General features: G+C 44.5%; 2 protein-coding genes across 5 annotated transcripts in view; one reads left to right on the forward strand and one right to left on the reverse strand.

The window, feature by feature from the left end:
• The first annotated feature begins 2,119 nt into the window (after window positions 1-2,119).
• On the forward strand, window positions 2,120-78,306 carry PDCD5 (programmed cell death 5). 2 transcript variants are annotated; one of them, XR_013603819.1, is made up of 7 exons: window positions 2,120-2,416; window positions 10,729-10,772; window positions 25,350-25,411; window positions 32,510-32,601; window positions 61,427-61,504; window positions 69,916-69,987; window positions 72,661-78,306. XR_013603819.1 is itself a non-coding variant. In XM_078670802.1 (6 exons), the coding sequence occupies exons 1-6, from the start codon at window positions 2,351-2,353 to the stop codon at window positions 72,700-72,702; spliced, it is 378 nt and encodes a 125-aa protein (XP_078526928.1). In that variant the 5' UTR covers window positions 2,121-2,350; the 3' UTR covers window positions 72,703-78,306. The 2 variants fall into 2 exon arrangements, 1 of the variants encoding a protein (XP_078526928.1); XM_078670802.1 differs by lacking the exon at window positions 61,427-61,504 and having other exon boundaries at window positions 2,121-2,416.
• A 45,667-nt stretch (window positions 78,307-123,973) lies between these two features.
• Window positions 123,974-144,179, reverse strand: part of ANKRD27 (ankyrin repeat domain 27) — a 582,242-nt gene continuing 562,036 nt past the window's right edge. For all 3 annotated transcript variants that reach the window (XM_078670366.1, XM_078670365.1, XM_078670368.1), the window contains one exon: window positions 123,974-125,362. In XM_078670366.1, coding sequence (XP_078526492.1) covers window positions 124,820-125,362 — 543 coding nt within the window. In that variant the 3' untranslated portion in view covers window positions 123,974-124,819. The remainder of the gene's footprint in view (window positions 125,363-144,179) is intronic.

Here is a 144,179-nt window from a genome sequence, read left to right on the forward strand (position 1 = left end):
GCTATTGCATACCCCGCCGGTGCGCTCATTTTCACCTCCCTGGTGACTCTTGTATTGGTGTCTTTGCCGGGGGGGGCTACCTGGGGTGCTGTCCTTGACCTCTGTGCTCGATTCTCTCTGGGGACTCTTGGTGTTGGCTCCCCCTTCTTCCCCTTTGGTAGCCAGTGCTGTTCCGTCCTGGCGTTGTTATTCAAGGGTGTATAACGTCTCCTTGCAGCTATGGGGTGTTCGCGCCACTGCTCTGGCCTATTTGCCGCCTCTATTGTTGCTTGTGGCTCTGCCACGCTCCTCGGATCTGCCGTACCTCCTGCGCTTTCTGCTGTGTCCTGGTGAACAGTCTCGACTGCAGGGCTGCGCAGGGAACCTTGCCCGGGTCTGGATGAGCTCAATAACCGTGTCAGGGTCTGTAATCTCCCCTGAAGTTGCCCACGTGGGGGAGTCCGTTTTTTCCTCTGTTGTAATTGTCCAGGATTACCTCCCGACCTCGTCGCCACTGTAATGTTTCTCATAGACCACAGGGAGCCAGCAGGTTTGGTGTAATTGTATTTATTTATCTTATTAATCTCTATCATCCGAGGAGCGCCGGCCGGCGCTGCTCTCGCTGTAACTCTCGGCGCGTAATGGGATGCGCGCGCATCCGCGCCAACATGGCCGACGCACGTCACGTCTCCGTGACGTGCATAAACTAGAACGCTACAGGTATTTGGTATTTATAGAGCGCATATCACCACAAAGGTCTCATAGCGTGGGCGGTGGGAAGAAGGCATCAAGGCACGTCAGCTCGCTCCCCCAGGCAAAATGCCACAGGAGTGACCCACGAGGACGAGGAATGCAGCTGCCACCCTGTGCGCCGCAGGCAGAGTGCTGTGGGAGTAAACATTACAAAAGAGGTGGGACATGCACCCGCCTATAGCCATTTGCATGCTTTCATTATTGAAAGACACACGCAAAAGTCAATCGAATGTGTGGGAGGAGTCAGACCCACACCGAGTAGACACAAGAAGCCTCGCAGAGCAGCATATGCGCGCTGTTAGGCTCGACCTAAAAACTACTAACCTTGGGTTAGATGCAACGCTCTACTCTCCCTAAGGCACTCCAATGCCTCTTAACCCCTTGAATGCTCATGACAGCCCCCGGCCGTCACGAGTCACTGTGGGTGTGTGCTCACGACGACCGGGGCCGTCCGAATCCCGCCCACTAATTAGAATGCCCCCACAGCGCGAAAATTTGCCGTGCATGCAAGGGGTTAAGGGATGGTAAGCACTGTGTAAATGTTATTACATCACATAACAATACAACATGCAAAGTGGTTTTGGCTAAAATGTCAGGAATGCTGAAGCTAATTTCTCGTATGAATAGGAACACTAGTTTTTAATACCAGTGCATTCTGGGAATTGTAGTTCTGGTTCGTTTATTTTATTTGTACCAACATACCTGATAATTATGAGATGTAAAAATAAAGTTCAGGAATGGAACAGATGTATCCCGGTGACATGGAGCCACCTGCTGAACCAACGGATTGGATATGGCCTTTATAAGCCACCCTCGAGAGTCTCCAACGTACAACTGCACTTGTGACAAGCAGGATAAGCTAGTGCCGAGGCACAGTTCCAAATTTTGGAGCGCTATTCTTATAATTCTTATTGCGGACTCGCTGGCTTAAAGATGGGTGTAGTAAACGCTATATAAATGTAATTACAATTACTGTGGAAATATACTTCAAGATGGGGGACACATTACAGACTATTCTAGTTCTAGCAGTGCACATTAGTTGTGCTTTCCCAAGCTATGCACCATATTTGAAAGCGTAGTGTTTGCTTCAGATATACTCAACGGAAGAGTCTCCGGAATCTACACATATTCAGATAGCCTCTAAAGCAGTATATTTAATTTCTAATATTTATAAGCCAAATGTTACCGGACAAATGTAGCAATTATTTTTTATCAATAATACATTAGATTTCGTTTAATTTAAAGGTTACGAAAAACATGTAAGTGTAAGCATTTCCTTCACTTATCTCACCATTACAGAGGATCGGTTAAGTTCACGCGCAGCAAAGAAAGACTCTATGATGGACTTAAAGGTTGCTTTCTGTTAGTCCTTTTTCTCTTTCTTCCAGAGGGTTTCCAAGGCCAGTGTCATTTCTCAGCCGTCGCGTTATATTATCGTGTACGTTTGTTTCCTCCCAATTTTGAATGGCTGTCGCCCAACTTCCGGCATGTGAGTGCCTCTGCTATAGCAGTCCCTCTTAAGGTGTATAGGCGTGCGCGGCTCTGAGCTACGGCTTTTGTTGCGTTGTTAGGGCAGTAGTGCTGCACAATAACAAACAGGCTCCCTTCCGCAGCGAGAATGGAGGACGAGGAGCTGGAGGCCATCAGGAAGCAGCGGATGTCTGAGCTGCAGGCCAAGCACGGGGTAAGGATCAGGGATTGTGTGGGAGGGGTTATCTTTTTTGTAGATGAGCGACAGCATGCGTGCCGAACCTAATTTTGGGATGAGTTCTCCAGTTAATTTCTGCGACAAGGACCCCCATCTGTATGTCATCTAGCAGAGTCTGGAATAATAACCACACATTCATGAATGTTTTGCAAGCTGGTATGCCTGCCTCTTGCTATGGCGCTTAAGAGTTGCCATATAAGGTAGCAGACAGGGTAGCTCACTTGGTAATTGAATTTTTCCATCCACATCCTTGCCAGTAGTGAAAGTGCACAGTAGTTCCCGTTCATTGCCCCAGTATGTTTTTTTTAGAATAAACCATTTTCTTTTTGTAAACCTCTTTTTAACTTCAAGGTACCGACAACATCAGGGAACACATCTTGTTGGTACTAAAATTGCGAAATTAGTTCAAAAAAAGTTGCCTACATTAGATCTTCGCTTCGAATACCAGATACCCTATCAATTGATGTTGTATCCGGTAAAGCACAAAATGGAACTTGGGAATGCTCCATTACTATGTAAACAAAATCAGTTTGTCCATAGCCCGTGTCTGTTACTGGATGCAGGAGAGATATATGTGCCCGAAAGTTGCAAAAAAAAATTGCTCTTGGCAGCTCGAACTTAAAGACTGTCGATTATCCATGGCTAAACCACTGGCCTGGTGTTAAAGATAGAAGGCTGCAGCATCTCTCCACTCGGTCAGCATCTTTATTGACAACCAATCGCTTAGATGAAACCCAAGAGGGGCAAACCTCAGTATTTGCCACCCTTCTCTTAAACAAACGAAAAGGAGACACCCCGTGGAGCAATGCTGAGTAAACCTGTACTCTCTCTTCTTCTTTCTCATGGCAGCCTCCCAATCAGACCCAGTCGCCACAGCCTGTTGAAGATTCTCCTTTAATACCTTAACAAATCTCTCGACAACTCCATTACTTTCTAGATGATAAAGAGCGGCGTTTTTGTGCTTAATGCCTCTGGAAGATAAAAATTCTTCCACAACAGCTGAGGTTAATTGCACCCCATTGTCCGAAAGTAAAGACAGAGGAAAACCTTCCCTTTCAAACTTACAGTCTATAAACTAAATAACTACAGAAGATTCTATGGAATTCATAACCTTAATGTCTGGCCAGCGTGAATACAAAGGTTCCTAGGCAATGTCAATAAAGCAAACAATGTACACCGTATCTATGACATAAAGAAGACGAAAAAAATATACTTTTTCCATCTTCCTTGGTCTTCTTAATGTCATAGATACTGTGTATATTGTTTGCTTTATTGACATTGCTTAGGAGTTTTTGTCACTACCATTTATGTCCCTGTCCTAGGAATTGAACTATCCATTGTTCAGGGGGTCCTTATTTTTTCTCATCAACGTGAATACAAATCCATGCAGACAATAACATACTGATCACTCAACTTTGTTTTGATCGGACCCAAAATATCAATGGCAACATCAGACCATGGACAATCGGCTTCCTCTCTAAGTACCATAGGTTGTGTTCTACATTTCAGAACCTTGTCACTACACACACATTCAGCACAATGTCTAACTTCCCTTTCAATTTAGACATCCATGCCTGGCCAGAGCGAATCAATCTGTTCACCATCAAAAGAATACCATCCACAACAATGAGCTCATCTTTGACCTGCCAAAAACCCTTCATCTCTTGATCACCCTCCTTCTTATCACACCACCCATCTGAAACCATGGTCATCACTTTTTTTTAAACTTCATCTTTTGCTAAAGTTTCCCTCCATTCATCTTCAAAAACAATCCCATTGCTAATGAGACAAACATCCACACCTTCATCAAAATCCTCACCATCAAAGCAATCAACCTCCACAGAACCTTCGTCAGCATTTCCTAACCTAGACAGACAATCTGCCAGAATATTACTTGCACCGGGGAAAAAGGAGACAAAGCTAAATTCCTGTAACGACACAACCCTCTTTTGAATACGATGTGAGACAAAATAAATTTCTTTTTTTGTAAATAGTTCCTTCAACGGTTTATGATCCGTCAACACTTAAAGCTTCCCCAAAGAAATGTCCTCAATTTTCGGATTGCCCAATATATGGCCAGCCCCTCTCTCTTTCCACAATGCAATAGTTGCATTCAGCCCCTCTTAAAGGTCTAGACAAACAACAAGACAACCTTCTCGACATCTTAATATTTCTGAAAAAGAACCACTCCTAAACCTTTAGAACTGGCGTCCGTCATTAAGTAGGAATATTTATTTGGATCTAAACTGCTGAGATCTTGTGCTTTACTTAGGCACATCTTCAAGTGTAGAAATTCACTTTTACAAACCATAGTCCATTCAAACTCACTCCCCTTTTTTTAAAAGATCCCTCAAGTGACTAGTCACACTGGCAAACTTAGGGACAGACTTGTGATAAATTTCCGCCATACCCAAATATTTCACCAGCTCGTCTTTTGTTCTTGGGGGTTCTGAGTTTGCAGATGGTCTCAACCAGTGCCGATTTGGGCTTAATGCCATTGGCAGACACCTAGTGGCCCAAATATTCAATCTCAGCCACCACATCAGATTTACACTTCTCTGCACGTAGAGTCAAACCTGCATCACACATCCTCTTCGAAACCAAACTTAACCTCTGATCATGTTCTCTGGAGTCCACACCAAACACAAGCACGTCATCTTGATACATTCTCAAGGATATTGAAGGGGTAAAAATGTATGTGTTCCATAACTCTCTGGAACACTGAAGCTGCAGAGGTCAGGCCAAATGGCATTCTCAAACATTTCAAGGTACCAAAAGGTGTAACAAAGGATGTTAATTCTTGAGAAGATGGATGCAGTTTGACCTGATAAGCTGAGGTCAAGTCAAGAGATGAAAAATGCTTCTCACCCCCAAGGGAACACAGCATCTCACTGATGTTAGGCAGTGGATAGTGGCCCACTACAACTGCTTTATTGAGCTCCCTTAAATCCACACAAAGCCTGGCCTCCCCATTGGCCTTGCGAGCCACAACTATGGGAGAAAGCCACTCAGTTGCTTCATCCTCCACTATAATACCATTGGCTTTGAGTTTATCAAGTTCAATTTTCATACTGTCCTTCACCATAAGTGGAACTCCTCGAACCTTGGCAACATTAGGAGTAGAACCAGGTTTTATTATAATTTTATGCGCGTACTTCTTGAGACACCCCAGCTTTTTTTCAAATACTTCAGGAAAACGACTGACCCAAGTTTTACACTCTTTTCCAACTTGACTAACAGAAGGTATATCTTTCAGACACACTGAAGGGCTCGCATTTGGATTCAAAAAGACATGTAGTTCTTGTTGGGGAAACCAACTTATTAAGGATCCCCCTTCACGGAAACATACATTTTGCCATGAACAATTCTGCCTTCATAATCAATCGTCACCCAGACCCACCCTAGGAGATCATAATTTCTCTCCCATAACCTCTTGGTCTTATATCTGGTTTCGACAAAGTGACCTTCTTTAAAAGAAATTGATCAAAGAACTTCTTTGGAATCAAGGTCACCTTTGCCCCAGAATCGGATAACATCTTCACAAGTGCATCATCAATTAATACATCTAATGGACCTTCAGTACCAGACCCTTTTACCTGACAGAAGTTAACTTCTTTCATAACCTCCTTAAATAAATGTACCTCTCTGACTTTCTCCGTGCCACTGGAATCAAGATAACCTGGCTGAAGATGGGTGAAACCCCAAAACCGGTCCTAGGATACTTGTTTGGAGTCCAGGGAGGACCTGGCTTGGCAGTTCGGGTTGTACTGTTCCCATGAGGCACAGGGTCAAGACTAATTTGCATATGGCTGGGTTCAAACTGAAATGGCATGGTGAGCAAAAAAGCGATGGATTTAGACTCTGATGTACTGGGGTAAATGTATGACATTATTCTGCATTCTGTCCAATTGTTGTTATTGCATTTGTCAATACTACAGCCTAACATCATCTGGTCTCGAAGAGGTTCTTCCAATGATGCACCAAAATTGCGCGTTGAGGCTAACTTGCGTAGCTCAGTAATAAATTGTTCAACGGATTCTTCTCTTTTTTGCATACGCCTACCAAAGTGATACCTTTCAAGAACCGTGCTCACCTTTGGTAAATAGTGTAAATCCAAATTTTTTTTAATGTCTAATTCATTAAGACTAGAAGTTTCATTATCCGGAAGGTCAGGAAGATGTGCTTAAACTTCTTGGCCTTCTGCGCCCAAACAATGCATCAATAAGGAGGTTTTCCTTTCTGCACTAAGCGATGTTCCGCAAACGCGAGCATAGTGTGTAAACACTTTTTTCCATTTTAACCAAGGAAGATTAGGTTCACCAGGAGCTGATAAAAAAAAAAAGTAGGAGCGAGTACATTCTGCATTATTGGAGAATAAAGTTAATTCTGTGAGAACAAAACTTACTTTGGTATGACAAACTTGGTATAATGTGAACTACTGTGTATATATTATGAGTTTAACAAGTATATAATTGAGAGTATCAAAAATGACACTATACAAATATCAATAATGTGCAAGAATGAGGAATACTGTGCGTGTCATCGACGTTCAGCCAAGTAAAGATGACGCTATACAGATATCAATAATAATAATGCGCAAGTGTAATGGGGAATGCTGTGCGTGTCAGCGACGTTCAACAAATTAAAGATGATGCACGTAAATACTGAAGACAGCTGTGCGCATCAGCGGTGTTAAGCCAAACAAAAATGGCCAAAGCTGATGTGCATAAATAAGGAGTACAGCTGTGCACATCAGCGATGTAAATGTAACAAAGATTGACACGCTTAAATATTTGGAAAGCTGTGCATATCAGCGAAATTAGCAAAGAAAGAGTGATTAATGTTGATGCAATGCGTGTCAGCGAAATAAACGATGAAACTGCAATCAGTTGATACGCATAAAAAAATCACAAGGCTGTGCGCATCAGCGAAGTTATACGAATCAAATATGGCCCCCCAAAGATGGTGTGAATAAATATTGAGTACAGCTGTGCGCATTAGCGAAGATGTAGTACCCAAGAATGACATGCATAAATATTTTTAAAGCTGTGCGTATTAGCGAAATCAGCAAAGAAAGTATAATTACCGTTGACGCGCATAAATATTTGAAAAGCTGTGCGTGTCAGTGAAATCAGCAATGAAAATGTTGACATGTATAAATACTCAGAAAGCTGTGCGCATCAGCAAAGTAATCCCAATCAAAAATGGACCCCAACGCTCCTCCGTTGCGCGTGAGTGAAGGGTATCCGCTGACCACACTCAATGCGAACTCCAACCAGCTGTCTGCGCATGCGCTTGTCAGCTTGCGCAACGTCACGGGAACAGCAGTGTTTGCGTGCTGCTACAAGCAACCCTTCTCGTGCACATTGCGCAATCCGCCCCGGATTCCCAAAGATAGGTTGCGGACAATATTTAAATGAAATTGAAGACAGTACTCACTATCCCCAGTGATGTAGGAGCGGCTCGGTCTTCCCGCAATCGACAGGGAAGCGACTTCAGTGGCTCAATCTTCTCACAATAAAGTCTCCTCTCCTTAAGACACTTCACCGTCAAACGGTCCTTGTCCCTCACAAATCGCCAATAAAGAAGGAGAATCACAAAGGGAGTGTACCGTGGACTGGACAGGAAGAGCGAAGATACCATCTCCAACGGAGATCAGAAGACTAGCAGAGAGCCAGCAAGGTAGGTTTGATGTGTTGGGGGTCCTCGTAGCACACGTCGGTAGTTCCGCTCGTCGCCAAATGTAAAAGATAGAAGGCTGGAGCGTAGCATTATTTAAAATATAGATTCATTTGTAAAAAATATAAGCAGGTAAAAGACCCCATCAGCATCCAAGACCTGCAACTGCCAACTTGCTTACATTCTTCTTCCAAGGTCCATTCTACATTCAGGACCATGACACATAGCAACACAGAAGTACATTCTAGGAAGGAACACTACACCTGGTCAGTGTGACTGCTCTCTCCCCGCGCAGCTCCACCACTAAGTGTTGCCCCCTGGATTTCTCCAAGTAGCTCTTGCAATGGTTCTCTGAGGGAAAACCAAACTGGGATGAGCCTTTGATAGCAGGTCATCAAATTCTTTGAGGTTGTGTATGCCAGTGCCAAGAGAATACATTGCAATGCTCCTGCCCACTTCAGTTGTGAAGCATGCCGGAACCAATTTCAGTGACAGATATCCTGGTATTCACCTGGGTATTTTCACGGTATGTCTGAGCTTCAGAATACTCTTTTAAGGTTATAGGAAGAGCATATCCATATGCACTTTCTCCTGGGTGGAAATTGGGGCCTTGGTTTATCCTAATTGTAGGGTCTGTAGAGCCCACCGTGGGGTGGAAAACTTTGTCTGTTGACCCACGTTCCCACTGCAGCATAGCAGGTACACAATTTTGTATATATCAGCCATTTTTAAAGGGTCTACACATATTTACAAATGACACACACATAACAGTTACTATCAACCTTCTTGAATCCAGCTTCTATTCACATGGCTGCTGGGATTGAGCACCACAACCACTACAGCAAGCAAAATAAGCAATGGTGTTTGAGGCCTTCCTCTCACAGATTGAAGCAGTATCTAGGAGCTCATGATGCCACAAAGGGTTATCCAGTTCCTTTATGTGAAATATTGACTCGAATTTCCATTGCTCTGGTACCGTCTCAATAGGACTACTGCAACATGGTCTATGAAGGGCTTCTGAGGGAAAGATATTCTAAAATCAGCAAGATGGTGATGAACAGGCAATGCCTGAAATTAAAATCAATCACATAAGGCTGGTTGTAAAAGATCTACTCTGGCCTTCTCTGGATCAAATAATGAAATGTAAGGAGTCCAAGAGGTAATATCTTCACATCAATATTCTTTCTTAAATCCCTAGCTACATTGTAAAATGAAGGCTTTTAAACCTGATCTTCAATCCAGTTGCAACCATAAAAGCATAGGGAAAATCAACGTACTCCGCTTTACAACTCTAGAATGCCCTTGACCTGCAGCCTCAAATCCTTCAAGACAGCTTTGATGACCCAGCCAATGAAGGAGATATCACCTAATGTTTTCACACCCATTACCCATAAAGAATAGACTTGGGCACTCCAAGGTCACATCGGGTTCATCACAACCTGCATTGTCCAAAAGAAACCACCAGGTCGATAAGCTAAACGGAATTCCTTTCCACCAAAGGTCAACAAACTGATCCGCATGGGTCAGATTCTCAAACAATGCAAAGTGCACGAAAACATATTAAGGCCCAATAATACAATTGAATAATAATAGACTATAGTTAGTCTATTTATAGTTTAGAGAAACACTATCAATTGGTACTTAATCTCTAGTAATTGAAGAAATGGATACACGTGTATTAATGTAGCAGTATAAAGATATAATTATACATATCTGTAAAGTTACATTTTGAAAGTGATCGTAACAGGCACTGGTATTGAATACAAACAAGGTCTGTGCCTCTTTCAAATAATCAACGTTGATATTGCCTATATGCAAGGCCTGAAGATTAAGTGCAATACAAACTAAAATTATTATGTAACATTCGTTATCACAATTCTGCAACTGAATAGTGCTTTAACAGTCAGTCTCTGTTTTGCACAATATATTAATACACAAATCATAGACCTGAGAAGACAGAGCAGTTTAATTGGAAACATTAACGTGCATTTGCTTAACTGACTGTGCACTCTTTGCCACAGACCGATTTTAATAATATGTTGATCACTTTTCTTACATGGTTCAGAAGTCCCCTTTACTTGATCTGTATATTCACAGACGTTCCAAAACCTGATTTTTAAAGAAGCGACCAGACAGTGGAATGTTTGATGCCTGATTTTATTTCTAACTTTTTAAGGTGTGTATGGCAGACAAAGTAGTTTTGTTCAGTCCAGGGACTAAAGTGGTAATGTGTGCTTTTTGAGATAAGAAAATATTTATGCATTTTGCCAATGTTTTTATAATGGTCCTGGCCTAGCAGTTCTTGCCATAATAACGTTTTACAAAAAAGTAAAATCAAGACAGTCTTTGACAAAACCAAAAGGCTGACCACTAATGTGAGACCTATTGGCCTTGCCAAATGTTTGCTTATTTTTATGCTCCCATGATCTTGTCGAAACCGGTTAACAGGGTCTGTGTTACTGGTCTAGCTACTTCATATGCTAACTGAGAAAGCCAAGTACATTATAGACTAATACAAACTACTTCAGTATGAATACTTTTGTCATGACCTCTAAAATCAGCACTTGCTTCTTAACTGTAGACATAAGGGCAAATTTCTTCTTTTGTAGGACAATTCCGGAGATCAGGCACAACAACAAGAGAACAAACAAAGGTATGACTCTAGGAGAGGCGTTATTAATTGATTTAAAGGAAACCGTTGTTGCGGTTTTACACTTTTTTGCATGTTGTTTGTACTTCAAGTGCTGAAATGTAATTTTATCTTGAAGTATCAAATGTGTTTATCAGGTAAAACCACAGAATAATCCAGTTCTCACTTTGCAAAAGTGGATGTGATTGCCTTATGAGAGTTCTCTGTAACATGCTATGGAGAGATAACTTTAAAAATCTTGGTTGATCCTTGCCCAATACCAGTTTCAGTTGAGCTTCTTCCTATGCTACTACTGTATGTAGACATTGGAGTGCCTATGGGATCAGAAGAAGCATACAGTCATCATCTTATTGCAGTGGCTTGATAGCGCAGCTGTCGCCAGACAATTATGTGAGAATCACCAGGAGAGGGACTGTGGCTCCACCCACATGTAGGGAACCAGGAGTACATATTTTGTTTGGGCAGAAGTTGTGTGCTTCCACAAAAAAGTTCTCGTCCTCCGCACAGCTGTGATAATTTTGTTTATTTTTACAGCTGCTTGAATTTGAAATTTGAGTGGCACACATATAACATTGTAAGCTATTTGAGTGTCTTTGATAACTATCTGCACAGGTGGGAGAGGGTAATCATTAACCTATATGGATATTTAGGTCTGGTTTGATAGTGCAACTGTCACTTGAAAGTTTGACTTGTGCCAATATTATGTAACAGTATTTTGCTTCCACACAAATACATATCCAGTCCCATGCTAAATACTTGTAAGGCTTAACATTATGATGAAAATTCCTTTAAAGCCAAACCTATTGACTTTGCCCATGCTTGGTTCACCTTCTTTTTGTACCTGCACCTTCTTTTTGTGCTGCTCAAACACCAATGGTGTTGACATCTTATTTAGCAGTTGGGGGTGTAATATACTTTGGACCTACATTATTAAATGAAAGGATGCAAACATTAACACCATGCAAAGATTTAGACTACCTAGCTGATTCACAAGACCTTTAGCTGTACACCAGAGAAAAGTAAATCCTGTGTAATTTCTATTGCCTACCCCAGTGTGACTTAATCCTACTTGTTCGGAAATCGCATGCAAAAGGTTTAGGATTGCTGTTAACATTTAACCATTTTTAGGTCGAGCTAGAGCAGCGCATGCCTTAATCTAGACTGTGGCTTGAAGCACCTCCCATCTTTTCCAATCTTTCATGTTCTTGCCCTTCATAAATGGCTTGCTTAATTATAGTCCCACCTTTATGTGTTTCAAACCCTCCCAGGGGGCTGCCCTGTTACACATGGTCTTATGCTTTTTTTTAATCTAGGTTCCGTTGTGCGCACCATTTCTTTTCTTGTTTGCCTCAGCTTGTGTGTCAGCACAGCGCGCGCTTCACAGATGCTGTACTTTGTTTTTCTTAGCTTATGCGTCAGCACAGTGCCCGTTTCACGGACACTCTGCTTCATGTTTCGGTTGGCATTTGCCTCATTGGTTTAATTATTGTTTTACTTTGAAGTAGATGCGTCTTAAGGACGTGCCCAATTTCATTTTGCCCATTGCGACTTGTTTCCTGCTCGTGGCAGCCTGCTCGCCCTGTGCCTTCCCTCACTCTTCATCCCGCCCCCACCACCCATCCCAAGATCTCTGCTTGTATTTTAGGTGATTTGCCCCAAATCACAGAATGTTGAGCCAAGACTCGAACTCCTGAGTCACCAGCTCTGACCGCATGCCCTTCCTAGCATGTTTGATGCCGTTTTGTTGCTGTTTTTTTAATGTTGCCAGATGGAGTTATTTATAAGCTCAAAAGTTGTTCAAGTCATCTTTGAAAGAAATAAGGTGTTCTACGTACAGTTGCACACATTCTGAACCACTTGCACATGGTCAATTTATTTTTATGTTTAGAAATGAAGATTCTATGTGGAAAAGTCATAGCAAATATATGGCAATAGCCACTTAGTTATAATTGTTCAACATTATGTTAGAAATTGGATTTTTGGTAGGCTAGGGCGTGGTCCAAAGCCAGGTAAAAACCACCACTCTAGTCAAGATAGGGGAGTCACACATCTAACATAACCCCTGCTCACCCCCTTGGTAGCTTGGCACGAGCCGCCAGACTTATCTTGGAGGCAGTATGTAAAGCATTTGCACATAACCAACAGTAAGACAGTGTACGCACCACAAAAGACACCACACCAGTTTAGAAAAATATCCAATATTTTTATATAATTAAAGCAAGACTAAAAACGATGAAAATCCACAGTACTATACTTAAAAGTTCACAGTTCCAAAAGACTTTGGTTAAAAAGAGTTCCTTGTGTGGATAGCCCTGTCCGGGCTTCCGCAGTGTCATGACCACACAAATCCAAAAACAGTTCTGGCTGACCGCGGGGTTGCAGGCCAACTACGGTGTCGGGAAGACCTGCAAACAGTACCTTTCAGAGGTGCAGGGTGATGGGGCCCTTGAAGTCACTCGCGTTGCATGTAGAGCTCCTTGCTGATGGGATCCGGAGCACTGGCGTCAATAGGCGTCGGGTGTTGCGGTGTGAAGCACAGCGGTGCGGCATGCTATGCCCCCAGCTAGCGGTGTGAGCAGCAGCTCGGTGGCGGGGTCAGATTCCGTCGTCGGTGAGACCAGGGTCGCAGTGCGAGATGGAGGCGGTGTTAGCTGGTCACGGTGCAAGCAGCAGCATTGTCGTTGCTGAAGCGCTGTCGTCGGCGGACGAACTAGAGTCGATGACAGCAGCGTCTGTGGGCTAAGGCTGCAGTGTGTTATGTTATCTTAATTTCTATAGCGCACTATTCGCCCTGGGGCATCTCTGCGCTGCCTAGAAATAGAATCACGAGGCTGAGGAAACCGAAAATGGATCCCGGCAAGCTTAAAACAGAAGCTTTTAATATGGTGATTTTACGCAGGGCCACAGGAAGTTTATTCCAATATCTTGGGGCAAGATATGAAAACGCTTTACCCCCTGTACGAATCAGACAAATGCGGGGAACCTGTAGAAGGCCTAAAGTACTGGATCTGAGGTTTCTGCATGGTGAATATTTTAAGAGTTTCTTTTGCAGATAGTAGGGGCCTCTACCATTCAAGGCATTATAGGTAAGACAACAAATTAAAAAAAATTATCTCTTCCTTACTGGTAACCAGTGCAGCTCTCTGAGCAAAGGGGCCAGGTGGGAACCTGCTGGGAAATTTAGAAACATTCTGGCTGCAGTGTTCTGTATCACTTGTAATTTAACAAGCAGGGTCTCTCCCACTTCGGCCAGGAAAGCGTTTCCGTAGTCCAAACGACTGATTACCATGGCCTGAACTAAAGTTCTACAATGGATAGTAGGCATATAAGGAAGGATTTTTCGGAGCAGACGTAAACTATAGTAACAGGAGCTGGTAGTGGCAGCAATATGGTCTTTCATAATCAGCATCTGGTCCAGCTTTAGACCTAGGTTTTTAACACATTGTTTGGTAACAGGGACTGTTCCCAATTATGAGGGCCACCTAGGTTTTTAACACATTGTTTGGTAACAGGGGCTGTTCCCAATTATGAGGGCCACCTAGGTTTTTAACACATTGTTTGGGAACAGGGGCTGTCCCCAATTATGAGGGCCACCATTCGTCCGACCAGATATCTGAGGCTTTCCCCATAAGCATGACCTTGTTTTTTTCCGGATTCTGTTGAAGGCAGTTTTCCATCATCCAGCTGGAAATTGCGAGCATTCCGGTGGCAAATCGTGTTTTCTGTTTCTGGATTGGACCGATAGTAAACATAAGCTGAGTATCATCAGCCATATGAAATTATCTCAAATCCTTGCTGTTCAACTATTTTTGCCAGTGGAGCCATATATATGTTAAATGAAGTCGGGCTTAGGCAAGAGCCCTGAGGTAACCCCTATCAAGATGCATTTTTTCTGACATGTAGGGCCCTAACATGATGGGTTGCGTTCTATCGGACATGAAATGTTGCAGCCATTTCAAGGCTGTCCCTTGGATAACGCAGGAGAGTAGTCTCTCCGCCAGCTTTGAGTGCAAGATGGTATCAGTACTATTGATCCTCCCGCGTCTGTTGTCTGCCTAAGGGAGTCGGTCACAGTCAGGATGGCGGTCTCAGTACTGAAACCCGGGCAGAAGCCAGATTGCGATGGATCCAAAATGTTATTGGATTCCAGGTATGAACTTAGTTGTCTGTTTATGATACTTTCCAGGGGCTTGGCCAATAGGGGTAGTAAGGAAATAGGGCAGCAGTTAGTATTAGAGGGTCAGCTGTTGTTTTTCTTTAATATTGGGCGAACAAACGCTTCCTTCCATGTCATTGGCATAGTACCAGATTGAATTGAATAGTTGTAAATATCTCGGATTGCAGGAGCACAACTCATGGCTAGGAGAGCCATTGTCTTTGGTTGACAAAGTTCTAGGGGCGAACCAGATTTAGTAGTAGACAGACCTTTGGAGACCTCCTCAGTCGAGGTTGGTTTAAAACGTTCTAAATTTCTACATGCTATCTTTCCTGAGCCCTCCGGTTTTGTAAGAGATTCAGGGTTGACGGTGGATGGAAATTCGCATAGATATTGGATATTTTTTCCTGAAAATAGGTTGCTAAGGAGTTGCAAAACTCCTGAGATTCCGTTGGGGACTGTCTACAGACTTCAGGAGATACAAAGTCCCTTACTATACTAAAGAGGGCTTTAGGGGAATTGCTTGCGTGTTCAATTTGGTTGATAATAAACTAACGTCTGGCTACTTTTAAATTTAGGTGATACCTGGACAAAGACTGTCTATGCTGTCATCTGTTTTGAGAGTCCTTACTGGCTCTCCAGATTCTTTCCAGTCTCCTACATTTAGATTTTTCAATCTTTAACTCCACAGTAAACCAGGGCGTTGAAGGCTGCCGTTGAAGGGTACCATACTTTTTTAGTGGGATCACGTAGTCTAAGGCTGTTCCTAAGGTAGTATTGAAGTCCTCCAACATCTTGGGTACTTCTATATCATTCTTTGCTGGTTCCATGGGAAAAGCCTCGTGAAAGGCTTCTGAAGAGAGATTTCGCCATGGCCTGCGCCGCTCTTGTTTTAGTCCTGCATTTTTATCTAAAGTCCTCTAACGCGACTGTTGAATGGAAAACTTAATCATGGCGCGATCTGTCCATGTGAGGGGGTCAGGATGGTTACAACTCAACTGGTTCGTGTTAGAGAAAATTAGGTCTAGTGAGTGACCAGCCCGATGTTTTGGACCTTTAACTCCTTGAGTGAGTCCAATTAAGTCAAGGGAAGAGGGGAGTTTATTAACATCAGGGTTAGTAAGATTTTCACCATGAAAGTTGAAGTCCCCCCAACAGAAGAAATGTATTTGATGCAAGCACATGCAAGGCGATTTGTTCCACCAATTGGTCCGTGAAATTGGCTTTAGATCTTGGAGGAAGATATACTAGTGCTCCATACCAGCTATCTGTAGGGGATAGGATGATCTTAAAAATTCCCAATTTTAGGCAATCGTTACTTAAGGTAGAAACCCAGTTCAGAGAGATGATTTTTAAAAGCTATGGCTATGCCCCCTCCTGTTTTTCCTTCCCTAACCAGATGTAAGAATTTATAGCTCTCTTGGATAGCCAAATGTATCAAAGAGTGATTTGAGGGATTTAACCATGTTCTGTGGGATGAAGGTGGTGCGTTGTGCCCCCGACCACAGTGCAAGCAACGGCATCTATTTCGACGGGAAGTGGCAGCGCCAGGCAGGCCATGCCGTCGTTGTGTAGCTAGGCGGTGCAGAGTGCGGGCCCACAGGTCGCGATGCGAGCAGCGGCTCAGTGATGGCGTCCGCAGGCATTGTCGTTGAGACCAGGGTAGCGGTGCGGCGTGGATGCGGTGCCCTCTGCAATGCCAAAGTTTCGCTTGAAGCAAGGTGGTGCGGAGTGCGGTGCCCACAGGTCGCGGTGCGAGCAACGGCTCGGTGATGGCATCAGCAGGGGCCGTCGGTGAGACCAGGGTCCCTTGCAGCGGTGCCCTCTGCGGTGCCTTCAGGTCACTGGTTTGGCAGGGTCGTCATAGACGTCGTCGAGTGGCGTTCTTCGGGTTGCAGCTCAAAACACATAGTCCCCAGTGCTGCGGGTCGAAGAACCTGAAGTCTTTGCTGTTCCTGTGACTTCGTGAACAGAGGGCAAGCTCTACCTCATGCCCTTGGAGAGTCTCACCAATTTGGTTGCAGAAAGTCCAGTCCAGGCCTTTCACTGCCCAAGACAGAAGCAGCCACTGCAGGTCAGCAAAGCGGTCGTTCCTTTTAGCAGCTTCTCTGGCTCTTCTTCTGTGCAGTCTTCTTGATCCAGATGAGTTCTAAAGTTCAGGGGTCTGGGACCCAGTATTTGTACACAAAAATCCTTTGATCTTTCAGGCAGAGGGTGTCTGTGTCCAGCCAGAACCAGTTGGGCCTTCTCTGGCGTGAATTCCTGGCAGGAGGTGGAGACTGCTTTGTCAGAGGCAGACCAGGCCCTTTGAGGAGCAAGGAAATCTCCCGCCCCCCCCCCCCCCCCTCTATGGGAACCCAGGACTGTTTAGCCCTTTCCTGACCTAACAAGACTATTGGGAGCCACCCTGCTCCCTAGCCATCTGTCGTCCAAAAACCAGAATGGCAAACCACATTCCAGCAGAGGCACACTGGGTGACCGAGCAAAATAATATCCACTCTCTAAAAGTGGCTTCTATGAACTCAGAATGAAAAGGGCACCCTCACTAAAGGCTGCGTCTTTAGACGCGGAGTTCCAGCATACCAAACTTCATTCACTTCTACCTTTTTCGGGCTACGTACGTGGGTGGCATGGCACAATCCGTGCTGCAGACCCACGAGTAGCGGTTGACCCACAAGCCCCGGCACCCGCAGTGCCCTTTATTGGGGACTGACAAGTAAGTCACACATCCAATCATAACACAATTTACCACAGGAGAACCATTGCTTTACCACTGATCAGCAGTGCGAAAAGCGCACAGAAACGTTATACCAGCAAAAACGGATTCAAAACCGGGAGGGCAGAAAGTGAAAACTCGGGGGAAACACGCCAAAAGATGCCAAGTCTAACACACTCCTTTCCTCTTTTTGTGTTTGATATTCCCCTATTGGACCATAGAGTTTCAAGATATGTGTCTATGCTTTCTTTCCCCTCACAGCCGCAGGCCAGTGCGTAATTTATATTTTTGGTTTCCGGCGTTCGGCACCAATGCTTATGATAGTCTGCCACATGGTGGTGCTGTTTGCCCAATGTAGAAACCAGCACAATAAAATGTGTTTATTAATTCAATATCGATAAAACATTATTAATAGCTGCCGTCACCGGATATTCTTATATGTTTGGGGCCCTGGAATAGTCTGTATTGTCACACTTGTATGAGTGTGATGGTTATTAGTTGGTTTGGTACTGTCATTGGGAGCTCAAATCGGGGCAAGGGGTAGGTTAACCTATAATTACCTACTGACGGGGAACTTGGAACTTATTTCACAAATTAAGCACTGCCGTAGGCCTTGATCTGTGGAGGCTGCGCCTCTGCTCTGTGCCAGACCATTTTTTCTAGGGCTGGTGATATGACCCTGTTGTATATATCCTGTTTTTCCCTACTTCACAAAGTAGCTCATCCCAGGAGCAGAGCGTCCGGAGAGGGTAAAGGTGTCTTCCTGTGTCATCCTACCTGTTTGCACTAGGTGGTACCTTGGACTAGAAGTCATCACCCCCAACACCTATCCTTCCTTCAACCATACCCCTACTTCCACTGTCTTGGTATGTGTTCAGATACATTCCTTAATGTTGCCCACAACGAGGGGTTGCACTGCTCCTGGGTGGAACCAGAGGCCTATGCATGTGTGGCATTTGAATGTAATTCTCGGGGGGGAAAGTTGGTTAGAGAAAGGTCTCTGTGAACCCGTCCCCTCACATTTTTCCAAATGAATAGCATTCCCATGATATCCAATACATCCTAGTGACTATCAGAAATATTCTCTGCATACTGTATTCTTTCATGGATTCACTTGGATCCCTTGTTTCCTTTTTATATCTGCCACCTAATCCTTGTTCTTCGTTCTCTCTTGTACGGTTTCTTTGTTTTTTTTGTTGGAGGGCCTGAACCCCTCAGCCTTTCCTCTCTTCCTCTTTACATCCTTCATCTACCCTTGCATATTATCCTTCAATAACTATTCTTACCTATACTGTAGTATTCCGACCCGTGCCTTTATCACACTACCCCAAACCTTGCCTAAATGCTAGCAACTCTACCCTTACTGTGCTTGAGTACCTCTATACTCTAGGCCCCTTTCCTTTGCCCACACGCTGATACATTTATTCCTAACTATACCCTCGTACCTCAACTCTGGCTCTAACCCTGCTACTGTTACAACTGCCTGTGCGCGAAGGTCATTACCCACTGCTTATACCAAGGTACCTATACTCCTACTTATAGTCCCAGAATCTCTGCATTTTCTATTTCATGTTGCGTGTATTTGTAACATGCCCTAATATAAGTATCCCGAAATTCCTCTGCCCCAGAACCTTTACATTTTCCTATTCCCTAACACCTCTATACCCACTAGTACTTCTACCCTTACTGCATGGTATACACATTTCACTTGGCAAACCATCAACTAACCACTGCATTGCAAGGTGGAATTGTAAAAATATACTTACCTTGGCAATGTAGAGTTGCGTTATGCAAGGGATGCAAACCTTTTTTTTTTTTTCTTTGTTCAATATTAATATTGAGCCCCCCTGTACCTATGTCTCTAGTTATAATCTACTGTATGTCCCCAATATGTGTAAAATTCTATCTTATACTGATTCCTATAACCTAGTTTGTCTAGCCCAACTCCTACCCTAGTCCCTTTACTATACTAATCTCGAATACCCCCCTCCCTGTACCCTTGTATGTCTTTTCTACACCATCCCCCTTAAAGAGCCTATGCCTCTTTTGTTTCCTTACATGTTTACTTGTGTGCTCTCCCTTTCTGTTTTTTTTTTTTTGTTGACTTGAAACCATCTAATTTGAGTTCCTGGAAACGATTTTGACTGACTTTGCTTTTAGATTTGGTGAGATTAGCATGTGTTTTTTTTCTATCAATTAAGCTTTAGGATATTTTTGTTTATCAATTTTTGTAGTTTCTTTAGATCATATTGTAGCAATATATTTTTCTGAAATATGATGAGCTTCAGATAGTCGTGTTTCCAGCAGATTGAAGCATCTTGATCCAGGTGTCTGCGAGGTGTACACTTAGAGGTTCCGTATATCGGTTGAATAATATTGGCGATAATCTAGAACCTTGTGTGACTCCTTAAGCCATTTCTTTTATTTTTTTTAATTTTTACCAGGATAGGTGTGTAGTTACTAGGCACAATCCTTGACCACCTTCTGATTCAGTATCAGCCAAATTTTGCTCAATTTTGGAATGAGCATGAATGTATAAAGAGCCCTCTCCCATTTATGCATTCTGTTTAAAGATGCAAGCAAAAAATTGAAAACTGTGATTTCCCTATAGAAGCAGTCAAGCTACGCAGTGATTGCTTTATTCTGTGGAAGTTTCTTTCACAAAGATAGTGAGATAGGAGTTGCGTTCTCCCTAACACAATCACATACTCAAATGGGCAACTAGGCCGAATTTTCCAACACAGGTCCTTTAGAGGATTTCAAAGATTTTGGAATAGATGCCTCACCCACTAAATAGTGACATGCGTCGGTGCTTATCCACTCTTTGGTTGTGTCTGCACTGGTGGTACCATCCTACCAAACTCGAGAGTTCTTATATAAATCGCAACTGGATTTTTAGCAGGAATCTAGAAGAGAAATGGTAAAAATATCTTGGAGTATACCAGAGGAGATTTACTTTATTAGTTGGGTACCTCAGACATGACTAAAACAGATTGTGGGGTCTATTAGAGTACGAATGTTTCAATTATCCATTGTCTCCTCTTGTAGTTAAACATTCGTCTAGGTAAAATGCCTGCTTTTGATGCCTGCAACACACGCCGAGACCACAGTGTCAGACTATACAGGAGGGTGCCTCCCGCTAGACGCGCATGATTCCTGAACCATCCATTTTTAGGGTTTTCTCAGATAAGAATCCCTTTTCATGGTGAGAGCCATAGGCCTCATTCTACACATTTTATTAACGATTAGACATGCCCAGGGACACTAACTGCCCTAGCAAAGGCCATAGACCCATATGAGCTTTAAATATGGGCCGAAACATGTTGGTTTCTAAAGAGGTAATTGAGACTTTGATACTTGAATAGACCCAAGAATATGTTTTTGTTCGTGTCTGGGGTACCCAACTAATAAAAGAAATCTACTCCGGTATACCCTAAGACATTTTTACCATTTCTTTTCTGGATCCCTGCTAAAAATCCAGTCATGATGTATATAAGAACTCACAAGTTTTGTTTAGTCTGCCCTGGTGGTACCACCCTACCAGGGTGTGGATAGGCGCCGATTATGAAGCTTGCCCATATTCAGTGAGTGAGGCTTCTATTAAAAATCTTTGAATTCCCTCTAGGACCTCTATTGGAAAATTCAGCCTAGTTATCCATTTGTGAATGTTCTTCTGTGGAAGGTCACCCAGTTATCCCTAGGGTATAGCAGTGAAGAGACTTTGGGAATGTGCACAATACCCAGACCGCAGAGTAATTACAATCTCGCGCAAGAAACCAGTGCGGTGACTTATGAAATGGGGTAGCTTGGAGGCCAAGTAGATGCATCAATCATAATCTGGATCTCCGTTAACGGGTCTTTCAGTTAACAGGTCTTTCCATTTTCAAGTCATGGAGAGCATTGCTCTTATCAAGATTGCACATGTTATGATACCCCTTACAGCCACAAGAAATATTTGTCTCAGAAAAAGTTCTGAGTTCCAGGAGATCCACTATAATTGATCATTGCCTGTCTCTGAGATTTCAAATTTAAAGTCGACATGAATACGATTCACAAAGCATATTTTTCCTTTAACACATCTAAGTTCTCTGATTGTAGCCCAAAAATGTGTGCAACGATGTTTCATTCCGATATTCTGTGTAGATGGAACAGAAATGCAACAACTTTTTGGAAATGAAGCTTTACATTTGGAACTTATTGCATTTTGATCACTACTGCAATTGAGAGGTTGTGTGTAGACAAATTCTATCCCCAAGATCTTGCTCTTTAAGCTTCATCGAAAATAAATGTCTTGCCAAGCCCATTCTTAATGTGATGGGGTAAGTATGATACTGTTTATTTGAAGTATAACTGGAGTCGGGGGAAGTGGTATTTGCCTCCCGGTCCACTTGTACATAGGAAATTACTGGAGAAATCCTATGTTCCCATTGGTATGAAATGTAACCTATTCTGTGTGCACCGGGAGAAGCCCATGTTCCCAGAGCACTATCAATCGCAGATCACCAACTAGAATTTGCAGGGAGATGGCTTGCCCCCTTATATGATGTGGTATTGTGAGATTTCCAATTCACTGAAGGTATTTTACGCATCAGGTAATTAGTCATGAGTTGCCGTCTTTCCCTTTGGTGCGTGGTAAATCTGGATGTTAAAGTTTCTTGGGTCAATCAGAAAAATGGCAAAGTAAGACCAGAAAGACACACTTAAGACATCAGGCCATTCAAATTCACCCAGTGTTGAAAAGGGACAGCCAAGGTTTCAAGACTTTACTAAAGTGTCCTTGTGCAGATGGAGATGAAGAAGTGTTTCACACATTTGGTGCTGAAAATAAAACCTCTCTGCCACCCACTCTGGTCAATTTAAGCAATTGGCTGACCAATAAACCAAAGGTGTGCAGATCCAAAAGCGCCTCCTGGCTTGTACCACCTAAATCTGGATGGTCAAGAATGTGAAGTTTCCATAAGTATACTCATGAACGATCACCATGGTATAGAATGCTTTTCTCTACTTTTTAGGGAGCCAAAGTATAGTACATTAAAGTGGAAATATAATCCCTTTTGCACGGATCCTTACTAAGCAAAACAGCATCATTTTAAAGTAATTTCTGTTGTCGAGAGGATGCTGCAGTGTAAACGCTATTTTCATACCCAAGACCAGATTCAATAAAAATGTTTAATCCAGGAATGTGTAAATGTGGTTCCAAGAAAGGTAGAATTGGTCTGAACAGTTGTGGAGAGTAAGATCCAAGCTATATAGTTTAGTGACTTGCGTTTCCTTGGATGATAAGCTGATAGTCCATAAGAAGGCCCTGATCATTTACTCATTTTCTATGCATGGGCAAGACCCAATGGATGCAGCCTTTCACACCCCTCTCCGCAAGCTGATGTCTAACAAGGGAGTCTTGATGCACTTGCTCATCTCTGTGTTGGTAAGGTTCAGTTTCAGGAAGTTCTCTGTCATTTACCAACTGATCATGGGGATCCAGAAAGTATTGACGCACTGTGGGAACTAGCCAAAACCTGAGTAGGGTTCTTTTAAACTAGTCACAAGTTGGCTGTTATCTATGTTTATATGACGAAGGAAGCCCCCTTGTTTCTGAAGTATGAGTAATTAAATTGTCCAACAAAACATTTTCCATGATTTTATTTCACCATTTCACAGTCCAGAAGTGAACCAGATGGCCAACTGGTTTTATTTTAATTAAAAAGTACTATACAGGACCCTAGTTTCCCTGGGAACCCAGCACGGTAGGCATGTTTTCTCACCCAGTTTCATGGTAGCTCCATTTAGATGCTTTACTAGTAGGGATACTAGGCACCATGTATTGCTGTGGGATGGTTGGTGGACCCTTTGACACGAGCCACAGTTTTTGATGTCTTTGGTTGTTCACCAACAACAATTCCAAAGGATACTCGTACCATTGTATGGCCCTAGTATAGCAACCTTGGTGCTTGGATGTGTGTGCCTTTAGATGAAGATCTCATCACTGCCTTGTGGTTGTGATGTCATCAATTTGACAGTTTTTTTTTTATTTCTGTCTCAGCTATTTGACAATGAGCATATTAACAGTATATATAGTCTTGTGACCAGTCTCAATTAATCATGAAGTATTTAATTAATTGAATTGTTTAAAAAAATTACTTTTTATATATTGAATTATTTAAAAAAAAATGGTCATTTGTTATCAGAGTTGCCTGACCACTACAAGCCAGCCAGATGTGGTTAGAATCGCTTCAGACTGACATGGGGCATTTAAGGAAAAATGCTTGTTAAAGGCTAGGCTACTTATTGGACATAAATGGTGTTCTATGGTAGTTTCATGAGCATGATTGGCATATCAGACGCATAGGATTGTGATCTTTGAATGTATTTTCATAAAGACAGACTAATGGGTGCTATTTGCTTTCTCAGTAGTATAAAATTGAACGTTTTTTCACGCAGAATGGAAGACTAAAACAAAGATTAACCAATAGTGATGGGAAAGATGAGCTGCTGGATTAAAAACTGGTTAAGAGGAGGAAATATCATGGGTTAATTGAGGCAATCCAGAGAATGTGACAATAGACATGACAGGGATAAGACCTTGGCCTCCGTTCTTCAATTCGGTCATAAATTACATTGTATATGAGACTGACGGTCAGATAACAAATTTGCATACGACGCGTGTCATATGACTGGTACCAGATATTGGCAAACATGATGACAATTTAAAACGAAAATTATGACTGGTTGGGATATTTCAACTGAGGTGTATTGTATTCCAATGGAAATATCATTGCGAACAAGGGAGCATGAGAGGTGAAAGCTTAAAAATCATGAACCTGGAGAGTGATCTTGGGGCTATTGTGCTTGCGGAAGTCTTTGCTGGTAAACAGTTAGGAACAACCAGAGGAAGAGCAAAAGGGCCACTGTAGTTAAATGGATAGATTTAACTAGAAGGAAAACATATGTGATGCCTCCACACATAAATGGAGATTAACATTGTACCACCATTGAAGGATACTTCTCGATGATATAGAAGGATTGGGGACTTTTCAAAGATGGCTATGTATATACTTTGGAGGAAAGCTTGGGCAGAAAAGGTTGGAGACCTTGATAGCCAAATAGAAATGATTAAAGGTAATAAGCACAGAATATGTTCTTTTTCTGCAGAGGGTTTTCCTGTATGATGCTGGATTAATATCTGAACTTATTTGTACAGAGGTAAGGGTAACGAATACTGCATCTCCACAGATGCAGTGGAAACCAACAAAACACAGATTGATAAATAAACATTACTGTGGAAACACTGGGATTCAAAGCATGGGTGTAATAAACATGGTGGCTGGAATGGTTGCTTGTTTTCTTTTGATTTTTTGTTATGAGATCGAGTGCAAAGAGCACAGTTGGCCTCCTTTTACATTGTTACTTTACAGAGTTTGAGGTTGCTTTGTTAGAAGTTGGCAAATGAGCAGATGTAGGATAGGTTCTCCTTGTTTCTAAGTCTTTTAGAAATAATCAGCCTCCTACTAGGCAAATCTTGGAGTCTATACAAACATACTGAAACCATATTCTACTAGATATATCTTCACATACAAGATGGAGAAAACACCTTTTTGAACTTTGGGCTACATCAAATGTTCTAGAGCATAGAAGTTTGCTACACCTGCATTGTGTGTCTTGTTGGTTCCATGAAAATTCAGTGCTTCTTACTTTTTGTTGTCTATTTCAGGGAAACGGAGGTGAGAAACAGTATCTTAGCGCAAGTTTTGGAACAGTCCGCTCGTGCAAGATGTAAGTACTATGGCTCGTAAACCGAGACTAAACTGTATCACCATAACATTAAGAACATACGTAGACTACAAAAGTTACATTGTGCATTACTGTCCACAAATGATGGGCAATGAAGGCGGTTGCAAATCTGTTACTGTCTGCTGCAGTACAATTGAGAAGAATATATCCTGCCACAGACCGGCAGGAGCTGTTTGCTTCATTCGATTCAATAGAGGTTATGCTAAAGTTTCAAAGAATGTGGCTAATACTGAACATAGAAGACACCCATTTCTTAAAGTTTTACAGGACAGGACAAATCCTTTGGTTGTGAGTATATTTAGGTATCCCTTAAAACTTCACCTCTAGCTTATACGCCTGTGAGAATGGCGCAGAATGATTCTTAGTAGTGCATGGGGCAACCTTCCACCATCATTGCAAATGATAGGAATGTTTTTTTGTGCAGGTTTTTGTGTTCACAAGACAGGCCACATTTACTACACCCATCTCACATTGAAAGGAGCAATCCTTTGACTGCATGTATATTTTAGAGATGCTAAATTTTAATTTAGTCGACTAATGTAAGATCCCTCTCTAACAAGTTTATTGACCTGATCTGCTCAAACACTCCTAACATTGTAGACCTTTAGCCTATTTAGTTTTCGGCCAAACACCCTTCCCATTAAACAGTGCTATTGAAATCCCTTACTGGCAGTTCTTGCCTCCCATAACCTTCTGTTCTTAAGTTCTAAGCTTCTCTGGCACAGTGTCGCCACCTATCTTGGATTTCAATACTCCACTGCATATACTTTCTTTACACAGCCCCTTTCTGGTTGAGCTATGTTGCTTGAAGAAATGGCGGGTGCTATTAATTTATTTTTCCAGACCTTCTAGAGACCATCTTCTCTTCACTGTGTTATTGGGGCATCCACGTTTCTTAGTGTGCTTTGTCACCCATCTTTGAGATGGTTCCTTCTATTTAAGCCGCTTGAAAGTAACCTTTTAGAATAAACTCTATTTTAGCAATGTGTAGCACAAGAGTTATGATCAAATTTGACTGTTAAACTCATGTAACCAGAGTGCTCAGTTTGTAAATAAACAATTTTCGGATACTTTTAATATCCACTACCTTACACTTGAGATGGGCTATCTGATTTGCCCTAACAGGGGTATCTCTCTGGCAGCCTTGATTTTCAAAGCAGGATAATGGATTGAGATAATTGGTCAAAGTTTGGGAATAATGTGGAAAAGAGTGCCTACTGGCACATAAAAATAAGATTATTTATAGTTAAATTAGGGTTTTAAGATGGTGTCGGGAGGTGTCACTCTCCTGAGCGGTGTGAACAAATTTGCTGTTGACCCAAAGATGGGAAATAAGGGGTCTAATAAATTGCTTTTTATCCGTAGATATAAAACTGTTGTAATCTCACTTCTAGAAGTATTGGCCCCCGCCGTCCTTGTTTTCTGACCAATTTTTATTATAGCATCAGTGGATTCTAACCCATTATTCATTATTAAAATAAATTATTAAAATAAATATACAAAAAAGCAGGTCCTCTGAGGTAGTGCATCTGCCTGATGGCTGGCGCAGGCTCATAGCGGTGCCTACACCAGCAATTAAATGGATTTCCAGGTCTGGTGAAGTCCAAGCCTGACTTCAACAGTCTGACATGCATGCCCATGTTCCTCCCAAGTTGTGACACCCTGCAGCAATACCGTTGAAAGTAGCAACAATTGCATTAGGCTACAACCCATAAGTGCCCAGCATTACATTGGAATCTAGTTGTCACCTCGCCCACTCATCACATGGTAGAGTCAGAATCTTTCTAACCCCACCCCATCCTGTTAAGAGGCTCCTGACCCCACTCTATCCTGTGATGAGTTAGGAAAAGGAGGAGTTAAAAAGCAAGCCACTGAAACCCAGAACCTGTGCACAGGTTCCAGCTTTCAGTTTCTGCTTTAATAGCAGAGGCAGGGAGCTGTATTCCTGCTAGGAGGATCTATGTAGCACACTGAACTGAAGCAGACCTGCAAAGGCAGTGGAAAGTACGTTAAAAAAAAAAAAAAAAAATCTCTCAAATTTGAGTGTGCAGTTGAGTCTGTGAATGAGCATGTGTGTCTCTGAAGTTGTTTGAGTGTGAGTGAGTCGCTAATGGGGAGTTAGTGCAAATAATTGAAAGTGAATACCGTGAGTGTAACTCGATGAGAACCATTTGAGGCAGAATGAGACTGGTAGTGCGAGTGCCTGAGAGTGAAAATGATATGAAGTAGTGTGTGAATGCAAGTGTCCATATTTGAGTGAGAGTGTTCCGCTACCTGTGAGCATTGTGCGAGTGACTGGGAGTGAGTGAACGTAATGAGTGAGACTCATTAGGAGTGAGCAAGTGAGCTGAAAGTGACTGAGTGAGGGCGAATGAGTGCGAGTGAGAATAAGTATAAGTGAGTTGAGGTAAGTGAGCGAGCGTGTGGTTGGTAATCTTGAAAATCCGCTTCTGGGCCTAGCATACTGGAGGTCATTGTTGACTTAGAGAGGCACTCCAAGAAAAGGATGGTATATTGGATGTAATTCATGGGATAAGGACAGGGCCTCTGGAATTATGGGATTCTGCAGCCATGACATTTTCGGCAGCATTATTGATCTGTCCCAATTACCACCTCATCCACAATCTCCTGCATAATTTGCAGATTTAACCCCTCAAAAATTGTCACCAAAGTGAGCTTCAGTTTACTGATGACCTATCAGTTTCTGTTTGTTGTATTAAGTTGTTACTAAGGAGATGTAGCTTTGCCTAGACGGTATTAATAGGAATTAAAATGAGAAAATAATGAAATGATACTGTCACAAATTATGCTACATAATTTGACTTTTCTTGCCACATAATTCTGCAACTCTGCTGCCTAATTTGTCCCTTCATTGCCACATAATTTCAGTGACCCTTCTTAAGAGGAATTCATGGCAAAATACTAACAAACTCAATGTATTTGTTCATATATAGAGGACTCCCATATGAAAATACTGGCTTACTAGAGGGAACTCTTGGCATATGGGACACCCCAGGAAAAATGCTGGCAATGGCTTACTTGAGGTAATTCTTGGCATTGCAGATGACTACAATGGCATGTCAGAAGGCAGGCAACTATGACAAAATGCTGGCTCTGACAAGATAGATGGAGCTTTTGGCACTTGGGTCATGCATGTTATATGGACCGAATCCATGCCAAAATTATGACACTGGCATGTCGAGTGTAATTATTTGCTTAAGGAAGCACTGTTGACAAAATGCTGTCCCTGACATACCAATGTCCATTTTAACAATGGGTCACCCTTGGTGTATGGATGTAGCCAACGGCAACATTCTGGCACTGGTGTATTATATGTAATTCTTGGCATAATATAGCACCTAAACTATATGGGGCCACCATCGCCAAAGGCTAGCCCTGGCACAATGGAGGTGATTATTTACACATAGGAGCACCCACTGCACAGTTTGACACAAATACGGTCAACCCTTGGAGAGTGTCAGGTTTTATTGGCTTGGCACTCCATGAAAGCACTGGAATATTTAGGAAATGCTTTGAGCGTTTGGCATTTGAGCAAAGTTATGTGAAATTGTACTTTAAACAGCACTGTTGGAGTTCCTTCTACTCCTTAATCATCCTAGAAAGAATTGCGGTTAGCTTTGCTCGCTCGGTGGAAGTCAGGAACTGTATTAATCCTCGCTACCTACTCTGTGGCTTATTTTAGGTACTCTTCCCATTTGTTATATTTTGATATTTCGTATTTGTGGTCTTCTCTGTCCATCCAGTCCCTTGCCCTCCCTTCACTCCATGATTTCCCCTTGACTCAATCACTTTGTTTAAAAAAAAAAAACAGAGCTGATGCTCTCCAGCTGGTTCCATTTAGTGTGGCCAAAATTGCGCTGAATATGATTCAGCTTTTCTTTGATTTTCAAAGTCTAGTTTCTGGAATGTGGAAATAGATTACAGTATAATGTTGATTCCCTTCGTTTATCCATAGCATTCATCTTACTGGGGAGGAGGTGGCAATTATATTGGGCTATTTCTGTTTTTGTCTTGTTTCTTTGAAGTGGGTATGTCCCCTTTGAGTTGTTAAGGCACAGTAGTTATGCACATGGGTTGGTTAGCCTTATAAATGTAGTCAGACACCTGTATTCTATGTATAAATCAAGACTGTTTTTGTGTTGAAATCATGGGCCACAGCGACTTCTGGGGAGATATGGAGAGTTCCAGCGATTTTACCTTGTAGGTGGTTCTAGGGCATAAGGGGCCTTTACTGTGACATACTGGGTATCCTCTTGCAAGGCCAGGGCATTTTGGAGTCATTTTCCTAACTGCAGCCCAGCATTATTTTTTTTCTGCCATGTACAAAATCCTGATGGTTTTTTTTTACCCTTATAGTATTTTCTGTTTTCTTGTGTACAAATGCAGTTCTGTTAGAGGGAATGGGTGAGGGCTTTTGTCTCTTATCACATTTTGATCCTGCAAATCATTTGTCATCTGCTCTGCTCAGCCTATTTTCTTCCTTGCTTGTTGCCTTTTTATGAGTCTTTGATAATTAAGCTACTCAAACAGCTTCTTGGGCTAATTTTACTGAATCCTTGCTTTTTGTTTAACTTTTTTTTCCATAATGGCCGCCAGCGATATTTTGATTGCCTTCTTCTTCCTGGGGCATGGACTGAGGTTTGCAGTCCATGCCCCATCCAGGCCACACCTACTTTTTTTTCATTCTTTCAAAATATGGGCAAATGCTTGCCTGAGACCAGTTTTATTGACTACTTTTGCTTAGGATACATTTTCTTTTGGTGGCTTCATAACCTTTTCACCCTCCCTGTCCTGAATCTGAAAGTCATAAGGATTTCAAATTGATCGTATACTTTTGCATGAGGAGAGGGCACAAAAGGTTGCTGAAACTGGGAACCTGAGATGACCTTTTTGTAAGAGGTAGCCTTTGCCAGACATCTAAGCCCCTGTGCAATGCAGGGTAGTTGGGACCAGAATCTATTGGAAGTGGGGTTGGCTGAACTGGAGAGCTTCTGTTAGAATAGCTAGTTTATCATTGCGCTTATAAGATTCCATTTATGAGGTGAAACACGTACCAGGAGGAAAAACATGTGACCGATTTTCTGAGTAGAATGCCAATTCCAATGAAAAAGGTTGATGCGGAAATTGCTGATAAACATGATGAGGAGTTGACGATGGCTAGAGATGTCATGAAGTGATGGGCAGACGAAAAAGCCATTAGAAAGGATTTGAAGAAATGATGGAAATATGCAACAAACTCCCTGTAGATACTGATTTTCTTACAAGAGGCAGTAAAATGAACCCACCTGCTGGGATGAGAAGAAAACAATCCCATTATTAAGTCATGAAGGTCAAATGGAAACATATAGGACTAGTAAGAGAATATAAAATGTCCATTGAAATAGTAGTGTTCTGAAATGAAGATCTTGCAAGAAAAGAAGAGGCTCCTATCACTGTTACGGAATGGGAGAGCTGGGCATGGCATTAGTTACCGTAGTAGCTTTAAGTCTGTCTGTACACACCTACATATTGCTTTTTTTGTTTCCCTGTTAATGCATTCTGCAATTGTTACATGTTGCCCAGTTTGTGGTTTTTGTGTTCATCTGATGTATGGGAAGGTCTGTACTGTACACCTTCTTAAAATAATGTTGTTTTACGTTCTGATCAGGAATGTATTGAATTGAAAGGTGAGAGGAAGCAACCGCAGTTGGGTGGTAGTTTGAAATAAAGGGTTGTGCTGCAGATTGTGGCTGTGACGTCCTTAGAAACTTTCTGTTTCTCAAGATTTATGTTGCTTATAAAGAACTGGCGCTACGGCTAACTTCACTGTTTGAACTGTTGTGTCTTATGCTACTGACTATTCAATTCCTTGGATTCAAGCACTTTGGAACTCGACACACATGAAAAAAATATTTGAATGCCAGGAAGCTTAACAGTAAAAGTGTTTTCATTGCTTGATGTATTGTTTGAGGCAATAGTCGGTGGGGGAAACTACTTTCAATCAGCCCCTGCAGGAAGGTGGCTCAGGAACAGAATGGAGACCAAAGTGCAAAGAGTGAAGCTGAAAATGTCAGTGTATAGGAAGGGCAAAACTGGTAAAACAGCTTATAATTAATTCCTTTACATGTAACAAAAATACATGAGGACTAAAGAATACAAGTTCAAAACGGATATAAGGTTGGAGATGGTGGACTTAAATAGGACCACCAACCAGAGTCCCTACCAAGGGGAGAGAACTGTTTATTTTTCTTTACACTCAGCCTCTTAAAAGAATATGAGGCTAGATCCAGGGGTGGGGGTGTGGAACGAGGATGAGCGACGTGAAGATGACTAAAATTAGTGCCTCCGAGGCGAACCAAGAGTTGGCTTGAGAGTTACTATAAAAGAGTTACCTAAAAAAAGACATCAAAGTTGGCAAAATCTCTTTGAAACGTGAGAGCTATTGGGATTTCGCAGTATTAAAACACCTAATCTGTTCATATATTGTGCCCAATAAAAAGCCATGTCACAAAAAAAGGTTGTTTGTCACCTTGCTATTCCAACAAAGAAATATGTTTGCCAAGTTATGCTAATTTCCAATTTCTAGGCTGTTGGTATGTGTGTTAAAACTTGTGATAATTGAAGCAGTCTAAAAATGCAGAAATAGTAACAGTAATAGGTTTATGTGTTACAGGATACAACCTATGTTTGTGTATTGTCCAGGTTTTATCGACCTTCTTAATAGATTTGTCTATCGTTTAAAACCCGTTCAAGCTCTATTACTGAGAGAAATGTTCTACCATGTTAAGATTAATTTACGTATGTCTGTGAAATGAGGTCTTTGTTCATAAATTTACCGCCTCAACAGTAAATGGTCCTTCTAGAGATCTATTTGATTTAGCATGCTTAATATAAATAAAAGGTAGCCATTAAATCTTCAAGTTATATTTAAAGCTTTTCACTTAGTTGGAATTAGAATAATTTCACATGATTAAAGAAAACAATTGGTTATGATGCAATGCATTTATACACCACTCGTAAGACACCTTCATACATTTTGAATGGGGATAATTTCTATGTTATATTACCTTTTCTTAATAGTGAGTAACTTGGCTCTTGTGAAACCAGAAAAAGCCAAAGCTGTGGAAAATTATTTGATTCAGATGGCAAGATTTGGACAACTCGGTGGAAAGGTAGGTTTTAATGCACAGTTTATCTTTAGCTTTTGTTTTCTGTACCAAGAATATACAAATTGAAATGAAATATCTAGTATGTCTAAATGTGTATGTTTTCCAGCATTGGCAATTGTATAGGTTCATATATTGAGATGGGATAGTCCGATTACTTCGGATAATTCTCATTACACTGAGCCCTGCACTTCCTTGTCAAACTTTAACCCTGTTCCTTGGCTTCATATTTGGCAGACATATAAGTTATACGCAGGTGATACCAAGTGGGTCAAAGATTCAAACAAACTATCAAGCAGGGTTAGTTATAACTCGGGGCTGAAGCGATAGAGTAGGGTTTGATGCAGTCAGGAGTACTGATCAGTAATCTATCTGTTCCACTATGTCCCTCTTCTTCACCATATTCTATACAGTTTATAGAGTGAAAAGCAAGTCATTCAACCAACCCCTTTTAGCAGTTTTCCATTAGTGCTGTACCACTTTACTCCTTGATAGAAGTATTATTTTGACCCCTCTCTCATGATAGTTTGTAATTATTATGTGATCCATCAAAACAGTGGCCATAGAAACTGTTTTCCTTTGGTGGTATGAAACCATGCCCCTCAGGAGTACAGGAGTTACATTGGTGAACATAAAACTGTCATGTCAGCAGTCCAACAATGTTCACTAAGAATTAAACAATTCCAGGCGCAAATTCTATTGGGACCCAAGGAAGGGCCGAAACGATATCACAATGAAAGTACAGGAAGTCCATGTGTCTAGGAAGACACTGCAAAAGGGGTCTAAGATGCAAGCAGATATTGGGTAATAATTCTTGACTGGTCCAAATTGCATTGACAGGCACAGAGGACTAAGTCATCCTGGCATACGCCATAGGGGGAGGAGAAGCTCGGGTAAAGGATGCTACAGGATTTTCTTTCAAAACTTAATTCGGTGGAATAAAATTAACTTTGCATACATCTGTCTTTTTTTTTGTCATAGTTCCTTTTTATTGCATTTTCCGCACAACATTTATAAAATACATATGAAACATGAGAACCATCATTTCATCGTGTAATGCTATTTCCAGAAACAGTTTCAGACTTGGTGGCAATGGTCTCCTTGTACTTGGTAATCTGTTTTATCCCTTAACAGAACCCCTCCTTCCCTTATTCCTTACATCGGTAATCAAAAGAAAAAAATGAGAACAAGAAGGACCAGGTACTCAAGCGAGGTGTCTGTGGTTTAGTAGAGTTACCAATAATTGTATGTTTGTGGTGGGGAATCATTAGGACCAGAGGGGGCCCCAGGGTGTTTCAGATGGCTCTGGAGTGGCTAGTTAAAATTGGAAAAGGTGCAGCGCTCGTGTTCTAGATGGGCACGCTAGTAGCGGTAAGCCCTTCGAGCGATAGCTAGTTAAGGCCCCCCCACGTGTATTCGATTTTTTTTTTTAATCGTCTCTGAAAATGTCACTCATCCGTTCCATGGTGAAGGCTTGCCATAGACGAGCGTCGCATTGAGTCATGGTTGGGTACTCCGGTTTCTCCCAGGCCAATGCCATTTTCGCAGCCCCTAGACGTAGCCACGTATTACCTTTATCTGGCTTCATTTGATATTTCAGGGAATCTGATCTAAGCCCCAATAGTGCAAAGGATAATGTGTCAGGTATCGGTTATCCCAGGATTACTTTCATTTGAGCTGTAATTTCTGACTAGAGTGGGCGAATGGTTGGACAGTCCCACTAGGTGTGACGGAAGTCACCCAACAAACCACAACCCCTCCAACACAGGTCTGATGTATTTGGGTAGTATTCTTTCAGTTTCGTGGGGTACAAATAACAGTCATATACTATTTTATAATGTGCCTCCCGGAGGCTCAGCGAGTGGTTGTGTTTGTGAATGTCTCTCCATAGTGTTTGCCAGTTACTCTCTGAGATATTATGGCCCAGGATCCGTTCCTAGAAGGCGATATGGCGAGGTGGTTGTGCGGGTGTTGTACGTAATAACAAGTTGCAAATACTCTAAGAGCCTGAGTCCTTTTCACAAGACTCTCTAATTGGGTGAGTTCTCTCGTAATTGGATCTCTAGTGTCTGGTTGTAGTGCCCAATGTCGTAGTTGTTAGTAGTGAAAGAATCCCTCTTTTGCAAGGTTGAAATCTCGCTGCAGGTAAGTATGTCTGCATTATGGAATCTGTGTGATAGTCAAACAACCTCCCTCTCTCCAAGCATCAAATGGTTCCAGTTGCTTTCCTGGGGGGGGGGGAAACACTGGGTTGTAGTGAATCGGAGGGGAGGGGAAGGTTGTTCATGTTGTCTTTAGAACCTCATCCCATAACCTCAGGACAGTTCTGGTTGGAGTGCTAAGGTAGGTGTTGGTAGGGCAATCTGTTTTCGGTTTCCATAGTAAATCCCATATAACTCTTCCAGCTATTGCCCTGTCCATATGGAGCCAGTGCTTGTCTGGGTCCCTCTGGTACCACTCTACAATGACCCTAAGCTGTGCTGCCTTCTAGTATAAATTAAAGTCTGGGAGGCCCAATTCTCCCTCCGTTCTAAGGCGTCGGAGAAGCTTGAAGGGAAGGTGCGCCCACTTGTTTTGCCAGATAAACTTGCCGAGAATGGTCTTTAGTTTTTCCAGATAGCCTGTCTCCAGTTCAATGGGTAAACTCTGGAACAGGTGAAGGAATCGGGGCAGCACTACCATTTTAATTGCGTGGATTCTGACTATCCATGATAAGTACAGTGGGTACCATCTCTTTAGATCTGATTTCAGTGTATTTAATATAGGAGGATAGTTAGGCTGGAATAGTTGTGAGAGCTTTGGTGTCGATTTAATGCCTAGGTAGGGTTTTTCTCTGCCCATTGAAAGGGTGTGGTATCGATGAGTCTCCATTTCGCCCTCCGGGAGGGTTAGATTTAGAAGGAAGGATTTTGCTGGTTAATATGAAAGCATGCTACCCCTTCAAAGAGTCTCAATTCGTTTTGTAGGGCAGTCAATGAGTTGTGTGGATCTGATAGGACCAGTAGTATATTGTCTGCAAATAGGGAAATTTTGTGTTCTTCTGTCCCAAAGGTAATCCCTTTGACTGCTTGATTGGCTCTTGTCATAGCTGCTAGTGGTTTGATGCTCAGGGCAAAGAGAAGGGATGAAAGTGGGCACCTTTGTCTCATATCTCTTTCCAATAGGAATGGTTTCACGCTTTTGCCATTTACCAAGACTCTCGAGCATGCTCGAATCATGGTGATAAATGTCGCAAAGCCAAAGCGTCTGAGGGTTGCAATCTGGGTCAAACGCTTTCTTTGCATCTAGACTGAGCAAGACCGATGAGATTCCTTTTTTTAGTTGCTTTTTCTTAGAGTTGGAGAACCAGTCGGACATTGCCATGTGTCTGTTGACCCTTAATGAACCCAGATTGGTCTGGATGAATTAACTCTGGCATTAGGTCTTCCAGTTTTGAGGTCCGTATATTCGGGTAAAGCTTAGCATCTAGGTTAAGGAGGACTATCAGGTGGTATAGGCTGCATAATTTCGCGACTTCCCCGGCTTTGGGAATTACTGTAGTGAGTGCTTCGCTCATGGATGGTGCGACTTTCCCTTCTTTGTCATTTCTGCGCTAAATGCCTTATGAAGCATGCCGCCAGCACGTCTGGTCCTGGGGACTTAAAATGTTTTAGGGAGCCTATTGCTAGCCTTGCCTCCTCCTCGCTTATGGGTTCTTTCAGCCTCTCATTGTGTTTGGGTGTTAATTTGGGCAGATCCACTTTGTCGAGATATTCTAATTGGGACTGTGGGTCTGCTTGTTCTGCAGTATATACAGATTTGTGAAAGTTCCCAAATCTGTCCGTATTTCGGTGCTCTGACTTTTCTTAGATGCCCGTCGGGCTCTGTATATAGCCAAAGTATTCCTTATCCCTTTTTACTCTGAGCTGGCGTGCCAAGTGCCCCCGCCTTGTTACACTGTGAATGATTTTTTTTTTTTATTTAATTTTTATTTTTTTATTTTAAAAAATGTTTATATATTGCGAACCAGATCCAGAGGGATATCAGAGCGCTTTACAGAAGAACGGTTGTAGTCACAACAATCATAGACAAATGATACATAGCGAGAAGAGAGGGAGAATAAAACTCCAGTACGATAACGGATAAGAATACCAAAGAGTTATAGTCACAATAATCACCAATAAATGATACAGAGCGAGTAATGTGATTAACAGGCTGCTACAGGGGGCAATGCCAAATTAAGGTAAAAATGTGTTCACTGGGAAACCTTTGGCTTCAAGTTTGAAAGCAGTAATTGATTATATATTCTGCTTAATTCCGGTGGAAAGAGTTCCAGATCTTTGGTGCAGCACCTGAGAAGGCTCGACGACAAGTTCTCTTTTTATTCGTGATACGTGGCTTCAGAAAAAGTTGTCAGCGCTTCTTGAGGCCCTCTCGCCACATGATTCAAGCTTTTGTGCTAGGTACCTGGGGGTGTTGTCGTGCAGGGCTTTGTGCGCTAGAATGATAATCTTAAACTGGATTCGAGCTTCGTAGGCCAGCCAATAAAGACACTTTAAAACTGGTGAAATGTGCCCATTTCGTTTGGTACCAGTGATTAGTCTGGCCGCAACGTTTAGTGCTGACCTTAGTGGAACCAGGGTGTATTTGGGAAGGCCACAGAGCGTAGCACTGCCATAATCTAGTCTTGGCAAGACTGGTGCTAGGACCGCTTGTTTGAAGTCATTTTGTTAGAGGAAGGGCTTGATATTTCTAAGTGTCCTCAAGTGATTAGCTCCCTTCTATACATTGCTGATATGATTTTTCATATTCAGGTGCTTGTCCAAGGTGATTCCGAGGGATTTGGCAGAGTCTATGATGAGAGGGGTGCAGTTGAAAGCAGTGAGGTGAGTCACCCAAAGGTCTAGCTTGAAGGGGTGGTTCGGAGGAGAGATGAAAGGAATTCAGTTTTGGAGGTGTTGAGCAGGAGATGGTTCTCAGTTAACCAATTTTGAGTAGACGTTAAGGTAGAGTTGAGTGATATGATGTTATCCAGGGATGACATTTTCAAGTAAAGTTGTGTGTCGTCAGCGTACATATGGAAGGGAATGTTCTTGTCATTTAGAGAATTAGCAAGAGGTTCTAAAAAGAGGTTGAAAAGGATAGGGGAGCGGGCGGAACCTTGGGGGACACCCATGAGTACTGGAGAGGACTGGGAGAGGGAGTAGTTTGCCTTAACTCTTTGTGTTCTTTGGTGGAGGAAGGAGGAGAACCATTGAAGCTCTAGACCTGAGAATCCCATCCTGTTCTTCAGAGTGGAAAGGAGGTTGTCATTATTAACCGTGTCGAATGCGGAGGAAAGATCCAGGAGGATCCGGATATATTGTCCATAACGTGCGTGAGTGCCGATTCTGTGCTGTGCCCCTTCCGAAAGCCTGATTGATGTTGGTTAAGGAGTTGGAAATTCTCCATGTGCGCACAAAGTTGGGATTGTACATGTATTCGAAGTTTAGCTAGAGTGGGGATATTAGATATGGGGCGAAAATTATTGAGGTCCGATTTCTCTGCGGTTATTTTTTTAGTATGGGTGATACCTGTGCTGCTTTCAGACATTCTGGGATCGTGCCTTGGGATAGAGAAGCGTTAATTATCCTTGTCCATGTGGGGATGAGAGCGTTCTTGATCTCTTTGATGATGTTTGTTTCAACCTCAGTACTGCCAGCTCGGCTCTGTTTGTGTAGATTACATTTAATTTACCCTTGGTTGCGGTGACTTTGCGCTGAAGGCTTAGGGTAGGAGTTGTTTTGTGTGTCTGCTCGAAAGTATGGAGCACTTCCTCTAGGGTTTGACGTTCTATGGCCCTCTGCCTATTTAATTCCACCTTTGCTGCAATACAGTGACCTCTAAAGACTGCTATGAAGGCGTCCCAATTGTTAGAGGGCGTTGTGTCTTGGGTGTTTAGTTGAAAGCATTCATTTATGGTTTTACGTAGGTCATCTCTCGCCAGTCTGTCGTGCAATAACGCCCGAGGAAAGAACCAACGTGCATATTTGGGGATGGGGTCTCCCTACCCGGTCGCCACTGGCGCGTGGTCTGAAATGACGATAGGGTGGATATCAGTGGTATGTACTTCGCTCTCTAGTGTCCAGCTCAAGAAGATATAATCTAACCTCGAATATGTGCGGTATATGTGTGAGAAAAATGTGTAATCCCTGTCTGTTGGGTGGAGCTCTCTCCACATGTCAATTAGGCCCAGCTCTTTTATAGCATTTTTGACTGCCTTTGAGAAACTGCCTGTTTGGGCTCTGCGAGGGTGTGTGCTGTCTGGCCCAGAATGCCATGTAAGACTGAAGTCCCCCATGAGAAGCCTCCCAGCGTTGTCAAGGTCTTTGTTATGAAAATCAGTTGATTAGAATTTGGAGCGTAGATCCCTGCTACTGTGCACATTTACCCTGTATGCGTCCCTTCACCATTACTACTCTGTCTTGTAACCTTCCGGTTGGAATTTCAATGTTGAATAAAGCAATAGCGCCACCTCTTTGTGCTTAGTGGGACTGGATGATTGGTATATTTGGGGATCACTTTTATTTCGTAATCTATGATCATACAACTTTTTGAGGTGAGTTTCTTGTAGGGCGACTAGATCATAGTGATCATCTAAGAGATATTTCCATATTCTATGGATTTTAGCCGGAGCAATCAGCCTCTTCACATTCCACGTTAATGCCTGGACTTCCATTTCCCTGGCTGGGGCTGAGCCCCCTCTGTTCCATCCCAATGGCCAATTGTCATTAAAATCCCCCCTGGCCCCCACCCCATCCCCCCGCAACGCTTCTTTTTATGTGTCCGTTGATATCTGAGTCTTTGAACCCTATGAGTACCTAAAGGAAAATATTCCTGGCGCAGATTGTCAGTAACTGGTCGGAGCAGTTGTTGGCGCATTAGCTTCACTGGTGAGATGTCCCGAGATGTCCTGAAATGAGGTGCAGGAGGATCCTTGGTACGTCACTTTGTCGACTTTCCTTGCTGCTTGCAGGAATGCCTCTTATTCTGAAGGAGTGTAGCTTGGCCAGTATGTTTGTTTTGTGTCCTCTGCTTATCTCCTGATGGTGGTTTCACTACTCTGTGCACCCGGTCTAACATAACCTTGGCTGTACTGTGGGCCAGGACCTCGTTGAATAGGCCTAATACAAAGGCTTCTAGGTCCAGTCCCTCTAACCCTCTTCCAAGTTCCGAATTCGTATTTTGTCCCTTCGGGACCTGTTCGCCACATCTTCAGTTTTGATTATGGCTGCTTGGAGCTGCGTTTTTTGAATTTGTCGTGCTCTTCACCTGGTCGGAGCCTTGCTCATATTCAGGCACTTTCTTACAGTTCTATAAGCCTGCTCCCTGCTACGTGCACGTCCTGCCTCAGCGCTATCAGCTTTTCATTGAGGTCAGTTTGGAGAGTTTAAAAGGGAGTGGACAGTTCTCTTTTCAGTTCTTCATGCAATTCTTTTAGGAAATCGCGCAGGGAGGCCAGGAACTAGTCGTTCTGTAGGGCCAAAGTAGTTGGATACTCTATTATTCTATTTCTTAGACAGCATTGGGAAAATCCCTGTACCCCTCCACCCCACACTCCACCCATAGCCCCCCCTCCTACCCCCTCCCCCAGCGCCAGGGAGAGGTTTCTGCTGAAGGTTATTCTTGATTTTCAATATCAAGGGGGGAGTCAGAGTTGACTGGAGCTGGGGTTTTCTCAGGTAATTTGCTCCCAGGCCCTTTGGCGTCAGTAGTTTCCTTTTCCCCAACTTTAGCTTTGTAAGTGTGCAGTGTATGGTTCCCCATGTGGGTGGTTAGGCTCCAGCAAGGTGGCCTAACCTGCCTGGGTAGAGTCTGTGTGTTATTCTTCAAAGTACCATGTTAGTCAGGCCATGGTTCAATGCTCTGTGTTTCCCTCGATGTTAAAACTTGCCTTCTCCAATCTTGTGGCGGTGTGTTGTGCTTTCCCCTATGGCCGCTTCATCCTCTAGGGTTCTCTGTTGTTCGATTGCCATCTTAAGGTCAGGCAAGCCTCGTGTGTCTCTGTTTTCTCTGTCAATTCGGCCAAACCCCAGGACCCCACACAACTTTCCCCCCGGTGGAATGCGCTTGGATCTGCACGCGGAGTCACTGGGGCACGTCTTCTGGAGATTGGAGTCCTCCGGCTGCTTCCTCTAGACCGAAGGTCAGCAGCACGTTGCGCCGTATGAGGCTCCCCTCGGCAGGCACGCAATTCTTTGCTGCTATGCCCAGGATGTCTCCTTGTCATTGGTAATGTGTTGGGGGTGAGTTACTACATCTGCTTTGTCTCAACACTCCATATCGCTAGGCTTCCCCATGTTTTCCCGTCTCGTCATCGGGGAGCCTCCTCCGCACTTCACAGGCCTCGGCCGCACTCAGGCCCATCGCAGTTCTGTTGAGTCTCAGACATGGCCGAGGATGTTAGCTTGGCCCCCCGGGTTGTGCTTTTTCGTTAACTCTGCATTTAGAAGCTGTAGACAAGAGGTTTCCCCCATGATTCCTTTTGGTGGCAGCGGAGCCGAGGTGAATCTCGTCCGCCTGGCCATCTTGCCCACGCACCTCTACAACTATTTGTTTTCTAATAAAAAAGGTCTGTTGATTACATTATGTAAAAGTCACTGGAATTCACAAATTATGGTGAGCTCAATCTGTATGGCCCTGTATCCGTATCCACAGGTTCAATGGCCATTTTGTTTTGTTTTGCCCATATGCCGTGGGATCTGGATGTTTGAGCATGGGGTGGTCTCTGGAAGTTTGAGCATGGGGTGGTCTCTGGAAATGCCCTGGGTCAGTACCCCGGAGGTAAGAGTGAGCTGCATTTTTCACTCTAGAGACAAGGGATAAGAATACATTCTTACTTGTGGAATCAGCAAAACTAGAAGACACTTGATTCTTCAATGTGTAGTACAGTTTACCACAATAACCCATTGCAGAGGCTGCAAAGCATGAAGGAGATTCTTCACACGTGCAGTTTTTGATCAGTGTACCTACAGATTTGAGGAAACCCCTTTGTCGATTTAGCAGGCTGAAGTCACAGGTTACCACAAATGCATACTTTCAATTGGTGAGACTCTGATTTGAAGTTACAGATACAAGCTTTAAGAAGGACGAGAAGCTCGGCCATCAAGGCCGAATATGCTTGGGGAAGACATGTACTTTAATCTACTTGAGTTTGTATGAACACAGCATAATTGTTTGAGTCGGCGACCATCAGCAGAAAGCACAATATTACAGTTTGTTATTCTTGATATATCTCTGAAGTTAAGAAGCTTTTTGGGTGCACAGTAGTTCATGAATAATCATATAATCATGGAGTTCACCATCTTTGGAAGGAGGGAACAATGAGGCCAGAATGAACACAAGGGTATCTTACGAGAGGATCCTGAGAAGTAGACTGAAGTCTAATTTGACATACGAGCCATTGATATATGCTCTATTTTATTTTTGGGCAAGAAAGCAGAATGACTGACTGAACATTTATAAAATGCACTATTGCCGAGGTGTCTTGGTGCTGAGGAATGTGGAAACCAGAACAGCTGGAAAAATCAGACTTGCGTGAAGAGCCAGGTATTTTTGTTTTTCCTGAAAAGCGTCCGTCAAAGTGAGCTGCCTTACGCATGCACCTAGGTAGAGTGTGTTACAATAGCCTATTCTCGATAGAACTAAGGCTCCTACCGCAGTTTTTCTCCGAGAGAAAGGAATGAAAGGGATGATCTTCCGTAGAACCCTCAAAGTGAAAAAACTGTCTGAAGCCACTTGGTTTATCTGAGAGGCAAGTGTTAGATCTTTGTGAATCAGGAAGCCAAGGTTTCGAGTCTTGGGCACCGGAACCGGGCATGTTCTGGCTTCAATGGGCCACCATGCTTGGCTCCGATGAGCATTATCAAGTTTAAATGAAGAGCACAGCAGAATGTAATTTCTGACACTTCAACCATGTGAACAACGGCTGCCAGTGCACATAAATATGGGGGTGATCCAGCAGCAATAGATTCCAGAGCAAAGCAATATGAGTTTCCTTGCATTCTCATGTTATCCAGTATTAGGGTATCTTTCATAGATTCACATGCCTGAATCATTCCCCGTCGTTGAGATGGGAGTCCCCGGTACATAAATAAAGTAATGTCTCATAGACTTATATACATAGTAGTAGGCCAGAGGCCTCTCATTAGTAACATATCCATGTCCTTTTGTGAAAAGGACCAAAGTTTGGAGAAGAGCCAATCAGCTATCACCACCCTCTGGAACCTTCCTGGAAGGAGCTCTGGTCCCTCAGATTTTCTACCGCAGGTTGTGCTAAGGGAGTCTCCACTGAGCTCTGCTCAGTTTTCCTTAGTTTCTGGATTTCCAGTGTTTTTTTCTTCAACATTTCTTCATGTGTGTGGAGTTTTTCAGGTTCTTCATGGCTGACACTCCTAAAAAAAGGACTTTTTAGGTCCTGTGCTTCTTGTGGTAAAAAGACTTCATGTGGATGATCAACACAGACTGTCTCTTTTGCCTCTACCCTGATCATTCTTCAAAGGATTGTAAGGTATGTCGTACCTTCTCTACAAGCACCCTCAAAGACAGAGAGGGATGCCTCTTAATTCGGCTGCAGAGGCTTAAATATAAAGATCAAGCAGTGTCTTCTGAAAAGAGTATATGTTCCTTTAGGACCTTACATTCCTCTCAGGAGAGACCTAGGGTGGCCTCTCCAGGTCCTTCAACGCAGAGCCACCTCAAAAGAAGACACACAAGAAGTCTTCAGAGGCACATTCCAAAGCTGTACCTACGAAAGTTTCTCCTCAAACTGTTCCAACCTTCAAGAAGCCGATCTCCACCTAGTCGACTGTGACTGTTACCTCGTCGACGACGACAATATCTACTTCTGTGGCATTTTCTACCCTATCCACGTCGACCACTCCGTCATCGTCGTCGGCTGGTAGGACTATCTCGTCGACGATTAAAATAAAGAAATCGTCGACGCCGAAACAGTCAACGACTCTACGATTGCCGTCAACGACCGTATCCACGTCGACGAAGACTACCACGTCGACATCTACCCAGTCGTCGACGAGGGCTCCGTCAACGACTACAAAGACACCGTCGACGTCGAAATCGTCGACTAGTCCACCGTCGACGATCGACGCCATCTCCGTCGACGACGTCATTGTCGATGTTACTGCCTGTGATACCTGTCAACGTCTCACCTTCGACGACCACTCGGTCGACAGGCTCGTCGACGACAGTTGAACCTACCTTAAAAAGTTCGTATTTACACCTTAGAATTACAAAACGCATTTGGACACCAGTCTTGACTTCTCCAAGCAGAGTTCAGCCTTTGCCACCTGTCCACCTTCTGGAGGAGGAAGACTCAGATGAGGGCAGTATGTTCAGGACTGCTACTAGCCCATCTGAACTTAATGTCAAATATCACGAAAGTTCTGATTATGAGGATCAAGAACAAGAGGACCAGGTGGATTTCCATGAGGAGTACCATCCCCCTCAACCACCTATGGTTTGCCTACCAGCGACACTGGTTTCTGACCTCCAATTCCTAATATCTGATTACAAACGGAGGTTCCCAACTTCGGCTACGCCCACATCTCCTCCAGTGGTCTCTCCGCCGCCTAGACCTTTGCCTTCACCTCTGGTTTTACAACCTGACCCTTCCACTTCACAACCTCCGCCATCATTGGATGATGAAGAGGAGGAGCAACATGAAGAAGGGGAACTTCAAGATTCCCAATCGACACATGATGAATGGGACGATTACGCAATTCCCAATCTGGCATCACCTGTGCCCACTCAGGCTGATTCACCCCTTGAGGATATCGGGGGTTTCCATAATATCCTTGAGAGAGCGGCACAGCGTTTCCAAATACCCATACCTTCTCATTAACAGGAATGTTTCCTTAATGACTTTAAGGAACCTTTCAAAAAGTCAGTCAGGTCTATGCCCCTTAACAACTACATATGGGACCAGGGCGTCAAAATTATGCAAAACCCTTCTTCTCTGCCCCCGGTGCTATCTAGACTGGACAAGAAATACAGTGCTCCGGACATTGCTCCAGCTTGCCTGACCGGCCACCCCAAACCGGACTGTTATCACACAGGCCGCTCAGCGGAAATCAAAAAATCCTTCCGCAACGCTAACCGCCCCTCCAGATAAAGACGGAAGATGGCTAGATAACATCGGGAAACGTTTCTCGTCTGTCCGCTTTAACAGTGCACGCTTCAAACTCTTTGGCACGTTATAATCGACAAATGTGGGCTGACATTGCCCCATATTTCGGATCCTTGCCAGAAGAGTCAAAGGAAGAGGCTAAGAAGATCTTGTTAGAGGGTGAGCGCTCCGCATCCGAGATCATCGATTGTGCGATGGATATCGCGTCTACTGGTTTTTGCCAACTCGCGGGTGCAGCGGGCTACGACGCCAAGGTTGGCTGAAGGCGACAGCATTCCGTCCAGAGATACAAAGTAAAGTCCTCGACATGCCATATGACGGCCAGCTTCTCTTTGGCACTCACATCGATGACGCCCTTCAGGGAATACAAAAGGATCCTGATACGGCCAGGGCTTGGGGTACCCTTCAGTTTAAAAACCCTCCTTTTCGTGGCTCCAGAGGGAGGGGACAATCTTCTACGAGAGGAGACTTTCAGCACTACCGTTCCTCCTACTCTTCGAATCAACAATATCGACCACAGTACCAGCAGCGTCAACAGCCACAACATTCATCTTACAATAAGTCCTCCTTTCGAGGAAAAGGAGGCAGACAGAAAGATACAGCTCGACGACAATGACTTTTCTCTGCCACAGGTCTCCACTTCCTTTCCACTATCCAGGATTGGAGGAAGAATTTCTCATTTCCTACACAATTGGAAAAAGATAAAGATCGCTGGGTCCTACAACCAATCCAGTTTGGGCACTCGCTGGAGTTCATCAAAATTCTTCCTCAAACCCCTCCTCGTCCTATGCTCCACAACAACTTGCATCTTCTACTCTTGGAGCTTTCGCTGATGCTCCGTAAGGGAGCTATGGAAAGAGTTCCTCCTGGCCAGCGTGGTAAGGGTTTCTATTCCCGTTTTTTCCTGGTGCGAAAAAAGCGAAGAAATGGAGACCTATACTGGGCTTGAGAAGTCTCAACAAATACCTAAAGAAACAGTCGTTTCGTATAGTTTCTATTCAAGAGGTGCTACAACTTCTCAACGCAAACGACTACATGGTGTCATTAGACCTTCAGGACCCCCATTTTCACGGTCCAATCCACCGGAACCACAAGAAGTTCCTGAGATTCGCCGTGGCGGGCAGACACTACCAATTTTGAGTACTGCCTCTTGGGCCTAAAATCAGTGCCACGCATTTTTACGAAATGCCTGTCTCCAGTGGCCGCATAGCTCCGACAGCAACATCACCAAGTCTTCCCGTATCTAGACGACTGGCTCGTCAAAGCATCTTCTCGAGCAAGCATATCCAGATCCTTCGACGCCTGTCTTCAGCTTTTCAACCGCTTGGGTCTCACTCTCAATCAGTACAAGTCTATCCTCCAACCTTCACAGTGTATAACTTTCCTGGGCGCTGTTCTCGACACAACCCAGAAAAAGGCTTTTCCCTCAGAGGTGCGACAAGAAAGACTTATTTCTTTGGCAAATCGCATAAAATCCAAAAAGTCCCTCACGGTGCGCCTCTTCAAATCTCTGCTCGGGATGATGTCTTCCTGCATCCTGTTGGTCCCGCTCTGTCGTCTTCACATGCACCCTCTCCAAGAAGCGCTGTCAGCTCAATGGATCCAGTGTACAGGGTCATTCGACTATGTCATCCGAATTACCTCTCACATGGTCCAAACTCTACAGTGGTGGACTCTCACTCACAACCTTTCTCAAGGCTTGCCTTTCTTGCTTCCAGCTTCTCCACATATCATCACAACAGATGCGTCCCTGGAAGGTTGGGGTCATTTCTCCAAGAGCTCCGGATAAGCGGACGGTGGTCCCCATCCGAGCGGAAGCTTCACATCAATCTCCTCGAGCTGTGAGCGGTCTACCTAGCTCTTCTGGCTTTCCTCCCACGGATCAAAAACTCTCTAGTGCTTGTGCGAACGGACAATACCACGACGATGCACTACCTAAACAAACCGGGTGGAACCCGTTCACTGACACTGTCTTGTGAATCGCAGAAAATCTGGAACTGGTTGCTTCTTCACAACATTTCCCTATGTGCAGAGTACGTCCCAGGAACAGACAATGTCCTCGCAGACTCACTAAGCAGACAACGGACAATGTGCCACGAGTGGGAGCTGGATCAGCGGACTCTCAACCGCATTTTCACCCAATGGGGCACTCCTCACCTAGATCTATTCGCAACCAAACAGAACGCCAAATGCCAACACTACGCAAGCTGGCGTCGCCAAAATGGGTCTCTAGGGAATGCCTTTTCGATCGCATGGTTCAACGTCTTTGCGTACGCCTTTCCTCCATTTCCCCTGATTCCCAGGGTTCTCAGGAAATTGAAGGCGGAACATTGCACCCTCATCTTGATCGCACCAGCATGGCCACGCCAGCACTGGTTCACAGAGCTTCATCTCCTGTCGCTGGAACCTCAGATCCTGTTAAGGCTGTTTCCCTCTCTCCTCGCAATGAACCAGCAGCAAGTCCAACATCTGGCATCACTCAAAATATCGGCTTGGCTCCTGAGTTCACAGAATTCTGTAGCCTAGACATCCCTCCGGACTGTAGAGCAGTTCTAGCTCGGGCTCGAGCTGACCGTACCAACAAAACATATTCCCTGAAATGGAAGAGGTTCTGCATCTGGTGCAAGTCAAAGAAGATACACCCTCTCTTCTTCTCCGGAACAAATTTTGCCTTACCTCCTCCATCTGGCAAATTCATGTCTTGCACATGCTTCCATTAAAGTTCACATGGCAGCAATATCCCATTTCAGGAGTTCCTCTACAGGCCCCTCTCTTTGGTCTAGTAGATTAGGTAAACAATTTCTTAAAGGTTTATTCAGAACGTTGACACACAATATGAAAAGAGGGTCTAGGGGAAAATATTTAGTGACCATATCATCTCTACACCCCTAGTTAGATACCAAAATTACACAAACTAGAGATTATAGGTAAAAAAACTGTTAAATGTGCTTCAAGAGGATACAAACATCAGGCACACAAACTTTGAGTAGCCCCTGGCTCCGTGAATAAGTCCCATCAGCCCACCACTTCGGCAGAGTATCGTCATTTGGGAATTAATGGAATGAAGTCTGTGTGCCTAGACCGGAAGATTAGGTGGCACTGGACTTCTATCCAATAGTTGGTTGAGCCGAGGTGCTCTCAAATCAATGGTACTGATGGTGTGCAGTGCGAAATAAGTGTGGTGACTAAAAATGACTATAAGGACAAAAAATGTGTTTATAGGAGATTATCCTTATGTCAAGATTAAAAACAACCAGATAGTGTGAAAAAATCACTATCCATTGGCAATAGGTGGAAGGTCAACATGTTTCAGCCGTAAAGGTGGCAGTGACCGGCTTTCTTAAGGACCTAAACTTGGTGGAATGCTACTGCAGATATATACAATGATTGACACAATTATCAATAGATCTAATCTTAAGAAAACTATACATCAATGGTTATTAACCACCCTACCAGAACCTGGTATGTGCCGTGGTGTCAGGTAGGTCCATATATAATCTTCTTTTCCTAAGATAGTGTATAAGCGCAAAAAATACACAAGTGAGTCCTCTCGAGCAAAAAACAGTTTAGTAGTTCTTGTTTAATAGAGAAAAAGGCCCAAACAGTGGCCAGTCCAACCAGGTCCAGCATGGCCTGATTACATTGAAGAATCATTAAAATACTCACCCAGCCTTTTGTGAGTAAAACAACGGAACACGGGTCAATAGCTCAAAATTGTTCCTTGTTGTACAACACTAAAACTAAATTAAAACCTTCATTGTTTATAAGATTCCAAAAGTCCACCATGGAACTAGAAAACAGTCAGGATAGCAAATGCCTATGATGATGTTAATGTGTTAGAAGATAAATATAAATGGTAGCAACTCCATAAACAGCATAGATCCCTCTTAGATCTTATGTGTTTTGAGTAAACACCTAGCTTTTATTTTGTTGCATTAGGAACCCTGTCTTTACAATGTATAAGCAAAGAGTTCTAAACAATGTTGTTAAAAAGAAAAAACGAAAAGGGAAACGAACTGTCAGCAGGCCTGCCAGAAAACAAAATCAAATTTGTATTGCATGTAATTTACAAGTTTTTAAAAAGCAAACCAATGGGGAAAAGCACCATCAGGCTGCTTACCTGTCCGTCGGTTCCCCCGGTGTGAAACCAAGCCGAAGGGGAGGTACCGAACAGAAGGTTAGCCCTCTTTTTATACAGCCGCTGATTGGCTTCATTGGAACGATAATTGAAAGATGATTGGTAATTCCCAACCACATGATACGGCCGGCGTTTGTATTTGTTGCCTTCCTGCTAGTCACTGAATCATGCCCTGACGTGGCAGGTGACCTTTACGCATGCGCGCCAATGCGCATGCGCACTAAACATGATCAGTGCGCGGTTTCACCCTTGTTGACGCCGCTATTGACATAACTCGGACGACTGCCAAAACCAATTTAGATTTTTCACAGCCTGCTGGGCAGAAAATCTGGATTTTATTAAGGACACGGAGGCTAATATTATGCAAATCTCCTTTATTACCACAGCTCAGCAGCAACAATGGAATAGAACTTTGTGAACATTCTAAAGAGAAGACTAGTCCCTCTCTGACCAGGCATCTTCCTTCTTGTCAGGCTGCGAAGAAAGATGATCAACGTGAAGAAAAGATTAAGGAACAGGATTCCAACGAATAAACTTTCAGCATCAGAATTCCAACGAATAACATTTTCAGCTTCTAATCCAGTAGATTATTAATCTGAAATAAGAAGAATACATTTTCTAGATATTGTTCAAACAAAAAAGGGTGGGTTACAAATCATATTAAGAAATAGAGGCGGGATAATATTAGCCTCCGTGTCCTTAATAAAATCCAGATTTTCTGCCCAGCAGGCTGTGAAAAATCTAAATTTTATGGCACGACACGGAGGCCATATTATGCAAGTTCAAAGTGCATTAAGAACATTATCAATCACATTAGAGATTGGTCTAAAGTAGCAAGATCTAAACATAGTATCATTAGACCAGTCTGCCGCCTTAAGAATTTCTTGTAAACCACCACCAAGAAAATAGGCTTTAGAAGCAGAAGCGCCCCTAAGGGAATGCGCTCCAAAAATAGAGGTGTTCACACCACTTTCGCACATAACTCCTTTCACCCATCTGGCTAGAGTTGGAGAAGAAACTCCTTTATGGGGAAATCTAAAAGAAATCAATAACTGAGTTTCATTTGATCTTAGACTAGCAGTCCTCCTCTCATACTCTTTCAGACATTTAACCACGCAGAGTCTTTCATTCTGAGGAAAGAAAGGGTAGAAGATAGAGGAAGATAAAGTTTTAGTTCTTCTCTTAAGGTAGAAGCATACACCCTCTGGTTGAAAGGATCTGCTAGAAATATCTAGAGCTTTGACATCGGAGGTTCTTCTGAAAGATACCAGACATAATAAAACAGTAAGTTTGAAAGAGATACGTTTTAAAGAAAGGGAAGAGTTCTCCCCCCAGGATGATAAGGTTCGGAGTACCAGTGTTACGTCCCAAAGAGCGGTATATTTAGCGGTTGGAGGATTAATGACTCTCATGCTTCTCATGATCTTTTTAGTGAGTAAGTTCTGTCCAACGGAGAGACCATCAATGAGGGAATGCCCTGCAGAAATTGCAGATCTATAGACATTAACGGTTCTATAAGAGAGTCCAGAAGTAAAGAGTTCAGACAGGTAGTTGATAACATGAACTAGATCAACTGAAACGGGATCGTGATCTCGTTGAAGACACCAGCGAACCCATTTGTTCCATGCCAGTCGATATGCTTTCCTTGTACCTTGAGCCCATGACTCGGAAATGAGTCTGAAAGCATTCGGCGAAAGCCCAGGGATTTGCCATTGTCTCCTGAAATCCTCCAGGCCGTCAGAGTTAGAAGACCCTGATCCACGAGGGGATGGACGTCTCCCTCTGGACCCGAGAGTATTTCCCTGAAGGAGGGTATTAGAATTGGAAAGTCTATGCTCATTTCCAGGATGACTGGAAACCAGGCTTGGGACCTCCAGAGAGGAGTTATCACGGTCATAACCTCGGTGTAGCGTCGAGCATGAAGAAGAAGTCGAGGAAGCAAGGCAAACGGCGGGAAGGCATAAGGTTTCAGACCTTTCCAGTCTTGTAAAAAGGCATCTACTTTCCGAGCTAGAGGGTCCGGCCTCCAACTGAAGAATTCCTTCAGTTGTGTGTTCAGGCGATCTGCAAAAAGGTCTGTCCTGAAAGGACCCCATATTGATTGAATAGTCAGAAAAATTTGTCTGTCTAGTCTCCAGTTGCTCGAATCTTTGAAATTCCTGGAGTACCAGTCTGCGACACCATTGCTCAGACCTGGAATATGTTCCGCTACTACCGAAATACCTTTGTTCAAGCAATATTCCCAAAAACTCTTCGCAAGGTCCGTTAGGCCCTTGGAACGTGGACCGCCCAGCTTGTTGACGTAACGGACTGCTGAAACATTGTCCATGCGTAATGTCACACAGCATTTCGCTGTTTTGGGTGTAAAACAGCGAATCGCAAATGAACCTGCCAGTAATTCTAAGCAGTTGATATGCAATCTCTTTTCTTGAGTGGTCCAACGACCCCCTGTGGAGTATTTCCCACATCTCGCTCCCCATCCTGCCAAGCTCGCATCTGATTCTATTATCAGATCCGGTTGTTCCCCGAAAATGGCTCTGCCGTTCCATGCTTCCGCATTTCTGAGCCACCAGAGGAGTTCCGTCCTCGATTCTTGATCTAGGGAAATCATATGGGAATATGAATGGTTCGATCTTAGAGCATTCGCCTTTAGTCTTTGGAGTGCCCGATAATGGAGGGGTCCCGGGAAGATGGCTTGGATTGTCGAGGAAAGGAGGCCAACGATTCTTGCCAGTACTCTCAGAGGGAAGGTCTTTTTCGCAAGAGCCTTCCTCAATTCCTTCCTCATTTTCCTGACTTTTTCGGAGGGTAACTTCAGTTCCGCCTTGAGAGTGTCTACCGTAAAGCCTAGGAACTCTGTTTGTTGGTCGGGAATAATACAAGATTTCTTGGTATTTATGATGAAACCCAGATGTTCCAAAATTTGAATTGTAAGGTTGGTGTGGAGGGATGCAGTCTCTTTCGATTGGGCCATTATAAGGATGTCGTCTAGGTATATGATCAGTCTTACCCCTCTCCCCCTGAGCCAGGCGGTTACGGGGCGTAGTACCTTGGTGAAACACCAGGGGGCGGACGATAGGCCGAACGGGAGACTGCAGAATTGGTAGAGTTTTCCTAACCAAGTGAATTGGAGGAATTTCTGGTGAGGTTCCCAGATGGGGATTGTTAAGTAAGCGTCTTTCAGGTCTAACCTCGTGAGCCAGTCCCCTTTCCGTAAAATGTCTCTCAGGAGGTGTATACCCTCCATTTTGAAATGTTGGTAAACCACCCAACGATTCAAGTCTTTTAGGTTTATTACGGGTCTTTGTTCTTTGTTCTTCTTCTCCACTAGAAAAACATTGCTGAGGAAACCTCTTGTTTCCGTCTCGATTATTGCCCCTTTTTGTAACAGTTCTTGTACTTCTTTGGAGACTAGGTCTCGGTCTTTGAGAGAGAAAGTGATCTCGTGGGGGCGACGTGTTTGAAAGGGAATACCCAGAAAGTCTATTTTGTAACCCTTTACTGTATCTAAGACCCAGTTGTCTTGTGTTACTAAGTTCCAGTTCCCAGCGAATTGGCGTAGTCTCCCTCCCACCCTTGGAGGGGTATCTGAATGGTCTTTTAAGGTTCTTACCTGAAGAAAAGGAACGTTGTCTCCGTTCGCCTCTGAAGGTACGTCCTCGGTTTCTCTGTCTTTGTGGAAAGAATTGGGAGCCATAGTTGTTGGGGAATCTTCCTCCGCGGGTATTGAAGGGTCTCGAAGATTGAGTTCCGCGGCCGGGGAAACGACCCCGTATTCTCCCGGCCCTGGCAAAAACTCTATCATTGAATACTTTTTTAATATCTTTTTGCGATTTTTGAATCGAGCTGAAGGCGCTCACATACTTGGCCATTTCTTTTATGAAGTCCTCACCAAAGAGGAGGCCTTGAGAGTCAGCGCCTCCGTCTTTCTTGGCTAGTTCAATGAGTTTAGGATCTATTTTAAATAGGACTCCTTTTCTCCTTTCTGTGGAGATGGCAGTATTAGCATTGCCAACAAGGCATATCGCTCTTTGCACCCATTCTCGTAGCTCCTTGACGTCAATTTGGTTATTCCCTACGTAAGCCGATTCTGTCATTTCGAATATTTTGGTAAGGGGTCCTATTACATCAAGAAGGCGATCTTGACATGATTTTAGTCCTTTGTCTAGACCTTTCCTTGGGTCCCTGTTGTTTTTGGCTATAAAGGCCACAACCTTAGGGTCTAACTCTGGGGTCATAGCGATTTTATTTGGTAGGGATGGGCGTGGGCATTCAGATCTGAGTCTAGATCTGACTTCTTGGGGTATTTCCCTCCTGAGCCAGAATGACAGGTAGTCAACGATATGCTGGGAGGGGGTCCATTCTGGAGAGAGTGGGTGTTTAATTAGGAGGGGATCAAACATTTCTTCCCCGAATGGGTCTAGAGGCATACTGTTAGAACCTGAGGCCTTAGAGGCTCCTTCTAAGCTTCCGCTTTGTCTAACGTTCTCATCCTCCACATCTGTATTAAATCCTGCTGAGCATGATAGCTCAATTTCTTCTTCACAGCTTTCGTCGCTGTTGATGTGGATAGGGAATTCTGGGCCTATATCTTGCCCATCTGGGGTGCCCGAGGCACCAGTCTGGTCAGCGCCCCTAGGGCCTGTAGAGATAGAGCTCTTTAGCTTCTTTGCGCTCTTTTTGTATTGAGTCGTGATAATAGCCCTCTTTTTATTACTTTTAGATACCCCATTGGTCTTACTAGTAGAGGGTAAATTGGAAAGGGAGTCCAATTTTTTATTGATAGCGTCGTCAATTGAGCCTAGGGCTTTCTCTAGGGCCTTATTGACAAGTTCCTCTAGCTTTTGATCTAGAGACGGGGATGTAGACATGTTAGTAATTATGCCCCTTATTGGTAGGTATTCCCTTGTAAATAGGTAGGTATGCCTCTGCCCCTTTTTTTTTTTTTTTTTTTTTTTATAGTATAGGGTTTATGGAGGGAAAAGAGCCAGTTAATCGGAAAAATTACCGATTAAAATCGCGAAGTTGGGGTGTTGTCCTAAAGAGATAGCAGATCGTGAGGAAAAGACCGTTGTCGCTCGTGAAATGCCGAAGGGAATGGTTGTTAGGGATACAAAATGGTTGCCACGCAGGTTGCGACGTGCGTGGTTCCCGCTAAGGTGCTTTCCTCTAAAGCACGTCATTGTTCAAGCCGGATCATGTTTGTTGAATAATGTGCGGTAGTGTGCGCGGGGACGATGCGAGAGGAATGAAGGTAGGGTGCGAGCGGGAGCAGCGCGAGGCTATTCAGCTCAGTGCGTGTAATCTTTTAAAAGTAAACGACTCTTATGAGGAAAGGGGGGTTGCCCGGTCAATTTTGTTCGTGTCCCAAGCCCAAACGACACCGCCTGAGAGAAAGGGGTGGCGCGGTCAAGAATATTTGTATCGGAAGGCCGTACAAAGATCTCCGCTCGTAACTCTGGGTAAAGCAACCCATTAAGGACTATAGCGGTTTGGAATAAGAGCGGAGTGAGGTCATTAAAGGACAGAGAAAAGGGGGAAAGTTTCCGAATTAAAACTGGATGGTAAAGAGTCACTGCTGACAGAGCAGTGCGCGGTTTCACCCTTGTTGACGCCGCTATTGACATAACTCGGACGACTGCCAAAACCAATTGTATGTCATCATAGCGAGTTCTTATATGTGGGGAACATCCTACTCTGGTTGGTTTGCCCTCGTTGGCATAATTACTTCTGTATATATGCATAAACCATGGGCTATCTTACCTTCAGTTAAGATGATAGCTCATTGTGTATACGGCCTAGCCTTGCGTTGAATCTTTTATTAAAAGAGACATACACACAACGAATGAAAACATTCTTAGGCTTTGGGACAGTGCTGCTAAACACCGCGCTCGCTATCACAGAGCAACTGGCGCATGCTCACACTAATGATGGTCTAATGTGAAATATGGCTTTATTATAAGACGTAATGAGGTTGCCAATCTGTCATGTGTGAGTTGTTTTAAGAAAGTCTCTGGGTGCTAGAGCAAACGCAGCCTATTGTTCTAAGCTAAAATGTTGCAGCCCGAGATGTAGGGCAGTCCTACATGTGATTAGATCTATTTCTTTTGCCGTACGTGGCCCTGCATTACAGTAAGACTTAGGTATTAAAAGCAGGATATTGTTGTCAAATCGAGGCAACCTTATGTTAATTGTAGATCTTTCATATATAAAGTGTTTCTTAGGATATGTCTAAGGGAAGAAAGCTCCATCTTGGCACCAAACTTCGAAGAATACTCCAGATCCACAACTGAGAGGAATGTATGCCAACGGGAGTTTTAGGATGGATTATGCCCTTCGCAGGTGACACAGATGGTCTTTTATCCAGGATGGAGTATCAGTACATAAGAAGATTTGTACTTATAAAGAGACCCATGGAATGTTATCATTTAGACCGGCAACATCGCATTTCAGTTTAAAGATCCACTTCTGCTCTTTAACAAAGAGAAATCGTGAATTATCGCTGACATGTGGTGGAATGAAAGGACGTTCCAGCACTAACCACCGCATGTCATCTGCTTTGTGTTTGAGCACCAAAAAATGGTTTGTAAGGCATGTGGATTGTTTACTGCAGCGAATCGTGCTTTTGTGCTCGCTGATTCTCAGTTTGATTTTTCGTGTAGTATGGCCAATGTATCTCAATGTGCAGGGGCATGTGATCATGTAGATCATTCCTTCCGAATTACAGTTAGTATGAGTGTTAAGGATCCATGGTCTACCTGTCCCAATGTCCACCGATTTGTGTCTTACACGTTTGTGGGCACACACTACAAGACCCACATGGTTAATGGCCACGAACAGGAGGGAAATTCCATAGAGTTCCAGTGTTGTCAAAGGGCTGATGCTTTGGCCTGGTGTGTACCAGGCTATCCCGTAAACTGGGTCCCCTTCTGAAAGAGAACAAAGGAAGTGGAATGTTCTCACTCGCCACATTTAAAATGCTCCAGTGTTTACGTACAGTTTTCTGTATTTTGTTGGAGAGTGTGCAGAAAGTGTGTAACATAGTAAGTCTTTCCACTGATGTGGTCTCAGGACGGCCATCCAATAAAGCCTCACGATTATTGTTAGTTCCTCTTTTCCATGCTCTGCGAACAAGATGTTTGGGATAATCGCGATCATACAATTGAGATGATAGTTCTTTGGCATGTTTTTCAAAGAGGGTTGTCGTTGAACAGTTCCTACGAATACGGGTACATTTTCACGTAGGGCTTTAGGGTGGTAACTTCCAAATTATAAAAGCGAATTCCTGGCCATGGGTTTTTTTAATAATTCACTTTGTAATGTACCATTCTCGGGGGAAATGAGGATATCCAAAAAAGGGAGTTTGGTCTTACTAAACTCTGCCGTGAATTTCAGAAACATATTCTGTTGGTTTAACCACCCGTGAAATTCCTGAATCGCAGTGGTCGTACCTCGCCATACCACGAGGATGTCATCTATGTACCTCTTCCACTGCACCACTTGATGGAGATACGGGTTGCTGTGGTTGAGGACATGATCTCACTCAAAAAGATGGACAAACAGGTTGGTGCGGCTGGGCGCAAAGACACTGCCCATCGACGTCCCAGATATAGCTGATCTTCAAAGCAAAAAAAGGTTTTCCATCATGGCCATTCTGGCACATTCCATAATGAAATTAACTGGGGTGATAATGTCCAGAGTTCGAACATCCAGTAGGTCTCTTATGGATTCCAGTGTCTCCTCTTTTGGGATACACGTGTATAAAGACTCGACGTCGAAACTGACCAACAAGTCAGTCGTGACGTCGAAGTCAATCCCCGGGCGCAACCTTAGCACATCTGCGGTGTCTTTAAGGTAGGTCGGCATATCCTTAACAAGGGGTCTTAGAAAATAATCAACAAAGGTGGATAATGGTTCCAAGAGAGAACCAATCCCAGAGATGATGGGACGTCCACGTGGTGGTCTCTGACTTTTGTGGATTTTTGGTAAACAATAAAGGTAGGGCATCGCCGGATGGGTAGTGACTAGGAATTTTGCTTCATGAGGAGTAACCCAGCCCTCCATGTTGGCCTCATCAATTAGTTGTTTGATCTCAGAGGTGAGTCTGTGTCTGGTCAACAGACAGCAATCGATATGAGCTGGTGTCCTGAAGTTGTCTAAGGCACTCTGATCGGTAGGTGTCGGTGTCCATCAGAACTGTCGCACCACATTTATACGCAGGCTTTATTGTGATAGAGGCATCCTTTGCCAATCCTGCCAAAGCAGTTTTTTCTCTGGTTGAGAGGTTCTGATAGCTCTTGTAGTTTGCATTGCATAATGTCGTGACATCATGGGTTACCGCTTTCTCAAAAGTTGCTACTTGAGAAGGGACTCGATGTATCAGTGGGGTAAAAACCCGATTTGGGACGCAGTCCAGTATTAGTCAGGCTGCCGTCCTGTGTAATACAGCCATTCTCTTTACCTTTAAAGAAGAAATGGAGGCGCATTTTTCTAAAAAAGTGTTCGAGTTCGCATCTCAGTTTAAAAGGGTCACCTCTGTTGGTGGGGACATAACCCAAACCTTTGTTAAGCACCTCTTGTTCGTCTGGTGTAAGGGTGCATGAACTGAGGTTAACGATTAACTCACTCCGTCTGTGTTCAAGGTGGTCGCCTGTTGTTGACTCCTTCTGCTGCGCGTGTACGGGAATGTTGTCAGTCTCCCAATGTACTGTGGGTGCTCCTCTTCTTTTGCCCCGGTTGCGTCCTCGACCCTGTCCTAAAAAAGACTGGTCAGGGAAGAACTGTGGAGGTGGTTGAAAAGGTGGCACATGTTGTGCAAATGGGGGTAGTTGTTGATATCCCCAAGGGGCAGGGGGCCACCATTGTCCCTGGTTGGGATAAAAGCCTTGCATCCCGCGTCTTCTATTTGATCTTCGCTTTGATCCCCCTTCCTCTATTCTGTGAAGTATTAGGAGTGGATGTATCAGAATCACTAGATCCCGGGTCTGACCCGGATGTCAAAGTTAGAGCCGTAACGTCTGCCTCTACTGTTGTACTCTGGGGCCACGTAGGTATCACTTGTGTAAGGATATATTTTCACCAGAGAACGGGCCAGGTCTTTCTTAAATTTATCGATCTTATTTATCAGAAGGTTATCTCTATACTCTTTGTTAGTTTTATTGGTTTCATCCATATGTTTTTAGGTCTCGCTGGCGTTGCAGCGCGAAGCGCTGCCACCAACGAGACTTATAGTCGCCGTGTTTCCTCCCAAGGGAGACAGACCTGGGCACGAGCCGATTCAGGTCTGGGCACGAGCCGATTCAGGTCTGTGAACGCGCTTCACAGTGGAACAGCTTGTGCGCGTTAATTAATGCGCAGCACGTCAGGCGCCGCAAGTAACCATTATCACAGCATGAGACCCCACTTATCACAGCATGTCAACAGGCGCCCCAGGCTGCTGGAGCACTCAACTATAATTAATGCGCAGTTGAGTGCTCGAGCAGCGTTGGGCGCCTCTCGGCATGCTGTGATAATTATTAGGGCTCGCCTGCGTTGCAAGTGATACAGACCGGTGCACGAGCAGACATCGGTCTGTGAACGCGCGAGCCGCAGGGACCAACGTGCACGCTCACGGCGTCGCGCTCCTGCCCTCCTGCGTCTCTTCCTGGGCGCTGCAGGCCGACTTGTTTTAAGGATGGCAAAGACCTGCGGTTGTAGCGGCAAGTAAGGAAAAATCTAATTGATAATAATAATTTGTCGAATAATTGAAGTTTGACTGGATTGTGGCTTTTTGTCAACATGAAGGCCGTGAGGCTACAACAGAGGCAAGCTGGTGATGGTGAACACCGGCTAACTATACAGGATTGTTTCCTGTGACGCTCATTCACAAATGAGCCCCGCGTGGAAGTAAATAAGCCCAGAGACATGCCAAGACCGTCCAGATATAGGATGTAATAGTGAGTCTCCTTTCTAAAACGGAATGTAATAGGCCCAAGAGTATATGGCCATTATGTCTGAGTGTATTTTTCAAACTTGTCTTTGCTATCCGTGTTTTTGCAGCGACGACTTTCAGTGTCTGCTTGTTTGTGTCCAGGGCACCAGCGCTAGTATTCTTGGCACAGCTACATTATACCTCTTCTCTTAACCTCGACTTGCACCAAACTCGAAAAGCAACCATATATGACATCTTTCCTTCCACTAATCAAATAATTAACACACAAAATCCATCTACCGGTGCTTTAAATTATCAACTTTCAGAGGCTTCTTCTTATTCCCTCTAATACCATAACAACTCTTACCCCTTGCCTAAAACCCCAATCGAATTTCTGTTTAACTCTCCAGCTATCACCGCCTCACTGCTATGGAAAAGCCATCCATGACAGTCGCAAACAGCTCTAATACACCTTCACTTTCACCAGCAGCTCCAATGCAGGATCAACCCGTGATTCAGCAATGATCCTGCAATTATTTCAGTAGTGGGTAATGCTTGGATGAACACTGGCAATTTAGACCACTCTCTCCTTGTGCATCAGGACCTGTTATCTGCCGCTGGACACACATAGCAATCACAGAATTGTACGGAAAGGATGTGTCAAATCGTCACCGACCACGAACGTCCACCAAATGAGATTGGGCGCATCCCTTGCATCACCATGGTGAATTCAAACATGTCACTACTACTCTTCCATAAATCACAATCACATAACCAATCGGGGATTGTGATCGACTTGTATTACCAAACACATGAATTTGGGACGGGGTGGGGGTGGCTCCATTTTACTTGCTGGCACAAGGCACCCGTGCTACCCTCGCCAGGTCACAAACAAGGAAGAGTTCACCGCACGTACCGGTCAACCCAAATGGGTAGTAAGCGCTATGTAAATGATACAATACAACTAAGATACAGCTCTCTTTGGCTCTAAATGGCCTTAAGTCCACCAGCCACAGTAAAAATAGAAAACTCAAATATTATCAGCCAATTACCACATATTATGCCCCTACCTAGTTTGCAGAATGCACTCAGCTAAAACACTCACTCCTACCCCATTTTGAGGCATCTCATTACAATAAAAACTCCCACAGCTGGTCACACAACTTTCGCAAGGGATGGGTATGTCGCTTACTACTCCTGAAGAGCCTCGCCCTCTTCAGGTCCCACCCGTCACATACACTGGCCTTCTCACCGCAACAGTCGCCCATCAACTGTAGCCGTCACCTTGTTCCGCTGCACCCACTACCTCACTCACATTATGACCCATTTCCCTACCCCCTCTTCTTCTTGGGACAGCGGCCTGCAATGTAGTCCGGGGTCCCGAGTTTCCCTCGGGTGGTGGGATAGTGAAGATCACCAGTAGGAAAACTCTGGGGATCCTGCACAAACAGCACGTAGTGAAATAGCTAAACGGTTCACTCCTACGGGCATACCTTTTTTTCTGGCGTGTGCACTCCATGTGTTCTGCAGCTGATGAGTTTAAGGCTCCACACTGAGCCGCGGGCCAAAAAAAGGCACACACGAGGGGGGAAGATGGCAGTAGAAGAAGACCGGAAACGAAGCAGCGGCACACGTGACCCACTCTAGCAGTCTTTCCTCTGTTTCCATGACCATGATGCACAGTACGAGTCGGATAAACTCCTGGTCGGTGGGGTGAATTGGAAGAATAGCTGACAAGCACCCTCGTTCCATGGGTGACTAGACACACCAGTCCTATGTTTTTCTCTAGATAACCAACTTTAAAACTAGTCCGGTCACAAGCAGCGGCCATGTTGAGGTCAGGCTGTTTCTCTGCGTATGCTTTTGCTTTAGAGTAGCAGTCGAATGGAATTGATTTGTATTACGTTTAGATATTGTCCTTCCACGGAGGATGACAAAACAAATCAACGCAAGTAAATATAGCACACGATAAAAGGGTCCATAAAAGCTATTATAAAAGGGTAAATAAAAGCTATTATAAATTCAATTCTGCTATGTCAGAGAGCACGATAAGCTTGCGTAGATTTTTTTGTACAATGTTAAAAATACACACTTAAGAATCTGCTAGGACAGTGCTTAGGCCAAACCACTTACTTCCCACCATACAACACCTTAGTGGTGTGCTGGTACCTGCGCCTAGCGCCCATTTACATCCGATTACTAAATATTTACGGTTGTTGTACTTTATATACTATTTTAATATTCAATGCCTATTTTAATAAGAAGAATGCTTGCAGTAAGTCTAGTGTACTACTTGCAATCGCTCAGGGTAGGCAGGGTGGCATAGCAGGTGAAAGAACAATGGGTTAGATCGTACTTTTGCCTGCAATGCCACCTCACATTGGATCCAGCCACATGAAAATCAGTCTTGACCCTGCTCTAATAGGAAAAGTCCTGTCTGAGCTTCATAGTTGTCAGGTTTTCAGATTGTTTGTGTGATATGTCTATGCTTAAGGTGTGCATATGAGTGATATTCTTCTGCCAGATGTGTGACACTTTGAATGACACTTTCTCACGGGTAAATAAAAGCAATGATCAGAATTCAGGTGCCTCTCAGCAAGTTTTATGTTATTCCATCCAGATGTATCACACAACAATGAACATACGTCGATTACAATAGAGACCTGTTGGTGTTGCCAGTGTTTACCAGTTTATATAAGTGAGTAATGAAAAAAGATTTTGTTGTGAATGATTAGAATTGAAAATGTTTCACTTCTAAGAATATTGGCCTGTGAATTAAACATTTTAAAAATCTTTGGAAAAAGGCAGTGGTCTTTGAAGTGCCTCAGTAGTTAGTGTTCTATCCTTCTCACCACTTTCCTCTGCTGCCTCTCATGGTTACCCACTTATGCCTTTTTTCTCCCCCACATCTTTATGAAGTCTTCCAACTGCATCTCTCACACATCATCTCCTTCCTCTTCATCACTGTCTTTTCACTCTGTCCTGTATTTAGTTTTTAGGTCTCGCCTGCTAATGCGCTTGCGCATTGCTGGCGAGAGATATAGGGGCTTAACCAGAGCTTAACGAAACGGGCGATTTCATGCAGTGCCCGTGAAAAGCGCGTGCATGCATCAAAGCCACCAGAATCCCTCTCAAACCTTCCCCCAGCGTTCGCTCTTCTCCTCCCCTAGTTATTCACGGCCGGCCGGCCGTACTTTCACTTTCACGGACGCCAGGCCGTGTCTCGCGTTTATCCTCCCCCCTCCCCCTTTCCCCCCTCCCCACAGCAATGCCAAGAGCTTTTTTTTTTTTTATTTCACCCTCGTTTAACTTGTTTTTATTGCCGCGCGGCGCCAATGCTTGATTTAATTGTGCTCAAGATAAATACATAAAAGTTAAGCACAATACATTCTAAACGCTTTTTATTATTAATAGAAAACCCCTTCTTAAAACGCGTCAGGAAGTGTGTGCGCTTTTGAAAAATAAACAAAGCGCGCACACACGCTTCCCGAAATGTTTTAACAAAGCTTTGTTTTCTAGTGATGTAGAGTTTGTGCGTGTTTAAAATGTTTTTATTCAATGTAATTGTTGAAATAAGCGTTGTTTGATTTTTCTTTTCTGTATTTATCACACACTGACTTATCTATACGAAAGAAAGGTTTTCAAAATGCCTCAAACTCGTCATGAAGGGCTTCCTTTTTCCACTCTTCTTGCCTCTTCTGTGTAGTGTGGCTTTTTACCTGCAGGCCCGTCGAGCGCCCCCGTACACGGCCCTTTCTGATCACACTTGAGGTCGGGCGGGAGTCTCAGATCTTCCTCCAAGTCTTGGTGCCAGCCACGGTTCTTCAGATGGAAGCACAAATATTACACGGAGCACAACCCTGCGCCCAAAACACTGCAGGCTGCTCCGCATGCTTTTCAAGCCACACCGCATGGCGAAGAGAATACACATTTATTCCATGTATTCGTTCAGTAATGCTCTGCAGTATACCGAAAATCAGCTCCAGCGGGTGACTGGGCGTCCTGGAGTTTTGCCAGTTCATGATAGGACGTTGCTAGTTTCATAATGCATTTTCATATGTAGCACTTCATGCCCCGCTTATGCCATTTCTAGGCACTGTAATTAACAGGTGATACTATTGTCCAATTAATGGTACTCAGTGTACCGACCACGGGAGGACAGACTGCTCAGTTGGCATTTTTGCAGCGTGTGGACTTGACACTGCAAATCAATGCACATCTCAGCAGCAATTATCTTGTTACAATTCCAAACTGGCAGCAAAGCAGCAAACTGTCTCACACAGTCCTTCTCAAAGTACGGCACAGGAGCACTATGCAGCTCTCCTGACCTTTACTTGCAGCCCCCAGCAGAACCACTGCACTGGGCTGCTGTTCACTTGATCAAGTAATAACATTCAGGAAGATGAGCAATAAACAGGCCAGCATTTATTTACACTAACTGGAGTAAAAGGGAAGAAACAAATAATGTGCACTGCACCATGTAACTTTAGGAAACTATTAATTTAAAAAAAACATTTTGCAACAAAAAGTGTGAAAATATGATAAAGGCTCTACAAAATAAAAAAATGTGCATTTCATCACGCAGATGTGTTTCACATTAATACATCAAATTATATCGCTGAATCCAGCAATATTTTTTAAAGGGACAGCTTTAAAAAATGAATGTAGAAACATTCATGCCTCTGCCCACCCTGACGACAATTTACAAAAGTTTAAGCTATTACCATTATAAATTACAATAACTTTTATTTAAGTATTAATTATTAAAAAAATTAAAAGCCATTGTTATTTGTAATATCAATACATTCAATCACCTGTAGCATTACAAATGCTATAGGTGTCACATTTGCGAAAGTTATAACTATTGGCATTGTAAATGACAAAGCTATTTTCGCTATTTTCAAAACCAACACATAAATAAAAAATGTGTCATTTACAATACCAATAACTTTCCTAATGCGAGGCCTATTGCATTGCAAATGCTTGTTTATTTAAGGTACTGCTAATGGTTGTTTTAATCTGTCCTTCAAGGACTTGAATTTCAATGAGGATGGCATCTGCCATTCTTTTAGCCGTACTGATTATTAGGATGAGCCAATCGTGGGTGCACTGCCATGCGATAAGTGACCAATCCCGTAGGAACTCTTCGTCTGTTAAAAAGAGCCTGGGTGTATTGGTGACAATAAGACCTGTAGGTGCACATTTGCCTCGAAGGTTGCCATTGCCACCCCATGAATGGAGGTGCGTGAGTGGGTCTTCTTCAAATTCAGTAATGTGAGCCAGTCATCTTTGGTGTTGCTCGTACTCTCCGTTAGGGAATCTAAAATGCTTGGGTTGTTAGTCAAAATGGTGTTGAGGACATCCTCATCAAATGCTAATCCTGCGAAATCAGTTATAGTTAGACAAATGGAATCAATTGCAATCAATGAGGTGAGCGAAAAGATGGGACCCAGTGACTCTGGAAACCCAGAGTTTGACCCGCAGCTGCTCTGAACAGGAACACACAATATGAAAAGGGGGTCTAGGGGAAAATATTTAGCGACCATATAATCTCTACACTCTGCAGCTTGTCAATGGTAGATTTTTCAAAGTGAAGGGAAATACAATTGAAGGGGAAAGTCATTATAGAGAGTATTGACGCCTTGACCAGATTAACTCTACCTATAAGGGATAAAGGGAGTAGGGCCCAAGATTTCATTAGCCTCTGGCACTCCCTAGCCACCATAGCTAGGTTAGTCCCCGCGATCCTAGTGGTATCTTGAAGGACATTAATCCCCAAGTATCTCATTTTGGGGCTGATCCGGTGCCGATGCTGGGTTCCTCCAAGATTCCAGGCCATGATTTCTGTCTTCGAGGCGTTGATTTCATAACCTGAAACCAAACCGAACTCCTGAGCTAGGCTGACGATGGCTGGGAATGATGTATGTAAATTAGCTGAAAGAGCTAAAATATCATCAGCATACAGGGCTACCTTCCTCTCCCACTCCCCGTACTTAAAAGGCTGGATGTTAGGATCGTCCCTAAGCTGTTGAGCAAACGGCTCAATGTATAGGTGAAAGAGGAGAGGGGAGAGTGGGTAGCCCTGTCTGGTCCCCCTTGACATCTTAAAAGGATCATTGATGTCGCCATTAACAAGAAGTCCGGCAGTTGGATTCATGCCAACTACATGTCCTCCGACCTCTATCGTAATCAGGCCCTAAGTCATCAAATGACAGTGAATAAGATCCTTTTAGGTTTCACCAGTCTTTAGGAACAGCTTAACATGTTGCCTGTAGACCTATATGGTTGATTTGAAGTTGGACACTCTTGGAAATCACAGACCTTTGTTTCAGCCACCTTTATGAGCATTTCAGTTCCAGAAGAGAGGTTTCTCAAAACCACGGTCACCTGCTTGGCATGTTAACCCCGCCATGAATTAGGCACGACCAGAGAGAATTACTTACAAATAATTCAGAGATGACAGGGTTATGTGGCAAGCTTCGTTGTTCGAGGAAAGATAGCACAGCAACTAGATCTGTGCAATGAATTAATGAATACATTAATATAAATGCTATGTCGAAATAAAATGCAGTGCCCGTGAAAAGCGCGTGCATGCATCAAAGCCACCAGAATCCCTCTCAAACCTTCCCCCAGCGTTCGCTCTTCTCCTCCCCTAGTTATTCACGGCCGGCCGGCCGTACTTTCACTTTCACGGACGCCAGGCCGTGTCTCGCGTTTATCCTCCCCCCTCCCCCTTTCCCCCCTCCCCACAGCAATGCCAAGAGCTTTTTTTTTTTTTATTTCACCCTCGTTTAACTTGTTTTTATTGCCGCGCGGCGCCAATGCTTGATTTAATTGTGCTCAAGATAAATACATAAAAGTTAAGCACAATACATTCTAAACGCTTTTTATTATTAATAGAAAACCCCTTCTTAAAACGCGTCAGGAAGTGTGTGCGCTTTTGAAAAATAAACAAAGCGCGCACACACGCTTCCCGAAATGTTTTAACAAAGCTTTGTTTTCTAGTGATGTAGAGTTTGTGCGTGTTTAAAATGTTTTTATTCAATGTAATTGTTGAAATAAGCGTTGTTTGATTTTTCTTTTCTGTATTTATCACACACTGACTTATCTATACGAAAGAAAGGTTTTCAAAATGCCTCAAACTCGTCATGAAGGGCTTCCTTTTTCCACTCTTCTTGCCTCTTCTGTGTAGTGTGGCTTTTTACCTGCAGGCCCGTCGAGCGCCCCCGTACACGGCCCTTTCTGATCACACTTGAGGTCGGGCGGGAGTCTCAGATCTTCCTCCAAGTCTTGGTGCCAGCCACGGTTCTTCAGATGGAAGCACAAATATTACACGGAGCACAACCCTGCGCCCAAAACACTGCAGGCTGCTCCGCATGCTTTTCAAGCCACACCGCATGGCGAAGAGAATACACATTTATTCCATGTATTCGTTCAGTAATGCTCTGCAGTATACCGAAAATCAGCTCCAGCGGGTGACTGGGCGTCCTGGAGTTTTGCCAGTTCATGATAGGACGTTGCTAGTTTCATAATGCATTTTCATATGTAGCACTTCATGCCCCGCTTATGCCATTTCTAGGCACTGTAATTAACAGGTGATACTATTGTCCAATTAATGGTACTCAGTGTACCGACCACGGGAGGACAGACTGCTCAGTTGGCATTTTTGCAGCGTGTGGACTTGACACTGCAAATCAATGCACATCTCAGCAGCAATTATCTTGTTACAATTCCAAACTGGCAGCAAAGCAGCAAACTGTCTCACACAGTCCTTCTCAAAGTACGGCACAGGAGCACTATGCAGCTCTCCTGACCTTTACTTGCAGCCCCCAGCAGAACCACTGCACTGGGCTGCTGTTCACTTGATCAAGTAATAACATTCAGGAAGATGAGCAATAAACAGGCCAGCATTTATTTACACTAACTGGAGTAAAAGGGAAGAAACAAATAATGTGCACTGCACCATGTAACTTTAGGAAACTATTAATTTAAAAAAAACATTTTGCAACAAAAAGTGTGAAAATATGATAAAGGCTCTACAAAATAAAAAAATGTGCATTTCATCACGCAGATGTGTTTCACATTAATACATCAAATTATATCGCTGAATCCAGCAATATTTTTTAAAGGGACAGCTTTAAAAAATGAATGTAGAAACATTCATGCCTCTGCCCACCCTGACGACAATTTACAAAAGTTTAAGCTATTACCATTATAAATTACAATAACTTTTATTTAAGTATTAATTATTAAAAAAATTAAAAGCCATTGTTATTTGTAATATCAATACATTCAATCACCTGTAGCATTACAAATGCTATAGGTGTCACATTTGCGAAAGTTATAACTATTGGCATTGTAAATGACAAAGCTATTTTCGCTATTTTCAAAACCAACACATAAATAAAAAATGTGTCATTTACAATACCAATAACTTTCCTAATGCGAGGCCTATTGCATTGCAAATGCTTGTTTATTTAAGGTACTGCTAATGGTTGTTTTAATCTGTCCTTCAAGGACTTGAATTTCAATGAGGATGGCATCTGCCATTCTTTTAGCCGTACTGATTATTAGGATGAGCCAATCGTGGGTGCACTGCCATGCGATAAGTGACCAATCCCGTAGGAACTCTTCGTCTGTTAAAAAGAGCCTGGGTGTATTGGTGACAATAAGACCTGTAGGTGCACATTTGCCTCGAAGGTTGCCATTGCCACCCCATGAATGGAGGTGCGTGAGTGGGTCTTCTTCAAATTCAGTAATGTGAGCCAGTCATCTTTGGTGTTGCTCGTACTCTCCGTTAGGGAATCTAAAATGCTTGGGTTGTTAGTCAAAATGGTGTTGAGGACATCCTCATCAAATGCTAATCCTGCGAAATCAGTTATAGTTAGACAAATGGAATCAATTGCAATCAATGAGGTGAGCGAAAAGATGGGACCCAGTGACTCTGGAAACCCAGAGTTTGACCCGCAGCTGCTCTGAACAGGAACACACAATATGAAAAGGGGGTCTAGGGGAAAATATTTAGCGACCATATAATCTCTACACTCTGCAGCTTGTCAATGGTAGATTTTTCAAAGTGAAGGGAAATACAATTGAAGGGGAAAGTCATTATAGAGAGTATTGACGCCTTGACCAGATTAACTCTACCTATAAGGGATAAAGGGAGTAGGGCCCAAGATTTCATTAGCCTCTGGCACTCCCTAGCCACCATAGCTAGGTTAGTCCCCGCGATCCTAGTGGTATCTTGAAGGACATTAATCCCCAAGTATCTCATTTTGGGGCTGATCCGGTGCCGATGCTGGGTTCCTCCAAGATTCCAGGCCATGATTTCTGTCTTCGAGGCGTTGATTTCATAACCTGAAACCAAACCGAACTCCTGAGCTAGGCTGACGATGGCTGGGAATGATGTATGTAAATTAGCTGAAAGAGCTAAAATATCATCAGCATACAGGGCTACCTTCCTCTCCCACTCCCCGTACTTAAAAGGCTGGATGTTAGGATCGTCCCTAAGCTGTTGAGCAAACGGCTCAATGTATAGGTGAAAGAGGAGAGGGGAGAGTGGGTAGCCCTGTCTGGTCCCCCTTGACATCTTAAAAGGATCATTGATGTCGCCATTAACAAGAAGTCCGGCAGTTGGATTCATGCCAACTACATGTCCTCCGACCTCTATCGTAATCAGGCCCTAAGTCATCAAATGACAGTGAATAAGATCCTTTTAGGTTTCACCAGTCTTTAGGAACAGCTTAACATGTTGCCTGTAGACCTATATGGTTGATTTGAAGTTGGACACTCTTGGAAATCACAGACCTTTGTTTCAGCCACCTTTATGAGCATTTCAGTTCCAGAAGAGAGGTTTCTCAAAACCACGGTCACCTGCTTGGCATGTTAACCCCGCCATGAATTAGGCACGACCAGAGAGAATTACTTACAAATAATTCAGAGATGACAGGGTTATGTGGCAAGCTTCGTTGTTCGAGGAAAGATAGCACAGCAACTAGATCTGTGCAATGAATTAATGAATACATTAATATAAATGCTATGTCGAAATAAAATCCTTCTCTCTTGGGCCACAGACCACAAAGTAGTACCACCCTGTATTCTACTGCTAGTTGCAGTGGCGCGGGAACAATTTTCAGAGTGGGGGTGCTGCCATCACTGTTGCATGGTTGAATTTATAGGGATTGTGAAAACCCCAAGCATCACATAAACCCCAGTGTAGTAAATGAGCCATGCCCATTCAGCAAGAGTATTAAGGGTGTAGTATGCAGCTGGAGATCCATTTTGTAGCACACTGTCGCAAGTATATTACTAAAGCATGGTATGGTAGCTTAGAGTCTTTTACAGACCGCACGATCTTCATTGAGAAGGCTACTAAATGTGCCAAGGCATGCAGTTTTAGTGATATAACTATATAGAGCACAAATGATATGTGGAAATCTGGTATCAGCAAATTTTTTCATTTGCAAATCACCTAGTAAAGTGTCCTGATTTATTTTGATCCTATTCAAATCTTGTTTTCTATCGCTCTTCGGAATGACAAAAAAGTGCTTTATTTGTGCTTTACGTTTCATTTTGTCAGTTCATTTACAGGTATTAAAATGTTGTTGGGTGGGAAAAAAATGACATCCTACAGTCTTTCCTTTCACACCAAACAGTAAGACTGTCACATAGTTCACTTTATAAAATCCTTTAACTTTGCAGTCAGAGAAAGAAAAGTGAACATCAATTTCAATGTTAAAAGAATAAGCAACAATTTGTCAGAAGACAGCCTCACAGTTGCCCTGTGTGTCTGGATGCTCAGCAAATGTGACAAAATAAAACCGAATTTACAGCCATCTTTATTGCTCATTCACCTTCAAACCTCCCCCGCCCCCCCACACACACCTACGGCTGGCTGTACACATTATCTATTTCCTCTACATTTGATCATTGTGTTTAATTTTGAGGGTTATTTGGGTTACAATTCAGTAGAAGCTTAAGTATTTTCTCACAAACCGAAATGTAGTCATATTGTATTTGCATTTATTGACCATAAATGGAGTAAACTTATTGTATGTTATGAACAACAATGTATTGTATTAAATATACAGATTTCTGTTCTTCCCATAGATATCTGAACAAGGGTTGATAGAAATTTTGGAGAAGGTCAGCCAGCAGACAGACAAGAAGACAACAGTAAAAGTACGCGTTAGTATATTAAAATTGTCAAAGTTGGCTAATTGTATTGCCGTTAACAACACAGAAATGGTGTGAATGCTCAGTGGTTTTATAATGGCAATGTTACATTTTGCAGTTCTCTTTACATATTGATGTGAACGGCACAACAGTTTTTCATACCGGATACAGTTTGCCCACGGAAACTGATCCCGGAACATTTCTTTAATTTTTAGTAACTTTTTTGTTGGGTGTGTGTTTTTTTTATTGTGATTAGGACAGGCATTGACTCTGCAGCATTTCATACATATGTGGCAAGTTAAAACAGTCAGATGTTAGTATCTCGGCAAGGTGATATGGGGTTAGACGTGCAAAAACTCAAGAGATTATGAGCATGGCACATTGAACATAGAAGGGGGGTATTTGAACTTTTCACAATGAGGTTCTTTGTTTCAGGCTACAGCCCAAGTTTACATCAATACTTTTAGAGAGTGAATATCCTATTTGCAACAAGTGTCATAATGAATGATTGTGTGAGCAAGTCTTTTTGTGTGCATTATTTCAAAAGATGGCGAGTGAAGGGTGAATAAGTATCAGGAAATCCTAACTAGCCATCATGGAGTTTGCATGCCTAGCATTGATCTGAGAGATGTAGGACAGTTTTCAGAGTTCTTTCTGGGGTTCATAAGACTTTAAAATAAAGCGCATTGTGGATGCAAATTTACTAATTTACTGGGACTCTGGATATTCACTGGCAGGATTTAGCAACAGTGGGACTTAACAAAGTTAGATTGTCACCAGAGCAATCGCTTACTTCCCCTCAGATTCATCTCCTTGCTCAGGTCTCCAAAGAACCAAGCAAGGTGATGAAATCGTGGCTAAAGGTCTAACCTGCCTTCTACCACCTCAAGCAGATCTTCTCAGATCCAAGGAAATGGCAGAAAGCAAGCAGTGATATGTATAGCTCTCCCGTTACTACTCGGCTCCTGCATAGATGAAGAAAGCGGCGGCAGATAATTTATTAGGGACATACATAATGTAATATTAAAGATGGGTAAACAGTGAATACCAGGATTTTTTTTAACACTGGGTTCTTAGTTTTATAATAGACAACTCCAACTTCACTCATAAAATCCCTCTGAAAAACATCACCTCTACCTATTGTTGGACTGCTTTTCTTCCCCCGGTCTTTATTGAACCAGATATATTTACGTATCGGGTTTTCACTTGTAACATCAATGCTCTTCCTAAACTAATGTTCACTAAGGCCAGGGAGTCATTTTTCAACCTGTTGAGACCGGCATTCAGAGAAAGCAATGGGATTTGTTCTGGATGAATATCTGCTGTTATTGCCATTCGTTTGGGGATAGGCAGGTGAAGCACTGTAGCCTATGGACCCTTTGTCTCACAGCCCACAAATAGTAGACTGCGAGACCAGCTTAGACTGGGAGCAGTCTACCTACACTATCCAAATTATTCCCTTTATAAGACCTGCAGCTGGCTGCTTTCATGCTTTCAGAAAGATGTGATGCTCAGGATGTGCTTTTGGGTGCACTGTTGTGTAGCAAAGTCAACACTACGTAGAAAATGTCATGTATAACTTAATTAACAAGTTGTTCTCAAAGTTATGTGTCACCGTTCTGGACTAGCATTAACAGTTCTCTTTCATGGAGTGCCTCATACTGTCCAATGTGCAGGTTGTTTTGGCTGGTAGAAGAGCATTCAATTTCTTTAATCGGGGACTACAGTGGTCATCATTTAACATTACCTGTTACATTACCGTTAGTGAGCAGCCTTTAATATGCAACTTCGCAGAATTTGTGAGTTGGAAACAGTACGTAAAAGGCTCGATTAGCAAATCATGTTTCTCTATCCACATTCGCTCTTTATTGTGTATTCTCCTGGAAAGAGAATCTGGGTGCAGGTTGGATGTCGGCTCTCTGAAATCCAGTGTACTTGCGGACTCCTGTTTGTGCATCTTTTAGCCAATTGACTAAGTGGACCCCATCTAGCAAATTGATTTTTATATTTAGAACTGCATCACAAAATGGTAGGTGCTCAAAAGGGGTTTTCGGTAGAACTATATTTAATTTGGCCTGGAACTAGTGTTGCAAGCTAATTAACTTTTTGTTGTGGAGGGGTTCTTCTCTTTTACTCTGCGATTCAAGGTACAACGCATGCCTAATGGTAATAATTTGACTAGCACAGCCGATGAGTCTTGGCAAAAGGTGGACAGTTTCTTCAGCAGATACAAGAACAACCTAAAAGCATGTACATTTTGACAGACTAGTATGATGGTGTTCTTTCAGCTTAATGTTTTCAGATATGTTAATAGAAACAAAGTTGTTATGAATGTTGTATCAGCTTAGTTATCGCAATATTTTATTTTCCATTTAAACCCCACTGATGGTAAATGCCTTCAGTAATCAAATGTGCAAGTAAGGAGAGGTTCCAAATTTCTGGATTGATAAGACAATAGAAGTATCTCCTGCAAGCCAGGCTGTACATCAACAACCGATTGAGATATGAAAAACAAATATTTCAGTTATGATACTAATATAAATTAAAATAAATTGGCATGTAAAACTGCATATTTTTTATCCAAATGCATAAATTGAGGTGAAGGACTAATTGCATTTTTATCTGTACCTGTCTGCGGATACGCATTTAGGATGATAACTTTTGTTTTTTGTTTTTTAGTTTAACAGAAGAAAAGTCATGGATTCTGATGATGAAGATTGAGATATTAATTTTCTACACATTTGTCTTTGGGAGTCGAGGGGTGGACAGGTGTAAAATGGAAGAGAATATTGGGACGATGCTTTTTACTCAGTGCATGCATTTGTGGACAAAAAGCCCTGTGTCACCAAGACCTCTGTGTGATACTTGTAGAAGAGAGGAGTGTTATTAAATGGGCTAGTCATGTTATTGTAAAACTGTGTACAAAAGCCAGCTGGAGGAGACTTTTGTTTACAAGCATAGCTTGTCTCTATCTTTTAAAAAAAACTAACTGTGTTGCATCTTTCGGTTGGAGGCCTACAAAGATGATCTTTTCAGGTATCTGAGACATGTGCATTGCACTCTGTTGGATTTTGCTCCCAACAAACTATGCTGCATGGAATCCTCCTACTACACCAATTTGCTAGTCAACAAACCTCTTTTTCTCTAGATTGCAAATACACAGTGCCTCTCCACAGTTTTCTGATATTGCTTTTAGATTCATGATATCCACTGTATTATCAGATTGAACGTTATAGTAAAAAGTGCTTTTCTGCTAAGTTTACAGGTACTGACCCAACATAAGGTAGCCTTCTGAGTTTGGCAATGTAGAAATGATTAAAAAACAAACCATAACTGTGTTCAAACACAACACATATTTGACTCCAGTTTTATGATTTCTGCATTTTTAACCTCTAGTATTTCCACAATTGTTTTGAGCTAAACTGAAAGTCAATATTATTTACTGTTTTTGTTGAAAAGCAGTGCAAAACAATGCATCAAATAAGAAAATACACTTAAATAAAAAGAAGTCAGCCCACCTATGTGGTAGGACTTCTTTTTAACAAAAGTGACATAAATTGAAGTGGATATAACAGCCAGTGTACTTATGTAGCCTGAGAATTTATTATATAATTGTTCTTTCATTTGCCTGTATATTGTACTCTTTATCCGACTTCATCTTCGGTTTAAAGTTTAGCCATTTTTAAGTATTTTGTAGGAATGAGATGGACTTTAGCCTATTTTGAAGGAACCCTGTTCTACAAAACAATATTTGGGTTTGCCTAGAGTAGAGGGGGGTTAGGGTGTCAATTTTTCGAGGCTGTGTGCTTGATGGACACTTGACCAGAATTTTAGTTTTAGAACTGTTTAGTTTGAGCCTGTTATCCCCATCCATTTCTCAACTTTTGATGTAACTGTTTTTAGAGTTTCAAATTAGCTAGGAAGTTAAGTTACTCTAAGCTTTATCTAGGTTTCATCCAACTAAGATTAGAGTTACTCCACATGTGACTCTGCATGTGGGAGAGGGCTGCCTCCTGCCATGGGTATGTTCCTCCAGGATGGATTTAAACCATCTGTTGGTCTTGTCTGAAGTATTCGCAACTGATTGGAGTAGAACAGTGTTATTCCCCATGTCAAATGTGGTTGAGCGGTCAAGAAGTATGAGCATTCTGAGTGATCCGTCGTCCCCGTTTTCAAGTCATACAGGCCCAACATTTATTAGTGTCTTGATATGTATCTCAGGGGGACTTAGTGGGAATTTAACAAGTGTATGTTATCCAGCCACACAATGGGTGGATACAATTTTAAAACTGTGATTAGCTATTTTCCAAACCTTTGCACAGCAGCAAAACAATCCAGGAACACATTCAACATGACGAAAATAATCTTATGGGAAAAGGTGATTGATAAAACTATGTTCCTAGTCAAATCTTGGTGAAATTCGATTGAGTGGGACATTTTCACAATCTGAAAGCTAGTGTTTGATTTTATGGAATCCCTCCTTAAATAGGCACAGCCTTTATACAGCGAAGCAGAAGCCCACAATAGGGAACCAATCGTATGGAAATGTAGTGCAGCTTTGGAATCTTAAGCAAGAATAAACCCACTCTGTAATGTCATGAATAATAATTAAAATGAAGGTGGTTCAGTGCACCAACATTATATATGAAGCTCAGATAACAATCAATTCATGCCCTGAAGGATGGAACCCTATATGTACATGCTCACCCAAACCAATTCTAGATTTAAAGGATATGTTGTTAATGATACTTTTCTAATCACAGTAGAAATATCAGTGTGGAATGGAGGTGGGTGTAAGTCGAGCTTCAAGACAATCAAGCACTGCCTCAACCTGCCTGACTCGTTTCACACTCCAAAGACTAGTACTGTGCCAGCAACCTCTTCAGTGGAAAAAACGCAAAAGATCCAACAGTGTGTTAGAAACTCAAAGGCTGCTTAGGCTACTGCCCAAACCTACAAACTGAATCACACAATAGTACTCCTTCAAACCCCTATCTGTCTGAGACATAGCTCAGACCCTCAACCCCCTCAAAACCACTTTCAATGTAGGTGATGTTTTACCCTCGTACTGCATCAAAACCTTTCCAAACACTCTCCACTTGCCATCAACCCCACCCTCACTCAAAACATCTTAGGAGAAACTTTCAAGGCCGACCAGATCCTCCCACTCCTGAAGACCCTGATGACAACACACACCTGCACAGTCCCATCAAAGTCACCTATTTCCTGCATGACTGCCAATCTGGTTTCAGATCACGCTGGAGCATAGAGACAGATACCGCACAAGATTTAGAGAATCCCCTCCTGACCACAGTGACCCCTGCCTCCTGATTTTGCGGGACAGCCCTTGACACTGTTGATCATCTCACTCTCATCCACACACTGAAATATCAAGTGGGATTCTTTTGTAATGTCCTCCACTAGTTCTCCTCCTACTTGTCCACCAAATATCGTTTTGTTTACATGGGCACCGTTAGCTGTGGAGTCTCCAAGGGATCCATTTGGTTTCCCCATCATCTTAACTCTCTACACAGAGCCCATTGGGAGATACCTACAATAGTATCAACGTTCACCAATATGCTGGCCCACAGATGAATGTCTCGGCTACCTTCGAAATGAAATGCCTCTAACACTACCTCTTCTAGATTTGGAAGACCACCACCTACAGGAAGCACAGTCCCACTCAGACAGGAGTTCTGCTCTTGGCCAAGAACAACAGGCCAGACTTTGCTCAATTACATGCATCTGGACATTTCTGACCCAACTTTCACCCAATGCCAAGTCACTCCGATTCATCTTGGACGTAGAACACATTGTGAAGACAACCAAGGAGGCCTGGTACCAGCTATCTCCACTGAAGAAAGTGACACCATCTCTCCTAGAAAGTGAAATTATAATTGCTGTTCAGGCCCTCACCCTCGTGCATCTCGACTTTGGCAATGCACTGCTTCACCATACTCTACAGTGGCCCCTCTGAAGGGCACCCTACATGCCGCAGCACACCTAATCAAGGTGCTGAAGAAATATGACCATCAGCCCCTCCCAGATCTGATGGACACACTAGCTCCCTTTGCTGCCTGTCTTCATCATCTACACACCCATAACGGCAGGATCTCTCCACTGATATAACATTTCTTCATGATTTTTGGGATGGCTGCATGCTGCCCATTGCCTGTCTCAGATACTCAAAAGCTACCTGTAGTATTTTGTGGCATGTGTATTCTGCCATGTCTTATTACGTCACATGAGCTTGACTGTGAAAACCGTTGGTAGGCTGTTCAACATGGAGACGATGTTTGAATCTTTGGACTGTGTAATTTTTGCGGGTACCAGTGGCATCTGAAATTACCAAACCGATTCAAATACTAAACTCTGTGTCCAAGGACTGGGGATTAGCTAAATCCAATATGTGCAAAACAATTACCCAATGCACACCAATATACAGTACAGAAAGAGATGTCTCAATGGGCATATTATAATACAAATGAACAAGTTCAGAACAAAAAAATACCGGTGATACTTCCGTTCCGTCCGAAACACAGAGCGTGCCCCAACTGCATCACTCTCGAATTTTGGAGCACCAATTACCAACAAGCAGTAACCTGGTCTCGAGCAGGGGCCGGGTTGGAAGTATCACCGGCTTAGCGACCTATGGTCCTTTTTTCATCGCGTTACAGCCCTGATGAGTCGTACAAGCATTGTGATCGCTTGACGACGAAACACGTGTCGGCTGGCCATCCATACAAATTAAAGAGGAACCGCACAACTTCGCTTCCCTCTTTTTTTGTTCTGAACTTGTTCATTTGTATTATAATATGCCCATTGAGACATCTCTTTCTGTACTGTATATTGGTGTGCATTGGGTAATTGTTTTGTACTTGTTAAACGTGTGCTCTGCACACTCTCTAGAGGGGTTTAGGGCCTTTGTCCCCTCACCTTTTTGCACCCAGACCTAACTTTTCCTCACACTTACGTAAGCTGTGCGCCCAGTATTTCCCTGAACTTTTAAAAAACCCGTCCCCCACAGTTAAATCCAATATGTGTTCCAGTTGTGCTGTAATGTAGCCCTTGACAAAGGAGCTCCCCGTCATCAGCAATGCATGCTTACCTAACACAAACAGAACAGGTACAGCAGAAAAGCCTCTGTCAGAAACTGAGCTGATAAAGCAAAAGTAGCAGCACTGTAAGTGCCCTTCAGACACACCAAACTTTAAAGCATCTGTAACAAAAATAAAATACAGTTGTTCAGACTGTGTAGAAGAACAAGAGTGCAGACGACAGTGGTGTAACCTTCACGAATGCAGGTGTAAAAGAAATGAAGGCTTCACAGTCACACAACTGTTGAAACCTTGGCTGCGGATATGCAGGCCTCTAACGCACATAACCGGCACTGCGTGGGCAGCTGCGTTGCAAACTTCAGTAACTCACATGAATCAGACAAAGCTCATTTTCAGCAGGTTTTAGCTACAGTGGAGGAGAAAGTTGCTGTGGAAGTTAAAATGGATTTTTGACTCGCACCTACTCGCTGCTGCCTCCTCCACTCCATCGACAAAATCTCCACAAAGCTTGACGGGCCAAAACATAGTCACTCTTACTATTTGAAAAGTTTTGTGCTGATTCAGGAAACCGTGCCAAAGTTGCAACCAAATCAGAAAACATATTCTCAATAGAATCAGTAACATAACCTTAATTACACAGTGGGTGTTGCTGACATGTATGTATGTGTGTGTGTAGGTGTGTGTGTGTAGGTGTGTGTGTGTATGTGGGTATATATATATATATATATATATATATATATATATATATATATATATATACGTATATATATATGTATATATATATATAATCTCTCATATATATTTTAATTAATTAGCAAGGGGTTCTGATGACCTGCCTAAACCGCTAGGTTTACAAATGTCACCTGAACCCTGAGACTGCAATATAGGTCCATGTTGTACTCTACTTGTTGTGTGTTTCTTTTTTTTTTTTTTTTTACACAATTGATTTGTTGATTTTTAGCACAGTTTACAAATATTTGGAACATTTGAACTTTATCTGTTTAGTATTCATTGTTTGCGACTGCTGATATGTCTGTTGATATTTTGAGAAATGTGTGTTTTTGTTGTGGGTAATATGCTAATATTTTAAATGTGTTTTATGCAGCAATGTCTATTAGAAGTCAAATTTTAAATGCAAGGCGCATTGTAAGGAAATTAAACACATACATTCTAAAATGTGCTTTTTCATGTAGTACATTACCAATGTAGAGTAGATTTAGCAAAACATATGTAAAGAAAGAAAATAAAGTGCAATGTGGTACAGTGACTGTTTGCTGAGGGTGTTCTGCTTTTCGAATGTTTATTTTCACCCACTGCGAGGATTTATTGATCGATTCATGCATCATCTGTATTTACCTTTTTGTAGGGTAGCTAACTATGTTGCAGATCGATTCGGCACAATAAGGGCTGGCTTTAGCGCTGGTCGCACCCTGTGTGATGTTGGCACCCTCTCTCTTCCCCCCTCATGACCACCTCTGCCACGGATTCCCTCACCACCACCCTTTAACAGTGCCCCTAAAGTCTCCAGAACCACTGTCTCTCGGATTCATTTAGTTTTATAGCACCACTCCTACCAGTGTATGGTGTCAGAGCACTTTACCCCCCTCTCGCTCGCTCGCTCTCTCGCTCTCTCTCTCTCTGTGTCTCTCTCTTTCTCTCTCTCTCTCTCTCTCTCTGTGTCTCTCTCTCTCACTCTCACTCTCTCTGTCTCTCATAGGTGTGCAAATCAGTGTATAGGAAATGTTAAATCAGACAGGACTACAAGGTTTAGTGTAGGAGTAACATGTCATCGATACTGATAGGGAATATAGTTTGAGTCCTTCTTTTCTGGAAATGCACAAATTCAGAATTTAAAATGTAACACCAATGTTAAGGGTTCTCTTTAATAACAAGAATTGTTTTCCATCCAAATGAACCCTTTTGGCAAGATTAGGATAACGAAAGACTGGGCAAAAAACACATATGTCATGTTATAGCTCTAACATAAACCTTGCAGGTTGCATTCAGCTCTTTGATGACAGTTAATAGCTCAACGTTCTATATTACAGTTTTGACTTACAAACAACAAGTAACAAAAGGAACTCTCTTACAGAAGCAGCAACCCACTGACCTATTTACATTACATGCGCTTTGTTATCTTCATGGTACACGTTCTTAGCAGCAAGCATTTTAACCCTCTGCGCTACCTTTGTATGAGTCAAAACTTCCACTAGACGAACCTCCTGTCTCTTTCCAGGAACACGATAAATCACTGGAGTTATCATGATGTTTTAATTGATGCCTGCAAAAATTGCTGGAGGCCAGGAAAGTGCCAGCAGGTTGGTGCTTTTAACACCCTAAGTGCTCATGACGAGCTCAGCTCGTCATGAGGGACGGTGCTCAGGTGCTCATGACGAGCTCGTCATGAGCCGTGGAACGCTCCCACGCGGGGATAATTCCCTGCTGTGCTGAACGTTCCACAGAAACGGGTGTGGTCATGACGAGCTCAGCTCGTCACGAGCACCGTGCCTCATGACGAGCTGAGCTCGTCACGAGCACGGGGGCGCTGTGCGTGCCCCCCAGCACAGCGGGGGAATTACCCCCACTGCGAAGGGGTTAAAATAATATTACTTGTAAAAATGACCCCCCCCCAAGTCAGCGCCCGGTGCTGTGGCACCGATCGCACTGCTGTAGAGCTGGCCCTGATCACAGTGTATTATTTATTTATTTATTCAAAGTTTTATATAGCGCAAACAAGATCTTTACAGATATCAGAGCGCTTCACAGAGACAGGGGTAGGGGCAACAGGCCTGAACAGAACTAATGGGAACAGTATAATAGTCACTAAACATAATAGGAAAACAGTAGTGTACAGAGAACATACCAATATACATCCAGGTAACAAGTAGTATAAGACGGCGCAAAAACATTGATCACGCTACAACAGAGTTCAGGTAAACTTTGGATGTAGGGATGGCTTATACCAAATTCTAAGGATAGAGCGAACAAGGGGTGGGGGCAACGTGAGGGTGATTCAACAAACTAAAGTGTATCATATAGTGGTCGGTAGTAGGAGAGTAGCATAATAGTGTCACAAACAAATAAGAGTATAGTGTCAGGAGGCAATCAGGAGATCAAAAGTTCAAAAATATACAGCGATGCAGAGACTCTGATCCATCACCTATAAAGTTCAGGTGAACTTGGCCATGAGGATGGTTTTCACCTCTTTCTTGAAGAATGCAGTGGAGGGGATAAGCCTGGTTTCAGGAGGGAGTGCATTCCAGATCCTGGGTGCCATTCCTGAAAAGGAGCGCTTGTATGTTTTTTCCTTCCGGAATCTACGAGGTTTCAAGAGTAGGTTTTTTGTACTTCTGTTGTTTCTCGAGCCACCTGATATAGATAACTTTTGAGCGAGGTAGTTGGGTGCCTTGTGGTGCACGGCCGAGTGTGTCATAACGGCAATTTTTAGCTGTATTCTGGCTTCAAAAGGTAGCCATTTTAGAGATTTTAAGTCTGGGGATATATGCGAATGTTTACGTGAGCCAGTGATGAGTCTCGCGGCAGCGTTCAGGGAGGCTCTTAGGGGTGCTGTTGTGGCTAACGGGAGTCCGCTGAGGGCCACAATTCCATAGTCTATGCGAGGGATGACTAACGCTTGTACAGCCGTTTGGAAGTCCTTGGCTGGGAGGAAGGGTTTAAGTTTCCTCAGTGTGTTGATTTGGAAATTAGCTCCTTTTGTTGCTTTGCTAACGTGCTGTTGCATGTTGAGCTTGGCGTCGAGTGTGATGCCTAGGGATTTCGCAGAGTCCACGATGGTAGGTTGGACATTGAGTGCTGTTAGGTTATTGAGCCAGGTTTGGGTGGTGGTAATTTTCGCCGGAGGTGAGATGAGTAGAAACTCAGTTTTCAGAGCATTTAGTTTGAGGTGATTAACGGCCAACCAGGATTGAGTGTTACTAAGTGTAGAATTCAGAAGTTTAATATCTTCCGGGGATCGTAGCTTTAGGTAAAGTTGTGTGTCATCGGCGTACATATGGAATTGAACATTGGATGCTTGGAGCAAGGTGGCGAGCGGTTCCATGACGAGGTTGAACAGTGTGGGGGAGAGGGATGATCCTTGTGGCACACCTAGATCTGCTGGCACAGGTGTAGATAGCACATTGTCAATCTTGAACTTCTGAGTCCGGTTATAAAGGAAGGAAGTAAACCATTTAAGAACAGTTCCCGATAGACCCATTCTAGTGCTTAGCTTAGCTTGTTATTTTATTCTTTTAATGCACTGCACTTTACACTAGCACAGCGCTTTTTAAAAAATTGAATCGCTACCACTGTTTATTGTGTACTTGTGTGCTCTGTAAATCCCCCTTGAAAACTTCCCCAAGAAACCAAATTGAGCCGCTTCCACTGTACCTTATACCTCTAAGGCACGAAGCCATTCTCTAGGCTCACGGTCACACTTACAAGCCCCTCGAGGCAAGGAATCCACGGCCGCCATCTTCAATCGGGGCCTGGACAGCGCTCTAGTGGCTGGGCGATTTGGGCCCAACCCATTATAAAAGAGCCAATTACTGACGTTCCTGCAGATAGATTGCACCATACTCCTGAGGCGGAAGCCGGGGGTTTAACTCGCCAAATAACAGATCACTTGTTATTTTATTCTTTTAATGCACTGCACTTTACACTAGCACAGCGCTTTTTAAAAAATTGAATCGCTACCACTGTTTATTGTGTACTTGTGTGCTCTGTAAATCCCCCTTGAAAACTTCCCCAAGAAACCAAATTGAGCCGCTTCCACTGTACCTTATACCTCTAAGGCACGAAGCCATTCTCTAGGCTCACGGTCACACTTACAAGCCCCTCGAGGCAAGGAATCCACGGCCGCCATCTTCAATCGGGGCCTGGACAGCGCTCTAGTGGCTGGGCGATTTGGGCCCAACCCATTATAAAAGAGCCAATTACTGACGTTCCTGCAGATAGATTGCACCATACTCCTGAGGCGGAAGCCGGGGGTTTAACTCGCCAAATAACAGATCACTTGTTATTTTATTCTTTTAATGCACTGCACTTTACACTAGCACAGCGCTTTTTAAAAAATTGAATCGCTACCACTGTTTATTGTGTACTTGTGTGCTCTGTAAATCCCCCTTGAAAACTTCCCCAAGAAACCAAATTGAGCCGCTTCCACTGTACCTTATACCTCTAAGGCACGAAGCCATTCTCTAGGCTCACGGTCACACTTACAAGCCCCTCGAGGCAAGGAATCCACGGCCGCCATCTTCAATCGGGGCCTGGACAGCGCTCTAGTGGCTGGGCGATTTGGGCCCAACCCATTATAAAAGAGCCAATTACTGACGTTCCTGCAGATAGATTGCACCATACTCCTGAGGCGGAAGCCGGGGGTTTAACTCGCCAAATAACAGATCACTTGTTATTTTATTCTTTTAATGCACTGCACTTTACACTAGCACAGCGCTTTTTAAAAAATTGAATCGCTACCACTGTTTATTGTGTACTTGTGTGCTCTGTAAATCCCCCTTGAAAACTTCCCCAAGAAACCAAATTGAGCCACTTCCACTGTACCTTATACCTCTAAGGCACGAAGCCATTCTCTAGGCTCACGGTCACACTTACAAGCCCCTCGAGGCAAGGAATCCACGGCCGCCATCTTCAATCGGGGCCTGGACAGCGCTCTAGTGGCTGGGCGATTTGGGCCCAACCCATTATAAAATGGAGCCTCCTTCCCGTCCGCGCAGCGGGCGGGCGCAGCGGGCGCGCCGGAGGCGCGCCAGAGGCAAGCCCGTCTGGGCCCGTCCGGGCCAGGCCGGGCACAGGGCCATCCACTATGCCCGTTTCTCATAGTCACCGGATTAAACATTCACGCGACTATCTGTTACAATTCAGCACGCCAGCCTCATCCCCGATACCCAACCACTCATCTACGCCCCCAGATGAGTCCTTCGGGTCAACCATCCACCATTCATCCACTGGTATTAGCTTGGCTTTGTTGAACTGTAGATCAGCCCCCAAGCATGCACTTGAAATTAAAATTCTGATTCAAGACCAAAATATTGATATTTTCTTCCTAACGGAAACATGGCTAACGTCTCATTCTGAAGCCGACATTGTCAACATGCTTCCCCAAGACTACCTCATTCAATATCAGAATAGAATGAAGGGAAAAGGAGGTGGACTTGCGATTATCTATAGAAACCTCTTCACTTGCAGGATACAAGCAGGAGGAATTCAGGATTGCGAAAGCATCCACTTCTCAATTCAATTAAATCCCAACAATTCTCTTTCAGGTATCCTTATATACCGACCTCCTAGTAGCCTAGGAAACTTTGTGAGCTCATTATTAGAGACCTCTATCTCAGCCTGCACTTCGGCCCCAAATTCCATCCTGGTCGGAGATTTAAACTTGCACTTTGAGGACAGCAAAGATAAAATTGCCGCTAACTTAATTTCCGAACTAAAAGCACTGGATTTCCACTTAATCAATTCAGAGGCAACCCATAGTAAGGGACATCTTTTAGACCCCCTTTTCACTAATCTGCCAAAAATTGAGGTTCAGTCCGCACTTCCACTTCCCTGGTCAGATCATTTTCTCATCCCATTCACCTGGCAAATTCCCTTAAAAACCTCTCACATACCTATCCCCAAAGAACACGACAGAATATGGTCCAGACTCTCATTTGAGCACTGGACCCAGGAGCTTACACGCTCCGCTCCTCTGGCAGACCCAGACCTTGCAACAGCAGACAACAACTTCACTAGCTGGCTTACCTCTTCCTTGGACACAATCGCTCCTAAGAGAGACGTAAAAACAAAAAGTAAGAAATTCAAATCTCCATGGTATTCACAAGAACTAAGGAACCTAAGGAAAAATTGTAAAATCCATGAGAGGAAATGGAGGAAAAACTGGGATCCTCTCATCAAGACAGAATATAAAACAGCAATGAGGTCCTATAAAGTAGCACGCAAAGCAGCTCAATCCTCTTTTTTTGAAAAGAAAATTAAGGAAGCATCTAATTCAACTCGTGAGACTTATGCAATAGTTAAAGAGCTCCTTAAAATACCTAATCCCCCCCCCAATTATCAACCCACGGTCGCTAGATGCAACCAAATAGCAGGTTATTTTCAAAATAAAATCACCAACATCCTGCAATCACTTCCCCCCAAAACAGATCACAGTCCCCTGGTGGCCCCTACATCTTCCACCACCAGTCCAACACTGGATAGCTTTAATTTGATGTCCAATGAGGACTTTTTAAAAGCCCTCTCAGATCTAAAAAGTGGCTCCCCCAATGATCCCGCCCCCATCCGCATTCTTAAACAAATCGGACCCACTATCGCCTACCTGGCTACTAACCTTATTAACGCCTCCCTTAGCCAAGGTGTAGTCCCCCCCAATTGGAAACATGCAATTGTTAAGGCACTACAGAAGAAACCAGGCCACGACCCCTCAGATCTGTCTAACCTTCGCCCTATTTCTCTTTTACCAGGCCTGAGCAAGATTGCAGAGAGGGCAGTCAATCAGCAAGTATCTACCTTCCTCGAATCTAATAACCTCCTCCGCCCCTCGCAGACAGGCTTCCGTCCAGGGCAGGGGACCGAGACAGCTCTTCTCAAAGTGGTCGAGGAGACCAGATGCATCTTGGATTCAGGGGGATCGGTTTTACTGATCCTCCTGGATCTAAGCGCTGCATTCGACACGGTTGACCACGAGATTTTAATCCAGCGATTATCCGGGCTGGGGGTGAGGGGCACGGCACTTCGTTGGCTCTCATCTTTCTTAGAAAACCGCACCTTTCAGGTTTGCGAAGGGAACATACGATCTGACATCCTTTCCCTCCAGTGTGGGGTTCCCCAGGGCTCTTCATTGAGCCCTACACTTTTTAACACCTACATGGCCCCCCTGGAGGATGTGGTCACCCCTTTTGGGATAAAAGCCGTCACATACGCTGACGACACCCAAATGGTTGTTTCATTTTCGCTTGAAGAAGACAAACTGAAAAACCTCCATGACTGCCTAGAAGGCATTCATGGTTGGATGTCCAACTCAAGGTTGAAGCTAAATGGCTCAAAGACTGAGCTTATGCTGCTGGGACATCAAGTACCATCCCTTCCCCCTACCATGTGGCCACCATGCCTAGGACCTATCCCAGAACTCAAATCTGAGATTAAAAGTCTGGGCTTTTGGATGGAACAGAACCTCTCCATGATAACACAGGCAAAAAAAACAGCCGGTACATGTGTGGGTCTATTACGGTCAACCAGAAAAATTCTCCCTCTACTCCCAGCACCATCCCAGAAAACGCTCATTCAAGGTCTAATACTGTCAAGATTAGACTATTGCAACGCTCTTTTCCTGGCAGCCCCGGAAGCTACGGTTAATGTTCTGCAGAGAACACAAAATGCCGCAGCAAGGATTCTCACGGGGACCTCTCGCAGAGAATCAGCCAAACCTGCCCTTAAAGCATTACATTGGCTGCCGATCCGCGAGAGGATCAAATTTAAAGCTCTGTGTTCCACTCACAAGGCCCTGCACAATCTAGGACCCCCAATACTAAAAGACATGCTTTCCTTATACAAACCCAATAGACCCCTACGATCAGCCCAAGGCAACTTGGCCATGGTACATCGAACAAAAAAAGCCCGGACTGGAGGACGTCGATTCTCGGTTATGGCCGCCACCATCTGGAATACCCTGCCAATCCAACTGCGTTCCGAGCCGAATCACATGAAATTCCGGAAACTTCTCAAGACTCACCTGTTCCCTCAATAGCCTTCCGCCTTATTCCTCCCACTTTCACCTTCAGATGTTTCTTGCAATCTCAGCGCTGGGACGCTTCCGGGCAGCCATGCGCTATATAAAAACCCAAATTCATTCATTCATTAGCAGCTCCAGTAAGTTCTCGTGTTTGACCGTGTCAAATGCTGAAGAGAGGTCAAGAAGGATGAGGAGGCAGGATTCATTGCGATCTAGAATTTGGAGGGCGTCATCAATTATGTGCGTCATAGCCGTTTCCGTGCTATGATTCGCTCGGAAGCCTGATTGATGAGCGTTGAGGAGGTCATATTACGGGAGATAATTCACAATTACACTGCTTTTCTCTGAAATGTGAGCTCTGAAACCACCGGCAAACGTATAACCATGTAATACGTATGGGGGAGAGAGAGACACGCACACCCACCCACTCTTTCTCTCTTTAACAGAGAATAGTTAAATAAGGGAATACTATAGCTCAGAATTTACACTGTATGTGATAGCTTGTAATACATTTTACTAGAGCGGCAAAATAAATGCAGCGTTGGAATCATAAACTATTTTTCAATGCCACAGAGGTCAATTTCTCCGATGAAAAAGATAATGATATTCAGTTATATGTTTTCTGATTGATACTTCATCTTGTCATAGAGTTGTCCTCTTTAGCAGCATCAGTTAATGTTTTCCAAGTACTTCAGTATTATAATCCTTGCTCTGTCGAGCATCACTGTGGCGTATCTCCAGTATCACCTTAATTTCAGCCATATACCTTATGAAACCATAGCAGAATTATTTCCAGATTGTGCAGCTCAGATAAGATAAGCAATGTTCAATCACTGGCTAAATATATCAAAGGTTTATATAGTTTAACAAAGAAAACTCGGTTGGAGTGGAAATGTTGCCATTTGCATAGGTTTTCACGCTGCTACGCGGTGAAACAGTGTGAGCATAGCAAGACAATATAGCGGGCGCCAGTGCAGCGTGAGTGACAAATGGGGTGCACTGAACACGGGGCGTGCACGGAGTGCTGCGTCTTTAACACACAGCGTGCACCGAGTGCTGCGTGTTTTACACGCGGAGCTCCAGGCGCTGCGTATTCAACCCACGAGGTGCAGTGAAAGCAAGAGTTTATTTTAACACACGGGTGCACCGAGCGGGCATGGCTACCACACAGGTGCACGCAGGTGCACGGAGCGTGGCTTGTTAAAAATGCGGGCTCACTGCGTGGTTATTACATGGCGTGCACCGAGCGCTGCATGTTTGACACAAGGGTTGCTCTGGGCGCTATGTGTTTAACGTCACGAAGTACATTGAGCGGGAAAGTATTTATGTATCTAGAAATGCATGTCACAAGACAAATAGTGGGGGTTGTGGGTAACTGCATTATTTATCTAGTGGTAATGCGAGTGGTATAGAAAGTATACATCTATTTTAGGGATTGTTGTAATTGATAGGGTGTTTATTAGTGTAGATGTATTTTAATGCCCATTTACGGTACTGCTTTTGTAAAAGCGCAGCAAAACATACTAGTATAATTATTGTAACGGGTATTTATTCCAACAAACACGCGCCTACAAAGAATACACATGGGCACACAACGAAAACTATGGTGGTATATACTATTAGACACACGTTAAACAGGGCATCTAGGGACAGGCCAGCGTCTTCTGAAGTAAAGTGAGCGTAACAAGGAAACTGAAAGGATGCAAGCAGCGATTTCTCAAATTAATCTGAACTATGATGAGGTATGGAATACGTGTTTTGCGCTGCAGTATTAATTGGGTAACTTTAAATTGCACTGGCTTCGCTAGGCACGCACAGACGCACGCAAATTGTGTTGATATCGCACACACAATGACACACCGCTGTGTGAGTAAATTCTTACTGATTTAGCATGTTATTGTTCTATTGCTATATTTCGCCTGCACAAGTTTAGGGTATATGTACACACACACACACACACACACACACACGTACGTACCCACAGACCTCTCTTCTTTCTAGATGCAGGCAGTACAATGGCCTCTCTCCTGCCCCTGTACCCACAGATCTCTCTCCTCTCTCTAGATTCAGGGCAGAACAGTGGCCTGCCTCTTGAAACCACAGACCTCTCTCCTGTCTCTAGATGCAGCCGGTGCTGTGGCCTCTCTCCTGCACCCAGTACTCGCCCTCTTTCTCCTGCCCCTTGTAACAATAGCCCTCTCTCTAGATGCAGGCAGAGCAGTGGCCTCTCTCCTGCCTCTTGAAACCACAGACCTCTCTCCTCTCTCTAAATGCAGCCAGGCTGTACAGTGGCCTGCCTCCTGCCCCTGTGCTCGCAGGGACATCTCCTCTCTAGATGCATGGAATGCAGTGGCCTCTCTCCTGCCCCTTGTGACCAGAGCCCTCTCGAGGTGCCTGCCGGACAGTGGGATCTCGCCTGGACACTGTACTCACAGACTCACTCCCCTCGGTGGAAGCTTGCTGCAGGAGATGAACTTCGCTAGACCCTGACATCTCTCTGGATGTATGCTGCAGTTGAGTGGTGTCTCTCCTGCCCCTGTACCCACATACCTCTCTCTAGAATCAGGCAGTACAGTGGCCTCTCTCCTGCCCCGTGTAACCACAGCCCTCTCGAGGGGAGGGGGTCTGTGTGTCTCTTTTCATGCCACTGTCTCCCGAGACAGTCAGCCGACATGTCTGTTTATTCATTACTGTTATTCTGCCCCCTTTCTCTGTGGATGTTTTTTTTAACTTTATTTTGTTGATAAACAGATATACATGGCAGTCATCACATTTTAGGCAAATAGCAATCACATGTGCATCTAGGGTAATCCCAGTACATGCAGTGCAGTGCAATACAGAAACATTCAATATAATGCATCACAGTTTCTCTAAAGTACGAGCTGTTCGTCAATTGGGGTAGTCGGGGGGGGGGGGGGTCGCAAATGATGCCCCTGTAGTCATTCCACCTTGACCAGACTTCTGTCCATTTCCGCGGGCACCCACGGGCCACGTACACCGTTTTCTCCCTAATCATGCACCAGTCAATATCAGTCTTCCAGGAACCCAATTTAGGAGTAGTGGGCGCCCCCCATAGTCTAGCTATATTGCGTTTGGCAATGGCGAATCCCAGCGTTGCCCAAAGCTTCCCTCGGGGTGGCAGAACTGTAGGTTCCCAGATGTTTAAGAGGCACCTCTTGGCTTCCACTCGGAGCTCCACCCCCCACACCTCCTGCATACAGCGGGTCACTCTAACCCAGTAGTTCCTTATCAGCGGGCATTCCCACAGTACGTGAAAGTATGTCCCCACAGCCCCTCCGACAAAGCCCGTCTTCACTTCGTCCCTTGCATTGCAGCCTGGTTACTGAGAAGTAGGCACGATGCAGGATTTTCAGTTGAATCAACCGGAGCCTTGCCGATATGGCCACCTCCTTAGGGGAAGCAAGTGCATTCCCCCATTCTTCCTCATCTATGTCCAGGCCGTCTGCTTCCCACTTCCTTATAAGGGGAAGCAGGAGGTCAGGGGTATTGTTAATATTTTTTTATACGTAAGTGAGATGGCATGTTCGGGGAGGTGACCATCAAGGAGTCTGTCCTCCAAGGGGAAGTAGTCAGGGAGTTGTGTACCTGCTGGGATGTTTCCTCGGAGGGAGTGTCTGAACTGTAAATATCTGAAGTATTCTGTATGTTCCAGCTCGTAAGTACCCTGGAGTGAGGCAAAGGACACCGCGCGCTCCGGGCCCCACAGGTCCCGAATGTGGGAGATGCCTATAAGGTCCCAGCTTTGGAACCCCTTGGTGCGGCTCAGCGTTCCCAGCCTCTCCGAGACCCACAGGGGAGTTGCTTTCGTAAGTGTGTCAGCCCACCCCAGCTTTCGTTGTACTATGTGCCACAATTGCACCGAGTGCTGCGTGGGTCCAGTGAGGCGGTATCTGCCAGGCTTAGAATAAAGCGCAGCCTTGAAGTTTCCCCCCGGCAGGAGCCAGCGGTCCATGCCATATCCTGGGTCGTCACCAGCACAGTATGTACCCTGGTTGATGGCCGCTAGGTGGGCAGCCCAGTAGTACTTACGGATAAACGGGTGCGCAATGCCTCCGTCATACCACCCCAGGGTCAATTTCTGGAGGGATATGCGAGGTGTTCCAGACCACAACAGCTCTCTGTGTGGTCTCGATAGCCTTAAAATATGAGTGCGGGACCAAGTCCGGGTGGTTCTGCAGTGCATACAAGAATCTTGGCAGCACCATCATTTTGAAGAGCGCCGCCCGCCCGAGGAGGGACAGTGGGAGCTGCCGCCAGGAGGCAGAGTCCCATTTGAATCGTTGCAAGGGCGGCAGGAGATTTCTCTCGTATCTGGTGGTCTTTTCCTTGGAGATAAAAATCCCAAGGTACCGAAACCCCTCAGCAGTCACTGCGATTGGGCAGTTTCGCGGTGCGATCGGGGCATTATTCTGTAGGGTGTATAGTATAGATTTATCCCAATTGATCCTGTAACCTGAGTTCTTCCCGAAACTAGCAAAGCTATCCATGGCCACCATAAGGGACTTGCGAGGGCGTGTAAGATAGAGGATATCGTCCGCATATAGTGAGATCCTATCTTCCCACCTATCAGTCCAGCGTATCCCTTTCAAGGAGAGATCCTGCCTAATCCAGGCAGCAAGCGGTTCCAGCGAGAGCACAAACAGTAGAGGTGAGAGAGGGCACCCCTGCCGTGTCCCTCTTTCAAGCGCAAATACTGCAGAGGTTTTATTGTTGACAGAGACCTGGGCCAGGGGTTTGGAGTAAATTAGACGCACCCACCCTATGAAGTTGGGGCCAAAGCCCAGTTTTCGGAGGACAGCCATCATGTATGGCCATTCTAGCGTGTCAAATGCCATTGCGGCGTCTAGGGATACCACAACTGCATCTTCCCGGAGGGGGTGACAGCATCCCAGCACCCCGTGTAGCCGTCGAAGATTGAGTGCTGTGTTACGGTGAGGCATGAAGCCAGACTGGTCTGGGTGGACTAAGGCGGGAAGGACAGGTCTGAGCCGATTCGCGAGTACTTTGGCCAGGATTTTTGGTTCAGCGTTTAGTAAAGAGATGGACCTATAGGAGGCACAGGAGTCCTTTGGTTTCCCTTCTTTGGAATAGCCACTATAGTGGCAACACGTTGGTCTTGTGGTAGGGTCCCTCTTTCCTTGCTTTCTTCAAACATTTGTTTGAGGTACGGGCTCAGGCTGCCAGGTGTCAGCTTGTACAGCTCTATCGGCAAGCCATTGGGCCCGAGGGCCTTTCCCGGCTTGAGGTCCCTGATCGCCCGGCCTAGCTCTTCTACAGCCAGCGGTGTCTCGAGGGCTTATCGTTCCGAATATGAGAGGACAGGCAGCCGTATATCGGTCAACAGGGATACCGAATCTTCTTCAGGCCTGTCAGAGCCCCTGCTGTAGACCTTTCGGTATTTCTCTGTGGATTTAAGGGCTTTTCTTGTGCAGTTTAATTATTATCGGAGTTCTACATTAAAATGTTCAGTACACATTCACGTCATCCCTTGTATTAAAATTGACACCTTAATATACAAGATTGCGGTGCGTCTGTGTTTGTGACTTAATTTAAAAAATAAATAACAATTTCATGGAGTTAGGGCTAAAGGTAAATTAATAGAGCGAAGAGTGCATTACAGGGATTCTCCCCATGTGTTCCCTGCGCCGACCACCGAGGGGAGAAATGTTGCTAAAAGTTAATTTCCTGGTGAGTTTGGCTGCAGGCTGTGACGTCAGTGAGCCGGCGTCAGCGTGGCTAGGCCTCCTGACCTGGGACAGCCAGCATAAAAGTTCAATTACTGACTGTCACTCTGTGTCCTCTCCGAGCTATGGGGCTGGAAGAGGGGGCTTGGAGTCTTGACCCTCCACTCCAAGGCAGCTCCCACCAAGAATTAAAACAGCACAAACCAGATCGAAAAACAGTAATCAAGTCCACACCATATCAAAAATACCACCAGCACACCCCAGACTTACACTAACATCCCCTCCCACTCTGTAAAACAACACACCCCGTATTTAGAGCGATAAACACGTCACAAAACAAAAACAGTACACTACTAACTCAAAGGCCCCCAGTATCAGGGGTAGACAGAGCAAATTCCCTATTTCGAGCCCACACCATTTAAAATACCAACAACGAACCCCAGAGGCAGTGTCCCAGCACTTCGAAAATAACAAAAAAACACCATATTATGTATGAAATCACACACCCTAAGCCTCACCGTATCACAGCCCAATCCTAGATGATGCAGACACCGTCCAATGCAGAAAGAGCACACACAGCCACCTCACCAGAACACTATCACACACCTCATACTGTAAGACACAAGCCAGGGGTGTAACAAGCAGAAAGAGCGCAGAAAGAGCACACAAAGCCTCCACGATATCAGAACACTATCACACGAGGAGAAAGCGGTTGTCTGACGTAGACTTTTCTCTTCCCCCAACTTCCTTCTGCTGTAAAAGGTTTCTAATCTTTATGGGGCAGGCCCCATAAAGATAACACATCTTTTACAGAAGAGGGAAGTCAAGGAACCCAGTCTGAAAAGGACGGGACTGAAAATGAAAGAAGTACGTCACTAACACCTCTTTTCCAATGGCTGGCCACCGTTTAGCATGAACAATGATACCGGCCAATGGAAAAGAGGGGCGGGGCTTAACCTTGCTAGTGAAATCTACCCTCTAAACATAAGATCTCGCCAGCTCGACTGCGCATGTGCGCAGCCATCGCAGGCCGAGACCTAAAAAGAAAAAGCAGGAAATTAAAATATATGGTCAGAGTATCATAGAAAAAACACAAGTTTTTTAAAAAATTGCCCTCACTGTCATGGTTACGAGCACGCATACAGCCTCCATCCCTCACCTTTCCCGGTTTCGCCTGTCACGTATGAATGCATCAGGGACTACATATCCCACAAGGCTTAGGGGCCTATCTCTGATAGCCAGGAAGGAGCACACTCCTACTTAAACCCCGCCCCCTAAGGAATCGGTGCTTGACAAACTGCCTGCGGAGCTCTGAACCTGTTTGCCGATTCTACGTTTCCCGGAGTTCTACCAACATTCACGTTTCTGCCAGGACTGGGAAACTCGTTACTTGAAGAGCTACCTCGCTTTCAGAACTCGTAAGCACTTTTCCTTTGTTCGCGGTATTTATCGCGGAACCGAGGAGGAGCCCGCGTCCCTGTTCACAGGAGCCAAACAGGAGACGCTGAGACATTCGCGCTGCTAGGGAGCGTGACATTTAACCTCCCTATAGCGGAACTTTGAATTCACGGAAGCACCTCTATGCTGAAGGTGCTATAAGTCACGGTTCAGGAACCGAACCAAAGAACTTTGGATTGCCTATCTTATTTTTGTTTGCTTGACTGTAGAAGAACTTTGGATTGCCTTTATGATTTTGTTTGCGTGACATTGGATTTGCCTGGGAGACCAGGGACCGGAAACGCCCCCTTCCTGGTTACGAAGTTGCTCCGGAGTAAAAGAGCCACTTGAGAGTCGGAGACTGCGCTTGAAGGAGTTCTCCTCTCACCACAAGCGAAGACCAGCACACCAAGGTACTCTCCTCACAAGACACCCTACTTCTCTTAAAACAGTCCTCTGGAGAATGATCCTGGACAAATTCCTGTAAGTGAGAACGGGGGGGGTGTCTTTCTGTGCTAGTGGGGAGAGTGTTTGCGGTACTACTAATTTCTGTTCTTGTTGTCTTCCTTATGCAGGGGTCCCAGAGGGAGTATAGAAAACAGTCACCTATTCCTGTGACGGAACAGGCTTCTTGCGTTCATTTGTCCCACTCCCCTTTTCCCTAGAATACTTCACTACCCATAGTGCGCTATACATTGTGGTGAGTTTAGTGTTTAGGGGACATTGGGAACTACTCTTCACGGCGTCGTTCCTGCTGGCCGTTCTGAAGGTTAGTGGCATATTAGTTTGGCGCTACTGACACCTGACACTCACACACTAATAGTGGCATGCTTAATCATAGTGCTTGCTAACAACATCCCTTCGTTTTAGGTATTTGAGGACATTCCTGAGTTAGTTTTAATCACAGTCTTTGTTGTAGTTCTGCACAATAGATCCCTATATATATATATATATTTATTTATATATATTTATATATATATATATATATATATATATATATATATATATATATACACACACACACATATATATATACATGTATTGTCTTCCCCATATATATGTATGAATTATCTTCCCCATATCCTTTTGCTCCATCCCAGGCATTGCACATGGATTTTGTTAGCAGGCCCTATGATGAAGCATGCCACTATTATTGGGTGAGGGCAAGTTTTAACAAACCTATGTGATACTCTGACCAGATATTTTCATTTCCACCTTTTCCTTTTTGTGTGTGCTTAGTGATTGAGGGAAGATGGATTAGGAGCGGTACCGCTATCCCCTTTGATTCGTGTGAGATAGCTGTTCTTAAATAGGTTGTCGCAATTCTGTGAATTTTTAATGTATTATGAATTTAGGAGTCTTTTATTTATCTATTACAATTTGCTTGTATATTTTATGTAATGGTTTTTAGCTGTTATTTTGAGGTTATTTGCAAATAACTGAAGATCGAATGGTTGATGATATAATAATGTGTATTTGTAATGTGCACATTCACCTCTTCCGGCTTCTTGGCACCGAATAACAGCTATTCCTTTTTACCAAAATTAATAGTAATCATTTTTATCAATCTTAGAAAGATGAAATGTTGAGTGAAGTCACAGAGATTTGATTCTGTGACCATGAGGTGAAACAGACGTCCGAAATGATCTGTAGTCAATACATTAGTCAACAGAGCCTTGCCAACAACCCAACTTCACATTATTGCCAGCCAGCTGACTGCCTCTCAGGGAAAAACCGGGTACATTACAAAAGCATATCACAGGCCATCAAAACCATCCATAGTACCTCTGATACAGTTACCAATAACAGTTCCACCAGTAAATTAAGATCTGCTAATCACTGCTGCCTAACTCCACCCAAGTCGGGCGATGCAACATCAAGAATGCAGGCAGTCTTAAAGTCCTACATTGGAACTCCCGTCTGTTGACTATCTGGTCCAGACCCTTGAGACAGGAGTTCAACAGAACCCTAAAAAAAATTGCCTCCTGATTCTCAAAAAGCTACAATTAATAACTACCCTAGAGGACCATCCAAAATAATTATTTAAATAACCCAGTTATGGGTGGTGGAAACTGACCTGTGACACACATCATGTTGTTGATGCTTACACTTTGTTTGCATTCTCCCTGGTGGTCCGTTTGTCTTTGGTATTCATTATGGATCATACAGTACATTTCTAACTTCTACCACAATCTACCAATTCATGTAAACCACCCACTCTGCCTGTGGTCCTATATACTGAATAATTCATAAACTCTCCTGTTGTACGACATTGTTTGCTGCTAGCAATAAATGAGATCCAAGGGAAACATTAAACTCTTCTCAATCATCAAATCAAAAATTGTAGAAGATCAGAACACCAGAAAGGTACCTTGTCCTTGGAATGAGGATCCCACAGGAAGTGGGAGGAGAAGGTATGCACCAGGGCCCTGGTGGTCTCCTGACAGGTATCCATGGTGGGAGGTCCTTCCAGAAAGGCTGAAGGAGCTACTTTTTCCCTGGCTGAGTGAACCCTGATCCCCTCGGGGTGGCCAATCTCAATGAGCTCAACCATCCGCCAAGCGCAGTGGACGAACCACCTTTCGATTGTTTGTATGTTGTATTCTACTACCAGGAAGAGAGGGTGTTTTACCTGTACACCTTTGAGGGAATGATGCAGAGGAAAAGAAAGAAGGCAACATAATAGGCTACAAAGTTCTTCGAGACAACTGAAAATCGAAAACTGCCTCTGGTAAAAAAGTAACTTGAAATTTCAGAGCCTCTTTATCGCATGAGGTGGGAAAAAGGGGGGATGGGGTCAGTGGACATCGTCATTAAAAAACAATATATGACAATCCTATTGTTACAGGGATAACGCCCTCGACATATATATATATATTTTTTTGTGTGCTACTAACCCAGAAGCATAACTACTGGCACTGATTCATGAACTGGAGAAACTTACCGTGGCAACGTTACTTCACATTAATTGTCAAAATATGAAGCCTTAAGCTTCACAAATAATATGGAAGAAATACACATGCATGATGGACTTGTGGCCTACTACTAGGCTTGATCATATCCACTACTATTTAAGGAAACAGGACACACTATATGAGACCAATTTCCCCCTCTGTTGGATAGTTTATACAAGACTCTACAACAGTGGAGTCGACTGGAGAGCTCATGTTAACGGTTTTGAAAATTAACTTTATCCCAATATTATTATAAATCTCGCAGACACTTCCATGACAGTTCCCTAAAGAAACATTGACAAACATCTAGTTGAAACTAACAGCATTTATGTGGGCAGGCATGACCTCCAGCGTGGGCACATTCTTACTGTAAAACAATAAATATGAGTGGAGGTTGTCCTTTCCACATACTGAAAAAGACAGACAGACAGACAGACAGACAGACAGACAGACAGACAGACAGACAGACAGACAGACAGACAGACAGACAGACAGACACACACACAGACAGACAGACAGACAGACAGACAGACAGACAGACAGACACACACACACACACACACACACCCACACACACACACACACACACACCCCCACACCCCCCCTCCCACCCCCCCCCCCTCGGTAATGATGTATTTGTAAGAGACATATATTAGTTATAGATTCCTTACCGTAGAATTGCCCCCATGTGTAAGACTAGTACCCCTGCGGGTCGAAAGGTGGCGTCTGTCAACTCCGCATCCAGCTTCGGTGTCGTGGTCACTGGGATGACATCGCAGTGTCTACTTAGATGCCCCCCCTGCGTGCTGACGTCAGTTATGACACTACTTTCCATGCCAGAAGCGCAGAGCCATGAAAGACACTGACCACTGGTGCACCACAACTAGGGCCCTGCAAGGAAGTCCCTATCCCTAGAAGTCAGTACGCAGAGTGGGGAGGATGGGTGGGGCGGTAAGGAATCTATAATTAATATATGTCTCTTACAGATACGTCGTTACCGAAGGTAAGTAACTTGTTCTTCTGAAAGAGATAGTTACCTTAGAATAGATACAACAGCAATACCAACCCCGGAGGAGGGTCTGCAAACCAAGTTTACACCAGAAAGTTCTGGAGGACAGAATGGGCAAAGTAGCTGTCCCTCCGGAATGGACTATCCAGGCAGTAGTGCCTGGTGAACGTGTCCATAGATGCCCCCATGGCTGCCTGCCAGATGTCAATAAGTGGGACTCAACGTGACAAAGCAGTAGTTGTTGCCATAGCTCTAGTGAAACAAGCCCGTAACCCTACTGGAGGTTCCTTTTTTGCTAACGCGTAACAAATCTTTATACAAAGGACAACCCATGTTAAAATAATACACTTTTGGACAGCCCAACCTTTCTTGGCACCCACATAGCCAACAAAGAGTTGATCATTCACTTGGAAACCTTTCGTGCGGTCAAGGTAGAAAGACAGCGCAAGTTTAGGGTCCAGACGGTGGAGTCTCTCCTCCTCCTTGGGAGGTTGCGGAAGAGGGAAAAAGGTGGGCAAAGTAATGGTTTGTCCAATGTGAAAAGTTGTAACCACTTTTGGAAGGCACAATGGTCTTGTCCTAAGCACCACTTTTCCGGAAAGCACAGAGAAGAAAGGGGGCTTAGATGAAAGAGCTTGAGGCTCACTCAATCTGTGAGCAGAGGTGATAGCAACAAGAATGGCTGTCTTCAGAATGAGGAGCCTGAGAAGACAGCTGTGAAGAGGCTCAAAGGGAGCACACATAAGATAGGTCAAGACAAGGTTCAAGTCCCACTGGGGCATTACGAAGGGAAATGGAGGAAAGAGATGAGTAATGCCCGTAAAGAACGTATTTACAATAGGGGACTTGAACAAAGATGACTGATCTGGTAGCTGAAGGAATACAGAGATGGCCCACAAGATAGTCCTTGAAAGTGCCCAGGGCAGAGCCTTGTTGGGCCAAAGAAAGTATATATATAAAAGGAACTCTGAAAATGAAGCGGAAAGGGGATCTACAGCCTTTGCTGTACACCATGCCACAAACATATTCCATCGACAGGCTTATACCATTTTCGTGGAGGGACGCCTGGCTGCCAAGATGACATCAAAGACTTTGTGCCCTGTCCAGAGCCACACGAATAACTTGGGCCCGGTCACGTGTGATCTTCAGCGCTCGGGGCAAAAGTGGTACAGGTGAAAAGGCATACAGGAGGCCGCAGTTCCACTTGCGGCGAAAAGCATCACCGTGCCAAGTGCCGCCTTGGAAATTCCAACATGCAGAATTGCTGACATTTCACATTCTCTTCAATGGCGAACAGATCTAACCAAGGTTCTCCCCACCGATGAAAGAGACCTTGCACGACCTCTGAGTGAAGACGCCATTTGTGATCCACCAGGCACCTGTGGCTGAGTTCATCCGCCCTGGCGTTCAGAGAACCTGCCAGGTGTTGAACCACCAGGGTCATGCCCTGATGTTCCAGCCATGTCCAGAGACGAAGAGTCTCTTGAAATAGGGTCCATGGCCCCACCCGCCCTGTTTGTTGAAATACCACATGGTGCTGGTGTTGTCCGTGAACACCTGCACTACCTGGGACCCCGAGGTCAAAGATCGGACACAGGCCTTTGTCATTCTTGGGCACCAGAAAGTAGCGGGAATAACAAACATGACCTACTTCTGGCGCACCAACCCTCTCAATAGCTCCCTTGGCCAAGAGAGCTGAAACTTCCTGGCGGAGAAGCACCAAATGATCCTCCGACATGCGATTGAAAGACGGTGGCATGGAGGGAGGGATAGTCTCGAAGGGAAAGAAGTAGCCCCTTCAGACTATTTGCAAAACCCACCTGTCTGACGTGATGGTTTGTCAGTGGGGGAAGTGATGGAGAATCCTGCTGCCCACTGGCCATTGAGGACCCTGAAAAGTCAGACTAGGAAGGATTGGAGGCTGCTGCAGGGAAGGAAAGGGTGGACTGTCCACCCGCTGACTCTTAGACCCACATCACTGGGTCCCACGTCCGTGGCCAAGCAGAGGCTGGGCAGCTTACGTGATCCGGTGGCTAGACTGGGCCGGACATGGTGGGGTGCCCGTTCCGTAGCCACAAAAGGGGCAAAAAGCAGGCTGAGGTGGACAAGACAACGCTGAAAGGCCCAAGGATCTGGCCATAGCTCGAGAATCCTTAAATCCCTCCAGCGTTGTCTGCTTTGTCACCAAAAAGGCAACGGCCATCAAAGGACATGTCCAGCAAGACTGACTGGACATCCCCCGAAAAGCCAGATGTCCTCAACCAGGCATAGTGCCAAAGGGCTACGGACGTGGCAATCATTCTGCCTAGTGAGTCAGTGGTATCCAGTCCACATCATATTGTGGTATTCACAGACCATAGTCTAAACCTGGAGGCAGCAAAGATGCGCTTCCCATGATGATTCAGCTTCTTGGATTCCCTGTCTGGGGAGCAGAACGGAATGCACCCTTAGAAGAAGAGGCTTGGACCACCAAGCTCTCGGGAGAAGGGTGTTGGGTGAGGAAAACTAGGTCACCCGGAGCTGGGCGGTGGCGGCGGGCAATCGTCAGTTCCACAGGAGCCCCTGTGCTGGGCTTGGACCAAGTTCCCAAAATGACGTCCATCAGGGCTTTGCTAAAGGGCAAGAGGGGTTCTAAAGAAGTTTCCGCAGGTTGAAAAACCTATGTCAGGAGATTAGTCCTGACTGCCACTGTAGGGAGCTCCAGGCCGGGGCCTCAGTTGCCCCTACGCACCACCACAGAGTAAAACTCTCCCTCCTCTGTAGCCACGGTAGGGGGAGAAAGCATGCCATGGTCTGGAGAGGTGTCAAGCCCACTGGCGTCACCCAGGTCCTCTCTCCAGTCGGGTTCTTCCAACTGGTCAGCCAAAGGGTCTAGCGACCCCTCCCAGTCCTCATCACCACCATCATCAGGGCGATAGAGAACACATGAGAACACCTGGGATGAACAAGGGAACAAAAGTACCCTCTGGCGTCGGATTCAACGTCAGTCTGGCTTTGCGTCCATCTCGTGGAGGAGGATGGGGACGGTGTTGGATGTGGGTATGGCACCGCCAGAGGCGTTGTCGCCGAGATCGGCACCGGGGAAGGTTGAGTAAGGTCGACCAGCGTTCAACCTAATCCAGGCCTGGATCCATGGGGACCCTCTGGCATTGAAGGCCTAGGGCCCCCAACCGACTACACGGAGCCAGAAGGCACACCAGTGGGGTTGGCTTGCCCAAAGATATGTTGAAGGGCTTTGTAGAACATATGAAGTTGAGCTGGGGACGCCCCAGCACCTGGAAAAGGAGGGAGCTGTGGAGTCGTCCCTGAATCAAGCACCGGGGACAGAGCCTTAAAGCGACAACGCTCTGGGTCCCGCATCGCGTCAGCCGACCACTGGGGGAAAGGCAAAGCGTGATGGTGCTTTTTGCCTCCTTCTTGTGCTTCTTCTTACCCAAGGAGTGTGAAGACTTGGACGAGGTGTGGTGGCTCTGCGAACGGTCTCGAGACCTTCCCCTCAAGTGAAACTGGGAGCGACACAGAGCCGTCTCCCGGGCCTCCAAAAGCTTTCAGGACCCCTCTCGCAAAGACTTTGGATTCATGGCCCGGCAGTCGGAGCACTCCAGACACCAAAGGCACACGAGGTGTGGGTCTGTCCCAGACATCAGTTTGATACAGACCTCGCAGGGCTTGAAACCGTACAGACGATGGGCCATTCCTCGCGCACCAGGAGTCGATGACTCAGAGAAAGAAGTAGACAAAAGTCAAAAAATCACTAATGGGGGTAAGCTCTCTCCAGATCTGCACTAGGCTGGCGCAGAAAAAAAAGGAACCGATGACAGGACACAGGGGCAGCATCTAAGTAGACACCACAACGTCATCCCGGTGACCATGACGCTGATGACGGACGCGGAGTCGACAGGCGCAACCTTTCGACGTGCAGGAGTACTACCAGAGAAAAATTATTCGGATCCAGTCTGATGCCCGGGGGTAATTCTAAGGTAAGGAATCTATAACTTGTCTCTTTCAAATTGAGAAAGCTATGCATTCGGGGGAAATCCTAATGATTATTTGCACAACCAATTTTACCCTGGCTCCCACCATGTTTGAGAAGTGAAAACATACTACTAAGCGGAACTAACATAACACTGGGCCACTTAGACACAGTTGTCCGCAAAGGAGAGGTGATGACTTACCCCCTCTCCCATACTAGACAATCTGGACTTCTTGTGTCTGGGCACACATGACAGACGTTTTATCAAATGGTTCTCCTTCAAGGGGGTGTAGCCAGTCGGAAATCAGGGAGGACGCAAGTCTTTAGAGCTCTGGCTGTTTACCCCCTAATTATCAGTTGAAATGATCCTGGAATGGTGCCATCTGCATCCAAAACAAGCCGAACCGATGAACCACTAAAGCGAGGCATCCGACAAGCCTAGCCGGACGAGATCGAAGCTGGTGCCCGGGGGTGGAGTGCAGCTCAGGAAGCGCACACGGCTGTGCAGGTGCTGTGCTGAGGAGGCCGATACTGAGCTGATCGCAGAGACGTGGCTGAGCTCGCTGCTCGCAATGGTCACTGCTGGGGGTGAATGCCTGAGTCGCCGTGAACCGCCTGGTAAAGTGTCCGACGAGACCCGGAGACCCCTGAAGGCCAGGGGCGGCAGACAGACCCCCGGGGACGGCTGATGGTGGGCTGAGAACTTCTGGGAGTGGCCAAGAGCACTCTGCGGCACTGGGGAACGACCGTCACCCAGCGTGACCAAGGTAAGGAGTGCAGCCTGCGAGAATTGCGGTTCTGTGGCGGCGCCCTATGCCGGCGCTGCTGTCTGTAACTGGTGTCCTGCTGCCAGTGGGGAGGTGCCGATTCCCGCCGAGGCTCCGTTGTGGGATATGGACCTCGGCGATGTAAGCTGGATGCGCACTGGGGGAGCGCTTTTCACCGCTGACCTTCCAAAGGGGAGGGGCCAGAACAGAGTGAGTCGGCGGCGAGGAGTGATCGATAGACAATGCGGGAGCCCGACAGAGATAGGCGGACTGGACGGGCGCCATCTTACAGTCAGCGCCATCTTGTATGGAGTGTGGCCTGCGTGAGGTACTAACTGGAGGCGTCAGAGCGTGATGGGGGGCTGACAACTGCAAATGGAGAGGCCCCGTAGGGTCCGACAGAAAAAGCAGGGCCCTGAAGTGATCTCCATTCAAAAGAAAGACTGGGCAGTGGATGTAAGACGCAGGGGCACAGAATACATGTGGAAGAGGCAATTGTCTGAGTCGGCTCCCCATGACGGAGACCTCCCTGCAAACAGCGGAGTCTGAGCAGTGGGCTACGAGACCGTGCGGTGGGTGCAGAGCACGTGTGGAGGAGGCAGTTGCCTGACAGTTGATACTGGACATTTGTCGGGTGATATCAGTAGGTCACGGAGACCCTCCTGCTCCACCAAAGGCACAGCACGAGACATAACACGCCCAGTGCCTGACAGTGGAGGAAGCGCATGAACCGCATCAGATTTGGATCAACATTTGAAAGTGCAGGGAGTTGTGAAGGCCTGTGGACAGACTGTCCGACTGTCTGGGGTGAGTGGTCCGGATGGGATACTCTAAAGCGTGTGCGCAACCTCCGCAATCGGGACCTGGGGAGCACAAGGGCGCCACACTAGCAAGGAAGGTGCTGCAAACAGAAGGGACAGCGTTCACAACATCCTGCCCGGTACAGACTACGGGCAGTGGCACAAGCTAAGACTTACACGAGGGCACATAGAGCAACCTGGGAGGCACTGACATGCACAGACCAAGAATTCTGGCACAGCAGCTGCCGGGCGCTTGCGAAGGAAGACCCAATAACGAGGCCCAGTCATTTGAGGGTGTTGCTAGCTGCCGCCATGCTGTAAGTCCTGACGCCCTGCCCTATGGGGCGATCACACGCATGCGGACGCGCGCAACCTGGAGAACAGTTGGTCATAAGTAGTGCGACTGACGCCGGGGGCCATGCAGGGTTGCGCGCTAATCACGAATGCCCACAGCGCAACAACTAGTGATGGGCCGAATGCGCGCCAAACTGCAACAGGGATCACTGCGCGCGAGCAGCCTGGATCCCATGCGCACGGGAGCAGAGGGAGAGATGGAGCCAAGATGGACTCAGTACTCGCTGCGGTGGAGAAAATCGGCACTGCATAGGAACACACCAAAACCTCTCTGGAGACCCAAATAGATAAAGTCACATCGGACTTTACACTGCTACATGCAGATCACCGTAAACTGGCCGAAAGAGTCACGGAGCAAGGCCACATACTCCGAGATCTTCAGCCTATCACTTAAAGTCACGCATCTGGACTACAAGACATGATAAATCGCATACATGCCCTGGAAGATAGAGCAGAGGATGCAGAGGGGCGCTCCCGCCGCAATAACATCCGCGTGGTGGGGCTGCCAGAGGGTGAGGAAAGCAGGAACCCAGAACAATACACGGAGCACTGGCTTCGCGACTTGCTCCCCCACAGCACACTGTCATCGCAGTTTGTAGTAGAAAGGTCACGGAGACCCCCCCTGCTTAAGCACCAAACTATTGAACCAACTGCTACCACTTTGTCTGAAAAACAAAAACTATATGGTAGTCGGCGATTTCAACATCCATTATGAAAAAGCGGATGCCCCTGGATCCTCCCAATTGGAATACGACATGGGAATTTTACAACTGAAGCAGTGGATAGTGGGCCCTACACATTCAGCTGGCCATACCTTAGACCTACTATTCACCAACATTGAGTCGACCGATATTAAAGAAATCCTACCCCTATCCTGGTCCGACCACTCCATGGTATCCTTCTCATTTAAACTCCCCGGGAAACCTCCGAAGCCCAGAACTACCCCGCACATGTCCAGCAGAGCCTGGAGGCTAATTAATGAATCAAACTTTCAAAACTATTTTCTTGAGATAGCCACCACACCGGCGGATGATTCTCCCGTCTGTAAAGATAGCCACCACACCGGCGGATGATTCTCCCGTCTGTAAAGACATCGCTCTATTAGATGCCGGAATCTGGCAAACGCTAGACAAACTAGCCCCCATGCGGGAATCGAGGAAAAAAAACACAAACGAGAAATGGTACACCCCTCACCTCAAGAAACTCAAAAAGGAATGCCAAAAAAATTAACATCTATGGAGACAGATGAAAGATAGTGAAGCGAGAGCAAACTATATTACCAAACGGAAACAATACATCTCGGCCATTAAAGATGCAAAAAAGGCGTATTTTACTCAACGCATTCATGAGAACAGCAACTCAGCAAAAGAACTGTTCAGAATAGTGAAGGAGCTTAGCAAACCATCCAGCACCTCACAAACCCTCACCCCCTCAACCGAGGCCTGTGAGCGCATCAGCACTTTCTTTTCCGATAAAATCAATAGAATATACTCCACCTTCACTCCCCTAAATACCCCTAGCAAGCCGGATAACCCTGGCGAGCACATAATGACATCAGAGAGACGCAACGACCAATTAGACTTAGGCAATACACCTTGTCTAACTAGTTTTCAACTACTCTCTGAAGAGGAGGTATTAGCGTTACTGAGCACAGTCAAATCCGGATCCCCCTCGGACCCCTGCCCCCACTTTGTGTTTTCCAAAATCGCACCCACGCTCTGCCCCCTTGTCAACCAACTCTTCAACAAGTCGCTAACCACCGCTACCTTCCCGGAGGCCTGGAAACACGCCTCCGTGACCCCCCTCTTGAAGAAAGCAGGATCCGACATTTCTAATCCAGAGAACTACAGACCTATCTCCCAGCTTCCCTATCTCTCCAAAGCCTTGGAGAAGTCGGTCAATATACAACTGACCCGGTATCTGGAAGATAACTCTCTCCTGGATCCATCTCAAACCGGCTTTAGAGCTAATAATAGCACCGAGGCAACATTGCTGGCAGTGTCGGACAGTATCAGATGCTCCACTGATCAAGGGGGATCGGTGACACTGATACTGCTTGACCTGTCAGCGGCGTTTGATACGGTTTCCCACGACTGTCTGCTAAACACACTCCTGAGTAAAGGAGTGCAATCAACAGCACTGAACTGGATTCGATCCTTCCTGAGCAATCGTACCCAGGCAGTGCATATGGGTCAGTTCCACTCAAAACCCAACACCATCGGCTGTGGGGTCCCCCAGGGGGCCTCATTTAGCCCCACTCTTTTCAATGTCTATATCTCATCACTGGCCGACATTGGAAGGAAGTGGGGCATTGGCATATGCTCTTATGCTGATGATACACAGCTGATGGTGGCAATGGATGAAGGGCCTGAGACAACAAAGAAAAAGCTTCACGACTGTCTCTCCGAGATGGCCCAATGGATGCACAACCACTGCCTAAAATTAAACGCCGGCAAATCGGAGATTCTCTTGTTCGGGGGAGCCAAACTTATATGGGACGCCACATGGTGGCCACCCACATTAGGACTGGCCCCCGCTCCAAAACAACACGTGAGAAACTTGGGGATCATCATGGACGATGCCCTGTCCATGAAGGACCACGTCCGATCACTCTGGGGCAACGGTTTTGCCTTACTCAAACTTCTCTCAAAGATATTCCCCTGGATACCCCTGGATTGCAGACGCTCAGTCACCCAAGCCCTACTGGTTAGCCGCCTGGACTATGGCAACGCATTATTTGAAGGGATGAACGAACAACTCTTCTCCCGCCTTCAGGTCTTGCAAAACCAGGCGGCCAAACTGGTCTGTAATAAAGGCAAGCGAGACTCTACATTGGAATGCCTAAAGAAACTTCATTGGCTACCGATGCGCCAGAGAGCTGCCTTTAAACTACTAAGCCACACGCACAGAGCTCTTCACAAAACTGGCCCCACAATTCTCCAAGGGAGGATCGACTTCTACGTTCCCAACAGAAATCTACGTTCAAGTCAATCAGCTCTGGCCAAACCTAAGCGTATTTACAAAGTCAGAACAGGTGGCCGCGCCTTTTCCTACCTGGCAGCCAGAAGATGGAATGACCTACCTTCCGACCTTAGACACACCACAAACTATCTTCAGTTTCGACAAAAACGGAAAACCCACCTTTTCCCTAAAACCTAACCCTTCCCTAAAACACAACCCCCCAGCAATGCCTCAGTAGTCTCTCTTGGTTCATAGCGCCGTGATATCCCTTGGGATGAGTGTCGCGCTTTATAAATACCGAAATAAAAATAAAGAGCCCACCGTGTGCCGGCACAGAAACCCCAGCCGGGGGTCAGACCGCACCCGTTTATCTTCAGGATACTCAACTACAGGGACAGAGACGCGGTGCTACGGGAAATGCGCAAAATGAACAGTCTTAGAGTGAGTGGTAGCCAAGTAATGTTCTTCCCAGACTACACCGCCTTGGTGCAACGTCGCAGGAGTAACTATGCAGCAGTGAAGCGCCAACTCAAAGCACTGGAACTACCATACTCACTGTTATTCCCTGCTCGGCTGAGGGTGGTTGTGAAGCAAGGGACCCGCTTCTTTGACACTCCTGCAGAGGTATGGGAATGGTTGGAAGAGACAGGGCATCGGACGGGAGCAAGGCCCTCGGATCCAGAGGGTGACAACCCAACGAGCAGGAGGAACAGGCAACGAGGGCCGAGGCATAATGTGAATTCAGAGAAGACAGCCTGAGTCCGGAAAACATGAGAAGGGAAAGGAAAGATGCCCTGGCAGCGGTCGCCACCATCGGTTCCCCACGCGCCAAGGAACATTTCAACATTCGCATGAGAGAAACCCTGGTGGTCAGTGGCTCCTCGTCACCATCAACCAAAATATCCGATGACCCCGACCTACAAGTGGTAACGCCACCAAGTGCCGATGGTATCATAGGATAATGAACTGGCAAGCTGATCTCTGTCCCGGGACGCTCAGGCAAGTAGATAATTAATTGCACATTACTGTGTTCTTCACTTGTGTTACAAAGAATGGCGGGCCTGTAGGATTGCTGGCCGCACTCGCCCTTTGGGTGGCAATACGGAGGCCGTTGCGCACATGCCCCGCCAAGCTCCGTATATTACTACAGGGGGAGGGCCCGCATGGGAGGCCACTACACCTTGCGCCGACTGGACTCGCACACTTCTCTGAGCAACTATCTAGATGGCCCATGAGGTACGAGGAAACGGGGGAGGGATAGTCGCAGCAACACACTATCTGTGCGCGTGACCCCTCAGGCAACGTACTGACTTAGCCTGTACTTTCTCGTTGTTACATTGGTTTGGACAAACACTCCGCAGTGTTTGCCCTAATTGTTATGTTATTCTTTGTTAAGTCATTGTTTTTGTTGCAGCAATCCGAAACACTAGCACATGCCCTTATTCCCCGTACACCGCGGAGCATCCCACCCTTGACGACCCTAGAGATCAGATATACTAGTAATGACACAGGCTAATAAAGTTACATGAAACATATACACGGCATGCACACACCTACGCGGTGTTACTCCATATTTGCTTACCTCCAGAGACACTGTTGGAATTGCCTTACTGCAAGAAACGCATACAACACAACAGGAGCTAGACAGGCTGCGCAGGCGCTGGAGAGGACAGGTGTATGGTACGATGTACTCTGCACACATACGGTGCACACTGGTCTGGGTGAGGGCGGCCACCCCATTCGTCTGCGAAGGTGTAGTGATGGACCCCGACGGCTGATACACTCTGGTAAAGGGGACCCTTAACAGCTAGGCAATATCATTAGGCTCGATATATGCCCCAAATGTCAATCAACCGTCATTCCTGACGCAGTTGTCTTCGGTGCAGACCCCCTACGCTGGGCTCCCCTGGTTGCTGGGTGGGGACTTCAATTCGGTACTTGATGTACATATAGATAGGTCCTTCCCCCCCTCCGAAAGACACCAGCTGTGTCAACTGCGCAGGTGCTCAAGGACTGGCTATCACACTGGGCACTGTTAGACATGTGGCGCACCCTCCACCCCAACAAACGCATCTATTCCTACTACTCTGTGCTGCACGACTTACATATACGCTTGGACTGGGTGGTGGGCTCGCATTCTCTACTCCACCTAGTTGAGACATCGGAATATCTGGGGCGGACACACTCCGACCACAACCCCCTGCGAATTCAGCTCAGTTGGGAGGCTGATCGTCCCCCCCATCCACACATGGCTCCTTCAGCCTGCCGTGCTGGAAGATCCAGAATTCTGTGCATCCCTCGGAACGGCTGTCATCACATACTTTTAACTTAACGAAGGTTCAGCAAGCAACGCTCTGGTGGAATGGGATGCCCATAAAATAGGGATTAGAGGTCACTGTCTAGGGGCCACATGGAACATACGTAGGCAACTATCTCTGTCACTTACCCGATTGGAATCACAGCTATTCCAATATGAACGTGAGAGCGAGGGAGGGGGCAGACACTTGGATCGCCTGGAAACCCTCCGGGTTCAGCATGCGGAACTTATGGAGCAGTTACGTTGCCATAACTACACCGCTCACACTGCTCGCACACATGCTACAGCAGACAGGGCGGGCCGTCTGCTAGCTTGGTTGCTGAAACAGGAAGATAAACGCATCCCAATTGGAGCCAAACGTACACCGGAAGGGAATCTGGTATACACATAACGCAAAGTCCATAGTGTGATGGTAGAACATTACGCACAATTACACCGATCAAGGAGACGTTGCCAAGGCCCAGAGCTGGAAAGATTCCTAGAGTCTATCCAGCTATCCACAGCACGGCGACACACCAGGAGATACTCAATGGTCCTCTTACCTTAGATGAACTTGGGGAGGTGATCCAATCTATAGCGTCCGGAGAAAACGCCAGGTCCGGACGGCCTACCAACCAAATATTATAAAGCTTATCAGGAATCTTTGGTGCAACAGTTGCACGCCGCTCTTCGCCGAAGCTCTGGAGAAGGACACGCTGCCCCACTCGATGCGGGAGGCCTACCTGGTGTCCCTTTTGAAACCAGATAGGGACCCCACAGACCTGGGATCTTATTGACCTCTGGCACTACTCAATGCGGACTATTAAATATTTGCCAAGGTGTTGGTGAAACAGCTAGCACTTGTGGTCCCCAAATTGGTTCACAGTGACCAAAATGGATTAGTACCTAAACGCAGCACATCGCTAAATCGTCGAAGGTGTTTTAGAGTGGCGTCAGATAGTGTGAGAATGTGTCCCAGAGCGGGATGCCTTGCATTAGACCTAGAAAAGGCCTTTGATTGCCTCGAGTGGAGCTATCTGGCGGCAGTACTATCGAGATATGAGTTAGGCCCCGGATTCCTACAGATGGTTGGCCTCTTGTACAAGAATCCCACAGTCAGGGTGTGGTTGGGGCCATACATCTGACACTATTCCAATATGCAGGGGCACCATACAGGGGTGCCCGCTACCACCCCTCCTGTTTGCTCTGGCAATAGAGCCCTTAGCAGCAGTGCTGCATGCGACACTGGGAGATGGAATACCCCTGGGTGACACGGTGCATCAGGTGTCGCTGTATGCAGACGATCTCTTGATATACGTAAGGAACATAGAGAATATATCAACACAGCTGGCGGATACACTACGTGACTTCGCTGCCATCTCAGGGCTCAGCGTAAATGCTGGCAAGTCCTGCATCTATGCCTTTGGGGAGGGAAGCAGAGATCCGGGGTACACACTACATGATAATAGAGTACAATGGAGGGAGGACACTATCCGCTACCTGGGCATCCAGATATATCTTCAACCGACAGACCTATTTGACAGTAATCTAGGAAGGGACTTGGCGGCAATCAAGGCGCAGATGCACTTCTGGAATACGCTCCCACTGACAGTCACTGGCAGAGTGGCGCTATCCAAGATGGTGATCCTACCTCTTCTCCTGTACTACTTTGCTAATCTCCCTCTATATATTCCGGCGACCTTCTTCGCCACACTTGCTAGGTTGCACAGGGATTTCCTTTGGGGGAACGCCAGGCATAGAATGACATTGGCGAAATTGTACTTGCCGACCCACCAGGGGTGGGCCCTGCTTTGAGCACTACTACTTGGCCGCACAATTGCAGTGGATCTCTCGTTGGCTTGCAGATAGGGGCCATGATGACACAGCAACCACGCTACCTCCCTGCTCTCTGGAGCAAATAACCAGGCTTTTCCACCCGGCCACCAAAGGCGCTAGGCCGAAGCCACTCCTTCTGGCGGTTGCGTATAAGTACTATGTCCGCAGCCTCTACCTCACCAGAGCGCTCACTCCCTATGCGCCAGCAATACCACTAGAGGGATCCCGTACTGGACCCAGAGTACTAACACGTATAGAGCTCCGGGACTGGCATGCAGCTGACGTGCAGACATTGGGAGATCTGTATCAGGATGGCACAATTATACCATTTGATTCCCTAGCTGAGGACACGGGGCTACCGTCAGGGCAATTCCTAAGACATAAATCGTTGATTGCGACACTAACTGCTAAATGGGGGGACATGACTACGGAACCTCCACGTTATGGGGCGGGCCGGCATTTAATCCGCTGGTTCGCGGCGTCTCTCCGAACACATGCAGCGATCAGCCTAGACCCACTCCGCCACAAATGGGAGACAGATCTGGGGCGACAATTGGAAGATGGGGAATGGGAAAACACGCTAAAGAGCCCAGTCCGCATACCCAGAAATGTGTGATTTAGACAAATCCAGTTGTTTATAGTCCACTGAGCATATCTTACACCCGAGCTGATTAACTTATACTTCTACCGTGTAGATGCAGTGTGTCCGCGTTGCTCGGAGCCAGATGCGGGATTGATACATATGCTCTGGGACTGTCCTGGGCTGCATATCTACTGGAGGGCAGTCAGTGAGCAGTTGCATACATGCACAGGGCGCGACATCCTCTTTGAATGGCATGCTTACCTCTTACATCAGTTCCGTAGAACCCCAGCCACAAAAGTCACATCTAGGTTCCTTGACCTGGGATTGGTGGTTGCCAAGCGCCTTATCACTAAGTGGTGGAAAGCACATGATCCACCACATATATATGCATGGAGGTACTCGCTTTTAGCTTGGGCCAAAGCAGAAGAAATTGCTATAGTGCGGGAAGAAACAATGGGACTAAGAAACGAGCCCATAGCTACCCAGTGGGGGCAGGGGGGTGGGGGGGGGGGGGATTGCTCCGAGCCCTGCGACAGGCAGGGAGGGAAAGCCTGGGTGGACAGTCTGTGGAAAGTTGATGCGACCACGCAGTGGGGGCTAGACAACCCGCCAATAGTTAGTAGTAACATCAGGCACCTGCATATATCCCACTTAACGCCCAGGGTGGGCATAGCCACAGCTAATAGAGGGGAGGCTTCTGTCAGGCTGATGTCATGAGGTGGGGAAACGGAGGTGGGGGCATGGGAAGAGACGATTGTATAGACATCGGTTAATGCTGCCAAGGTTTGTTTAGTTTTGATCGTTCTGACCACAACAACTGTTCAATTGTATCTGTTGGAAGATCAGAGAGGACTCTAACACGCACTGGTGAGACCATGCAATTACTGTACTGTAACTTTCATTCTCCGCGACATAGACTGCTTGGGAGGGTTAGCCTCGATCCTGTATTTGTGAGGGTATTGACATGTATATCCTGTTTAACACTCAAACTGAATGATATGCTTATAACATGAATCGACGGAGTAATGTACAAATGGCTCTTGATGTGACATGTTGCCTTTCAAGGATATGTTATGCAAAGTAAAATGAAATAAAAACAGATTTGAACAAAAAAAAATGGTTCTCCATCAAGAGGCTATATTAGGAAACCTATTTGATACAGGCACATTTAGAAGCCCCCTTCCAGTTGCAAAGATCGGAACTTAAGAGTACATAATGCATACAGATATGATCAATTTCCCAATGGGCGAGACAAAAGCATAAGACGGCAGGAACTAGAGCGTTAACAGATACAGAAATGCTACTGAGAAAAGGCAAAACTAAATAGGAATTACCCAGCAATTTAGGGCCCTGTCTACTCTCCAAAAGGCCACTAACCATGCTTACATGACTAAATGGGAGAAATAGCTAGACCTGGACATACCAGAAGAGACATAGTTCCGTTTCTTGGCCAGGGCCCCCTCAACCTCAATCTGTAGTCAATACAAGAACAGTTATAAGATACTAAAGACAGGGTAATTCACCCCAGCACTCAAGGTTTGTGACTTCTACAATCTGCTGGCATTTTTCTATAGAGAAACGGGTCAGGGCCCACACGTGGCGATTTTGTGCTGACATGAAAAGATATTGGAAGGAAGTACTCCTCCAAATTAAGACCATAACAGCAGTCACAATACAGCTTAATACATCATTGCTACTGTTTGGGGATACAAGGGTAGAACTAGTAAACCATCTTATCACAGCAAAAGCTAAACTAATAGCTCAAATGTTTCTGGACGCCAGACTAACCATATCATGTGTCTGGAAACAGCCCACAACACCCTCAAGTAATATGTGGAGGGGGGGGGGGACTACAAACCATAAACATGATAACAACATTAACAATGATCATCCACGATAAAATGCACATTCAAACCACGAAGTTTGGCACAACAGCTTGTCCAAATGGAGTTCCATTCCTACTCTACCCGTTTAGGCAGTAATGCTTGGTAAAAGTATGTATGGATGACCAGCTTCCAGTATGACAGATGTCAGAGAGGCACATGACATTCAGACGTAAAAACATAGCTGTCCTATCTGTTGGAATGAACCCTTATGCCTTCTGATGGTCCTTTGAGAGCCATCTTCTAGTTATCTGGAATCAGAGCACAGCTGGTGGATACAATCCTTTCCAGCACTACTTTTCTGTTCTTTGCTCCATAGAAATCCACAAGTAACTGGTAATCAGTTCTGTAAAGCTTTGATCAACAGAAAAGCTCGAAGCTTTTATTGATCAAGCCTATTGACAAGTCCATCTTTAGATGGGTATGGTGGTAGAACTCTAAAGACAACTTTTCTGGTAGAGAGTTTAGGGAGACTTAGCTGACCAAGCCTACAACTCCTCAACAATTCTGAGCAAAGTAATATCTCTTAGGAATGTAATCTTTAATATCAACACTCCACATCTCCGCTCCTCCTCAGCCGGTCTAGCGAAAGTTCCTAGATTTAATAGGGTCAGACTGGGTGGATGTGCTTTCAGCATTGCTGCGACAAAGCTGTGGAATGAGCTGCCACCTGATATCAGACAGTGTAACTCCCTGCTGTTGTTCAGAAAAAGGATTAAGACATGGTTGTTTCCTAGAATCTGACTCTGTCTTCTGATTACTGTCCACTCCCTCTGGTTCTCTGATTAAAATTGGCCCTCTAAATTACGGATTGCAGCGCCAGGGTACCCGTGGGGTGTTTGTTGCGCTTAATAAATATTATATACATACAACACGGATGGATGTTATGGCAAAGGTGTATGAAGACAGAATAGCATTACAAGACATCCATAAATATTACTCGACATTCCAAATATTGGTCATCAAAGACTTGGTCTTTTTGTTGGAAGAGAAATCTCTAAGGGTTTATCTGGGCTATTTGACAATCCTGTATGCAACCAATTAGAAAGATGAACCAGAACACCCAACAGCAGATATGAAATTACAGCACATGCTGAGTGCAGATCTTGGGTGGAAAATAGTGTTGATAAATCACAAGCTGCCATCAGGGGGTAAGTCCTAAAGGAAGTGACCTAGTTGGACGGATTCTCCAAGTGGGGCCCGAGTGGGGTGTCAACATTGGGGAACGTCTGGGACCAAAATAGTATAAAGTTGTTCATACAGCTGTAAACTGAATTCAGCCTCAAGAGTACACAGGGATATTGATACCTAAGATTTAGGAACGTGTTAAGTGATACGCATGTCCATAAATGCTTTACACTGGAGATCTATCTGAAATGAACACCAAAAAGCCATTTCGCTTGTATATCAAAGACTGATAAATAATACCATTCAGGAAGACTCTTGCTCTTTCCATGGAGGTGACGGTGTCGCTCATTAAGATGTTGACGCTCCCTAGACTTCTTTATTATTTCACCAAATTACCACTATACCTACCACCCTCCTTCTTCAGACCCATTGAGCGCATGCTACTTGAATTAATATGGAACACATCGCAATGCAGAGTAGCACTTGTGACGTTATATCTAACCCTGGGCGGATACCTCCACTCTGCCGGCAGAGTGTGAGGAGATTTGCCTTCTCTACGTTCCCCTCTACGCCCACGGTTAGTCATATCTGCCATTGGATGAGGGGGAACTTGCTGTACCCAATCTAGAGCATTACTACTTAGCATCACAACTACAGTGGGTGGCCCAGTAGGACTAAATTTATAGGCTACAGCCGGGAACGATGCTCCACACACATTAAAAACTATACTTTCTTTGTTTCGCCCCTGTGGCAGGAAGTCTGCCCCTTCCCCGTGCTGTTACAAGTGGCCAATCGCTTCCATACATACCTGTTTCTCACCAGAAATATTAAAACATATGCCCCAGCGATTCCCCTGCTAGGGATGCCTGGAGGCAATGGGACAACCTCCCTGTTAGACCTTGCGACTTGGCACTCAGCGGGTATACATACGCTGGGCGACCTCTACCAAGACGGTACACTCCTGCAGTACAGCGTTCTGACACAGGAGGAAGGAACATCTCCAAGACACTTTCTCATGCACGTCTCATGGATCAGTTTGCTGCGAAGTAAATGGGGGGCAGAACGCAAGAATTACAGACGCATCTAATGTTCCAGTATATACATGTTATGGGAGAAGGCCGAAGTCTCACTTGTTGGTTTGCAGATGCATTACGTCTACACACAGCAATAGATCTGACTCAGTTATGCGCAAAATGGGAGACAGATCTAGGTCGTCCATGCACAATCACAGAATGGAATACAATTTTGGCGAGCCCCCACACATATTCCTCGCAACATCAGGTTTAGACTAATACAACACAACATTATACACAGAGCATATCTGACCACGGAAAAAATCAACTGTTACTTTCATAGACATGATATGTGTTGTCCCAGGTGCTCTCATCACAATGCTGACATTATACACATGTTATGGTCATGTCCTAAACTACTACAATACTGGTAGGGGGTAATACAACATTTATCCGACTGCACAAATAGACCGCTTTAGAACACATGGGGAACATGCATTCTGGGGACATTTACACGAGATAAAAAACTGAGAGCCACAAATCGATTCCTAAATCTGGGCCTTGCAGTGGCCAAACGGCTCATAATGAGACGTTGGAAGTCTAGTGATTCACCGTCTTTAATAGCCTGGTACCACTCAATTCCCTATATCAGACAGCTGGAACTCGATCCTCAAAGCTCTTCAAATAGCTGTACACCCTGACTCAGATACGCGTATCTCCGTTTGAGGAACCGGTGCCTAGTTGAAAACGGAGGACCAATAAGCTTATTGTGTGCCATGCTCCATATAGAACCGTATAAATAGAGTGGTGTAGTGAGGGACACATGCTGGTCTTACAGCCTACGATATGCACTTACTGTTCATCTCGGGTGACTCGTTGGGAGTATTAGTATGCCTTGGTTGGTTGGTTTTATTGTTTAAAAGTTCAGAGATCTCTTACACTTGCCTGTAAACAGCATTTCTTTTTCTGATTTTACATGACGGATCAATCTATTATGCAATATGGAACTTTTCATCTACACTAGTGATCCTTTATAAATACATAAATAAATAAACTAGACAACACACGCCTAACCACAATGCGATTTCTTTCGTTCTGCCTCATTGAAAAGTTTGGGACTGCTTAAGCATAGGGGAAATATGAACATACGCTACATATGTCAATTGATCTATGTAGTAAGCTATTGTGCCACCACTGTATCAGTGATCTAAGTAATTTGTAATACTCCATTGTGGTTAACCACTGTAGCTGGGCACTGTGACACCCCCGAGACATTACCACATCCATATGTCTTGTATCTTTGCATTTTCTTTTTTTTCCTTTGAAAATCATCAGTAAACATATCAAACAAAACAAAAAAATGAAATGAGCCTTTCCTGAGGGGGGTGGGTTTACTCTCCCCAAATCTTTTGAAGGCGACACGGTCAGTCTGATTTCTGACCTGTTTTCGGAGTTGAGTTGTACTCTGTTCAGCTATTTCAAGATATGCATTTTATTCTGAGCTTCATGCTTTTATGAAAAATGACTGACTGACTCTTTACCATGTATTTACTTTCTGTCATACCTTTACACTTTTAATAAACCTGCTGCCAAAAACAGATGTCCCCTGGTTGGTTTCCCTCCAGCTTCTTCTCCACCCTCATCCTCAACGGCCGTACCAGACTCAGGCCTAGCCGATGATTTAAGGTTAAAGCAGTCTTTCTGGTCAATCTCTTGCTTTTCCCCTTCTTTTTGGAGGCATCATATTGTAGGCTTTCCAGATTAGCCAGGTGTGCTGTTTCAAATTGTGTCAAGAGCGATCACTCCCCCCCCACTTTTGAAGATTCCCTTGTGCAGTCATTTGTGCGCTCCTTTTAGTGTACTCTGTTGAGCCTTGGAGCCCAAATGCCCTTAATCACCTTACCTCATTTTTTAGACAATCTCCATACCACAGCCCCCCCAGGCAGGTCGTAACTCCCACAACTGAACTAGAGTGCACCCCCACCATCTGGATCAACGCCTTCTTGACTCCTTCATTTGGGGCTTCGAAACGGCCCCTCCATGGCACAGCGGTTACATTGGGCCAGGCCTCTCAAACTGTCCAGGAGGGGAAGACAGCTGACGCCATCTTGAGCACTACAGTGTCATCCTGAAAAGGCCTCATCAAGTTCTGAGACTGTCAGCAAAGATCAGCCATCCAGAAGCTCCCTGTCGGCTCCAGATGCCAACAGCCTCACAATGCAGTTCCTTGGTGTCCTGCGCATTTTAGAAGGGCTAAGAGAAAGACAACTTGTTAGAGCATCGAGGGACACATTTGAATGTGTTCGCTCCCAGCCCCCTAATGGAAACAAGATGTAATATTCCAAACCCAATACAATGTTGGTGGTAGTGCTAATTGTTATATGTCACCTCCCATTCCCTCTGTCTGCACATAAATCTAGGTCCAACACCAGCCCCTCTGTCTCCCTGTGTCCATCTATTTTGTTTTGTGATAATCTGAAAATTAACAATCAATGTAGCCTGAACTGCAAATTAACAGTGAAAGTATCTATAAAACTAAGGGCCTGATTAAGATCTCGGCGGATCTGGTCCTGCCATAATTTTTTCGACGGATTCACCGCCCGCCTACTTGGCGGACTACCCGCTCGATTTAGATGTTGGCAGGTCCATGGACGAAAGACCGTCTGAGTGATGCCAACTCCGCCAGGATTTCCCTTCGGCATCGACGGCGCCATAGGCTAATGCGGCTTTCGGAGGAAGTACAGCCAGAATTACTGCTTCCCTAATCACGATGTGCCTTTTTGTCAGGACAACTGTGGTGGGGATATCTCCATACTTGAGTTGGTGGATTAGAAGGTAATGCGGTAAAAACATAACCTTTTTTTCTGTTTCCCACTTGCGTTTCGGTCTTGAACACCATTGTCCAGGTCCGTCCTTTGCTGATACAACTTGACCACAATGCTAATCAACTAAATTGTTGCCAGGATCAAAAGTAAGTTTTTTTTTTTTTTAACACGTCTTACTATGAATCATGTGTTAACATTTCCTTTAGCCTTGTGTATTTTTTAACATTGCCCTTACATGCAATTTTATTCTTATGTGTAATGCATTAGTGTTCGTTTTACAACTTATCATTGTTAAATGAACACACCTGTATTGAAAATTTATTTTTATGTGTGATGGTTTGTGGTGCTTATGGGTGTACATTCAATAGTGTGTGTATGTTGTATGTGTGCTATGCTATATGTGAAAAAAGCCTGAGCATGACACATTACCTACTTATATTTTTAAATCACACACAACCTATAAGTGTAGTGACACATTATATAAGTGGTATTTACCAGTCTCCACTCCACCTGAGACTCACTAAGTCAGGAAACCGCGCCTAGAACAACGCCAGCACAACGGGGAAATCTAAATTGGCTCAGCGCAAACCCGCCGACTTGACAGCGACAGAGTACTGTTAACCAGTTTGCTGCGTCGACGGAGGTGCGCAACTTACACAATGATAAACAGTCTAGCGAGGCGGATGACGATTTAGCTACCACACATCTAAATAGGCAGATGGGACTCCGTCAGCTCGACAGAGTACTTGTAACCGCCACTAGGAAGGGATCTAAATCATGACCCTAGTTTTCAAAGACCACATGATACCCTTAGGTAACACAAATATCACAATACTGCCGTTCACAAAAAGGGTCTATTCTGTGTATAGTTCTAGTATCAATATAAGTTTGAAGTGATTCCGTTCAATAGATTTTGCTGCAAGGGAGAACGAAAAGGTTTATTGGATCTAAAATAGAATATCATTTTTAGGTCTCGCCTGAGCCAGCGCATGCGCTGTATGCGAGGCATTTAGTAAGTGGGTTTTCCAAGTGCTACCAAAGGCTTTTGCTGGACTCAAGCCTGCGGTAATGCGCGCAGCTGCCATCTGGCATTCTTATCTTTTCCTCATTAAGGGCATCGCTCAAGCGCATCACTCGCGATCACTTTCTCGGTGCGGCCAAGCGGCCGCATCGCTCGCCATCACTGTCACGGCGAAATGTACAAACGTTTCTTCTACTTTAAACTCCGTTTGTCAGAATCAGTGTTCTTACAGCGTGCGCGAGTTTGTACTTTGTAATTTATCATCTCTCACTGTAATGTAGTCGCTGGCACTTTGTGCAGGACAGTAGGGGACAAGGTATAAGTGGCTCAAACCATAAATCAATTAGAAAACAAAGCTTATGCTCAGTGCGCAATTTTAGGCAAATTTTAGCTCACAAAAGACTGCCAATTGGGAGCCGGTTCCCAGGTATGTGCTCCTTCCCCGTGCGCAATCAGGCAGAAGGATGCAAATCTTAAGATTGTGAAGGTCTTAACATTTATTTAGTTTGTATATTTTATGACGGCTTTAAAATGCGAGCCAGGCATTCGTGCGCACATTTTTTTTCCCCCAGCTCAACTGACATGGAATTTAAAGTGGGATGGAATGTGTACTTCCTGGGCTGATCTTGCAGTGTGCGGTGTACTTAATCAAAGCTGCTGGTCAGTCGAAAGCTTGCCAATGCAAGCCAGGTGGGCACGGAGAGATTCTACCACTGTGGGCATAATGGCCATTCACATTTCACACAATGTGACACGCGACGTCAGTGAAATATCTTTTATAGATCTCAAGTAATTCACTGGAAATCCACACATTCAATAGACAATAACATTACAAAAAATTAAAAAGAAGGAAAACCCTCATTACAAACCACGATAAATGCCCTAATAGCAGCCAAAGTGCACCAATGCTGATGTGTGAATGTTGTTAAGAAATAGTATTCGCTGTATATAACTCAGAGCATCTTGGAAAAACGCACGCAGCAGGATCGTTTCAGCGAGGGAGTTCTCTCACTTGGCAGCATTTTCACTACACCTGTTACCATACTATTTGTTTTTAAAAATATGGAGGTCGGACCACCTAACAATCTTTTTCTAATACTTCACATTGCATTGCATTTAACCTCTGATAAGTGTCTTCCACTTTATTTCATTATTACATAAGGAGGATGAAGTCATGATTTTCTCGCCCTTAAGAAGAACACTTTTTTACTTGCTCTACAAGAAGGTGCAAGCAAGACTGTTAAGGTTTATTCATGGCTCATTCAACAACGCCGGTCCGCATTAAAAAAAAATATAAAATGACTGACCATTCTACAAAGCACACACAAGTACCTTGACACTACTTAACATCAGAACAGTGACAGAAAAGCAAAATGCGAAACCATGCTCTCACAATTTCAATGTCTCCCTCGAGTCATTGCACAGGAATCAAGACTTTACAGTCCACCCCAAGGTATTCAACACAATGGAATTGAAGGGATGCAAACTGATCATTTATAAAAGTACCCAAAAGTTCTCCTACAGACAAAGAACAGTGTGGAAAAGGGAACTCCAAGAAGCATAGAAATGCAAATTAGTGACATAATGTACTATTTACTTCCCTAGCAATACTGATAACATGCATGAACCCCAGAAGTAGAGAGGCCGGAGCCGAACATTCAGTAACAAACGGTCTCTCACCGTCAACGAGCACGGTTCCATTCCCCGGCTACTGGCTACGCGAGGCCGGGCCACGCCCAGTCAACCTCCGCTTCACAAGGCCATCACTCCGACAGCCTTGCCCACTCAGCTCCGGTGCCAGCAGCCCTGAATTGCCAGGGTCGCTACAACGAACGGTGGTGTCGTACAGAGATTGTCGCCATGTATGGCAGGCTTTGAAACATATTTATCAGGATTTTCTAGTACCTAATGCAGAGCGGTTTACACCGCGTCCACACTCTTGGCCATGCCCCCACTATCATTTTATCGTTTAATGCACTTTGTTTTGTAAAAAGCTTCCAAACTCGCCCTCGTTGGTTGTCTGTACTGACTTGCCCTTGAACTCACTCACTCCCCTCTGTTCCTACCCGTGTTGGCTTGCCCCCACCCTCCCTTCCTACTTCCTCCTTCTGTTTTCTGTGTTGCCCTTACTAATCCCTTCCTCCTGTTGTCCATGTTGACCCCCACCTGCCATAACAACAAAAAACAAGCATTGGCATAGCCAATAGGTCTCGCTTTTGGGACCTTCTAAGTATTTAGTTATGCAGCACAATATCCTTGGTGCAACAACATCAACTGTTGCATGGCTAAACACTTATAAGGTCCCAAAGGCGAGACCTATTGGCTATGCCAATGATTGTTATTTTTTGTTCTTGAGGGAAACCAGGCTAGTGCCAGGAGGGTCAAGGGTGAGTGGCAGGGAGGTGAGTGAATGCCAAGAGGGACAAGGGTGACTGTCAGGCCATGGGGGTGAAGAGTGAGAGCCAGAGAGGTGAGGAGTGAGTGCCAGGGAGATGAGACTTAAGTCAGGAGGGTCAAGGATAAGTGCCAGGGAGGGGGAAGGGTGAATGCAGAGAAGAGGGAAGTATGAGTGCCAGGGGTGAGGGGTACCTGCCAGGCCAGGGGGGTGAAGGGCTAGTGCCACGGAGGTGAAGGTTGAGTGCTAGGTCAGGGGGATGAAGGGTGAGTGCCAGGGAGATGAAGGTTGAGTGCCATGGAGGTGAGACGTAAGAGTCAGGTGGGTCAAGGGTGAGTGCCAGGGAGGGGAAGGGTGAGTGCAAGGGGTGAAGGGTAGCTGCCAGGCCAGGGGGATGAAAGGTTCGTGCCATGGAGGTGAAGGGTGAGTGCCAAGGGGGCGAGTAGTGAATGCCAGGAGGGACATGGGTGTCAGGGAGGTGACAGTTGAGTGTCACGCAGTCAATACTGAGTGCCAGAGAGGGAGAAGGGTGAGTGCCAGGTGTGAGGAGTGACTGCCAGGCTTGAGGGGTGAAGAGTGAGTGCCAGGGAGTTATGGGGTGAGTGACAGACTGCAAACAGTAGTGAGCTGGTGTCTAGAAGGAGGTGCGGAGATCATCACCCGGTGTGTGCCAGGCTGGGACGCACCAGTGCCAGGCCAGACTCGGGTGGATGCAAGAACCTCTGAAAGGCGGGTGCCAGGTCACTCGTAACCTTAGTACAGGAGTGGGGTGCGCAGGAGAGTGTAACATCTTAAAACAAGAGACTATTCAAAATCCTGAATACTCCACTTTATGGTCTTGCAACCTTATATGGAAAATATTTAGCAAATGAATGAGCTTCCGTAGTGGACTTGCATCTTGTTACAGCAACTTATTGAGATAAAGTTTGCATTGCAAATAAGCCAAAGCTAACACAATTTGAATTAATAACGGTAAGATTCGCAATGAACTAGAGACAAATTAAAAAAGCACTCCATGATTGAATAGAGGATAAAGAATAATAAAAATGGGGGCAATAAAGGTCTCCTTTTCACATCTGACAGCCAAAAAAACAGGGTGTTGTGGAGGACTCGGATTCTAGTGGAATCAGAATTTTTAAGAGTCAATTTTTCATAAAACTTTTTGTTGCGGTTGTGTGTGTGGTTGTGTGTGTTTGTGGGTGGTTGTGTGTGGTTGTGTGTGTGGTTGTGGGTGTGTGTGGTTGTGTGTTTCTGGGTGGTTGTGTGTTTCTGGGTGGTTGTGTGTGCGTGGTTGTGTGTGTGTGGGTGTGTGTGTGTGTGTGGTTGTGTGTCGGTGGTTGTATGTGGGTGGTTGTGATTGTGTGTGGTTGTGTGTGTGGTTGTGGGTGTGTGTGTGGTTGTGTGTGTGGTTGTGTGTGGGTCTGTGTGGTTGTGTGGTTGTGTGTGTATGTGGTTGTGTGTGTGGCTGTGTGTGTGTGGTTGAGTTAGTGTGTGCGTGTGGTGTGTGGTTGTGTGTGTGTGTGTGTGTTTGTGGGTTTGGGTATGGTTGTGTGTGTGGTTGTCTGTGAGTGGTTGTGTATGTGTTTGTGTGTGTAGTTGTGTGTGTGTGGTTGTGTGCGTGGTTGTGTGTGTGGTTGTGTGTGGCTGTGTGGGCGATTGTGTGAGGTTGGTTGTGTGTGTGGTTGTGGATGGTTGTGTGTGTGTGGTTGTGTGTGGTTGTGTGTGTGTGGTGTGTGTGTGGTGTGTGTGTGGTGTGTGTGTGTGGTTGTGCGTGAGGTTGTGTGTGGGGTTGTGGTTGTGTGTGTAGTTGTGTGTGTTTGTGTGTGGTAGTGTGTGTGTGTGTGTGGTTGTGTGTGTGGTTGTGTGTGTGGTTGTGTGTGTGGTTGTGTGTGGTTGTGTGTGGTTGAGTGCGTGGTTGTGTGTGTGTGGTTGTGTGTGGTTGAGTGCGTCGTTGTGTGTGTGGTTGTTTGTGTGTGTAGTTGATTGTGTGGTTGTGTGTGTGGGTGTGTGTGTGGTTGTGTGTGGTTGAGTGTGGTTTTGTGTGGGTGTGTGTGTTGTGTGGGTGTGTGTGTTGTGTGTGTGTGTGTGTGTGTTGTGTGTGTGTGTTGTGTGTTGTGTGTGTGTGTGTTGTGTGTGTGTGTGTTGTGTGTGTGTGTGTGCGTACTGTAATCCATGCAAGTTGCGTGTTGGGAGCAATTAAATTAGGCCAAATACCAATTTGTATAGTTGGTAGGTATTGACGAGCAGAGTAAATACGTGGTCGTGCACGGAAGAGACTACAAAGTTTTAGACCAATAAGTTTATTCATAAGACTAATAATAATAAGACTATTTTGATGCAACTCGAAAAAGTTTGCACACCATGGTAATTTACATTTGGATTCAAACGAAAGTGATCGGACGGAGACAGAGGGGAAAGCATGGGAAATAAAAACAACCAACTTAATGACCCGTGACGGAGGGGACAGATGGCGGCTGCGCGTGTGCATGCAAGCGTGTAGCACTTTGAAAACTCACCTACTAAATGTCTCGGCCAGATCAGCACATGGATCAGGCGAGACCTAAAAACGCTATACTGCTATCTTCACTGACTGCATTATAACACTTTTTTTCCTCACACCCTCTGCCCTTATTGTTGCCTACTACTCTTTCATCTGTTTACCTACCACCCTGCTCTCCCTCTTGCTAGCAATAAAGCAACAAGCATTGGCTTAGCCAAAAGGTCTTGCTTTTGGGACCTTATAAGTGTTTAGCCATGCAACAGTTGATGTTGTTGCACCAAGGATATTGTGCTGGATAACTAAACACTTATAAGGTCCCAAAGACGAGACCTATTGACTATGCCAATGCTGGTTGAATTTTTCCTTGTGGTCAGATCCATACGACATTTGGAATACTGAAACCGCCAAATGCACTAACTGGGTTCCAACTTTCGTGCAGATTCAAGCTAGCAGCAAAGTTATTAGCAAATTTAAAAAATGCCCTTTCTATTGAAGATAACCATTTATAGCTGTCCCACCTGTTTCTATGTGGCCCATATAGGCCCTCTACTACAATTAATTTCTAGAGACGCTTCTGCAATCTCAAATACGGTGGCTAAACATAATGGTCTGGAACACAGATACATTAACTAGTTTTGCCACATGGGGGGGTAAAAAAACAGATTTCAATTATTAGCAATAATTTGTTGATTAGGTTTCACTTTGAAGAAATGATTCCTTTAGTTATTGCATTTCCAAAACATTGTGACTTTTAATAACCTTTATTTTATAAGTGTTTGATTGCATCATTTGGCACATATCAAAGGCACATTAGAAAATTACATGAAATTATAAGTTACTTAGTACAAAAATATAAATGTGACACTTCTTCTGCCGGAATACAAGCATTTGCAAGACTGTGCATATATGTTATGCTTGGAGTTAAATTTTACTGGCTTGCCACAAGCAAAATTATTTTATCAGCATTGTCGTACAAAATCTGATAAAACTGCCTTTTTTTTACACAAATATTTTGCAATATATTACATGACAACCATTTACATGTATATCAGCTAACAAATTCAGGTTTGATTTGCCTTTACCACAAAAAAGGAAAACACCTAACACCCTTTGCTTGTGCTGTTGAGATTACCCGTGCCAATACATTAAATAATTGTTATTGTGCTTGAGCATGTCAAAATTAAACTAACACATTTGATTTTAGTTAGCAGCATTGCATATAAGCACGAAGTGTGAGAGTTGGAAAAGTGATTTGTTCCAAGTTGTTGAGTTTTTTTTATTTAGTACAAATTATTTTACAAGAGAGGATTTGACCTTTCTTGTTTTAATACATGCATCTTTCACATAATGTTAATTCATTTTCATCAACATTTTATGAGTATTGCTGTATATTTACTTTCTGGTACCGAAGACAAGGAAACAACAAACTTTTCGTACATTTTTTTAAATACACTTAATAAGGAGAATTTTACACTTGCATTAGTGATACAACTGGAGTACGTAGGCAAAATCTACACCGATTTTTTTCTTTTACTGGAACAATTCTAAACTAGTGCCTTGATAGATGAATTTCATTTTTTTGCATGCAGTCTCAGGATTGGGCAGTTTTTTCTTGTTGAGGTCCTTGGCTTATGGACTGTGGTGGTGTTTCTAGAACAGAGAATTTCAAGTCCAGTGAGCATCGCCTGTGTGCTTCGTCACACAATACTTCGTGGTCCTTTTCAAGAGGTAGTCTTTCTGAGGCAGATTTACTTTTTGTAATACCCTCCTCTTGAAGGGGAAAATCAAACTGTCTTAGATTCTTAGGATTTTGACTGCACACCTGTAACTCTTTGTCTATGTGTTCATAATCTCCACAGCTCTGTTCGGACAAAGGGCTACTGTGATCTGTACAATCTAATATATCGCTACTGTCACTGGTATTTCCCAGGGCCTCTGATATACACCCCACTTCAACCGTGTGCCTTCGATGCATTGGTTTTGTGTTTTGAATGGTTTCAACATCTTCTTCACCACCAAAACCACCATCATCTTCACTTGCAGATTCACCCCCATTTTTTAAGCGATCACATTCCATCTTTTCTGAATGTTCAACGTGTTTCAACTTACTTTTATCAAAGCTTTTAATTTCCAACTGTAAACAAAAATAAGAATGGATTATTAGTTGAAGAAATGCAAGTTGACAATCCTATTAGCACCACACTTCATTTATGTAGACATATGAATATACTATAACAGAAAGCTAGGAAGAAGTAAAAGTATAACGAATGTTCCATTAAGTTAAGAAACATTCTTTTTTTGTTGAAAATCAGAGGCACATTCCACTTTCCATTTTTGAAAAGTACATACTTTGAACTGGAAGCAGGTTTCGATCATATAAAAAATCATAATGAAGCACCTTAATTATTTAGACCTAATCACATCCCGAATACCTGCGCCTTCAAACACACCAACACAATGAAGCTCACATCTCAAAAATACTTCTGACCAGTCTTCTAACCTAAAACCAGTTAACCATGCAAGTGGTTGGATTTTTCAATTTCAGATAGTTTGACCACATAACTTTATTTTGAGAAGCATGAAGGAAGTATATTCATCTTGCACATATGAAAACAAATACATATCTCATACCTTTGCATTTGAAATTTTGATAACATCTTTATCATTGTAATTGTTGAAGACTGCAAAAGAGTGATGAATGCAGAATCGTAAATCAATCTTCAGCATTGAGAATTGCCGTAGAAACCATACAGCCTCTTGTGCTCATTTGGGGTATTGTGAAGAAGAGCAATCATATCAAATCGATGTTGACCTTGCCCTAAAAGGGAGTTGGCTAGCAAAAACTGACAGGCTAAGTCCCATGTGGATGGGAACAGTCTAAACCTAAGCACATTCTGGCTTAATGGAGTAGTATCTGTGAACTGCAGCCTGAGTGCCTTTGGCACAGCAACACCCTCCCCAAAAGAATCACGTAGACAGCGAAATGTGAAGGATGGAAATTTGTGAACCAACCTTACTCACTGGAAATCCATCTGAGTAGCACTCCATTCCACTGTGCTTGTCGCACCTGCGAGTGTCAAGCTATAAATGGGCAGCAAGCACTTGGACATGAAAGCAGTAATCAAGAAAAAGAGGAAAGGGACTACTTGAATGTCACATGTAACTGAGGGGTGTGCTCAAGATTGGGAGGAGGGAGGTTAAAGGGGGGGGTGAAGAAATGGATTGTAATCCAACATCTGTCAAGATTTTCCTGAATAAAGCAGTTTGTTTGGACAAGATTGTGATTCAAGATAAAGAGACATGGGGGGGCGTGGCTTGCGCGCCGCTTCAGCATGGCGTGTCGCGCTCGAGCTCCAGGGCGTTTGCGGTCCGTTGGAGGCTTTTATCCGCATTCCGAGTGCCCCTCTTCAGCGGGACAGCTCTCCTGGACAGCGGAACATACTGGGAGCAGTTTGACGTATTTTTCGGCGATTTTCAACTACGGCTGAGTTCATTCCTGTCAGGCTGAAGTGACGCTCGTTTTCCTTGACGGGCGGCCGCCATCTTACCCGCCTGTGACGGAGAGCGGCATTTCTCCTCAGAATTGTCGCACTGGATACATTCTTGCCGGTTCTGCAGGATATCTGGGTCCATTAACCTCCAGTGACTACATCTGGTAACTTTGTGCTTTTTTCTTCTTTTTTTTTTCTTCTTTTGGTGCTGCTTGGCTGACTATTTTGTTGCTGACGCTTTGGCTACCTCAGTGCAGCACTCTGACATTAGTGCTGCATTTTGCTTACGTTCTTTAACTCTGCTTTGACCTTTTTGGTATTTACAAGGCTCTTTTTTGTCATTCATGCCTAGATTATTGGGCTTTGTCTGCGCTCAAGACACCTTATTTCTTGATTTTTGGTGTGAAATACGCTCTTTTTGGCCTCTCTTCTTCCTCAAGTGGTTGTCTATTTTTCTTTGTGGCAGTTGTTTCATGGCTGCAACTATGGGTAGTTCCTCAACGACTAAAGACTCGAAAGATACTGGTGCCTCTCTTAAAAGGCTTAAGCCATTGTCTCCTACGCCTGAGTCTTCTCAGTCAGATACCACTTCCACTCTTGACACTATATTAACGCGCCTTAATGAGGTCCATGATATTGCGCAGTCAACAAAGACTAACACGGATTTATTGCAAGTGGAGGTGTCTGCTATTAGAAATGACTTTAAGGCCCTCTCTATTCGGGTTTCAGCCACGGAGACACGTATCAGTGGTGCAGAGGATACCATGCAGAAACAATCCAGGTCTCTCATCCTCTTAGAGCGTTCAATGGCGGCATTGCGAAAGGATCTCACTGAGCAGGAGGACCGGAATCGTAGATCCAATGTGCGCATTTTTGGTTTGCCGGAAGATGCAGAGAAATCATCTTCTTCTATGATTGACTTCTTAGATCAATGGATTCCTTCTACTCTACAAATCTCATTCCAACGAGACTTTGAAATAGAAAGGGCACATCGTGTCCCCACTTTTCGCTCTAAGTCAGCAACACAGCCAAGAGCGATTATTTTTAAGCCACTGCGTCATCAACATACGGAGCAAATTCTTGCTCACATGCGGAAGGTTAAATCTATATCCTGGGAGGGCCATCGAATTTCCATTTCTCAGGACTTCGCCAGAGACACAGTCATAAGAAGGAAAGGTTTCCTCAATCTTCGAAAACGTCTATCTGAGATGAACATTCCCTTTTCCTTCTCTGGTCCATCGAAATCTCGTATTACCTTCAAGGGTCGTTCCAGAATTTTCGACGAACCGGCAGACCTCGCTTCCTTCTTGGACAATCAGATGGAAATACAGATGGAGATCCAACGGGCGACTACGATGGATCCTGGTGCTTCGGGCACTTGAAGTGTAGCCTTATGTCTCCTCTGTTCTCTCTTCTTTTTCAGATAGATTGAATTAATTTTCTCTTATGCTTTTTTGTGGTGGCTTTATCTTCCCTGGTTGTTGGTATATTGGTGGTGTTTGTTTTTTTTTTGCTCTGCCAATGGAGTTTTTGATCTCTATTACCTATTACTTTTTCTATCTGATGTTTTTTCCTTCTCCTTATATAGAATAGTTGCTTCAGGTTGTGTGTATTCCTATGTATTGTTTTCTTTCTTACCAGATGACTTTAATTGCTTTATCATGCCGTCCCTATACCTGATTTTCTTTTCCTGCGTTGTTTGTGGGACGGCCTATCTGATTCTACTATAGGTTTTTTCTGTTCTTGTTTTCTTCGTTTTTTTATTTCCTTCTTCTTTCTGTGGTCTTTCCCTTTCACTGCATCTTTCTCTGCACGCGACCTGTCTCGCCTTGTCTCCTTGTCTCCAGTTTGCGATTTTTCTCTTCCTTGTCATGTTTGTACTCTCCTTCTATGTGGGTTCCCTTTTTCTGTCTGTTTTTTCTTAATTCCTTATACATTTCTGTTTTCTTTTTCTTCTTTCTTTCGGTTACTGGTAGTTTGACTGTTGTTTATAATCCACTGGTAATATTTCATTGCTTGTTTACTTTTTTACCATGTTAGAATTTCTACGTTTCAATTCCAAGATTTTGCCTTATTTGTAGAGTGTTTCATCTCTTTTACACTGCCTACATTTCCATAGTTGTACTCCTAAGCTGTATTTAGGCTATATTTAGGATGCTTCTCTTTAGGATTTATCTCTTTTCTAGTTCTTTCACTCCCTTTTCTAATTGTTCCATAGATTTATGGATTACGCTGTTTGATGGTTCCTAACTGTTTCTGTTGATTAGGTCATGCTCTTTCCCTATATAGCACTTTATTTTCTCCTTGATGTATAACCCTACCCCTTGTTATTAGATGCTAGTCTTCAAGGATGCCTTACTTTCATACGGTTCTGTTTTCATTCATTCTCTGTTTCTAGGTGTTTCCTGATTATCTATTGCATGCTTCCAGACTTCTGTACTCTAGCAAATGCTGTTCTATAGATTCTTATGCATTTTTCTTTGCCTATTTCTGTATTTACTGTATTCCTGTTTTAGAGTATCTATTATTACTGATGATTTCATGTTTTTTACTTCAAGTTCGTTTTACCTGCTTTTTCTCAACAGATATCTGCTTTATTTATATTTACTCTCGCTTACACTTTTCAAATTTCTGCTTTTAGATGATGTTGCTATTATTAATGCTTTTTCCAGATATTTTTTACATTTGATATCTGTTTCATGAAATGTCTTTTTATTGGGGCTGATTATACTACATTGTCTTCTCCTCATAACGGCTCCTTGATCCCCCTTTTCACGTTCCCCCGAGTATGAATTTGGTCTTTTTCAGACCTCCCTTCTTTGCTCTTCTCCCCTTTCTTCTCTCCTTTTCTTGCTATTTCTTCGCTTTTCTTGCTCCTTGGACTTCTTCATTGACCTTCCTCTTTTCAATGTTTTTGTGTGATGTTTGCGGGTTTGTCACTACTCTGTTTGTTCTTATATTACCATCTATGTCTCTTCCTTTCGTTCTCCTACATGGATCATGCCTGGTTTGAATGTATTATCCCTTAATGTTAAGGGTTTAAATCACCCAGTTAAGCGGTCAAAAATTTTGAACTACTGCAAATCTCTCGCGTCAGATCTTGTACTTTTACAGGAAACAAAGGTCTCGAGTAGGGAGGCCCTATTCCTGAAGAAGGAGTGGGTTTCGGATGTTGCCTGTTCAGATGCATGTGGTAAAAGAAATGGGGTTATTACGTTGATTCCTAAAAAATCTGGCTTGTCTATTATTTCTTCAGAACAGGACACAGAGGGTCGCTGGCTATTGTCTAAGATGTCTGATGGTAATGTTGATCTCTATGTCATGAATATTTATGCCCCTAATAAAGATGATCCTCTGTTTTGGAAAATGGTGACCAAAAAATTGAATGACACTCCTCATTCTGGTAATCTTATTGTTGGTGGAGATTTTAATTTACTAATGGATCCACTTCTTGATAGGAGTTCAGCCTTTCATTTCCGCCCTCCGAAAGCGCATAAACAAATGACTAATATGTGTTCTCTTCTTCATCTTCAAGATGTATGGCGTCTTTTTAATCCCTCTGGTAGTGATTTTTCCTTTTTTTCCTCCCCTCATTCTACTTTCTCGCGTATTGACTATCTTTTGGTACACTCCTCTCTTCTTCAATCCTCCTCCTCTCCTCTTATTCATCCCATTTTGATTTCCGACCATGCCACAATTTCTTTCACGCTGTTGTCCTTTGCTCCCATCTCGTTCATGGAGACTGAATACGGAAATTCTGTATGATGATAACCAGGTTTCTGAGTTTTCTGAGGACATTCAGACTTTTTTTCTTGAAAATGAGGGCTCAGTAGATTCCCCGGTGGTGCTCTGGGATTCCTTTAAATGTACGTTTCGTGGTCACGTCATTAAATGTATGGCAAGGAGGAATGCTGTGATTAAGAAAGAACTAACGGAGTTGGCTAATGACATTAAATCACAAGAATCTCTTTTTCGTCATTCCAAAGATAAATCCTGTCTGCAGTCCATTAAACAATTGAAATATAAATACAATTCTATTGTCACTAAAAGAGCTCATATTGGACTTCAAGCTCAAAAATCTACAGCGCTCTTATTAAAAAATCGAGCGGGCAAGGCTCTTGCGGCCACACTAAAATTTCAAGAATCTTTGCGTATCTCTTCCCGGATTTCTTCTATTAATGACCACTCCGGTTCTAAGAAATTCCAGACTGAGGAGATTCTGGAAGTATTCCGGGACTTTTATAATAACTTATACACTCCTTCTAATCAGGCCTCTTTTCAGCAATGTCAAGAATTTCTACAAACAATTCCCATAAAATCAGTATCTGTAGAAGCCAGTTCCTCTTTGAATGGTCCAATCACCATTGATGAAATAACCGCTGCTATTAAAGATACTCGTTCTGGAAAAGCACCAGGTCCGGATGGATACCCTATTCTATTTTACAAAACCTTTCTTCCGGTACTTGTCCCCAAATTGAAGTCTGTTTTTGATGCTTTCATTAAGGATGGTTCTGTATCTGGGTCTTCTGCTGATGCTACCATTGTAGTGATTCCAAAAGAAGGGAAAGATCATTCTGACCCCAAAAATGTCCGACCTATTTCCCTGCTCAATATGGAAGCTAAGATCTTTGCGAAGATCTTAGCTAAGCGTCTAGAATCCTTTATTCCTCATCTGATCCATCCCTCGCAAACAGGGTTTGTAAAGGGTCGCCTGGCGCGTGACAATATTCGAACGTTCTGTCATATTCTTGGAGCAGCTAAACGCTCCCAGCTTCCGGCCGCGGCTTTGGCACTCGATGCTGAAAAGGCCTTTGATAAGGTTTCTTGGCCTTTCCTGCGTGCTGTGTTATGTGCTCATAATCTTGGAGACTCCTTTATTCAAATGGTTATGTCTCTTTACTCTTCACCTAGAGCTAATATACGAGTTAATGGTGCTACTTCCTCCTTTTTTCATCTTCGACAAGGTACTAGGCAGGGCTGTCCTCTATCCCCCCTTTTATTTTTGCTATCCATTGATCCTCTTCTCAGGATGATTGACCTCCACCCTGATATTAAGGGTTTTTCTTTTGGTCCTCACTGTATCAAAACAGCTGCTTACGCAGATGATGTTCTTATTTTTTCTGACGACATTACCTTAGCCATTCCTGCTATTTCTGATACGATTTCTCGCTTTTCCAAGGTTTCTGGATACACCCTAAATAGGGATAAAACTGAGATGTTCCCTCTGAATGCGTACTGTTTCTCTCATCATATGGGATCTGCGGGCTTCAAATGGCAATCTAAGCAGTTAAAATATTTGGGTATTTATTTCTGTTCTTCCCTTTCTGCTACCACCTCTTACAATGAATCTCAAACCATTCTTAAAGTGCGACATCTTTTGGACACCTGGTCTCCGAAGCACATTTCTTGGTGGGGTCGTCTGCAAACGCTTAAAATGATGATTACCCCTATCATCAATTTTGTCTCCTCTATGCTCCCGGTTAATCTTTCTGCATCCTTCTTTCATGAAATCGATGTTCTTACATCCAAGTTCTTATGGAATGGCAAAAGGGCTCGGATTGCCTATAAATTTTTACGTCAACCCTGTGATATGGGGGGTTGTAATCTTCCTAACTGGGAAAAATACCAGATTGCCTTTTTGGCGTCTCAGGGCGCCTTATGGTTCTCTTCTCCTTCTGTTCATGTTCCCTCTTGGCTGTTAATTGAACAATATCTGGCCTCTCCTTTGCCGACTGCTTCTTTTCTGACTACGAATACCCTTTCTATCCTTTTCTCCCGATCCATTATTTTAGATACTATTGCGGCGGTCCGGAAGATTGATAAGAAAGTGGCGGTTCCACTTCATAAATCTCGATGGTCGTCTATTTGGCGAAATTCTAGAATCAAGGTTGATGTTGATCCTTCTTTGATGGCTTATTGGGCTGGTAAAGGTATAGCGCTTGTTAAACAGCTTTATGATGATCACCATCAACCATTACCTTTTTCCTCCTTAGCGAGCCAATTTTCGTTATCTAATTTGGACTTTTATACCTCCCTTAAAATTAAGGTGGCTCTTGCTAAACTGCGCCTACATCCTTCCTCCCCCACAGTTACCCTCTTCCAACTGTGGGTGCGGTCTGGTCATGTGGCCTCCAAAATTTATAAATTCTTGTCATCTTCTATATTGCCTGCCTCAACTGTTGCTCAACGTAAATGGCTGCGTAATTTTGATCATGCTCTCACTGATCATATTTCTTCCGACACTTGGCAGCTTCTTGGTAAGCTTTCTCTACGTAATAAAATTGCCCCTTCACTAATGCAATCTAAATTCTTCTCTATCAATCTCCTTCATTGGACTCCTGTTCGTTTGCACTCGCTGAATCTTAAAACCGATGACTTGTGTTGGAGTTGTGGGTTGCTACCTGGTGATTTCCAACATATGTTTTTTGGTTGTTCCCTCCTCCAACCCTTTTGGGACCTCATCCACAAACACCTTATGCTTATTTTTGGTATTCAATTCCAACTCTCTTTCCCATTAATTATTTTAGGTCCGTTAGCTTCCCCGGTCCCTCTTCCTTTGGACTCCATGGAGTTGCAGTTGATGGACTTATTGCTGACTATTGCTGTGAAGGTTATTCTCATGGAATGGAAGTCTTTTTCTTCGATTTCTTATCATACTTGGTGGGCTTGGGTTTCCTTTCTACGAAGTGCACATACTTCTGTTGATCAGGCTCATCTCACTCCTTCCATATCTGCGGGTGTTTGGTATGCTTTAGTCATATATATGGATTCAGCCTCGCAGGGGCAGGTTGCGCAATACCCCTTTGATATGTCTGATTAATGTGTGTTTTTCCTTTGTAGGAAGGGTCTACGGAAGTCCATTTTCTTCTTCTCGCTCTTCTTTTCTTCTTCCTTTTTCTATTCCTTTTCTCTCCTTTCTCTTCTTTTTCCTCTTTTTCTCTTTTCTCTATATCTTCTCTTCTCCTACCCCTTTTTTCCCCACAAATATGATCTGATAGTGGTACCATTGTTCAATATGTCTGCTGCATTTTACTTTCTCTCCTTTAATTGTTTTTTTTAATCTGTATTTAGTAGACCTAGTACATTGACTTATGGTTAGAGTTACTTGTTTTTCTGGTCTTCATATATTGATTGTAGTTCTCTGATCTTACTGGTATCACTATTGTTTGTACCTTATTTCCTTATGTGCTCCTTAAAATATTAAATCTTTTGAAATGAAAAAAAGATAAAGAGACATGAGACCAGAGCTTAACACAAGAAATTTGAGGAAGTGGTGCAAGAAAATGTGTTCTGAGCAGATAACCATTGCTGAATAAGGTCGTAGGACTGAAGAGTGGTTGCTATATTTTGTATGCAACTCAACTCTACAGGGACTTGGTGGAATCCCTCCACCATGACAACTGCAAAACCAAGCCGTTATCCAATACTGACCATGTGGCAACAACTCTAATTCTAAAAAAATATTAATAAGTGAGTGCCAGGATAAAGTCAGAAAGTAAGCTATAGGTCTTGAATGCTTTTACTTGACTTCATGTACATCATACATTTGCGAGGTGAAAACGGATGTCATGTTGATGTTCTTCATAAGTGATGAAATGGATGGTAGAGAGATTCCACATTTAATGCTCATGCATCAGCAGTCTAAATATTAAGGTCTTGTGTAGGGTGGCCTGCACCAATGGTTATGAAGTACACCAGCATAATGATCTAAAAATGATTTTTGAATCACAACTGTTGGTCCTCACCCTGTTCACACAGTGCATCATTGTTCTGCTGTGAGCCTCAAATACTTCCTACCCTTTGCTATGCTAGCCAGGGCGTCTCCAGCTAGTAGAGATGCCCAACCCCCCGACCAAGCTTCACTTTCGGCAGCAAGGTCAGCCGGAAAATTAGTAAGCAGGAGGTGTGTGTCCCGTCTCAGCCAGGGCCACCCCTAAGGTGTTCTGAGCTGAAGTTACCCTCTCCTTTGAAATTCCTCCATATTGTTTGTGAGGGTTTCAGCCATTAGGATTAGGGGTGTGCCGCCTGCCCAAAGGGAGTGGACATACAAGGGGTGTAGTCACACTAAAGGTAAGTAGCCCATTGGCTACTTCTTTCCAGCATGTTGTAATGCCCCTGAATTAAGAGTTTGATGGACCCCTGAACCTTAATCCTTAGATTCCTTGAGCTAGAGAAGGACAAAAGAGTCGTACCAGCAGTGAAGACTCCTGACGACAACTGACTTGGCCCCAGCCCCACCAGCCTGTCTGTAGCCCTTGACGAAACCTGCTCCAAAAAGCGACTCATTCTGAGGGCTCAGTGACCTCCAAAACCCTGGGACGACTGCCTGCCTTCCCCAAACACCAAGAACTCCAAAGGACAGCAGCCTTGTCTACAACAAAAAACAAACACCAATAACTCCAGTGCCCTGCTGAATTGCACAACCAGATCTCTGGAACCACTTCTGCACCAGACGCTTCTGGTCTGAGTTGAAGTGGCCCACTGGTCCCAAGAAGGTTCCCCAGTGGTCCTGAGCTCGAGTCCAGCCTAGGGTGACCTCTACTGGACTCCACAATGATGCCTGCTGCCTCAATACAAAGGGTCCCCCAATGGCGACCGGCTCTGGTAAGATTTTTTCGACGTCCAAAGACACCCCTGCACCCGTAGCCCCCAGGCCTTAGGGAGTTCCCCCAACTGTGTCCTTGAGTTCTTCAGTATCTCAACTTACCTCCAGAGCCACCGGTTTCCTTCGTCCAGCTTCTGAGCCTGCAGCCTTTGAGAGCATTGTTCTCCACGGATTTTGTCTGTGCCGCTGAGCCTTACCATAGTGTTGGTCTAAACCCCCGGAGATTGACCCCACCCACCCCTAACTCTAATTTTACCTACCTTCAATGGGAACCCCTTTGAGTGCCCCCAGCCTCCACTGATTAACATTGGGCCCCAGTAACCGAATTTGAAACTCTGCACCCAGCCGCCCCAGTGCCACTGGAGGTGCAGTCTCTACTTTAAATTGCACATTGCCCAGGGTGATCTTAAAATTCGAAGCTGCAAAACGTATTTTACTGCAACAAAGTATCTTTGGTTCCAAGTAATAAACATACAAAAAGTAATACTTTTTACACACAATTGGTCTCGGATATAGTCATTCAGTGTGGGTAATCATTTCTTGTCTGAGTGTGTACAACAAATGTTTAACACAGCCCTTTGATAAGCTTAACTGCTCGTCCACACTGCCACAAAGAGAGCAGTATTATAGTAGTCTTATCTACTTTAGCCTCTGTAAAGCCTCTGGAGATCTACTGGACTCTGTGCACACTATACTTTACTTTGGTATAGTATATACAGAGCCAGCTTCCTACATGTGGTTTCGTCCATTCTGATGATGAACTGTACAAATAACCTCAAGGGGTCGAAACGTTGACAAAATAATAGTGTACTGTACTTTCTATGTAATCCAGGAGCCTGCAATTCTGTTTAGCGTTTAGTTGAAATAACTGTGCATCCTCCTTTGTCTCTATTTATGCATACACTGTCTAGCATGTCTAGCACTAGCGCACTTCGTATTTGCTTACCTCATGTTCACTGCACAATTGCTTTGCTTGGTAACACCTCTCTAACTTCGAATGTATATATTAACAGAGCTAAATCAGTTTGTCTTCTTAAGATTCTAAATGTTGAATAATCAAAAGATATATTCTTTCTAGTAAAACCAATCTACTGATGGTTATTCACTAGGTTACTGTGGGATATCAGAACTGACATCTGTGGATTGAGAGACAAAGTAAGACGGAGGAGAATACAGATAGTCATTTACATTTGCTGAGATGAGATGCTGCTTCCAGCGACACAGCCTTTATTAAGCAATCGTCAAGCTAGGGGAAGATGTGAGACCCATCTCCCAAGCAGTGGGTTCCAACCATTACCATTAATTTGGTGGACTCTAAAAGATGTTTCGAGCTAGGTAGGGAAGAGCCACAAAATGAAAATGCTGTCCATCCACCACAAACCTCAGTGACTTTTGTGGCAGTGCCATAATTATATAAGGAAGTATGTGTTATGCAGTCCAACAGGAGCAACCTGTCTGAACCACCAAGGCCTGATTAATTTATGTTGGGGGCACCATCATGAACTTCTGCGTCTTCCTGTACTTGCTGTGAAAGGGGGGGGTTCATATTCAGCCAATGTGTGAAAGTTTCAATGTTAGGGTGTAACCTGATCTCATTTTCCAGATGACCAATTGGTGTGAATTGTTCATCCTACATTTTATGGTTTAAATCTTATTATTCTAAGCAGGGCATAACATCAACCCACTCACATCTGCAGGTCAGTTGGGAAAAAAAGCGACAATAAATCAATATGAGAGGAAAAGAAGAAGAAAAAGGGTAAACAAAATATGTTTTTAAAAGGACAAACAGAAGGAATACATACACTCGAGAAGATCATCATATACCCAAAAAGAAGTTAAAGTGTCTCATATGGGGGTTGAGTAGAGAATAGTCAGAAGGTTTGTCACTCATCCGAGATAGCTGGTTGAATGAGGCAAAGTAGGCGCAAATAGACAGGACAGTTCACTAAATTTGGTTGCTAAGAATCAAATACCAGAACCCTATGTTTTATCAACCCATAGCAGACTATGTGTGACAGTTGCCATTAATTTCTCTTATCCCACGAGTTCCCATAGTTTATAAAGACAATCCAACTTTGTCGGGATAACATTGATACCCCAATAGGACACACCACCTGTTTAGCGGCTCCAATCAGTGTGATGGCTGGCCCATGGAATGATTTCAAGGAATAAGTCAATGCATTTGGGAGTCCCAACAATATATAACTGGGGAACCTAGGCACTTCCGTCCCATGAATTTGATCAATATTGGCCAGGATTTCAGACCAGAAGTGGTGGATTTTAGAATAAAGTGATAACAGGTGCGTAAGGGTCCCTACTTGGCCGCATTGTCCAACTCCTGTAAGGGCGCCCCTAGCCATTGGGTGATTCTAGCCAGAGTGTAGTACCATTAGTGGGCTCTCTTAGGGAATATTTCCTTCCCCACTGTGTTGCAAGCCGAAGCCCTGGCCCTGTGTACTATGTCATGCCATTCCTCAGGCCTGAACGCACGCTCGCACTCTTTTTCCCCACCTACGTTGTGCCAGAGTTTTGGTGTGTGATATGGGAAGGAGGAGGAAAGCATAGATATCTGAAAGAATGTGTTTATCTGATTGACATGTAATTAGCCCTTTTTCGAATTCGGTCAGCAGCTGACTAGCATAGGGGCGCATCCTATATTTTAGAAGAAACTCAAAATTCTTCTTCCCTCTGGGGTCGTGCAGCTTAAAGATAGCTGGGCATAAAAAGATCTTGGAACGTGAAAGTCAATGGTAATATGCAGTGACGATGTGGACGATCCCTGTAGGCTCTTCTGCCCCATAATTGGTCAAAATAGAGGATGCAGCATTACTTTTCAAGCATTTGAAAGAGCTGCCTACTTTCTTCCTAAAAAGCCTCCTGTTGTATAAATCAACCGGGCTGGTATGTCTCCTGAAAAACCAGAAGCATGCATCGCGGAATTGTGTCTGTGCCTTTTGACCATTCCCCTGTATTCCCATCGAGTTAAAAGCAGTGTTTGTTTCGATGTATCCATATTGCGTGTGATCAGTAGAGAAAACTATGCATAGGTGCTCAGACAGGAGTCAAGATAACAGGCCAACCATCTACCATAGTGGACTGGAATATCAGAAGAGCATGGGTGAGGTATTTAAGGCTCTTGGGCCAACAGCCACAAACCTTTCTGATTTAGCTGTCCAACTTTTTGACTCTGTCAGGGGACACAGTTCTGGGAAGTCTAAATCACCAAGCATTCTGGGTTGAAATGGTGCTCAGAAACACACCAAAAGATTGGTTTAGGTGAGGCAGATTGGTGTTTTTGGTTTATCAGTGAACAAAGAGCAAAAAACGTGTTTCTGCAAAGCTGCACTCAGTAGGTGCCTTGTTCAAAACTAGATCTCTGCAGACTATACAAAAGAGGTAAAAGTATTTTACTTTAAAGGCAAGGTTAAAGATAGTGCTTACAATGCAATAGGAGTTACCTTGCGCTTACTCGAGTGGGGGGCTGAGAAGGAAATTATTACTTACCCCGTAAGCATCTGTTTGTGGCATGTAGTGCTGTAGATTAGCATGCTGTGCATATTCCCGCCATACAGTTTTGGGCTCAGACATGTGCAAGATGTTTTTCTTCGAAGAAGTCTTTTGAGACGTGGTATGGTGACTCCACCTATTGCTGGTAATGCACATGGCAATTGGCTCCATTGTTAGATTGTTTTTCCCGCATGGATGTATATGGAGCATGGAGATGCAGGAGAGGATGACAATGCAAAGGAAGATTAAAGATTAAAGAAAAATGTTTCTGAAACATATAAAAGGCTCCCAGGGAGGACATTGGGCACAAGTGAATCTAGAGCACTACATGCCAAGAAAAGATGCTTGCAGGGTATGTAACATTTTCAGTTTGTGGTACGTGTAGCTGAAGATGCACATGCTATGCATAGACTGTAAAACAGTCCTCCCTAAAGTGATGGCTAGCCCGAAGATGTTGAAGATTTTAAAAATGTACATAGGACAGCCTGGCCAACACTAGCTTGATGGCGAGCTAAAGCATCCACAAAGTATAGTGTTTGGTAAAAGTGTGGGGAGTAAACCCCGTATCTGCTTTGCTGATGTCAGCTATAGGAATGTTTCCCAAGAAACCAATGTAAGATCCTTTTTGAAGTGGGATCTGGGAGGGACAGGTAAAGGTCTTTTAGCAATGATATAACATGTCTGTAATGCATTTGACCAACCAGGATGCTATACCTACTTTAGAGAGAGAACGCCTTTGTGCGTTTTGAAGAGGGAGACAAGGAGCAACTGAGTCTTACAGAAGGGTTTTCTCCTACCACTGTAATACATTAGGGTTCTCTTAACACCTAATGTTATGTAGAGCACATTCTGCGACTGATTCTGGGTGTGGAAAGAAAACTGGGAGTTCAATGGTTTGATTAAGAGGAAAGGTAGAGACTGCCTTAGGAAGGTATTTTGGGTTTGTCCTGAGGACTACCCTATCATTGTGAACTTGTAAAAAAGGTTCCTCCAGCGTAAGAGCCTGAAGCTCACTCACATGCCCGAGGGAAGTAACTTTCCAGAAAAGAAGTTGCAACAGACAAGAGTTCAGTGGCTCAAAAGGTGGGCCCATAAGCCTTGTGAGAATAATATTGGGGTTCCACATGGGAGCAGGTTACTCCCACAGAGGAATAATCCTTTCAAACCCCTCCATGAAGGCCTTGATAACAGGGACCCTAGAAAACAAAGCGTGTTCTCTGTTTTGAAGGTAGCCCCAATGGCAGCTAACTGAAGAATGATAGAAGAATAAGCAAGACCTGACTTGTGCAAGTGAAGCAGATATCAGAAAATGGGCCACTTTTAAGTTACTCCGTCACAGCAGTAATGGATATACCGTCCCCCGAAATATAAATCCCATAGGATATAATGGGATTTATATTTTGGCGAACAGAATATCTGTCACCGTTGTGACGGAGAAACCTGTCCGCCAACATCTCAATCAGGCCCAATGTCTTGAACTGCTGGTTTGAAGCCGTCAATATGTCTAGGAAGATAGTAGTACGCAAACAGTTTCCATTTGGCTGCATAGACCGCTCTAGCGGTAGGCCTGCAGGCATCTTTAAGGTTGGGCATACACTCTGAAGGTAAATGGGGGTATTAAAACTCTAGGGCTTCAGGAGCTAAATTGCTAGATTGGGGTGTCTGAGTGTGCCCTGATTTCGTGAGAGAAGAGGAGCTCGGTTGGGCAGCTACTCATTGGGGACTAGAGACAGGTTGAGGAGAGTGATCAAACAGGGCTGTCTGGCCCAGGTAGGGGCTACTAGACAGAGTGAAAAGTCTGCAGAAGCTTTTGAACCACAAACAGAAACAAGCATTGGCATAGCCAATAGGTCTCGCTTTTGGGACCTTTTAAGTATTTAGGTATACAGCACAATATCCTTAGTGCAACAACAGTTGCATGGCTAAACACTTATAAGGTCCCAAAGGCGAGACCTATTGGCTATGCCAATGCTTGTTGGGGATGTTGTCGGTGTGAATAAGTAGTGTGCCAATAAATTCCTTTGCGTACGTGTGCCAGTACTGCTGGCATATGTGTTCTCTATGTGCGCCTTTGATACCGCCTCTCTGTGCAAGAAAGCCTTACATAACGGGAATGTTTTATGTGTTTTAGGAATGTACAAGTGCCATGAAGAAGGCACCTAGGTGCTATTAAATTGACCACATTTCACATAGGCCTTGATATAACATAAACTTAGGCTACGAGGAGAAGAGTTCTCAAAGCCTTTCAAAAGGCATAGTGATCTTCAAAAGTGGTGGTCCAGTTTGTTCCACAGTAACACTGCGTGCACTGATCATGCTTTCTAAAAATTAGGGACAGAAAGAAGGACGAAATACCATGATGAAAATTGAACTAAAGGGACTACAGCAAGACATTTTTCAAAGCAGATGGGGTAACTTAATAGAAGGCTTGGTTACAAACACACAGAACCCTGAACTCTCTATGTGGCGTTAATTGAGAACCCACTGTAATTATGAAATGCTGAAAGTAAGCAATCATTGTCTTTTTTGACATCAGGCTTTCTGATACTGCTGAAGAAAGGCAAACAGACACAACTAGTATAATGTATCGTCAACAAACCCAAAGTGATCCCGAATTTTATTTGGTAATTTGGCAATGAACGGCATTCAGGGGACTGGACTGCTGCCTGTTGGGCTATTGGAAGGACTACCGCTTTGCCTGGGAAATACCTGTGCTGGACTACCTGTGAGCATCCCTTTGGTCTCCCCCAGTGATCTTGTGAGGCTTGTTGGCTTCCCAGAGCTGATGAGCAGAAGCACGTGGTGAACGCTTTCTTACTGGCTGTACTGTGCTTGGAAGCACGTGACTAGCACTGGTGAAAGGGCCCTTGGTGTGTGGTGCAGCAGGAGGGGAGAGCTTGTTAAGGAAGTGCTCTCTCTCCTCCCCCCTGGCAGCTGATGAGTGTATGCACCCCTGGTGACTTGCGATGCCCTCCACAGTGAAAGTGCGTGGTGGAGGTTGGAGCACTAGTTTGTGCAATTGCCAAGTGCGGGGGGAGTGCTCCGTTTTTGGGAGAACTGCTATTGAGCCAGCATGCATCCATAGGCTGGTGCTGAGTGCACCAACTCTTAGTGCCCTGGCTGCGAGGAGCCGATGCGATAACGCCACCGACCCCCAGTTGCCCAGCAACCAGGAAGTGCCTGAAGCGGCTGCACCAGTGGGCGGGGCCTACCGGCACAACGAACAACACAGGAACATTGAAGCCGTCCTGAGGCCGTACTTGAGAACGTCCTGCAGTGCAACCTGGGAGGGCCAAAAGTTGGTGTGATCTCCTGGGTGCCACTACGGAGGGCTGTGGGCTCGGGGAAAGTGTAAGACCGGGCCCGGGTGAGGTCATGGAAATTACCGGCCTGCAGAGTGAAGGAGCAGGCCTAGGGCAAAAGTAGCAGAAACATCAGACTCACAAATTTGGCCCGGTGACTAACAAGGAGGGCGGGGGGAGAAGGGAAGGGGTAATGAGAGTGAGGGAGGGGGAGAAGGAAGGGGGTATTGAAAGCTGAGAGCAAAGGGGTGGAAGAGCATTAAAACAAAAGTGTTTCACGCGTTGTATGGATTAATGAGCCATGACAAAAATCCAGATGGCGGATGCGCGCGTACACGCGCGCGTAACCACAAGCTTGAGGCCAGCAAAATCTTGTGGTAGCACTTTGAAAACCCACTTACTAAATGTCTCGCAGAGCAGCGCATGCACCAGCTCAGGCGAGACCTAAAAATGGGAGAGGTAGAAAGAGAAGGCAAATATTCCTGACCAGTTCATCCATAGTTCATTGCCCATTGACTCGATGTGGGAACCTGTAGGTGAAGTTGGGCATTTACGTTTCTTGACGGTGGTGAAGAGGTCGATGTGGGCTGACCCTCAATGGTGGAAATATTGGAGCAGACCTTAATGTTGCTGCCTCCTGCTGAAGTGGCCTGCAAAATCTTTCTCTACTCTTGGTATGTATTGTATGTAACTCTGATGGATTGTCCACCGCCAAATGTCCCGTGCAAGTTGAAACAACTGCAAAGAGTGTGTCCCACACTGGTTCTGGAGGTAGAACCTGGCAGTTGTGTTGGTTCTACGAATGAGTTCTACTTTTTGTTGGAGACTCGGAGGGAACACCTTGAAGGCTAGCTGGATAGACATCAACTGCAGGTGATTGATGTGAAGACCCTGTTGATGGGGTATCCGCATCCCTTGAACGGTCAACTCCTGTAAGGGCACCCCTAACCTGTGAGCAAGGCGTCCCTAATGATGGTCATTTGTGGCACTGGGTCTAGAAAGGGCCGGCCTTACATTAGGCTTTGGCATTCCACCACTGCAGAGAGATGAGTGCAGCCTCAGATCAACACTAGATCCTCTGCCTGTGATCACTGCTACACCAGGCACTCCTTCAATGGGCACATCTTCAACCTTGCATGGGGGGGGACTATCGCAATGCAGTAGGCCATCATGCCAAGGAGGTGCATGACCTTTCTGACCTTTACCGGACGTTCTCCCTGAAAAGTGGGGGCAGTGTGTGGAAAGTCATAGATCCTTTCAGAACTGGGGTATGGTTTACCTACGACTCCTAGAGTCATATGTGTTAGTGATAATGACTCTCAGGAAGGATTGGATCGGAAGCGGCTCCAAGTTAGATTTTGTGGTGTAGATGTTGAAGCCTAGGCAGTTTAAGAGATGTATGGACTCTCTAATCGTCCACCCTGGCCTGGGGGCGTGAAAGTGAAAAATAACAAAAAGTGATAAAGTGCATAAAAAAGTGCACAATGCTCATTCCAAAAATACTCCTAATTCTGGAGTGTAACTGCACTTTAAAATATGGCGCTAATTGCTCCATGGGTCTCAGGAGGGGGGTAGGAGCGTCCCTGGCACATCGCCCTCAGCGCTCGCTGCCCGTTTAACCACCTAGTATTCCCTCAAACCGGACCCCTGCACTTTATCACTTTTTGTTATTTTTCACTTTCACGCCCCCAGGCCAGGGTGGACGATTAGAGAGTCCATACCGCCGGGGTTTATTTTCTGTCCTGACGAATGCCTAGGTAAATTGAAACCTCCCGTAAGGCTGAAACATGTTGACTGACTTAATATTTAACTCTGAATTAACCATCCATTACCTTTGGCAATAAAATTCAGACACATAAACCTTTTATCCGTGTCCTAGGGATCATTAATAAAAAAAAATTGTAGATACCCTTTAGACACTTTTTACTTTTAGTTAATCTCACAACACGCCCACTTCACACAACCAGCTCCGCAGTCTTCTGGCGTCGCAGCACACCAAAGAGGCACTCGGCCTCTTTGGTGGGGCCCAATGATGAAGCATGACAC

This window comes from Lissotriton helveticus, chromosome 12 (genome assembly GCF_964261635.1).
Source record: "Lissotriton helveticus chromosome 12, aLisHel1.1, whole genome shotgun sequence".
Taxonomy (NCBI): domain Eukaryota; kingdom Metazoa; phylum Chordata; class Amphibia; order Caudata; family Salamandridae; genus Lissotriton; species Lissotriton helveticus.

Excerpts from the sequence above, each read along its gene's own strand:
- PDCD5 (XM_078670802.1), top strand. The coding sequence starts at position 2,351 with ATGGAGGACGAGGAGCTGGAGGCCATCAGGAAGCAGCGGATGTCTGAG. Across the intron at positions 10,773-25,349 it reads CAACAAGAGAACAAACAAAG|GGAAACGGAGGTGAGAAACA; the intron begins GTATGACTCTAG and ends TGTCTATTTCAG. Across the intron at positions 32,602-69,915 it reads TTGGACAACTCGGTGGAAAG|ATATCTGAACAAGGGTTGAT; the intron begins GTAGGTTTTAAT and ends TTCTTCCCATAG.